This window comes from Plecotus auritus (assembly GCF_963455305.1).
Source record: "Plecotus auritus genome assembly, chromosome: 1".
Taxonomy (NCBI): Eukaryota; Metazoa; Chordata; class Mammalia; order Chiroptera; family Vespertilionidae; genus Plecotus; species Plecotus auritus.
Genome location: NC_137770.1, coordinates 72,816,954 through 72,961,132, shown reverse-complemented (window position 1 = coordinate 72,961,132; position 144,179 = coordinate 72,816,954). Strand labels below are relative to the sequence as shown.

General features: G+C 41.6%; 3 protein-coding genes and 2 pseudogenes across 7 annotated transcripts; 3 read left to right on the top strand and 2 right to left on the bottom strand.

The window, feature by feature from the left end:
• Positions 1–32,096: 32,096 nt before the first annotated feature.
• On the bottom strand, positions 32,097–43,956 carry CCDC32 (coiled-coil domain containing 32). 3 transcript variants are annotated; one of them, XM_080675785.1, is made up of 4 exons: positions 43,833–43,956; positions 42,132–42,387; positions 36,984–37,140; positions 32,097–32,837 (listed from the first exon to the last, which is right to left on the bottom strand). In XM_080675785.1, exons 2-4 carry the CDS (start codon positions 42,373–42,375, stop codon positions 32,699–32,701), a joined length of 540 nt encoding a protein of 179 aa, XP_080531911.1. In that variant the 5' UTR covers positions 42,376–42,387; positions 43,833–43,956; the 3' UTR covers positions 32,097–32,698. The 3 variants fall into 3 exon arrangements, with proteins under 3 accessions (XP_080531911.1, XP_080531913.1, XP_080531912.1); XM_080675787.1 differs by having other exon boundaries at positions 43,829–43,890; XM_080675786.1 differs by having other exon boundaries at positions 43,612–43,878.
• Positions 39,573–40,564, bottom strand: LOC308254196 (MICOS complex subunit MIC27-like; annotated as a pseudogene). Its single transcript has 2 exons — positions 40,215–40,564; positions 39,573–39,981 (listed from the first exon to the last, which is right to left on the bottom strand). The product of its transcript is annotated as an MICOS complex subunit MIC27-like (transcript).
• A 5,699-nt stretch (positions 43,957–49,655) lies between the features above and the next one.
• On the top strand, positions 49,656–53,372 carry RPUSD2 (RNA pseudouridine synthase domain containing 2). Its single transcript, XM_080675657.1, has 3 exons — positions 49,656–50,309; positions 51,468–51,764; positions 52,455–53,372. The coding sequence occupies exons 1-3, from the start codon at positions 49,683–49,685 to the stop codon at positions 53,187–53,189; spliced, it is 1,659 nt and encodes a 552-aa protein (XP_080531783.1). The 5' UTR covers positions 49,656–49,682; the 3' UTR covers positions 53,190–53,372.
• A 6,342-nt stretch (positions 53,373–59,714) lies between these two features.
• On the top strand, positions 59,715–60,976 carry LOC308235959 (apoptosis inhibitor 5-like; annotated as a pseudogene). Its single transcript has 2 exons — positions 59,715–60,452; positions 60,656–60,976. The product of its transcript is annotated as an apoptosis inhibitor 5-like (transcript).
• A 2,964-nt stretch (positions 60,977–63,940) lies between these two features.
• On the top strand, positions 63,941–132,822 carry KNL1 (kinetochore scaffold 1; the record flags this gene model as incomplete). Its single annotated transcript, XM_080675643.1, is given in 27 exon segments — positions 63,941–64,293; positions 73,398–73,450; positions 75,052–75,091; positions 76,889–76,948; positions 85,213–85,274; positions 94,857–94,909; positions 95,121–95,154; positions 96,728–96,765; positions 99,641–99,693; positions 100,903–105,444; positions 107,412–107,550; positions 107,972–108,039; positions 108,905–109,003; positions 109,831–109,946; positions 117,782–117,872; positions 118,472–118,588; positions 119,204–119,291; positions 121,261–121,338; positions 121,498–121,537; positions 122,963–123,064; positions 124,787–124,887; positions 129,293–129,361; positions 130,055–130,164; positions 130,359–130,477; positions 131,838–131,960; positions 132,709–132,800; positions 132,803–132,822. Coding segments are annotated over 26 exon segments (6,489 nt in total). The 5' UTR covers positions 63,941–64,293; positions 73,398–73,415.
• Between the last annotated feature and the right edge of the window lie 11,357 nt (positions 132,823–144,179).

The following is a 144,179-nucleotide window of genomic DNA, read 5'->3' as shown; positions in this document are numbered from 1 at the left end:
GAAGCAGGATCAATGCGCTATACCAGTGGTCGGCAAACTCATTAGTCAACAGAGCGGCAAACCGCGGCTCGTGAGCCGCATGTGGCTCGCTAGCCGCAGTTTGCCGACCACTGCACTGATAAAATTTCAGCAAATAACAGCCAATATGAAGTGTATTGAATAATGGTATCATTTTGTTTTTGTTTTTTTAAAATATATTTTTATTGATTTCAGAGAGGAAGGGAGAGGGAGAGAGAGAGATGGAAACATCAGTGATGAAAGAGAATCATGGATTGGCTACCTCCTGCACACCTTCTACAGGGAATGGAGCCCACAACCCGGACATTTGCCCTTGACTGGAATCGAACCTGGTACCCTTCAGTCCACAGGCCGACGCTCTATCCACTGAGCCAAACCAGCCAGGGCAATGGTATCATTTTGTACTAAGCTCTGTAGGTGTATAATAAAAGTACTTTATTTATAAAACAGTAATGTAACTATATTTATAAAATTATGTCCTAATTAAGAAAATGTTTAATAATTTATAAAAGTGGACATTTGCATAATGATTTTTTTACAATTCACTTACTTGTTTAAAGTGTAAAATTTAATGTTTTAATGTATTCACAGAGTTCTGCAACCATCTCCACAGGCAATTTTAGAAAATTTTTATTAGCCCCCAAAAAACTATTAGTAATCATTCTCTATTTCCCCCAAACTCCCTCCTCTAACCTAAGCAAACACTAATCTATCTGCTCTCTATACATTTAGTCACTCTGGACATTTTATATGAATGGAATCACACAATATATCATCATTTGTGTTTGGCTTCTTTTAGTCAGCATAATATTTTCATATATATAATATATTGGAGGCCCGGTGCATGAAATTCTTGCACTGGGGAGGGGTCCCTCAGCCCGGCCTGCGCCCTCTCACAGTCTGAGACTCCTCGGGGGATGTCTGCCTGCCGGCTTAGGTCCCATCTCCCTGGAGATCGGGCCTAAGCTGGCAGGCAGACATCCCTCTTGTAGTCCAGGGCTCTCACAGTCCAGGACCCCTCACTCCTTACCGGCTTCTGGCTGAGCGGTGCTCCCCCTGTGGGAGTGCACTGACCACCAGGGAGCAGCTCCTGCATTGAGCATCTGCCCCCTGGTGGTCAGTGCGTGTCATAGCGACTGGTCATTCTGTCAGTCGTTCTGCCTTCCAGTCTATTTGCGTTTTAGGGTTTTATTATATAGGATGGTTTTATAGAGAGAAAGGAAGAAGGAAAAAGCGATAGAAACATCAATGATGAGAGAGAAACATTGATCAGCTGCCTCCTGCATGCCCGCCACTGGGATCAAGCCTGCAACCTGGGCATGTGCTCTGACCAGGAAATGAACTGTGACCTGTTGGTTCATAGGGCGATGCTCAACCACTGAGCCACACTGGCCGGGCTCGGCATAAAGTTTTCAAGGTTTATCCATGTTGTCACATGTATCAGTAATTAAGTCTTTTAAATTGCTAAATAATATTCCATCATATGGAATTTTACTTAATCCATTCATTAATTGATTGATAATTGGGTTGTTTTCACTTTTTGGTTAGTATGAATAATGTTGCTGTAAGCATTTGTGGACAAGTTTTTGTGTGGAGATATATTTTCATTTCTCCTGGGTATAGACCTAGGTAACTGTTTAACTTTTTGAGGAACTACCCGGCTATTTTCCAGTAGCAATATATGTGGGTTCCAATTTCTTCACATCCTAGACAACACTTGTTGTTATCTGTCTTTTATATCATAGTCATTCTAGTAGGTGTGAAGTGGTATTTCATTGTGCTTTGATTTGCATTTCCATGATGGCTAGTGGTCATTTTCATATCTTCTTTGGAGAAATGTCTATTCAGATCCTCTACTCTTTTTTTAGTTGGATTATTTGTCATTTTATTATTATAAGATTTCTTTATATATGCTCAATACAAGCCCCTTATCAGCCATCTGATTTGCAAATATTTTATCCTATTCTGTGGGTTATCTTTTTACTTTCCTAATGGTTCTTTGAAGCCCAAAAGTTTTTAATATTGATAAAGTTTAATATTTTTTTTGTCACTGTGTCTTGCCCACCCAAAAGTCACAAAGATTTTTTAAAATATGTTTTTAATAATTTTTTTTAGATAGAGAGTATAGAAAAATCAATGAGAAAGAAAGATTCTGCACGCCCCCTACTGGGGATTGAGCCTGCAACCCAGGGAATGTGCCCTGACTGGGAATTTAAGCAGCAACCCCTTGGCTCATGGGTCCATGCTCAACCACTGAACCACACCAGCCGGGTGGACACAAAGATTTATGCCTATATTTTCTTCCTATATTTCTTCTAAGAAATATATAATGTGTTCTCGCTTCGGCAGCACATATACTAAAATTGGAACAATACAGAGAAGATTAGCATGGCCCCTGAGCAAGGATGACACGCAAATTTGTGAAGTGTTCCATATTTTAAAAAAAAAAGAAAGAAAGAAATATATAATGTATATTGTGTGAGGTAGAAGTTCAACTTCATTCCCTGGCAGTTGGATAACCAGTTGTCTCAGCACCATTTGTTGAAAAGATTATTCTTTCCCCCATTGAATTATCTTGACACCTTTGTTGAAAACCATTTGATTGTAAATTAAATATTTGTATCTGAACTCTAACTTCTATTCTGTTGTCCTATTTCTATCTTTATGCTGGTACCACACTGTCTTGATTGCTATGAATTTGTAGTCAGTTTTAAAATTGGGAAGTGTAAGTTCTTCTTTTTCATGATTGTTTTGACAACTCTGGGTCCCTGGAATTGCCATGTGAATCTTAGAATCATTTTATCAATTTCTACCAAAAACCCCCAGCTGGGGTTTTGATATGGAGTATGTTGAATCTGTAGATCAATTTGAGGAGTACTGGCATCTTAACCATATTAAGTCTTTTGATCCATGAACATAGAATGTTTTTCTATTAGTTAGGTGCATGTCTAATTTTTAAATTTATTCTTTTACTGGACAGGAAACTAAAATATCAGGAGGTTCTGGTTTGTGCTCAAACATCTAAATACCTTAAATAAAGTCTACTAAGCAGGTGGGGGTCATTCAGCACCACTTAAGGATAGCAGGGCCTCCCTTTGCAATACAGATAGTTGATCAGAATAACTTGGAGTTGATGTCACAAACTGCTGGTTTTCTACTGAAACAAAGCATGGGTAAGTCTTCTCTGGACTTACTTTCCTTACCTGTAAAAGAGAAACAATAAAGACCTCTATCACTTTTATAAATTTTTGTTAAATAAAATTTCTTTTAAAAATCGATTATAAAAAACAACAACAGACAAACGACTTGAACACTTGTTAAAGAAGATATATAAATGTCCAATAAACAAATAAAAATATGCTCAGTATCATTAACCAACAGAGAAATGCAAATTTAAAAAACCATGCTGAGATACACACCCACCAGAATGGCTAAAATTAAAAAACTGACAATACCAGGTAGTGGTGAGGCTATGGAATAATTGGAACTCTCATTCACTGCTGGTGGGAGTGTTAGATGGTACAACCACTTTGAAAAATAGATTGGCAATAATAAAGTTAACAACAACAAAAAAAGAAAAGACAAAGTTAACAACAAAAAAAGACAAAAAACAAACAAGAAGAATGAAGAAAAAAAAGAACAAAAGGAAAAAATAAGTTAACATACATAATGTAACAATAATTTCAGTCTATGGTATTTATCCAAGAGAAATGGAAATATATATCCACAGAAAGATTTATACATGAATGTTCATAGCAGTTTTATTCACAATAACCAACAATCAGAAACAACACAAATAGCCGTTCAGGAAAATGAATAAATAAATTGTGGTATCTATTCTACGGTAATAAAAGCCTAGGTGACCCTCATGCACGTCGCTGCCACAAGATGGCCGCCACAAGATGGCCGCCACAAGATGGCCGCCACAAGATGGCCGCCACAAGATGGCCGCCACAAGATGGCCGCCACAAGATGGCCGCCACAAGATGGCCGCCACAAGATGGCAGCACGCACAGCAGAGGTGGGGCCCGGCAGCTGCTCCCCATGGTGAGGCCTGCTATGGCTCCACACGGCACAGAGGAGGCCGGTCCTGACGTCTCTGCTGCCTCGCACGGAGGAGTCAGGTCCCGGTGGAGGAGGCAGGTCGCGGCCGGGGAGGGCAGTTGTGGGCAATCGGGCTGGCAGAGGAGGGCAGTGTGGGCGATCAGGCCGGCAGGGGAGGGCAGTGGGGGGCAATCAGGCCGGCAGGGGAGGGCAGTGTGGGCGATCAGGCTGGCAGGGGAGGGCAGTGAGGGGCAACCAGGCCGGCAGGGGAGTAGTTAGGGGGTGATCAGGCGGGCAGGCAGAAGCAGTTAGGGGCAATCAGGCAGGCAGGCAGGCAAGCAGTTAGGAGCCAGCAGTCCCGGATTGTGAGGGGGATGTCTGACTGCCGGTTTAGGCCCGATCCCACAGGGCCTAAACTGGCAGTCGGACATCCCCCGAGGGGTACCAGATTGGAGAGAGTGCAGGCTGGGCTTCGGGACACTCCCTGCCCCCATGCATGAATTTTGTGCACCAGCCCACTAGTATTTAATATAATTAAATATATGTTAATAATTTAAAAGAACAAGTTACTGATCTATAACATGTGTGAATCTTTAAAATATTATGCAGAGTGAAAAAGACAAACACAATAAAGTACATAGTGGGTGATTTTATTTATGTGAAATTCTAGAACAGACAAAGCTAGGCTGTAGTAACAGCAGATGGGTGGTTTGCTGGGGACAGTGGGGGTGGGAAGATTGACTGTAATGAAGCAGGAGGGAACTTTCTGAGGTGATGGAAATGCTCTGTCCTCCTTGGAGTGGTGGTTATAGGGGTATATACCTTTAGAGAAATGTTTCAAGTTGCTTTTAATGTACTTGATGTGCACTCAAATTAATAGATTTAAAATGGGTACATTTCACTTTATGTAAATCAGACCTCAACAAAGGTGATTAAAAAATAACAAGTCCTGCCGAAACCGGTTTGGCTCAGTGGATGGAGCGTCAGCCTGCGGACTGAAAGGTCCCGGGTTCGATTCCGGTCAAGGGCACGTACCTTGGTTGCGGGCACAGCCCCAGTAGGAGGTGTGCAGGAGGCAGCTGATCGATGTTTCTCTCTCATCGATGTTTCTAGCTCTCTATCCCTCTCCTTTCCTCTCTATCAATAAAAAATTCAATAAAATATATTTTAAAAAATAATAATAACAAGTCCATACTTATTATTGGCTAGTACAAGTGCTTCAGCTATCTCTTATCTGTATCAGGTGCTTCACTAATTATCATAATGAATGTTAAAAATGGGTTTTCCTTGGTAAAAATAAAGACTTATTGATCAATGATTAAATGACTCTCTCAATATTGTTCTGAGGATCAAATGTGATAACAAGTACTGCTTTGATGGCTTTACAAGTTCGTCATGGTTTGTAAGGCAGAGATCCTCCAGGATTCCAGCTTGTCCAGCCTCCCCACAGTCCTGACCTAACTGCTGAGCGGTCCTTCTGTCTCTGCCCTGCTGCGGTCGTGGCTTATTTACTTCACCTCCAGCCATCACTTTCTGAAAGGCCCTATCCATCGGAGCATGGTGGGCAAACTACTGGGAACTGCCTTGCCTCTGAGAACCTGGAGGCAGTTGGTCAACCTTCGGCCCTTGGCCCTTACGCAGGCCCAGGATGCTTCCTGCCTGGGAGTGCTTGTAAGCCGTCTTGATGGCACTGCAGTCACTCGGACCCTGTTATGGACTAAATGTTTGTGTACCTCTCAAAATTTACATGTTGGAGCCCTAACCCCCACTGTGATGGTGGGATTGGTGTCTTTATAAGAAAAGGAAGAGACCAGAGCTCACTCTCTCTCTACCACCTGAGGATATAGAAGGTGACTGTCTGCAAACCAGAAAGAGGATCCTCACCAAGAACTTGACCATGCTGGTACTCTCATCTTAGACTTCCCAGCCTCCAGAACTGAGAGGAAGGTCTGCTGTTTAAACCACCGAGTTTACTGCAATGTGTTATAGCAGCCTGAACAGACTAAGACAGACTTCATCCTGGTAAATTGGAAGTGAACTGTGGGCCTTTCTCTAAAAGTCCCCCAAACTATGTTGTGTCTTCCTAAATTTTGAAAAATTCTTTCTGAATATTCCAAAGTCATACTGTTTTGTAACCATTTCCGAAATCTCAGGGAGGCCGGCCTGTTCTCTTCAGGACTCTGTGACTGACCCTGCTGCTCTTAAGTGACCTCTCACCCAGATCCAGGTGTTTCTCTGATCTTGCCCCAGTGCACGAGGGCCTACATGGTCCCTTGAGCTGGCCCTGCCTGACATCTCTTTTTACCCCTTAAGCTTTGAGCACAGAGACCAGAACTTTCAGGATTTAGCCGCTGGAACATGAACCAACCCCCTGCTCTGGGCATATTGGCTGATTCTGGCCTGGTGCTCCAAGCCTTAGAAGCCACCCACCCACAATGTCTGGCTTGCCCAAGGCCCAGGCCTCTGCAGGTAGGTGTCTCTCCTTAGATATAAATAAAACAGTGTTCTGAACAATTGCACATCTTGTCCTTGGCCTTTTTCTCTCTGACCCTGCAAGTCACCTTGAGGGTGGTTGGGCTTTACTGTTTTTTTCTATGGAGAGAGCAGGACTAAAGGCAGCCGACAACAACACCTGTGAGCTGCCAGGTGTATGTGTGGGCTGCCCACTGCAGCCCACCTCTCACGATGTTGCTTTTGTAGACCAGAGCCAGGGAAACAGAAAGCTGCTCATACCGAGGGGAAAGCACAGCTATCGGTGGTCACTGCCCTTCAAGGGCCTTTTTTTAGGCACATGGACATGTATGGGCTTGTCTATAAATGTGGGAACGGTAACTTCCTTTTGAAAACATCTGAGATCATATTCTTTCAATTCAATATGTATTTGTTTATTACCTACTACATGCTAGGCCAGTGGTCAGCAAACCGTAGCTCGCAAGCCACATGCGGCTCTGTGGCCCCTTGAGTGTGGCTCTTCCACAAAATACCACGTGCCCTAATTAAGTTAATAACAATGTACCTACCTATATAGTTTAAGTTTAAAAAATTTGGCTCTCAAAAGAAATTTCAATCGTTGTACTGTTGATATTTGGCTCTGTTGACTAATGAGTTTGCTGACCACTGTGGTTTCTTTTTGTTGTTGTTATTTATTTCAGAGAGGAAGGGAGAGGGAGAGAGATAGAAACATCAGTTGGTGAGAGAGAATCATTGATCGGCTGCCTCCTGCATGCCCCACAGTGGGGATTGAACCCACAACATGGGCATGTGCCCTTGACCAGAATCGAACCCGGGACCCTTCATTCCACAGGATGACGTTCTATCCACTGAGCAAAACCAGCCAGGGCTAGCACATTTTCTTTATATAGTCATTCATTGATGGAGACAGGTTGTTTTATGTCTTGGTTATTGTAAATAATGGTGCAGTGAACAAGGGGGTGCAGGTATCTCATCCATTTCCTTTGGATATGTACCCAGAAGTGGAATTGCTGGACCATATGGTAGTTGTTTTTTTTTAAAAAAAAAACTATATATTTTTTGGTCTATAAGTAATTTTGTCAATCTGATAGGTGAAAATGGGCAATAACCTTTTCAATAAAAATCAGCCTCAGCCGTTGATATTGATGGAGCAGCTTGTGACCTTCAGCACAGGGCACTGATAGAGTATAGATTAAGCCAGGTCAAACTCTGGTGGCTTCAGTGGATAAGCTTTAGATTTGACTAGCACTTGACCCAGTTAGTCATGTGCTTTCACATGCAAGGTCTCTTTTCTCCCTCATCACCATCCTCTGAGGTAAGTGTCATTGGGTTTTTTATAGATGAGGAAGCAGGTCCAGAGAGGCTGACTCCTCCAAATCACAGGGTTAACAAGTTAAGAGCCAGGGAGGAAGGGCATTCCAGGGTGGAGGGAAGAATAGCAGGGCAAAGCCATTATTAACCCTGGGGTTTGGGTGGGGCCAGGCCTGGGTCTCAAGGCCAGAGTCAGACCAGTTGGGATGGAGGTGGGAGCCAGGAATGATGCTAAATTCCTTCCTGTGGGCTGCAGGGTGTGGGATCTGTTCTGCTTGTGCTTGTCCTGGTTGGGCATGAGGCAGAGGCTGCAAATATGGAGAGAGGAACGCCCTGTGTGTGGTAACCCAGAAAGACCAAGGGAAGAGTGGGGTGGACCTTCTCCCTGGTGCCAGTGGAGGTGTGTATGATTGATTATATGTGTTCAGGCCTTGTCCACAAGCTCCTGGGAACCTCTCCCATCCTCCCCCTGGCTGCTACTCCAGTCACTGCCCAGGGCCCTCTGCACAGACTCCATTCCTCCAACAAAGAGCAGCCCTGCCTGGGTTCTTTTCCCAGCATTACGAAGGGGTGCAGCAATCTGAAGATAGGAGCTGATTCGTAAATTCAAGAAGGAGTACAAGGATGAAAGATAATTTTGAAAGGTATTGGGGGTCAGAGGAGCTTCAGCTAAAGGAACTGAACACTACCCCTTGTCTAAGGACCCTGTGCTATTTATTAACACAATTTGTCCTAAGGCAAGGTGGAGATAATACACTTCAAAGGGTAGGGTTTACAGAAGCATTGTCAGTTTGGGGAATAGCCTACAGCTGTTCAGGTGTTTGGCCAACAGGAGGCAATAACATGTAGATTTAAGATGCCCTGAGCTGTCTGGCAGTTAACAATAATATATACAAATCTTTAGGTTTGGGGAAATGTCCTGAAACCATTTTCCATCAGGCCATAACATATGTGACTCAGCCCTTGTTGAGCCCCCAAGTCTTAACAACCTTTTGATAAAACTCTTGCAGTTATGACATGCTGAAATTGTTCCCGGCACAGCCCCTTAAACAATCCTCCTTGTATAATGGTGTCTCTAAGCTTCAGAGTTCTAAGGACTGACTCTTATTTAACCACTTTTGGCTCCAGTGCTTGCAGTTTGGTCCTTAGAACTCAATGGTTTGAAGAAACATTTTCAGCAGACTCTGGTGGGAGCGGGGGGCCAGTCGGGAGCTAAGTGACTTTCCCTTGAAATCCCATTCCCTGGGAAGCTGGGCCCAAGTGGACAACCTTCCTGGGTCACAGAAACCTCTGTGGTCCTGTACGTGCAGAATCCCAGTCCTGAAAAGGAGCCTCTCCAGAGGTGGCTCCATCTCACCCCTCCTCCATACAACCTGGACGGTGGAGGGAGGGGGCACAATACCGGTCCCTCAACCAGGTGTTTTAAGGGGTCCTGCCCACCGGCAGCATGACTGACCTGGAGGTTTACTGGTATTTTGAGATGTGAGATGCTCAAAGATTGCATTCTGAACCTAGTGAGATTGTGGTCCACGATCTTAAGAAAAGAAGACATATTCTCTCAATCTTTTTATTTTTAAAATAGTAAGAAATCTATCCTGTGATTATATAAGAGAATGTCTTTATTTTTTAAAATACATTTTTATTGATTTTAGAGAGGAAGGGGAAAAGAGAGAGAGATAGAAACATCAATGATGAGCAAATCATTGATCAGCTGCCTCCTGCACACCCCCTACTAGGGATCAAGCCTGCAACCTGGGCATGTGCCCTTGACCAGAATTGAACCTGGGACCTTTCAGTCCGCAGGCCGATGCTTTATCCACTGAGCCAAACCAGCTAGGGCAGAGAATGCCTTTATTTTTAGTAAATGTATGAGAGAGAGAGAGAGAGAGAGAGAGAGAGAGAGAGAGAGAGAGATGCAAATAATTGGTGATCCTGGGTAAAAATGTTTGGAAATTCCTTGTATGTACTGTGCAACTTTTCTGTAAATTTGAAATATGTCAAAATTCATTGCTACCCTGGCTAAGTGGCTCAGTTGGTTAGAGTGTCGTCTGTACACCAAAAGGTTGCAGGTTCGATTCCCGGACAGGACAGATACTCAGGTTGTGGATTTGATCCCTGGTGGGTGCATAGAGGAGCAAGCCAATAAATGTTTCTCTCTTCTCACATCGATGTTTCTCTCTCTCTCTCTCTCTCTCTCTCTCTCTCTCTCTCTCTCTCTCTCTCTCCCTCTCCCTCTCCCTCTCCCTCTCCCTCTCCCTCTCAAATGATGTTTTTTAAAAGTCCTTAGGTGAGGATTAAAAAAATTTTGCCCTGGCTCGTGTGGTTCAGTTGGTTGGAGTGTTGTCCTGTACACCAAAAGGTTGCAGGTTCTATTCCCAGTCAGGGCACATACTTAGGTTTTGATCCCTGGTCAGGGTGCATATGGGAGGCAACCAGTTGATGTTTCTCACAACAGTGTTTCTCTCTCTCCCTTCCTCTCTCTAAAATCAATAAAGAAAAAAAATAATTACTGACAAAAAATCATAATTACAAAAATCAGAGGAGCACATTTAGGTAAATTAATTCTCATCCCCACCAGAATAGCCCAAGAATGTATAGATTTTTTGTAGGTTTTGAATTCTTTTTAGCCAGTTGTCATCTGCCTTTTTTCAATTTTGTAATCTGCCTTTTTTCACTCAATGTCAGTCATACGCTATTTTCCATGCTACTACATATCCCTGGTAGCTATCATTTCAATGATATGTTATTCCATTATATGTCATAATTTATGCTTTTCTATTGATAGACCTACCCAAGAGGAAGAAAGGGATTCATATTAATTCAACATGAACTTGGTTCCAGGTGCTATTCACCATAGGCCATGCACAGGCATTATCTTATTAGACCCTCACGATTCTACTACGATAAATATGTTTACCCCCAATTTGCAGATGAGTTGCTTATAACATGCCAACCTCATTCAATTAGGGCAGAATCAGGGTTCAATTCCAGTCTCTTTGATTCATCAGCCTCCCCTCTCCCACCCCTGCTTCCGTGCCTCTGCTCATGCCTTCCCTCAGCTTTTTCATGACTGAAAGCTTTCTTTCTCCTCCTCTAACTGCCCAGCTCTTTTTCTGTTCTGCTGCTTCTATCTTGTATTGTAGTTATTAATTCCATATCTCAACTCTAAGGCTAAACTCTCAGCTCTTCCAGGCTAGAACTCACAGCAGATTCATCTTTGGAGGCCTCAGCATACTTAGCCAGTGTCTTATACATAGCAGGAGCTCACATAACTTTCTTTCAACAAACACTGTATTTATGGAGGACCTCCTATGCCTGTTCTAGATTCTTGGGACACATCAGCAATTCAATAGGCAAAATGGAGCTTACATTCTGGAGTAAGGTGCTATACAATAAGGAATATACATCTATAATAATAAAAGCATAATATGCTAATTAGACAGGACATCCTTCCGGAAGACCTTCCAGACGGGGCTGCAAGGGAAGCCCAGGTCCTGGGTGCCAGAGGGAAGCCGGTGCCGGCAGCCGGGGGAAGGAAGGCCTACTCTTGCATGAATTTCATGCATCGGGCCTCTAGTAATAAATAAAAAAGTATATATTGTTAGGAGTTGCTAAGTAAAATAGAAATGGAGCAGGGTAAGGAGAACAAGGGGGTACATGAGAAGGGGATGTTTCAATTTTAAGTAATCAGAGTAGGCCACATTGAGGAGGTAACATCTGAGCAGACTTGGAGAAGATAAGAACATGTGAATATCACATCAATGAACAAATAAGTTTTATGATTCATTCTAACTACGCAATTGGAAAACAGGCATTTAGAAGGGCCAAGACCCTAAGTTTGAAAAGGTAATTCCAAAGAGAGATAAGATCAAAGTTTAAAAGATTATACTAAGCATAAACAGGGTGAACAATGAATCATTCCAGAACGAATGCCAATCTGCTGCCTCAAAGTCATTTTGGAGCAAACAAAGAAAGCTGCTTTACACGCAGCAGGAGGTACACAGGTGAGACTTATGCCCCTAACCATGGCATAGGGCATTAGGCTGAAGCAACAGGACAGTTCTGAATAAGATGCAGGCCCTGAGATCAGTGATTGAAAGTTGGGGATATTTGTTTGTTTGTTTGTTTTTAAATATATTTTTATTGATTTCAGAGAGGAAGGGAGAGGGAGATAGAAACATCAGTGATGAGAGAGAATAATTGATTGGTTGTCTCCTGCACACCCCACAGTGGAGACTGAGCCCGCGACCCAGGCATGTGCCCTGACTGGGAATTGAACCGTGATTTCCAGGTTTATAGGTTGACGCTCAACCACTGAGTTACACTGGTTGGGCAAAAAATAAAATAATTTTTGCCGCCCTAACTGGTTTGGCTCAATTGATAGAGCGTCGGCCTGCGGACTGAAAAGTCCCAGGTTCGATTCCAGTCAAGGGCATGTACCTTGGTTTTGGGCACATCCCCAGTAGGGGGTGTGCAGGAGGCGGTTGATTGATGTTTCTCTCTCATCGATGTTTCTAACTCTCTATCCCTCTCCCTTCCTCTCTGTAAAAAATCAATAAAATATATTTTAAAAATAATAATAATAATTTTTTGCCCTAGCCAGTTTGGCTCAGTAGATAGAGCATCAACCTGTGGACTGAAGGGTCCCAGGTTTGATTCCGGTCAAGGGCACATGCCTGGGTTGAGGGCTCGATCCCTAGTGGGGGGCGTGCAGGAGGCAGCTAATCAATGGTTCTCTCTCATCATTGATGTTTCTAACTCTTTCTCCCTCTTCCTTCCTCTCTGAAATCAATAAAAATATATTTAAAAAATAAAATAAAATGATTTTTAAAACAACAAAATGATTTTTTTTTAAAAAAAATAAGGCATTGCTGTCTTAGGACAATTATACTATCCCCAGAATGAAATTAAATGATGAATGTTAGTGTTATGACATATTGACAGGGTCAGGAAAAGCATAGTCTTAGTTCAGGAAATGCCATCTCCTACGTTTTCCCGTTAAGTGTAGCCTAGTATTTTAAGTTAGTTGACCTCAATTTTGTTTTAAAGATTTACTCACGATAGAGCTATTTGCATGCTTTATCGATAGAGACCTCTGCTCTGATTTCACAAAGTCTACCATGTCTGCCCTTCAAGATTGCCTTTTATTTTTTTCTACATTTCAACTTCTGAAATGTGAAGACTTTAGTAATTATATGAGCCACAGATATGAACACATAATTCACACAAGACAAGATACAAATTGTAAGTCAATGCATGGAAAACATTCCACCTCAATAGGCAAAGAAATTTAAACTAAAACAAAGAAATACCTTATTCAATTCAAAATTTATTTAAAGGTTATTCCCAGGAGAGAGGAGGGTCTGGTGAAACTTGTATGTATCATTGGCTAAAATGTTAATTGGCTCAGCCCTTCTTCAAGGCGTATGTTAATTCACGCAGCCATAAAAATATTAATGTCTTTTAACGTGGCAATCCCACTCCGGGAATTTGTCCTGGGGTAATTTTTCCAAAAAAGAAAGAACGCTGCGTTAAGATCTTCACTGCAACTGTATCCATCATGAAAAGGTGATGGGCTACATAGAAAGAGCCTTGGTTTGGCGGTGAGGTGTCCGGAGTTTGAGAGTTTGATTTCAGGATCTGCCACTTGGTATCTGTGTGGTCTTGGATAGGTGACTTGATCTTCCTGAGCCTACGTCTGCCAGGATGGAAGGAGGGAAATCAGGTTGGGAAAGTCACGTGGGACCAGATTATGGAGGATCTTGACTGCGAAGCCAAGGTCTCCCGGCTCTGTGCAGTCGGCAAGAGGAACGTTGCAAGTTTTTGATCAGAGCTCTGCATCAGGAAAATGAACCCAGCAGTGGCATGTCAGATTAATGGAACGGGCAAGAAGGTGGAAGATGGGGCGGGGTCTCAGGGAATCACCAGGCAGAGTGAACAGTGTGGACCATGCTGATGGAAACTCAGGGGAGGCCACTTAGAAGGCTTCTGCGGTCGTCTATAGGAGAGGCGATGACTAATTAAATGAAACAGCCCACATTGTGTAAGTACTTTGTGAGGGAGGAGACGTTATCATAAATCTCCAGCCTTCCTGTAGCATCTGTTTTATAGTCTGCACTGAGCAGAAATATTGCATAATAAGCAACACCTTATATTTCTAAAGCCCTTTACAGTTCAAGAAGTACTCTCATGTATATTCTCATTTGATCTTATAGGGTGTTTCTAAGTTAATTTTTTGTGAAGGGGTTTCCCAGATATTGGAGCCAGGACTGTGCATTTTTATATGTCCAGGGTCCACCCCTCCTCTCCTCCTTCACTCGGCTTCCTTTTGTTCAGTGTTAAAGTACTTCATGGTTCTTTCTTTTTAAATATGTTTTTATTGATTTTATTGACTAGAGAGGAAAGGAGAGGGAGAAAGAGATAGAAACATCAATGACAAGAGAGAATTATTGATTGGCTGCCTCCTGCATGCCCCACACTGGGGATCAAGCCCCCAACCTGGGTATGTGCCCTGACCAGGAATCTAAGCGTGACCTCCTGGTTCATAGGTTAATGCTCAGCCACTGAGCCATGCCAGGCCAGGCCTTCATAATTCTTTATTTTAAAAATAAAGAAAGAAAGGTTGGCTGAATAATGCACCAGGCTCCTTGCTTAAATCCCTTTGAAGACAGAGAAGTCATCAGTGTGTTGGATTTGAGCACATTTATTTTATTTAATCATTTGTTCATCTTTCTCTGCTTGCAGTGGAGTTTCACATGTCCCACCATACGCTGTTCCTGAGATGCTCTGTGCACATACGTGAGAGCCCGGGAGGGCCCAGAGTTCCCTCTCCTCCTCCAGTTCCAGCCCTTCCCCCATCCCAGGGAATGGCATCTCTCTCTGGGGGCCCAAAAAGGAATCCCAACTCACACAGACCCAATCCACAAGAAGTGGGACTAGCGATCACCCAGGAAAGCTGAGCCCTGGCCCCACTGCAACTCCGGGCTTCTCCGGATTCTAGGGCACTAATGAGCAGGGCTGAGCAGTAATTAAGACTGTGCTGTTCCACATCACGCAGCACAGCTGCAGCCAGCCAGGAGGAGGGAGAGAGGGGAAGTCAGGAAGGATGCCCCCAGCCCTCTCTTCCCACTTGGAGCCTGCTCTCCAGGGCTCCCTTTAATGCAGCAAGAGGAGTCAGTAAAGCCATAAGGTGAGGGGACAGCAATAGTAAACAGTTGCCAAGGGCTAGAGAAAAAGCACCCAGATGCTAGCCAGGTGTACTGCTCCATCTCTCCGTGGGGTGCCAATGGGACAGGCCATGGTTTTATCACAGGTGTCTTGCAACCAGCCTGGCACTGCAGGATCTGCGGCAAGCAGGCTGGGGCCCTGGTCTGACGGGGAAGCAGAGGCACATACCATCCACTACTCACTGCACGCAGGTATGGTGTTGTCTCTGAGGAGTCTGGGACCTTCTCTGCTCACACCCCAGATCAAGAGTCTGCCCTGGAGGGCGGGTGGGGGGCGGAGGGTGGTCAACAGCAATAACAAGTATGCAGCTGGGGACACAGCCAAATTCTGGAGTTCTGGAGATCCACAGATCCATATGACCCAGTCTATTCCAGAAGGCACGCCCTCTAGTGGTGGAGCCTATGTGAAAACAGAAACATGGCCCCTATGATTGTGATTTAAAAAAAAGTTCTGTGAACAACAGAGTAGGCTAGGATAGATTGAGGAGAATTGACTTGTACGGTGGCATTCGAGTTGAGCCTTTAAATGGAACATGGATCTACCAGAAGATATGTTTTTGGCAAAGGGAATAGACTGAGCAAAAGCATGGGGCACGAAATAGCACAGTGAGCATGCAGAAGTTGCGGCGGGCCTGGCCCAGCGCATGAATGGAGACTGAAAGGATGGATTCTAAGGAAGCCATTAGAGGTCACAGGCCAAGCTGCCCACATGCACCACTTCAGGCGCTGGGCAGATGGTCTGAGACTGGACCAGCATCTCTGGGAAACTGTCCCAACCCCAGGTGCTGAGCTGAGGGGGATCAGGGCTGAGTTGAGGGGCTGACATAGAAAAGGCTGAACTGCAGGGAAAGGGCCTAGAACAAAAAAGGAGGGACTTGGCCCTGGGCTGGGTCCCACACAGAGAAACAGTCACAACTAGGGAAGAGAAGTGGTGCAGTGCGTGTGTCCTAGGCTGCAGCCTGGCCTCATGCCTGGGGTGTCAGAGCACCAGTTGCCCTCCTGTCCTCTGCCCACTGCTCTGGACACACAAGTACAGTGGTAGTTCTGTAGGAGCATAACTAGGAGGTGATGCCAATCAACTCCCAAAGAGAGGCCCACAGCACATAAGCCTGTGAGTGAAGGAAAGGCATCTGACTGCCAAAGCAGCAGTTTCCCGGGGCGGGGGTGGTGGTGTCTGCAGTATAAAAGAAAGCCTGGAGTGCTGGCCTGTTAAGTCACCCACCACTGGTCTGGTGAGTGCCCCTTCATGTCTTCCCTGAATGTGGATTTTCAGTATCTGACAAGCCCTTATTTTTCTTTTTTTTTTCTTTTTTAATATATTTTATTGATTTTTTACGGAGAAGAAGGGAGAGGGATAGAGTTAGAAACATCGATGAGAGAGAAACATCAATCAGCTGCCTCCTGCACGCCCGCCACTGGGGATGTGCCCACAACAAAGGTACATGCCCTTGACCTGAATCGAACCCGGGACCCTTCAGTCTGCAGGCTGATGCTCTATCCACTGAGCCAAACCGGTCAGGGCAAGCCCTTATTTTTCATTCTGAGTTTGTGGTCTTGTTTTCCGCAGCAATGTGTCCAAGAGGCTTGAGATCTCTTGTATGGTCGTGACTGGAAGGTCTGGAAATGAGATCCACAGGTGAGCTGTGTTCTCTGTGGAGCTGACCTGAGGTGTCACAGGGCTAACAAGGTACCTGTGGGCACCCCTTCCTGGGGCCTGCATGTCTGCTCCAACAGGAAAAAGAGAAGGAGTGGAGAGAGTGTGTATGAGCTGGGAGGGGGGGCTGTGAGTCCAAGCCTCCTTCAGACACAAGCAACAACCGGTCTGGCATCCCTTCTTGTGCCCGTGTCAGAGAAATGGACACAGGATCCATCCTCATCTCTGCCCCCTGACCTGGCAGGTATGAGAAGCAACTGCGGAAGGCCCTTTATTGCTGGGAGGAGCAGAGGCAGGATTAGAATGCCTTTTATTTTCAGTATCTCTCTTTGGAGTTTTGCATTTATAATACTTCTATTTTTGAAAGAATCATTTGGATCTTTTTATCTTAGCATATTTTCCTTAGAGCAATAAAGGTTTTCACAGCATGAAAAAAGTGACATTTGATCTGAAGGAGTCTGTGGGGAGGGAGCTCTGATTGTGGGGACTGACCTTTAATAACCGCTTACCCAGCGCTAGAGGGGCCAGTGAAGTGTAAGCCAGGCCTCCAGGAATGAAGTCTAGTGCCCTCCACAGGTCAGTTCACAAGGGGAGTCTCGGTGACGACCCTGGGACCGTGTGCATGCCCGTGTGTGCTTGCTTGTGCTTCTGTCCCTCTCTCCCGAGGTTTCTAGTCTAGATGGCTATGGCTAACCCTCTGTCCTTTCACTCTGTCGCCAGCTGTCCCAGTTCTAAGTCTCTCCCTCTCTCCTTTCAGCGCAGCCCGGGAGCCGGAGGGCTGGGCCAGAGGGAAGCAGTTGTTGCTGTTTTTCCCCAGCTCCCGCTCAAACCTGACACCCACAGAAAGGTCAAGCCCACGTGGTTCCTCATGTCCCCTTCCTGGCCCGCCCTCACTGTTACCATGACGACTGCATGGAAGTGTCCTTAGCCACCGCTACTTCTCTGGTGGCTGTCCCCGGCTCTCGTCTCAGAAAAGCCACTCCTGCCCGGCATTCAAGGGTTATAGGGCTTCTGGGAATACAGACAGACAGAGACACAGAAAAATAGATCAAGGCAGAGGTACACACACGGATGGAGATAAAGAGAAATGAGTATGCTGAGGGGCACAGAAAGTAGGAAGATGCAAGAGAGCGAGATGGTAACAGAACCTCCGTGCTGCAGAACTGAGGGATGAATAAAGCAAAAACAGAGTCTGAGATGGAAATGAGAAAGAAAAAGAGACAAAGATAGACACAGGTGACCCATGAGGACATAGGGAGAGAGAACCCCAAACTTAGAATAACGGAGAGGGCCCGTTCTGAGCAGGGCTTGTATCCAAGAGCTTTCTTTTTGTCTCGTTCTTTCTGAGGTCTCAGCCAGGTTGGCTGGATAACATTTGCCACCTTAGAACAGACCTTGCCCTAAGGCAAGGGTGGGGAACGTCTGGTCCGTGAAATCATTTGGTCTGGCCCTGCCAAGGCAACCACAGGCGGGACTCAAAATCCAATAAACCTAGGAGCTTTTTTCATAGCAACATAAATTTACATTATGTGAATTATATTAAGCGAATGATGTTATAAATATCCAAATGGCCCTTGGCAGAAAAAAGGTTCCTCACCGCTGCCCTAAGCTAACAAAGGTAAAATGCAATCCCAACATCCACCAACCCCTCCTTGCCCTTGGGAGGCAGTTGGTTCCATTTTGCCCCAAACTCATCATAAACATCTGTTCTCAGCCTCACCTCTCCCAGGAGGTGAAATGGGCATCAGAACACTGAACGGGATGGTAAGCAATGAGGCAATATTAGGGAGCAATGAGTGTGAATATCAGAGATCATAAAGCCCTGGAGTTAATTAACGTGAAAGTAGAGAGAAGACCCCAAGTGGAAAGTCAGTGAGTACCAGACAGGAGTGTAGGGGTGAGAGGGTGAGAGGAGCAAAGGGAGGGAGAGAGACAGGCTCAGAGCTCTGACCAAGGCAGGGCAGAGGAGAAGTGAGGGGAGTGGTGGGCCAGCAGGGAATGGTCCCCCAGGTCTGGCCAGGAGCCCTGCCTCCAACATTAGTGCAATGATTTCCCATCTTGGAAGTGACTCCGAGGCTCCGAGTGAGGTCTCTTGGGGTCTTTTGAATTCTTAGCTTTTTATTCTTAAGAAATAATGAGACCATCCGCAGAGAAAACTCGAGCCCATCTAACTTTTGACTTACCCTGACCTTGACCACAGTGTGGAGGGCATAATGAAGCCAGCATCCCTAATATAAGCATGTTCCAAACTTATGTGTGGGCGTAGAATAGAACAAGTGGCAGCCTGGAGAGCCCACTGCCCTGGTGCCCTCCGCCCACAGGGCCCAGTGAGGGAGCTGGACCCAGAAGGGGGACTTGAGCGCAAGAGAGTTATGGGGGGCGTTCAGACAAGGCTATGCTGAACTAGCCAACCTGGTGAACACACGGGTCACAGAGACTGGAATGTGAAAGTCAAAGGTCCCATATCCCTGGGAGATGGGTGCTGGCCTGGGCAGGAAAGGGACTATGGCAGACGTTGTTGAAGCCACATCCCTTTAGCCCCTTCTGGGTCCACCTGCAGCTGCGGTGGACAGTTCTAGTGCACGCTCACAGCGTCCCACCTCTCTCTTTCTCTGCCAGAGGCTTTTTCAGCCCCTCCAGGGCAGCTTGGAAGTAGTAGGAGCTTAACACACCCAAAGGGCAAACTTCAACCAATGAGAGGTGGGCACTGGCGGGATTATACTCCAGGTTTCCCCATCACTCAATGGGAAAATTTTGAGCTGAGATCTTTAAGGTCCTCAGAGTGACCCCAGGGGGACTGAGCCCTACTCTGTGCACCCTTCTCTGTCTCATTCTCCCTGCTCCCTCATTCCTGCTCTCCCCTCAAAGTAAACTGCTTCCATTCAAGTCCTTGTCACATTGAATGTGTTCACAAAATGAACAGAGGACATAAAATAGCACAAGAGCTATCTTTCTGTGCTCTTCCCAGCCAGTGTCTGCCCCTCAAGGCTGGGCTAAGATAGAAGTGTTAGAGGGCTGTGCCTCTGACAGCTATTGGTAGGTGATTGGGTGTTTATTGGAAGGCGTCATTGTCATCTAGGAGGCCAGGGCTGACTTATTAGAAGCAAGCCCCAGGGGATCTCCAATGGACAACCACAGACTTTCATAACTGGAAAGGACCTTGGGGGTCCCCTGATCTAGCTTTCTATGCAATGCAGGAATCCCCTTTACAACCTCTCTGACACCTGCTTAAACACCTCCAGTGACAGGGAACTCACTATCTTTTATAAGGTAGCCTGTCTACTCTTGGACAGCTATTAGAAAGATCTCCCTATAGCCCGGCTGGTATAGCTCGGTGGTTGAGCGTCTACCTATGAACCAGGAGGTCACAGTTTGATTCCCGGTCAGGGCACATGCCCGGGTTGGGGGCTCAGTCCCCAGTGTGGGGCATGCAGGAGGCAGCTGATCAATGATTCTCTCTCATCATGGATGTTTCTATCTCTCTCTCCCTCTCCCTTCCTCTCTGAAATCAATTCTTTAAAAAAGCATATTAGGACAGCATGAAGGGAGAAGAGAGTCTGTCTTCTGGGGAGGAGAAAAACCTTTACTTCAGAACAATCTGTGACACATAGCTCTTGGGAAAGAGAGATGGGGAGAATGGAAGATGAGTATCTCTCAACCACACCTTGACTCACAGCAGGCAGCACATTGATGGCCTTCCTAAAGCCTGACACTGGAGCTTGGGGACTGGAGGCACAGAGAACCACTGTCGTTCTAGTCTGGCCTGTAGGCGGCAGAATTGTGCAGCAACAAAGAGCACGGGCTCTGGAGAGAGCTAGGCCTGGCTCTCAGTCCTGGCACTGTCACTTGCTAACCACCCAACACTACCTTGTGCCATATGCAGAGCATGCTTCATTCTCCCCACGCTCTCACACTTCATTCCACTCAGTTACCAAGTTCCAGTGGTCCTTCCCCTAAATGCTTCCATATCACTTCATTGCCACATGCATGTGGCTGTAATCTTCAAATATTTCTTCTGCCCCATTTCCAGCCTCTACCTTCTGGGACTCATATTACACGTTTATTAGATTGTTTTATATTTTCCCTCAGCTTTTGGAAGCTTGGTTTTGTTCCCACTCCCAACCCCCCTTCCCCCCCCCCCCCCCACACACACACACTTCTTTTTTTCTTTCTGTTTCAGATTGGATGATTTCTATTGACCTTTCTCAAATTCACTGGTTCTTTCCTCAGCTGTGCCTACTTATTCAAAAGCCTATTAAAGGAATTCATCTCTGATATCATGGCTTATTTCTAGCATTTCCATTTGACTTTATTGCCGTTTCCACATCTCTACTGAAAGTCCCCATCTGTTTATGCAAGTTGCCCACCTTTCTCCACTAGACATACTGGTCATTATTATTTTAAAGTCCCTGTCTGGTAGTTCCAGTATCTGTGCTATCTGTGGCTCTCGTTCTATGGATTTATCTTTTGACAATGGAGTGCCGTTTTTCCTTTCTTGCCTTTTTTGTGTGTTTCATAACTTTTTTATGGAATGCCCGTCGCGTGTAGAACAGCAGAGACTGAGGTAGAAAGTATTTATGCCTGGAAGTGGGCGTGCCTCTTCTGTCAGCTTGCTGGTCTGGGGAGTGTTGAGTCAACCTAGTTAGGAATCAGGCAGGGTTTGGGTTTTGTTGTTATCATTACCTCAGTGCAACACAGGCGTCGAGTTTCTCTGGTAGTGAAACTTAGAGTGGGGACTGGGGTGTCAGAAGGTTTTTCTGTGTTCCTGCTCCACCTTCAGCTCTTCAGCCATCCCTGCATTCCTGCCCTCCACCCGTGGTAGACCGCTATTTGGTGATAGGCTCCTGGAGGCGCAGGGCATGGAGGTGGAGGGTGTGTGTCTCTGTTACCCTGGTTCAGCTTGTCTTAGGCTGGTCCAGCCGTGGGCAAACTACGGCCCGCGGGCCAGATCAGGCTGTTCTATCCGGTTCTCTTGCTCTCCCCTCTGCTCCTTTACTTTGAATTTATATTAGTTCACACAAACACTCCATCCATGCTTTTGTTCCGGCCCTCCGGTCCAGTTTAAGAACCCATTGTGGCCCTGAGTCAAAAAGTTTGCCCACCCCTGGCTGGTCCCATGCTCCTGCGCTTCAGGAGAGGGGCTTTCTCAGGATTTCTGCCCCTACTCCCCATGACAGCCAAACGTGGCCTTTTCTCTATGGTTGGTTTGGGTGACCAGAGTGTCCTGCTCTCTCCCCAACAGAGAAGACCTTTGCTTGAATCTTCAGCCCAAGAGAGTTTCCTGCTTCTCCCCTTGGGGTAAAGGGTTTCTGCCTCTGTTCTTTCCCCAGAAGCAGTGGATCTTTGCCTGTGTTCAAGGAGCTTTTTATCCTCACCCAGAAGCAGCTGAGTTTTGCTTTTATTCCCCCCTGGAAGCAAGAATTTGCCCCTCCCCCAATGGTTTAAGGCTTTTGCTTCCAAGAGGGGAGGACGGTGGAAGCAGCTGAGGCTGTCTTCGTTCCCCAGCAGCTGCCTTAATCAGTTCCTATGTGCCTGCACCACCAAGAAGGAAAGGCTGTTGCCAGTTCTTGCCCTGCTCCCACCCTTTCTCAGAACCTCGGGGGAGGCCTTGGAAGCTTGGTTTTGTTTCCACTCCTACCCCCCCTCCCCACACCTCACCCCCACACACACTAGCCTTTGAGTACAAACTATCCCCTGTGCACATTAGCCCACGTGTAGCCTTTTAAATTGTGTTCAATTTTTGTTGGGTTCTTCTTATCTGCTTGTATGACAACCACCTCTTTCTTGCAGGTCTGCTAAAGTTTAAACAGGACATGTGTGTCTCTCTCTCCTTGAAGAGCTTTACTTGGTTGCCTTGTGACCTCAGCTTTCTGAGGGCTCGAGAAAAGCTATGGTTTTGTAGACTATTTGGCTACTTCTCATTGTTAGGATGGGAGTGATATTTTCTTGCAGCATTCCACATCCTAAGTGGAAACAGAAGTCCTCAAGATACTATCATCTCTTTCTCAGACAACTGCAACCACCTCACAGCTGGGCCCCTGCAATTTTGCTCCTCTCCACACTAAATATAAAAATTCTGTCACCATCAGAAACTAAAAGGGATGCAAATACCTGGAATTAGCTACATAAAATCCGAAACCTAGGTCATGGTGTACCAGCTATCTATTGTTGAGTATTAAACCAACCCAAGACTTAGTGGCTTGAACCATGAAATTTATTTTGTTCATGAATCTTCAGGGCTTTGCAGAGACAGCTGGGCAGCTTTAAGACTAGGGCCTGAAATGATTGGATCATTTATGTGTCTGATGTCTGGGTGGGAAGACTTAGACAGTGAGGGGGGAAACTGCTGGGCGCACCTCTATCTCTGCATGGCCTCTCTAGCATGGGGGCTTCAAGGTAGTCAGACTTCTTACCTGTTGGTTAGAACTACCAAGGAGCATGTTGAGAGAGAGAGAACCAGGTGGAATGTTTGTATGATCTAGCCTCAGAAGTCACATTATTTATGCTGTACTCTATTAGCAAGGCAGTTACATAGGCCTACCCAGGTTCAAGGAGAGGGAGTATTGACCCAACATCTCAATGGAGGAGTGTCCTCATCTCCCTGCAAGATCAAAGTGTGGGATGTGATATATTGATATACTCATCTTTGATAAATACATGATTCTATTTGTTCTGTAAGAGTGAAAAAATTAACTTCAAAGAAATAAAGCTAAAAAATTAAAAAGGAAAACCACGAGCCCTCTAATTGTATTATTTCATGTAGACATAGCATTGCCAAATGTGAATTTGTGTTCCTCTAATCCAGTGGCCGGCAAACTGCGGCTCGCGAACCACATGCGGCTCGCGAGCCGCGGTTTGCCGCTCTGTTGACTAATGAGTTTGCCGACCACTGGGTTAGATGAATGAATTTGTGCCTTCAATAACTGACTTCTGGGTTCAAGTAAACAGCCCTCTCACAAACCTAACATTGTTATGGCAGTGTCCTGTCTTTAATCTTTTAAAAATATATATTTTATTGATTTTTTACAGAGAGGAAGGGAGAGGGATAGAGAGTTAGAAACATCGATGAGAGAGAAACATCAATCAGCTGCCTCCTGCACATCCCCCACTTGGGATGTGCCCACCACCAATGTACATGCCCTTGACGAGAATCGAACCTGGGACCCTTCAGTCCGCAGGCCAACGCTCTATCCACTGAGCCAAACTGGTTAGGCCCTGTCTTTAATCTTTTAAAAATATATATGTTTTTATTGATTTTTACAGAGAGAGAAAGGGAGAGGAATAGAGACATAGAAACATCAGTGAGAGAAGCATCATCAATTGGCTGCCTCCTGCATGCCCCCTACTCGGGGGTAAGCCTGCAACTCAGGCATGTGCCCTACCCAGGAATTGATCCATCGACCTCTTGTTTCCTGGGTCAACACTCAACCACTGAGCAACACCAGCCAAGCCTGTCTTGAAACTTATAACTGAAGTAGAGCCAGAGCTGATTGGAACAGTTTGGAATTTTCAGGAAAATACCTACTGTCTCAGGTGACTGCAGCTATTCTCAGCCTTAGGGACTCATTCCAAGGCAGGGCCAGGGAGTGGCTCCAGGCTGTCTTCCTCTTTCAGCAATAGTCCTGTGGGCAGGCCTGCCTGGGAAGGACACCTCAGCAACAACTGGTAGGGTATTTGTTTACCTTCTGTGCCTATATCTAGAGCCTATTTCTGGAGCAGGTACTGGATGCAAGCCTGTGCTGTTCCAGCACTGATCTTGCCAAGCCCTGGGTGATGAGTGCATGTACCGGAAGAGAACAGTAGCAGACACTTAGCTTATCTCTTGGCTCCAACCCAACCTTCTCTGGATATACCAAGTTATTACTGCTTTGCCCTTGTTGGTAATTGTCCTTCCCCGGCTCTAAGGTTTAGCAATATTCATTGCTCCATTTGCTCTAACTTTCTGTTTCACTAAGGACACGAGGAAGGAAGAAAGTTTGGTGTGATAAAAAAAGGCTCTCTCAACTCATAAATTTTACTGGTTTGAGGAAGTCCTAACTGGAGTTCTTTGGGAGTTTCCAGGGTCAAAGGAAACAGATCAGTATTTTTGGCCAATACCATTTTTCCTATGGTTGGTCCAATTTCTGAAAGGGAACTGGAACACAAAGAGGTCTTGACTTATTTATGACCACACAGTAAGCCACAGACAGATAAAGATAGCACCCAAGACTCTTGGTTTCAAATTTAGTGCCACTTAAATAGCCTAAGGTAAGTCTATATTAATAAGTTAGCTTTGGGAACTAATATCAAATTTATTTTTGGTAAATAGTGTCACCTTCTTTTAGAGCCATCACTTAAATTGTCACCTCTAAAGCAATGAAGAAACCATAGTTACAACATATTGGACTCCCTTCTGTGGAAATCTATCTTTATTAAAGAGTGAAGCAAGAAGGTAAGCAGAGATCTGGGAGCTGCTCCTCATACCTCTTCCAGGTTTTCATGTGGGGCTAAGAGCCTTTCAGTCCTACAATCTCTTTTTGGTTCTTTTAAATCAACTCCCCATCTTCTCATACTAAAGTTTCTGTTTCCTAAAGATAAAATGGGAGGGAGGTAGAGAAACAGCAAAGCTAGAATCTTGCCTGAATTACAGAAACACTACTTTCTGGTACAGAAATATTCCCTATCCACCTTATGATCAGCTACTCTTTGGGAGAATGTTTTGAGACCTTATTGCTTTTTTCCTTAAATACCAGGAGAAGAAAAATCTTAGTCTTTTGGACTTCTGGCCAAGATAATGGCATAGGTAAATACAGTTCTCACCTCTTCCCACAACCACATCAAAACTACAACTAAACTACAGCCCTAGCTGGTTTGGCTCAGTGGATAGAGCGTCGGCCTGTGGACTGAAGGGTCCCAGGTTCGATTCCGGTCAAGGGCATGTACCTTGGTTGCGGGCACATCCCCAGTAGGGGGTGTGCAGGAGGCAGCTAATTGATGTTTCTCTCTCATCGATGTTTCTAACTCTCTATCCCTCTCCCTTCCTCTCTGTAAAAAATCAATAAAATATATTTAAAAAAAAAAACTACAACTAAACTACAGAATAACCATCATTCAGAAACATCTGAAATCTGGTTGAATGGACGTCCCACAACTAGGGAATTAAATAAGACACAGCAAGACTAGTAGTAGAAGGGGAGAGTTGCAGAAGGGGCTTGTCCTACATCCATGTGTAGGGGATAAAAATTGGGAGGGATAGCTCTGCTGCCAAGGTCTCCGCTGAGGAGTGAGGGGTCCCAGCTCCACACCAGGCCCCCTAGCCCAGGATTCCTGTCAGAAAGAGAAGCCCCCTTAACTTCTGTCTGTAAAAAACAGGGATTAAGGGTGAGGGAGGGCTGATGGGATCTGAGGCAATTCCTCTTAAAGGCCCACATATGGACTTAATTGGACTCACTTGCTTTGAGCCCCAGTGCTGGCACAGTAGCTCAAAGGCACCAGGGACATGCAGGAACTGAATTGTCCTGCATCAAGCAAGCACTGGGGGCAGCTTTCTCCCAGACAGAAGCACTGGCAGAGGCCATTGTTCCTTTTCTGAGCCCTTACCCACAGAGCTGGCAGGTGGGCACCATATTTGAGACTCCATCAACCTGGCTCACACAACCTGACCCCATCCTGGTGATTCCCTGAGGCCCTGCGCCACTCAAGTTTTGGGCCCACCCAAGCGGTTTCCAGTGGCTTTTCCATACAAATGGCCTGTCTTGTCTCATGCTTCAGATTTTCCTAAAATCTCTCAAACAAGCAGCATGTCCCATACCTCTCAATAAGTGGCTGGGCACTAGCAGTAGCCAGTATTGGTTCACAGCTTGGCTGCGCCTTGGCACTACCAAGCCAAGCACAAGTAGCAGCCATCTGCATGTTTCTTTGCAGCTCAAGCCAGGTGGCGCTGTATGTCCTCCCTGTATGTCCCTGGGGATAACGCAAATGGCTGCTGACCTTGGCCTATACCTCTTGGGAGGCCCCAGAGTCAGGACACCCAGCGGACAATTTCAGACCACATCAAAGTACCACCCAACCACCTGCACAAGTGACACACTCAAGGGGCGGACTCAGTGGGCACCAGAGCCCTGCTGAAGTAAGTCCTGCGCTGTGTGGGCCCCTGCACAGCTGATCCTCCACGGTTGTCAGAGGTTAGTGGTCAGTAATTTCAGCCAGTCCTTGCAGCAGATGGGCCTGAGGGTAAATCCATCTCATTGATGTGAAACAGCAATCAAGCCTCAACTATAAGAGGAGACTGTACACAGCCCACACAGGAGACGCATCTCTAGTGCCCAGCTTGGGTGATCAGGGAGGCTGTGCCACTGGACCCTACAGAATACCTACTACTTTAAGCCTGAGGGACATAGCAGCTCTACCTAATGCATAGAAACAAATACAGGGAGGCTGCGAAAATGAGGAGACAAAGAAACATGTCCCAAATGAAAGAACAGAACAAAACACCAGGAAAAAAATAACTAAACTAAATGGAGACAAACAATCTACTAGATGCAGAGTTCAAAACACTGGTTGTAAGGATTCTCAATGAACTTAGTGAGAACTTCAAAGCATAAAAAGGAACAATCAGAAATTAAAGATATACTAACTGAAATGAAGAATAACTTACAGGGAATCAACAGTAGAGTAGATGAAGCAGAGAATCAAATCAGCGATTTGGAATATAAAGAAGCAAAAAACACCCAGTCAGAACAGCAAAAAGAAAAAAGAATTCAAAAAATTGAGGATAGTGTAATGGGCCTCTGGGGCAACTTCAAGGGTACCAACATTTGCATAATGGGGGTACCAGAAGGAGAAGAGAGCAAGAAATTGAAAACCGATTTGAAAAAATGACAGAAAACTTCCCTAATTTAGTGAAGGAAATAGACATACAAGTCCAGGAAGCACAGAGTCCTAGACAAGATGAACCCAAAGAGGCCCACACTAAGAAACATCATAATTAAAATGCCAAAGTTTAAACACAAAGAGAGAATCTTAAAAGCAACAAGAGTAAAGCTGTTCGTTACCTACAAGAGAGCTCCCATAAGACAGCTCATTTCTCAACAGAAACTTTCAGGCCAAAAGAGATTGGCAAGAAACATTCAAAGTAGCAAAAAGCAGGGTCCTACAAACAAGATTACTCTACCCAGCAAAGTTATCATTTAGGATCAAGGGACATATAAAGAGCTTCCCAGACCAGAAAAAGCTAAAGGAGTTCATCACCATTAAAACAGTATTATATGAAATGTTAAAGGTTCTTTTTAAGAAAAAAAAAGGGGGCCCTAACCGGTTTGGCTCAGTGGATAGAGCGTTGGCCTGTGGACTCAAGGGTCCCAGGTTCGATTCCGGTCAAGGGCATGTACCTGGGTTGCGGGCGCATCCCCAGTGGGGGGCGTGCAGGAGGAAGCTGATAGATGTCTCTCTCTCATCGATGTTTCTAACTTTCTATCCCACTCTCTTCCTCTCTGTAAAAAATCAATAAAATATATTAAAAAAAAAAAGGGGGGGGGGGAAAGGATCAAAATATGAACAATGAAATGGCAATAAATACATATCTATCAACAATTGAATCTAAAAAACAAAATAAACAAACAAGCAGAACAAAAACAAACTCATAGATACAGAGAACATTTTGATGGTTGTCAGATGGGAGGTGGGTTGGGATTAAGAAGTACAAATTGATTGTTCCAGAATAGACATGGGGATGTAAAGTACAACATAGGAAATATCTATATATATAAAAGCCTAAGCAACCATTTGACCGGTAGCTATGACACACACTGACCATCAGGGGGCAGATGCTCAGCGCATAGGCATGGAAACATGGAACAGACTGATGAATCTCAGAGGGGAGTGGGGGGAGGATGGGAAGAGATTAACCAAAGATCTCATATGCATGCATACTAGACGCCCAGTGCATGGATTCATGCACCTGTGGGGTCCCTCAGCCTGGCCTGCAGGGATCAAGCTGAAACCAGCAGTCTGACATCCCCTGAGGGGTCCTGGATTGCAAGAGGGCGCAGGCCAGGCAAAGTGACCCCACCGGTGCACAATCCATGCACCAGGCCTCTAGTAGTCAATAATATTCGAATAACTATGTATGGTATCAGATGGGTGTGAGATTTATTGGGATGATCAGTAATTTATGTAATGTTTACTAGTAATCACTGGAGTGTACACCTAAAACTAATATAATAATGTATATCAACTGTAATTGAAAAATAAAAAATGAGCCCGACTGGCGTGGCTGAGTGGTTGAGTGTCAACCTATGAACCAGGAGGTCACGTTTCGATTCTGATCAGGGCACATGCCAGAGTTGTGGGCTCGATCCCCAGTAGGGGGCGTGTGGGAGGTAGCCGATGGATGATTCTCTCTCATCATTGATGTTTCTACCTGTCTCTCTTTCTCCCTTCCTCTCTCTGAAATCTATAAAAATATATTTTAAAAAATAAAAAGAATTTTTAAAAAAATCTTAGTCTTTTTTTTTTTTTAAACCAATCCTTCCAGCTGAAAGCCATCCAATGGCCTGTAGGAAGAGTGAGGTATGAACCCCAGGCAAATGATGGCAGCTTGCAAGCTTGGTCCAGAGCCAGATGATTGTCACCGTCTGGCTTCCTATAAAGTTTCTGGAGAACACAGAGGCCCACTCTATGTCAAAGGTATCCAACCAATAAAAAACAGTGAAAGAACAAAGCTAATACTATTAGTTTACAAAAAAACAAAGCGGGGGGAGCAGCCAGCATGGCTCAGTGGTTGAGAATCAACATATGAACCAGGAGGTCATGGTTTGATTTCTGGTCAGGGGACATGCCCAGGTTATGAGCTCAATCCCCAGTGGGGGGTGTGCAGAAAGCAGCTGATCAATGATTCTCTATCATCATTGATGCTTCTCTCTCTCTCTCCCTCTCCCTTCCTCTCTGAAATCAATAAAAATATATTTTTTTTAAAAGAAAGAAGGGGAAATATATCTGGAAATTACAACTAAAGTATTCATATAATTAGGCAAGGATACAGAATTACTTGGGTGGTTACCATCCTTTCAAACAAGGCAAATACTTAATTTAGAAATAAGCAATAGGCAGTAAAATTTTAGACATTTCTCGTAGCAATATTTTTGCTGATGTATCTCCTTGACCAAGGGGGGAAAAAAGGAGAAAATAAACAAATGTGATTACATCAAACTAAAACGCTTTTGTACAAAAAAAAAAATCAACAAAATGAAAAGGCAAACCATGGAATGGGGGAACATTTTTGCTAATGACATAGCTGATAAAGGGTTAATTTCTAAAACATAAAAAGAACTTATATCAAAAAAAGGAAGAACTTATAAACTCAACACCAAGAAAATGCAATTTAAAAATGGGCAAAGAACCTGAATAGACACTTCTCTAAAGAGGACACAGAGATGGCCATTAGATATATGAAAAAATGCTCAATGTCACTAATCATCAGATAAATGCAAATTAAAACCACAATGAGATATTATCTCATGCCTATCAGAATGGCTATTATCAATTTATCAACAAACAGCAAGTGCTGGAGAGGATGTGGAGAAAGGGAACCCTAGTACACTGCTGGTGGGAATGCAGACAGGTGCAGCTAGTGTGGAAAACAGTATGGAGTTTCCTCAAAAAATTAAAAATGCAACTGACTTTTGACCCAGCAATCCCATTTCTGGGAATATATATTTAAAAAAACCCAAACATATATTTGAAAGAATATATGCACCCCTATGTTCATTGCAGCATTATTTACAATAGCCAAGATCTGGAAACAGCCCAAGTGTCCATCAATAGATGAGTAAATAAAAAAGCTGTGGTGTATTTATACAATGGAATACTCCTCAGGCTTAAAAAAGAAGGAAATTTTGCCTTTTGTGACACCAGGGAGGGACCTGGAGATTTTTATGCTAAGCAAAATAAGCCAGTCAGAGAAAGACAAATAACATATGATCTCACTTAAATGTGGACTCTAATGAACAAAATAAACTGGGTCCTTCACAAAATTGAAACAGAGACATGGATACATCGAACAGGCTGACAACTGTCAGAGGGGAGGAGGATTGGGGGGCTGGATGAAAAAAGGTGAAGGGATTAAGCAAATATCCTATATAATAAAAGCCTAATATGCTAAGTGTCCAGTCATCTGGTCATCTGTTCAACCAATCAAAGCATAATATGCTAATGATATACTAAGGCCACTCAACTGCTCACTATGACATGCACTGACCACCAGGGGGGCAGACAGTCAACCTGTCACTATGACGTGCACTGACCACCAGGGGGCAGACGCTCCAACCGGTAGGTTAGCTTGCTGCTGGGGTCCGGCTGATCAGGACTGAGACAGGCAAGACACGCCCTGGAGCCCTCCCATGGTCCCTCCCCTGCTGGCCAACCTCCTGCGTCCCTCCCTGGCCCTGATCGTGCACCTGTGGGGTCCCTCGGCCTGGCCTGCACCCTCTTGCAAATCTGGTGCCCCTCGGGGGATGTCAGAGAGCCGGTTTCGGCCCAATCCCACAGGCCAGGCCAAGGGACCCCACTGCTGCACAATTCGTGCACCGGGCTTCCAGTATATATATATACACACACACAAACACACAACAGTGTGCTGATAGCGGAGGGGAAAGAGGGTAGGGGTAAGTGGAGGTGGGCAAAGGGGGGATAAATGGGGATGGAAAGAGACTTTACTTTGGATGATAGGTGCACAATAATGTTTTTTTGAGTTGTATACTTGAAACCTGTATGGTTTTGTGACCCAAAGTCACCTCAATAAATTCAATTTAAAAGAAAAAAGAGCAAATGTTCTCTGAAGATTTGTATGGCCACCCTGCTCATCATTAGGGACTAGGAACCTGTTATCCAGGAAGAAGCTCCATGGAGCTGTGGCCTCAGAAATGTACCCCTCAGAGCACCGAGGTTTGGCTTGTCAGAGGGCACATGTTAAAAACAGAAGGCTGACAAGTTACCAGCTCACCTGCATAGGCATGCTTTTGTTTTTACCTCCCCACTGCCTGGTAGCATCTCTCCGGGAAGAATCAGGTCAATTGCACCACACATACAGCTGTTCTGATGAGAAAAAGTTATATATGGACAACACCATCTGAACAAGAGCACCATAAATAAGGAGGGAAAGCACAGGCTCATCCAAAAAAGCTGCTACTAGTAGCAAGCAGGGAACATTCAAGCAGTGGTGTCAAATACCAAAACCATATTTGCAAGTCTAATTTGGAACTTAGTCCTTTATAAGTGCAGGAGGAAGTTAGGGGAGAAACCACTCATGAAATTTAAAAATACATACACACACATACACACCTTTTCACATTTCTTTTGTCCATTTTCCCCACAAAAAAACAAATCAGACAAAGAAAAAGCACAGGCTCTTTTACTAAAGTCCTCATATTTATTGTGGACTCAGAGAAGCCCCAAATAGGGCTTGGATTTAAGGAGGCAGACTTCACTTTCTTTGGCCCACTCACCCCTGACAAGTTACCCAGGGAATGCTTGGGACACAGGTAGGAAAATCCAGAAGAGGCAAGGATAAATATGGCTCACTTAACTTAAACATACACAAAGGCATCAGCTGCTCCACATACATTTACACCTGGGTCCTTCACTAGATTCTCGGTAGATTCTCGGTACACTTCTCACCTGCACCACCAGAGCTCGAGCAAGCTGTGAGACATACAGGAAACCGGTATTTTGATCCAGCATGCACTGGGTCAGTCACTTCATCCAAGACAGACACACATTCCAGGCCCAAGCAAGTCCTCAGGTACCCACAGCTGTTTGCTTTGTGGAGTGGAAGTTGGGCTTTGCCCCTCCAGAGTTTTCTCCTTGCTGATACTGCCACTGAGCTCCCCACTTCCCTCTGGACTCAAGACAGCTGCTCCACGCAAGCGTGTGTGTGTGTGTGTGTGTGTCTACTTGTCTATCTGTGTCTGTCTGTCTGTCCATATGTGCGTGTAATTTATTGTTCTGCTGCTCCTGGCTCATCCCCAGCCACTGGCTTCTCCACCTGTGACTCTGGCGGAATCAGATACTGGACCTCCTCTGTACTGATGGCCACCTTATCTGGCTGGAGCCACCTCTTGAAATGTTCCAAGGTGCTAGAAAAGAGCAAGAGAAAGGGTGACTGCATCAGACCAGGATGATTAATTACTTAATGATTATCTCAGTTACTCAAATACTGCCTTCCCACCCACAACCAATTTCTTCCTACAACTGTTTTTCATTGCTAACGCGGGGAGAAGACGATACTCCTCTGACAGATGTGCATCCTGGCAGCTCCCAGGCATAATTTACCCCCTGGTGGGCACTTGGCTATAAGCAGCATCAGACCCCCTTGGAATGCAGAGCCTCTGAAGGCTTGATGAGAACAGCTGAAGAGCTAATGCCTCAGTCCTGTCTTTTTTTTTTCCCCTCAAAAGAGGAGAGAAACTGTCAAGGGGAGAAAACATTGCAATAAATACCAAATTATTAGGCAAAAAACCGAGCATCTTGCAATGTCATACCTGAGATAGTCTGAGACTCAATTATGCTTAGTTGCACTGAGAGCAACTTTGTTTATGGGCTTTTTGTTTGTTTAGTTCACCCTATAGCAAGTCCCCAAGATAGAAACACTGGAACAGCAGTGCCCCCATAAAGGAATGACCACCACGCCAGAGGGCCCTTTTTGGTTTGGATCTGTGCGGAAGGGAGAAGTGGTCTCCTCCCCACCTTCCTTAAGTACCCAGGATTCTCACTCTACAGCCATTAACATCCACAGTAAAATATAAATGACCAGAAATAATGTTAACCACATTCTATGCTCTTCAATAGCACAAAGTCTTACTAGTAAGCCAAGAAATTAAGCCATAACCAGCAGATCTAAGACATCTGTCAGGGATGGGGATTCATGTTGTGCACAGTTGGATTGCTCAGCCATGACTCCCTTGCCAAAAGCATGAAGAGGGTGGCCTTCCTGTAGGTGAAGAACCACACAATCCCCTACAAAATGGCCTCTGTTTAAAACATAAACTTTGAAGTTTGAAAACAAATGCATATATACTGTTTCCTGGTGCTTGCTCTGAACAATGATAGAAGTTTTCCCACTGATGTAGGCTCGGGGGAGTAACAGCCCAGCTCAGGGGACTAAGATGCTACACAGGCATTTAATCTTCACCTACCACACTTTTCATAGAATTATTTCAATTATTTCTTTTTTAAAATATATTTTTATTGATTTCAGAGAGGAAGGGAGAGGTGAGAATCATTGATTGGTCACCTCCTGTACGCCCCCTATTGGGGATTAAGCCCGCAAACCAGGCATGTGCCCTGACCAGGAATCAAACCCTGACCTCCTGGTCGACCCTCAACCACTGAGCCATGCTAGCCGGGCTCAATTATTTCTATAGAGAAGGGAAAACCACATTATCTTAGCTATTGATAAATACACAGAAATGTTAACGAGCCTTGGTGCTGATTTGATTTTAAAGAAAAAGAATTCTTAGTTGGGAATTAGGCAGAAGAAAGTTTTATCTTTCCTTCTTAGAGCTGGAAAGGAAGGAAATATTCAAGGGGAGAGAAAACACCGAATTATTAGTGAGTCAGGAATCTGTGTATCTTCAAGTCTTTTGTATTTGGGGCAGTTTAAAGCTCAATTGGATTGTGCCTTTGGATACAGAAAAGAGCAAAATTTGTATTATTTTTCTGAACCTGAGAAGGTAGCTGGCCTGACCTTAGATGCCACACCGATTTCTGAAGGATCTCAGGGAATGCTGATTTGGTATTTAATATAATGTAAGTGAAGGTACTTTGCAAATTAAAAAATAAAATGTATGAAGTTTTATTCACATACTGCCCACAATTTCAGCAGCAATATCTTCATCTGACACAATGGGACTCTCAAAATCATGTTAAAGATACGTTGTAAACTTGGATTAAGTCGTATTCCCCTCAAGACCTTTTGTTAAAATTAAAGTTGTTACTCCCCTCACTGATCTTATTTTGAATAAGTTGTTACTGAACTTTAAAATTCTGTTAGCACCCTGGCCGGTGTGGCTCGTTGGTTGGACATCGTCCCATGTACCAAGGGTCGCTGGTTCAATTCCTGGTCAAGGGCACATGCCCCAGTTGTGGGCTCAATCACAGTAAGGGGGCGTGCAGGATGTAGCTGATTCATACTGTGCTCTCACATCATCGATGCTTCTCTCTCTCTCTCTTTCCCTCTTTCTCTAAAAATCAATAAACTGCCCTAGCTGGTTTGGCTCAGAGGATGGAGCATCGGCCTGCGGACTGAGGGGTCCCAGGTTCGGTTCCAGTCAAGGGCATGTACCTTGGTTGTGGGCACATCCCCAGGGGGGGTATGCAAGAAGCAGCTGATCGATGTTTCTCTCTCATGGATGTTTCTAACTCTCTATCCCTCTCCCTTCCTCTCTGTAAAAAATCAATAAAATATATATATTTTTTTAAAAGTGAGAAAAATAAATAAATTAATAAAAATCAATAAACTAGTCTTTAAAAATAAATAAAACTATGTTAGGAAGAATAATATTAATAACTAGAGGCCCAGTGCACGAATTCGTGCACAGGTGGGGGTCCCTTGGCCTGGCCGGTGATTGGGGCTGATGGTGGGGGGGGGCGCCCAGCTGGCCAGGGGGAGGGACCATGGGAGGTTGGTTGGTGGCCAGGGGAAGGGACATCGGGAGTTCGGCCAGCCATGGGAGATTGGCCAGCCGTGGGAGATTGGCTGGCCGTGGGAGGTTGGCTGTGGGAGTGCACTGACCACCAGGGGGGCAGCTCCTGCGTTGAGTATCTGCCCCCTGGTGGTCATTGCGCATCACAGCAACCAGTTGACCAGTTGTTCGGTTGCTTAGGCTTTTATATGTATAGATAGCTAACACTTATATAGCACTTACCATGTATCAGGCACTGTTCTAAGAACTTTACACACAGTAACTCGTTAAACCTTCACAATAACTTTATGAGGTTTCCTCTGCTTTACAGAGGAGGAAACTGAGGCACACACAGCTTTCTTACCCAAGAACATACAACCACTAAGTGGCAGAGCCATTTTCCTGGTGTCAAGCATTCCCTGCTTTGTGGCAGAATGCTCTCTCTCCTTTCTGCATCTGGCCCACCTGCAGGTACTGTTCAAGTCCTGCCTCCTTCCTTGGCACAAACACCAGAGCCCAAAGGGAGCTCAATGGTCTCTCAACTCCTAAAGCATGTTCTATCATTTCTTCTCATCTGGCTCTTCTCTCATGCTGCCTCATATTATTATGTACGTCTTTATACCTATTTGTCATCTCTCCCTAACTAGTTACAAGGACAAAAAAAAAGAGCGTGTTAAACTTCCTTACACCCCAGCCCCAAGACACCAGGCACAGTGCCTTCACTCAGTAGATGCTTAAGAAAATCATTCATTTACTCTACACCCATTTGAGTGGCTAGAACAGCCGTGAGCAAACTAGGGCCCGCGGGCCGGATCCGGCTGTTCTATCCGGTTCTCTTGCTCTCCCCTCCGCTCCTTTACTTTGTATTTATATTGGTTCACACAAACACTCCATCCATGCTTTTGTTCCGGCCCTCCGGTCCAGTTTAAGAACCCATTGTGGCCCTCGAGCCAAAAAGTTTGCCCACCCCTGGGCTAGAATATGACAGAAACTCTGTAAGGCAACAGAGATTTGGAGATAAGAAGACATAGTTCCAGTTGTTGATTGATTACTACTTTCTCAAGTGCTTTATGTACTTGCACTTAAAAATGCAGACAATGACCCTGGCCGGGTGGCTCAGTTGGTTGGAGCATCATCCTCTACACCAAAAAGGTTGCAGGTTTATTCCAGATCAGGTCACATACCTAGGTTGAGGGTTTAATTCCTAGCTGGGGCATGTATGGGAGGCAACTGATTGTTTCTCTCTCTCTCTTCCTTCCTCTCTCCCTTTCTGAGAATCAATAAAAAATATATCTGAGTGTGAGGATAAAAAATTTTTTAAAAAAAGATGGCAATGTTTTATCCTCAACTACATCCAATCTGTGATCAAGATGTGGCTGGGGAGTATTTGCCTTTTGGCAAAAATACCCTTTCTCAAAAATCTGCTGCTGTACTAAGAGCAAATAGAGCAAACTGACAAAGGATGATTTTAACTCAGACGCTGATGTTGATATCAACTAATATCTCAACTCACATGTCACTCTCCCTGAATTCTTTAGAGAAAAAGAAATGCGCACATAAAACAGACTGTCACCTAGAACTGGCCTGGGAATCACTTACCTCTCATCAGAATCAAGTCCATCCACGAAGAACTCTGATGCTAACTTTTCCTGGAGGAACCGATCCCAGCATTCCTTCTTGGCTTGGGCCAGGGTTCGAAGCATGTCCTTAGAAGTCACTTCCTGATTTAAACCTTTGATTCTTCTCAGTTTATTCTCTAAAGAGAGAAGAAATGGAGCTTAACAAGGAAAGTGAATATGAAATGAAACTAAATTTTAAATGCAAATGCCAACTTCAAAAATTCTCTGACTGATGAGTACATCCACACTCTCTACAAAAAAAAAAAAAAAAAAAAAAAAAAAAACCCTAATTTTTTAAGGAGGGCAGATAAAGAGAAATGTACAATTTTCCTTTTCCTGCACAATGTTTTCACTCTACATTGCACCATATAAATGTTTAACCCCAGAAAAGGGAAAAACCATAGGTTCTCATAACAAATTGATAGCATGTTTTCTTTGAAGTCACAGAAGCCCAGCAGGTATCTCTCTAAGGAATGCTTGTTTTCCCTGGCTTGACATGTGTATACTCTCATCTTTTTTTAACTCCTTGAAAATAGTTTCTCTGAGGAGTAAATGGTTTTTCTTTTTGTTACAGTGACATAAAGTGGTTGCCAAACCTCATGAAAAAGACTTAAGAGAAAATGATGAGAGATCCAATGGTTCATTAGACATTAAAATTGACTTGATAAGAACTCAATAAGAGACTTGTAAGATTTCTATGTGTGATTAAATTCTTGGTTAAAGAGAAGGAATCTCCCAACATTTTTTAAAGTTGCTCAACTTCGGGCCTGGATGTTGGAGCCTAATAAAAACAAACATCTTGTAATCTCTTTGAGAGTGGTCCATATGGCTTCATGATGATAGATGTTTAATTACTCTTATTTGCATTTCAAGTGTAACTGTTGAGAACAGATATCCCCTTTTGAAGATTACAAGAGAGGGTATCACCATGTACCTTCTGCCTTTGTTTAGTCTTGCCTTCAACTATAATAAATGGGTAAATGATAGCTTTTAGGGATGGTGAACATCAAGCCCAGAACCAATGGAAACTTTATAATTTACAATCCTGTTTTCATTTCTAAACTAGAGGCCCGATGCATGAAAATTTGTGCAAGAATAGGCCTTCCTTCCCCCAGCTGCCGGCACCAGCTTCCCTCTGGCACCTGGGACTTGGGCTTCCCTACTCCGGCCGCCGGCAGGCACCCGGGACCTGGGCTGGCTTCCCTCAGGCTGCTCGCAGGCACCTGGGACCCGGGCTGGCTTCCCTCTGGCCTGGCTTCGTGAGGAAGGACGTCCGGAATGACGTCCAGAAGGACATCCGGTCTAATTAGCATATTGCCCTTTTATTATTATAGATAAGCCACATCAGCTAGCATCTACTGATCAAAACAATAAGTACCTTCTGTTGATGCAAGTTACCTCCAAGCGCTCACCCATGTAAAACACCTGTAAAATATTTGAGGAATTTTTTTCTCCTTGAGGATATGAAAAGAATTACGTACATCTCATGTTGAATTGACTAAGGTTTTAATCGGTGATCTTAGTGAATTATCCTTGATACAGTTTATTTGGTAATAAAAACAATCTTTATATTGTCTGGCCTTGGCTGTCAAGGTGGAAGGTGCTCTTTTGGGCTGGAAAAGGTCTTCCCCTCTCTGAGTGTGCTGAGTCCATGATCAGGTGTGATCTAAGTTGGGCAGGCAGAAGCAGGTGCCATTACATACTCCAAACCTGCCTGAAATTGTCTCCCAAACTCTGCCATAGGAGCCAGAAATGGTTCTTATTTTCCTCAGAGAAGGAAATTTTAATCATCATCTTATCGGATTTTAGAAAATATCACGGGAATTTTAACTTTCTGAACCAATCAAAAGCATCACTGAATCCATGAAAGCTTCTTTTTTTTTAAATATATTTTATTGATTTTTTACAGAGGGGAAGGGAGAGGGATAGAGAGTTAGAAACATCCATGAGAGAGAAACATCGATCAGCTGCCTCCTGCACACCCCCTACTGGGGATGTGCCCATAACCAAGGTACATGCCCTTGACCAGAATCGAACCTGAGACCTTTCAGTCTGCAGGGCGACGCTCTATCCACTGAGCCAAACCGGCTAGGGCAGCTTCTTTTATTTTGTCATAAAATATGGATATTTTATTCCAGCTCTGGGAAATAAAAAACACATCCTTCCATACACCATTCTAATTTAGCTGACATTAATTACAAAAAACTAAAGCACATATACCTAGTGTATATGTATAAGTATTTATATACACATACATGTTTCTTCAAATTTTAGTCTCATAAGTGTTCACATATTCACTCTATTTTTTGTTTTTATAAACACCCTTGAAAGTCATCAAATGCATCCTAATACTACTGCCTCTTGACCAATCATTTAATAGTATTTGGATTGTGTTTGCTGTGTGTGTTTTAAACACTTATGTGATTGGCCAAACTATACATTAGAAGATCTAAAGGATAAACTTGTTTTAAGTTATACTCTATGTGTCACAGTTACTCATTACATGATCTTTTTCGTCATTATTTGAAACTTCACACATCTGTAGTTCTCTATTAGACTAGTTCAGCTTCTACTGCTGTACATCTATATCTACACCTTCTAGATGGGACTGCTTGTGATCCATGTCAGGCATAAACTGTGTAGCACCTGAGGTGAATTCTGATTTGGTCTTTGTTTCAGAGCTGAGTTCTGTGGGCAAAGAAACTGAGTGTTTCAAGTCGTGAGTTGTTTTTGCAGGTAATTCTATTTCAATAGAGCTTCTGAGCTTTGTTTTTTCTTTAGGTTCAGGAAGTGATTCTTTTTTGGTGTTTTTGTTTGTTTTTTCCATAACAATTTATCTGCTTCACAAATTTTCTGGCTTGTACCATATGCCTTTTTTCTAGTTACCTTTGCAATTGTTACAGACTGAACTGGACAATAAACAGTTGCTCCTAAAGTGGCCAGTCCCAGTGGAGAACCAATTTTCTTGAATCTAGAACCTTTTGCCCTAACTGGTTTGGCTCAGTGGATAGAGCTTCACCCTGCAGACTCAAGGGTCCCAGGTTCGATTCCGGTCAAGGACATGTACCTTGGTTGCGGGCACATCCCCAGTAGGGGGTGTGCAGAAGGCAGCTGATTGATGTTTCTCTCTCATTGATGTTTCTAACTCTCTCTCCCTCTCCCTTCCTCTCTGTAAAAAATCAATAAATATATTTAAAAAAAAATCTAGAACCTTTTCTTGCTGAAACCAAGCCTGCCAATCCTAAAACCAATTAGTCCAGTTTTCAGAAGAAAATTCTGCGGTGGATTCTTCAGATAAACATATGCCTCTTTTCCAAATTGTACTGTATCCATTATCCCACTTTCCACAAGGACATAAACATCCTTGCACCAGCCAATATCAGGACCAGCTGCAGTGTGGATGGAGCCAAAGCCCACTTGTCAATTACCAGGCTGCTCTTCAACATATTTAGAGTGGAGAGGTGGTTTCACTAGCTCCTTTTTGGATTCCTCTTCTCTGGCTGCATGCACACATATAAACGCAAACATCAGACTTGCAGGTATAGTTGTCAGCTTTCCCATCCTAGCGGCCACCATGTCTGTAACCCATGAGAGTTTCTTATAACCCTTGGGCACAGAGCACCAACAAGTCAAAGGATCTGGTTTTTTAGTTTTCTCAGAATGTTGCTTCTTCTCCTTATCATCATTAAACAGATGTTCTGACTACCACAAAACAGAACTGCCAACCTACTCAGCCATGGTCATAGCCTATCTTTGGTGGCTTCCTGAGAATCTCACATTATACCCTCATCTTTCTCATTATCCATCATTCCACCTGTTTTTTTCATATCTTTTCCTCCAATACACAGTTAACAAAATTCCTTGTTTTTCCAAGGTATTTCTCAGCAATTATGTAAACTCTATTCTGATTCTTCTTTCTAGCCTTTCTTAAAAGCTTCTTCTTCCTGAATTGCCTTTTCTTCCTTAAACAATTATTCCTAGGTTTGGTTTTGTGACACGTAAATGGGTCTCATGTATGTTTAATAATAAAAATATACTACAATTTTAAAGCATTGCGATTACTACCCTCAACTGATATTTCTCTTTTCCCTAGCATGGAACAATCTGAATCTCTTTCTTGTGTATTTAGTCTTTCTAAATACTTACACTTAAGGCCATAGGACAGGATAGTGAAGATATGTTCAGGAAATATTAAAAAAATAAAATAGCTAACAAGAGGCAGAATGAATTTTATGTCAACATGTTCCCATTCCAACAATCAATCTATCTACTATAACAGGTTTTCAAACTGTAGCATCATAAATCCACCTTTTAGGATAGCATAAGATTTTATATTTTTGAGTTATTTGAATATATGAGCCACCAATAGTAGGCAAGAGGGTCTATAGAATGCCAAGAAATAAAGCAGAATTTATTTTTTTAAATATATTTTTTTATTGATTTCAGAGATGAAGAAAGAGGGAGAAAAAGAAACATGGATGATGAGAGATCATCGACAGGCTGCCTCCCGCATGCCCCCTACTGGGGATTAAGCCTGCAACCAGGCATGTGCCCTTGACTGGAATCGAACCTGGGACCCTTCAGTCCGCAGGCCGACGCTCTATTCACTGAGCCAAACCAGCCAGGGCATAAAGCAGAATTTAGATATAACATAGGTAAGAGTTTGCAAAGACCATTTTAATCCCTATGTACAAGGAAAATGGGGTCCTTCCCACAACCAACCTGAAACAACCCCTATACTTACTTACATGTGGTGAGGACAAAAAGAAATTTTTTTAAGAACAGAAAACCACCCTGGCTGATGTGGCTCAATGGTTAGACTGTCAGCCTGTGCACTGAAGGGTTCTGACTGGATTCCCAGTCAAGGGCATAATACCTGGGTTGCAGGTTGGATCCCCAGACCCGGTTGGAGCCTGTGTGGGAGGCATCCAATTGATGTGTCTTCCACATCAATGTTTCTCTCCTGATCTCTCCCTCCCTTCCACTCTCTCTAAAAATCAATGGAAGAAATATCCTTGGGTGAGAATTTAAAAAAAGAACAGAAAACTAGTTTTAAGGTAAAGGAACTTCAACAAGCATCTTTAAAACCATCAATTTATTATTTTTTAAAAAAAACCATCTAACTTACCTAAAGATGCTAAATACACTTCTGAATCCTGCAAGGGAGCCCAAGGCTTTATAGCTGGCTGAGTAGCAAAGTCCGGGGCCTCCCTCTGGGGTGTGCTTGCAGGATAAGAATCCATAAAGGAGTCTGAGAAGGCATTTTTGGCACCATCCTCTTGGTCAGGATTTGGCAGACAGGAACATATTTCAGCCCAAAGATCTGGGCCAGATTTTGTAGCTGCAGAGTCAATGCTTTCAAACATTTTCATTTGGAATTTGAGCTGAAAAAACAGAAGCTCAAGTGAGCAAGGCTTTAAGGATACAGTATAAGTATGTAGTATTCAGATGTATGTTTACCCATTGAAGGTAATAGGCTTTTAAGAACTTTAACAAAATTTAAAATTTCTTCTATTAGGTTTCTGTGTTAGAGATAAAAAGATGACAAAAAGGTAATTGGGTTCCTCTTCTGGCTCTGCACCCAAGTTGTTTTCATAATGAAGTTTGTCTTCAAAAATGGAATTTCTACAAACCAGATACAAAAGGATAAATACTGGATAATGCCACTTATATAAGGTGCCTAGTGCAGTCAAATTCATAGAGACAGAAAATTGAACAGTGGTTTCCAGGAGTTTTTGGAATGGGGGAATGGGAGTTATTGTTTAATGGGTACAGAGTTTCAGTTTGGGGAGTTCTAGAGATGGGTGGTGGCGATAGTTGCATAACAATGTGAATGCCTCTGAACTATATATCTAAAAATGGTAAAAATGGCAAATTTTACTTTTGTATGTTTTTAAAATACACACACACACACACACCCCACAGGTGCATGCACATTTCATGACATTTCCAGTGAAGACAATCAGCTTGCACTTTTCTCCAAAAAAGCTCCCAAATTCAACAATTCTGCCCTCAGCTAATTAAATTCCGTTTTCAATAAGGTACTAAAGGTCTTGCACAGTTCCATATACACAAGTGCTGCTTGGTGAAAAGTGTCTCTCAGAGAGCACTGTCATATGCAAAGGCCCATTTGCTCATTATAGGTAGAAGTTGGGCTTTTGTTCTTATTTTAATAGAAACACTAATAGACATTTTCATCATTTTGCAGATGAAGAATCTGTAGGATCTGAGGATCAGAAGGGTAATTACTGATATATGGTGAATCCTTGATTGGAAACCAGACCAGTGCCGCTCCAAAATCCATACTTTTACCAGATATCATTCTGCCTGATTGGGAATATACTGAAAGTAGCCCTAGCAGAGGTAGGTAGGTGGAGGGCTCCACACAGCACCTGGAGGCTTTCATAACTCTCTAGTCTTACAGGATGGGCCTTTTAGATTAGGAAGGCTGCCAACAGAAAGGTCTGAATAATTCCAATTCTAGGAGAGCCCAACGAGTGCAAGGGCTCAGAAGTAAACGGGACAGGTACGTCACGGCAGCCCTGAATGAACTAATGCCAGGGGGCACAATGAACCCCCACCCCCATCCCAAAATCGTTTAAACGCACCCAAAACAAACATTTTCTCACACTGGAGCCCGGTCCCCCGCCCCTCCTAGGAAGTCCAGAACAGCGCAGGGAAGTTGAGTGGCCAGACGGGCCTCAGTCACTCTGGCCTCCAGGACAGGCTGGGCGAGATGAGTCAGGATCCGAGGCCTCCCTGCGGTATTCCAGGATGAGGCCGGAACCGGGGATACAAAATGCTGGGCCCCCCGCCCCTCCTCACCTACCGCAACAGCCTGCCCTGCAGCGCAAACCCTCGGCTCAGCTCAGTCTGCGGCAGCCGGAAGAAATGGTGGGCGGAGTCTCCGAGTGACGGATCCTGAAAATCCTCCAACCACCGCCGACCTGGCGATGTTCTGTGCGTGGATAGGTCGAGTGGATAAGGAAGTGAGCAGCTGAGTGCAAGGAAGCGGGTCGGGGGTGGGGGGGCCGAGCCTGTTGTTGCCGGGAAACGGTGGAGCCAAGTATCCCGGCCCCTCTTATCCCTGGAGCTAGATGGATTCCACTTATTCCTGGGTGTTCCAGCCGCGCGGACTGTGTCCTCCGCCCATCCCCTGCTTGGATGAGAAAGCCCGGTTTTCAAGGCCTTTGATTTTGCTTGGTTCCCTGAGCAAGTTCACCTCTTCAGCAATTGTCTGGGCCGATTTTGTCTCCAAAAATTTCAGCCCTTCGCTACCCAAGTTAGAGCACATGGGGGCTTTATGGGGTAGGAGGAGACTTCGTCCCTTACAGGAGACCCTTGTCCCATTCATGTTATGAAGCTTTTCCTCATTCATTTAGTCAATAGCCAAATTCCTGCTGTGTTCTAAACATTGTGTTAAGCGGGAATTCAAGACAGACTCGGTATGGGTCCCGGAGGTCTTCACAGCTTAGTGTAAGAGGGTGCGTCAGGGTGCAGACAACTTTACAAATAACAGCAAATAGTTGTAGAGGATATAACAGAAGTGTAGCCAGAGCACATAAAGGTCTTGGGAGGTGTGTGTCAGAAACACTTTTTAAAAGGAAGCGACCTTTGATATCTTTTAGGGATTATCAGTAGGCTGAGATGCAACTCTTCCTCGCCCCTACAACCCCAATTTCCAGAGCTGGTTACTCCTAAAAGGACGTGCGGAAAGACATTAGCCAACCATCAGTAGAAGAAACTTGGCTTATGATATAGTGTCTAGATGTGTCCAAAGTAAATTAATGTGGCTATGATGTTAATAACTACCAATATGTGAAAGGAAACTATAAGGTACTCACATTTATAACCATTCTTAGAATGTGCAAACAGAAGGACGTGGAAAGCAATGAGGTTACCAAAAAAAAAAGGAACTTATAGCAGGCAAGATTTTGACAGTGCTTATTTATAGGGAATGAATGAGGGGAGTGGAATCTCCCACGGAAGGATCCCGAGCCCTCCAACTACCATCCTATGTAACATGAGTCTGGCAGCATCTGATTCACAGAATGGGGCAGTCTCATAAGCTTATGGATGCTTCATCAAACTACTCCATGGCCAGTATGGACATTTTAATTATGTTGATTCTACCAATACATGGCCTTTTCTTCCACTTGTTTATATCTTCTTCTATCTCTTTTTTCAACGTTCTGTAGTTTTCCCACGTACAGGTCTTTTACCTCCTTGGTTAAGTTTATTCCTAAGTATCTTACTTTTTTTTTGTTACAATGGTAAATGGGATTGTTGTTTTTTTTAATTTTCTTTCTGAGAGTTCATTATTGGTGAATAAAAATACCATTGATATCTGGGTGTTAATTTTGTATCCTGCTACACTGTTGAATTCATTTACTAAATCTAGTTTTTTGGTGGATTTTCTATGTACAGTATCATGTCATCTGCGAACAATGACTGTTTTACATCCTCCTTTCCAATTTGGATGTCTTTTATTTTTTCTTCTTGTCTGATTGCTGTAGCTAGGACTTCCAATACTATATTGAATAAAAGTGGTGAAACTCTGTCTTGTTCCTGTTCTTAGGGAAAATGGTTTTAGTTTTTGCCCATTGAGTATGATTGAAATGACCTGCTAGAATGGCTACCATCAATAAATCAACAAACAAGTGCTAGCAAGGATGTGGAGAAAAAGGAACCCTACTACATTTTTTTCAATGTTCTGCTGGTGGAAATGCAGACTGGTACATTTTTTTCAACGTCCTGCTGGTGGGAATGGAAAACAGTGTGAGTTCCCCCAAAAAATTAAAAGTGGAACTGCCATTTGACCCAGTGATCCCACTTCTAGGAATATATCCTAAGAAGCCTGAAATACCAATCAAAAAGAAAATATGCACCCCTATTTCATAGCAGCATTATTTATAATAGCTAAGATCTGGAAACAGCCAAAGTGCCCATCAATAGATGAGTGGATAAAAAAGCTGTGGTACATTTACCCAATGGAATACTATACAGCTGTAAAAAAGAGGGATTTCAGATGGACCTGGAGAGTATTACGCTGAGTGAAATAAGCCAGTCAGATAAAGACAAATACCACATGATCTTGCTTATATTTGGAATTGAATGAACAAAACAAACTGACAAACAAAATACACGTAGATCCAGAGATATGGAAGCATGCACCAGACTGATGAATCTCAGAGGGAAAGAGGAAGGGGGAGGAAGACATTTACTGAAGAACTTACATGCATATATGCATAACTCATGGACACAGACAATAGTGGGGTGAAGGCTTGGGGAGGGGGCGGGAGTGGGGAGGAAGGGGTCAATGGGGGAAAACAGGGGACATCTATAATACTTTAACAATAAAGATAAAGAAAAACAAAACTACTCCATGGTCTCTCGACTCACTTATGTCCTTTTCTCTGATTTCCTGCTCACCAAACAAACTTGGCTGTTTACAATAGCCAAGATATGGAAGCAACCTAAGTGTTTACCAGTAGGTGAGTGGATAACGAAGATGTGGTATATAAATACAATGAAATATTACTTGGCCATAAAAAAGAATGAAATTTTGCCATATGCAAAAACATGGATGGACCTAGAGGGTAGTATCCTAAATAAAATAAGTTAGAAAAGGACAAATATCATTTATTTCACTTACCTGTGGAATCTAAAAAACAAAATAAACAAGCAAACAAAACAGAAACAAACTCATGGAAACAAAGAACATTTTGATGATTGTCAGATGGGGGGGGGTAGGGGAAAGGGTGAAAAATGGGAAAGGATTAAGTTGTGCAAATTGTCCTGGCCAGTGTGGCTCAGTTGGTTGGGCATCATCCAGTGCACGGAAAGATTGCCGGTTCAAGGTTCAATTCCCAGTCAGGGCATTTGTTCAATTCCCGGTCAAGGGCATATACCTCAGTTGCAGGTTCCCCAGCCCTAGTAGGGGCATGTGTGGGAGGCAGCCAGTCAATGTGTATCACTCATGTGGATGTTTCTCTCTCTCCCCCTCCTCCCTCCCTTCCATCTCTCCCTAAAAATCAATGGAAAAAATATCCTCAGGTGAGGATGAAAAAAAATTTTTTAAGATCTACAAATTGCCAGTTATAAAAATAGTCACAGGGATGTACAGTACAGTTTGGGGGACATAGTCAATAATATTGTAATCCTACATAATAAAAGCCTAATATGCAAATCGACCAAATGGCAGAACAACAGGTGGAATGACTGGTCTCTATGATGCGCACTGACCACCAGGGGGCAGACGCTCAATGAAGGAGCTGCCCCCAGCCCGCAGGCCCCAAGTCAGCCAAGGTGGATGCCAGCAGGGGCCCCCCAATCACCCCACTGTTCACCCTGCAGATCAGCCCTGATCACTGGCCAGGCCTAGGTTCTCTACCCGTGCACAAATTTCATGCACCAGGCCTCTAGTATTGTAATAACTATGTATGGTATCAGATGGGTACTAGACTTACCAGGGCAATCACTTTGTAAGTTATGTGTCTAATCATTATGTCCTACACCTAAAACTAATATAATTTTGTATGTCAATTGTAATTTAAAATTTTAAATATTATTTTTAAAGAACACAAAACATATTGGACTCTAACTTAACAACAGTGCAGTTAGAACAAATATGTTTTTTATTTGTATTCTCTATTTGCCTATGCCTTCACTGAAATCAGTGTTAGGGTTTAGCTGGTGACGGAGGCCATGAAAGAATTCACAATTGAGAAAAGATAGATGCAGGGAGGAAATTTATTTTACAGGGTGGGGAAGAAAAAGTGGCTTGCACTTTTAAGCAGTTACTATTGCTAAGTGACAAGGAAGGAAGTAGGACTGTGTTGAAGTTAAGCAGATACCAGGGTGGTTGTCTTGAAAAGTTACAGTTTGTTTGCTTTCCAGGAGAGAGTCCGGCAGATATCCTAAGGAGGTGTCTTATCAGTATTTTCCCCAGCCTGTAAAACATGCTTAGAACAAAAGTTATGAAGAGTTCAAAAGAGGCTTTTCTGAAAGGGATGGGGGAGACAATTTTCTACTAACTAGAGACTCCTTAGTGTGAATTATCCCGGAGTTAAAACAGCAGGGAGGATGGGGTGCAAGAATGCAACTTAAAGAGTATAGTCTTATCTTGTCCCACAGTTTGAATAGAGGAACTGTTTGAATCAGAAGAGCCAACAATCTTGGGGTTTAATTACCAGATACTTCTCATAAATTGTGGAAAGGCCACAACAAAGAAAAGGAGAGGACTTTTTCTGTCCTTACAATCAGGAGCCATGTCTTTCTAACCTCTGTACCTCCAAAGCCAAGTGATGCCTGGCAAATGTTCAAAATTTGTTGGTATATGAATGTTTGGATTAGAGCCCACCCATGGTCAAGAACCACATTGAACTGGAGCTAGAACTTGTAATTCCCTCTTTTCTCCCTTCTTTAAGTTGTGATCACGGTGATTCTTTTGGAATGGAGACCAAATCATATCACGCACCCCTTCCCAAAAAAACTCTATGATGATTTCCCATTACTCTTAAATTACTTAAATCCTTATCACAGTAAGTTAGTTGGAGTTCTTAGTTCAAACCACAGAACTCATTCTAGCCAGTTTAAACAGTAAGAGGAATTGATTAAAGTTGCTCTGTCCAATAGAAGTTTCTATATCTGAGTTGTCCAATATAGTGGCCACTGGCTTTATGTGTCTATTGAGCTCTTGAAATGCAACGTGTGCAACTGAATAACTAAAATTTAAGTTTTATGTCATTTTAATTAATTTAAATAGCCACAGGTATCTAATGACTACTCTATTGTACAGCACAAGATTAAAAGATAGTAAGTAGGCCGAAACCGGTTTGGCTCAATGGATGGAGCGTCGGCCTGCGGACTGAAGGGTCCCGGGTTCGATTCCGGTCAAGGGCATGTGCCTTGGTTGCGGGCACATCCCCAGTGGGAGGTGTGCAGGAGGCAGCTGATCGATGTGTCTCTCTCATCGATGTTTCTAGCTCTCTATCCCTCTCCCTTCCTCTCTGTAAAAAATCAATAAAATATATTTAAAAAAAAAAAAAAGATAGTAAGTAGTTCAGGAAATCTTGAGATGGGCCAGACAGTAAGGCTTGGGGTCTATGGAGCCAGGAGCAGTGTCCTAACCTCACTGAGGAACTGTTCAAGGAACACCACATTGCCACTGCAGCTGGCATTGCTGACTGGGAACTGGGCACAAGAACCTCCCCCACTGCTAGCCCCCCAAATCAAATGCCTCCAATACTATCTTGTCAGACACGATGCTTGCTTCCTCTGCTGTGTGCCTCGGGTACCAAAGGCTTTGCCTGACGGGTAGAGCCCAGAGGATACACCAATGTGCAAGATGCAAGGGAAGCTGGGAAGAGCTTGATTCTTTAAAAGTATACAACACAATGCTTAAATATTCCTAGCATTTTGGAATTTAGCACTCTGTTTTGTTTTAAAGTCTGTTTGTTTTCAATATGTTCCTTTGAGGAGCTTTTCCATACCCAAGGAAGTTTAAGTATATCTACATGAATTCAATGCTTTTGGTGAGTCTTCCTCACAGCCTCTCAACTCCCCACTCAAGTCATTCAACTCCCTTCGCTGTCCCCACCTCGCACTGGGCCTCGTTGATTGGCTGGTGCTGAGTGACGTCTTCAGATCGCGACCCAGCAGTGGCGCCCGCGTGGTTATGAGACTGAGCGGCTGCAGGTGGCTCCAGGGTCTTGTGCAGGGGTGTTTGAGCCTCCCGTGCCTCAGCATTGCCAGGACTTGGGGTGGCCGAGGAGGCCGGATGGCGGAAATGCTCTCCACCGGGGCGGAGGCGGCGAGCGAGCTGAGGGTTCCGGCTCAGCAAAACGGAGACGCGGACGGCGACGCGAGGGACGAGCGACCTCCAGGGCGCCCGGAGCCGGCAGCCGCGGGAGTGGAGTTGGCCCCGGGGTTAGGGAAGCAGGTCACAGGGAGCGAGGAGCAGGCCCCGGCTGTAGCGCCGGGCCCGGGCAAGCGCAAGAAGCGACGGGGCGCAACCGGGGAGCGCGTAGTGCCGCCACCGAAGAAGCGGCGGGCAGGGGTGAGCTTCGGCGATGAACACTTTGCAGAGACCAGCTACTACTTCGAGGGCGGCCTGCGCAAAGTGCGGCCCTATTACTTTGACTTCCGAACCTACTGCAAAGGCCGCTGGGTGGGCCACAGCTTGCTGCACGTCTTCAGTACTGAGTTCCGAGCCCAGCCCTTGGCCTACTACGAGGCCGCGGTCCGAGCAGGGCGCCTGCACCTCAACGAGGAGCCGGTCCAAGACCTCAGCATTGTGCTCAAGGTGGAGTACTGATGGGGCCGGTCGGAAGGGGACCAGGAAAGGGGCAGGGATTTTTTCCCCTGAGTTAGTGGACCTAGGTACTGGAGTAAAATCGGGGTAATTCCGAGGCTTTCTCGCTTTCACTTCAAACAGTCTTTAAGCCCTCTCCTCCCACCCCATCTCCGCAAGTAGCCTCAGTGCTTCAAAAACACTGTTTTCTTGTTTCCAAAGCATAGAAGTTGGAATTCTTGTGGCTCCTTTTATGCAGTCTGTTCCACTGGACGGACATTGATCACTTTCTATTTTGCATTGTGGATCTCTGTACAAATAGTACAGTAGAAGCTATAATTTATGTCTCCTTACTGGGTACAGAGTTAGGCATTTTGAGTACTTTAACATTTAATTTTATCGATTGCCTTTTGGGGTAGGTATTGCCACCTCATTTTACCTGTGAGGGAACTAAATAAAGGTAAACCTCACAGAGGTAAGGCAACAGTGTCACCTCCAAAGCCTGTGCTGTTATAACTACTTAAATTATTTATTATAGAGACTAAGATGATAGAATTGTGAACTGTCAGGGATAAAGACTAGAGCTGTCTAGCCCAGTGCTTTGACCCTTCTTTAAAATGCCTTCACAGCTAAGAGGTACCAGACACCCCTGGCTCACCAGGTTGTGAAGGGAGACAAGGCGATCCCAATATTTGGGGAATGAGTGGCTTGAATCCACTCTCCCATCCCAATTTTGAAAAGCAAGCTGTCTGGTCTAGCTGTCACATTTTATAGATAAGGAAACTAAGGCTTAGAGAAGTTAAGTGAAACTACCTTTAAATATAATGTTATTGTAGAGAAAAATACAAATAAGCAAAATAAAAAACCATCCATAATCTCATCACCTGGAGATGAGAGAAAATACAAATAAGCAAAATAAAAAACCATCCATAATCTCATCACCATTAACCTTTTTGTGTCTTATCCTTCTAGATCTTTTTCAGTGCCTGCTATCTGTCTGTCTGTCTGCATTTTTACAAAATGAGTATGCACTGTGCATACCGCTTTTTGTGTAAGGATATACTTTGACCATTCTTTTGTGTCAGTAAATAAGAGAGGAAGCTGTGTGTGAAGTTGAGTGATTATAGGTTGCTGGTCCCTGGGCTGAACAATTGCCTATGTCATCGGCAGGACAATGACTTCTTACGGAACACAGTGCACAGGCATGAGCCACCAGTCACAGCAGAGCCTATCCGCCTGCTGGCTGAGAATGAAGACATGGTGGTTGTAGACAAGCCTTCTTCCATTCCTGTCCACCCCTGTGGCCGCTTCCGACACAACACGGTCATCTTCATCCTGGGCAAGGAGCACCAACTTAAGGAGCTACACCCACTGCATCGGCTCGACCGCCTTACCTCAGGGGTCCTCATGTTTGCCAAGACAGCAGCTGTTTCGGAGAAGATACATGAGCAAGTTCGGGACCGGCAGGTGAGCCTGGCTTTTGTTTCACGGCGGTCACTTTCTGGGCTCACAAATGCTGTGTCAGAAGGGCAACACTGACTTCTATCTGAAGTGGGCCTTCGTATTTTTCTGGCCAGTCTTCCTACCTTTAGGGAGGTCAACACCTAAAGTACCAAAAACAGGTTATTATCTCTTAATGTTTCAAGAGATTTTTTAGAGATGGCATATACTGCCTATCTTGGTAGTTAGCTCTTTTGAAGTTTTAAAGTGCCAACAGGCTGAGCAAGGTTTTTAAGGTTTTGGGGAGAGCCTCTTTGGTGGAAAGATTGTGAATGAAATTAGAAGAGGCTTGGGTAGAATAATTAAGTGGTACTGAGTGTGGTCTTGAGACATGTAATCCTGGATCTGATTATGATACATTTATTGAGTGCTGACTGTATATCAGACTAAGTACCAAGTACATTAGAGCCTAACTTACTGAATCCTTATAACAGCCCTTTGAGGTTAATGCTTTTCTAATCTCACTTTTTCTAGACAAGTTAATGGTATTTAAAGAGGCTAAGTAATGTACTCAAAATCATGAAACTGGCAAATGGTGGAGGTGGGGTTTGCATCCTCTTCTGCCTGGCACTGTTACATTCCTCACCACTTGCAATGGGTCTGGGCTTCATGAGTTTAGGTTTTGTGCTGATTTTCTCCCTCTTCCCTCCTGTGTAGCTGGAAAAGGAGTATGTGTGTCGGGTGAAGGGAGAGTTCCCCTCCAAGGAAGTGACCTGCAAGGAACCCATCCTGGTAGTATCTTACAAGGTAGGGGTGTGCCGTGTAGATACTCGGGGCAAACCCTGTGAGACAGTGTTCCAGAGACTGAGCTACAACGGCCACTCCAGTGTGGTGCGGTGTCGGCCGCTCACAGGTCGCACTCACCAGATCCGAGTCCACCTCCAGTTCCTGGGCCACCCCATCCTTAATGACCCCATCTACAACTCAGTGGCCTGGGGCCCCTCCCGGGGCCGGGGTGGCCACATTCCCAAGACAGATGAGGAACTGCTGCGGGACCTCGTTGCAGAACACCAAGCCAAACAGAGCCTGGACGTGCTAGATCTCTGTGAAGGTGATCTGTCCACAGGACTCACAGACTCTACAGCTCCCTCCTCAGAGCTGGGCAAGGACCACCTAGAAGACTTGGCTGCATCTGCTCAAAAGATGGATGGAGTACTTGAGGCAGCCCCTCAGGATCTGGACACAAAGGCCCTGGCACCAGGGAATGCAGCTGAAACAGATGTTGTGAATCAAGAAATAGACCCCCTCTGTGCAGAGTGCCGACTGGTGCGACAGGACCCCTTGCCCCAGGACCTTGTGATGTTTCTGCACGCCCTGCGTTATAAAGGGCCAGGTTTTGAGTACTTTTCACCCATGCCTACCTGGGCACAGGATGACTGGCAAGAGGACTGAGAGCTGTGGCAGGATTACTTCTTGGGTTGGAAGAAGCCATGGAGTAGGAACTGACCTCATTCGGCTGGTACTCAAATGTTTCTATAAGGAGTAAAGTTGGGCACTTAAAGGAACTGCTTATACTTGCTACCGCCAGCTAGTTTGGGAACTTTTTGGTTTGTAAATATATACCTTTTATACCTTACACCTTGTGTGTCTGGTTTTCTTACTGCTTTTTTTCTTTGTATATATTTTTATTGATTTCAGAGAGGAAGGGAGAGGGAGAGAGAGATAGAAACATCAATGATGAGAGAGACTCATTGATTGGCTGCATCCTGCATGCCCACTACTGGGGATTGAGCCTGCAACCCAGGCATGTGCCCTTGACCAGAATCAAACCTGGGACCCTTCAGGCTGCAGGCTAACGCTCTATCCACTGAGCCAAACCAGCTAGGGCTTCCCTTTTTTAAGAGAGCTAAGAAGGGGGAGAGAGAGAGAACCATCAATTTGTTGTTTCTCTTGTTTATGTATTCAGTAGTTGATTCTTGTATGTGCCCTGATGGGATTGAACCTGCAACCTTGGTGTATCGAGACACCAACTGAGCTACCAGGCCAGGGCCTTTTTTTCACATAACATACAATTAACCATAATAAGGTATACTATTTAGTGGCATTTAGCACATTCATAGTGTTCGCAACCATTACCCTCATCATTGATGTTTTCTCCCTTTCCCTTCCTCTCTGAAATTAATAAAAACATTTTTTAAATTATAAAACAATAAATGGAATCATACAATAAAAGATCTTTTGTGTATGTCTTTTGCTTAGCATAATTTTTTCAAGGTTCATCCAATTTATAGTATGCATCTGTACCTCAATCCTTTTTATAGCTGAATAATATTCCATTGTATGAGTACACTACATGTCATCAGTTAATGGACATTTAGGTTATTTCCACCTTTTGGCTGTTGTGAATAGTGCTGCTATGAACATTTGTGTACAAATTTTTGTTCGAATTTGTATTTTTAGTTTGTTCTTTAGTATGTACAAAGGAGTAGAATTGCTGAATATATGGTAATTCTATGTTTAACTTTTTGAGGAGTCATGAAACTGTTTTCCACATTGGCTGAGCCATTTTATGTTCCCATCGACAACACACTAGGTTTCTAATTTCTCCACATCCTCACCAATACTCATTTTCTGTTCTGATTATAGTTAGCTTAGTGAAGTCTTAATCTTGTTGTTTGATTTGCATTTCTCTATTGATTAATACTGTTTAGCATCTTTGCATGTACTTGTTGGCCATTTATATATCTTACTAGAGGCCCAGTGCACGAAATTTGTGCACAGGGGGGGGAGGGGGTGTCCCTCAGCCCAGCCTGCACCCTCTCCAATCTGGGACCCCTCGAGGAATGTCCTACCGGGATCGGGCCTAAACGGGCAGTCAGACATCCCTCTCACAATCCAGGACTGCTGGCTCCCAACTGCTCACCTGCCAGCCTTCCTGATTGCCCCTAACCGCTTCTGCCTATCAGCCTGATCACCCCCTAACCACTCCCCTGCCAGCCTGATTGCCCCTAACTGCCCTCCCCTGCAGGCCTGGTTCCCCCCACCCCCCAACTGCTCTCCCCTGCAGGCCTGGGTCCCCCACAAATGCCCTTCCTTGCAGGCCCAGTCGCCTCCAACTTCCCTCCTCTGCCAGCCTGGTCACCCCTAACTACCCTCCCCTGCAGGCTTGATCGCCCCCAACTGCCCTCCCTTGCAGGCCTGGTCCCTCCCAATTGCCCTCCCCTGCTGGCCTGATCGCCCACAACTGCCCTCCCCTACTGGCCATCTTGTGTCCACATGGGGGCAGCCATCTTGTGTGTTAGAGTGATGGTCAATTTGCATATTACTCTTTTATTAGATAGGAGGATAGAGGCCTGGTGCACGGGTGGGGGCCAGCTGGTTTGCCCTGAAGGGTGTCCCAGATCAGGGTGGGGGTTCCCTTGGGGTGTGGGGTGGCCTGGGCAAGGGGCCTGTGGTGGTTTGCAGGCCGGCCATGCCCCCTGGTGACCCAAGCAGAGGCCCTGGTATCTGGGATTTATATATCTTCTATAATTGAAACTTTGTAGCCTTCACAGGAGGCCTTGGCTTCCTCCATCGCCGGGGAAACCCAAGCCTCCTGTTCGCTCCATGGCCACAGCCATTTTTGTTGGGATTTATTTATCTTCTATAATTGAAGCTTTGTAGCCTTGAGTAGAGTCCAGGGCCTGCCAGAGTGTGCGGGGAAGTTTGGCTTCCTCCATTGCCGGGAAACCCAAGCCTCCTGCTCGCTCTGGCCACAGCCATCTTGATTGGGTTAATTTGCATACTCCTGTTTGGCTGGTGGGTGTGGCTTGTGGGTGTAGCAGAGATGGTCAATTTGCATATTACTCTTTTATTAGATAGGATTTGGAGAAATGTCTATTCAGGTCTTTTGCCCATTTAAAAAAATGTTTTTATTGATTTTAGAGAGAGAGGAAGAAAGGTCAATGTGAGAAACATCAATTGACTGCCTCCTGCACATCCCTTCCAGGGATTGAGCCTAAAACCTGGACATGTGCCCTGATCAGGGATTGAACCAGTGACCTCTTGGTATATGGGATGATGCTTAATCAACTGAGCCACATTGGCCAGGGCTCTCTTTTGCCCATTTTAAAAAATATACATATTTTTTATTGATTTCAGAGAGGAAGGGAAGGGGAGAGAGAGAGAGAAAAACATCAATGATGAGAGTGAATCATTGACCGCTGCCTCCTGCATTCCCCCTATTGGGGATCAAGCCTGCAATCCCGGCATGTGCCCTTGACCAGAATCGAGCCCAGGACCTTTCATTCCACAGGCTGATGCTCTATCCACAGCCAACCAGCTAGGGCTGCCCATTTTTTAATTGGGTTGTTTTCCCTTTTGTTGTTAAGTTATGTGTTCTTTATATATTTTGGATATGAGACCATTATCAGATATATGATTTGCAAATATTTTCTTCCACTTTATAGGTTGTCTGTACATTTTATTGATAGTGTCCTTTCATTCACAAAAGTTTTAATTTCCTTTTTACTTTTTTTGTGATAACACTTCACATGAGATATACCCTTTTATGTGTACAGAACAGTATTGTTAACTACAAATACAAATGTTGAACAGCAGATCTCTAGAATTTAATCATCTTACATAACTGAAAGTTTATACCTACTGAATAGCAATTCCCCACTTCCCCCTGCTCCCAACCCCTGATATCATATTCTACTCCCTGCTTCTATGTGTTTGACTGTGTTAGATACCTGAAATGAAAATCTTATTTTCCTTTACTCACTACTCACTCATAGAATACTCTATACTTTAACCCCATGCCGAACAATTCTCTGAGACAGGTAGGTGTCCTATAGTTTTAACTCAATACTGACACTATCTACCTGGAGAGAGGGTCATTCCTACATTGCCAGTCTCAAGTTCAGCTTATCACCTGTGCTTCTGACCAACCATAAATTAGAGATTCTCACAACCCTCTCCTCAGGTTCAATCATTTACTAGAATGGCTCACAGAACTCAGGAAAATAGTTTATTTGCTAGATTACTGATTTATTAAAAAGGATATTAAAGGATACAAATTGATGGCCAGGTGAAGAGATATATAGGATAAGGCCTGGAAGGGTCTTAAGCACAGGTGCTTCTGACCCCATATTGCTCAGGGTATGCCACCCCCTATGTGTGTGGATGCCTTCTTGTTCACCACCCTGAAAGTTCTCTGAACCTAGTCATTTGTATGTATTATGTAGAGAAACATCTATTTAAATCCTTTGCCCATTTTTAAATTGGCTTATTTGGGTGTTTTGTTTGTTTTGCTATGGAGTTGACTTCCTTATATTTTTTAAATATTAACACCTTATCAGAAATATGGTTTGGTCTTGTCCAGTGTGGCTAAGTGGTTAGAGTGTCGGCCTGTGCACCAAAATGTCATGGGTTCAATTCCAGTCAAGGGCACGTACCTCGATTGCAGGTTCCATCCCGGGCCCTGGCTTGGGGTGTGTGTGGGAAGCAACCAACTGATGTGTCTCACATCGATGTTTTTCTGTCTCTCTCCCCCTTCTCTCCCTCCCTCCTTACTCTCTTAAAAGCAATGGAAGAAATATCCTTGGGTGAGGATTTAAAAATAAATTAAATTAATATGCTTTAAAAATATCCGTATTGATTTTTAGAAAGAGAGAAAAGGAAAACATCGATGTGAGATCGATTGGCTGCCTCCTGCATGCTCCCTACCAGGGATCAAGCCCACAACCTGGGCATGTGCCCTAATCAGGAAATGAACCGGCAATCTTTTGGTGCACAGGATGACCACCAACCAATTGAGCCACACCAGTGATGAGATGTTTTAAATTTAACTTTTTATTGTAAAAAATTTTATCATACTAGCCATTTTTAAGTGTACAGTTCAGTAATGTTGAGTATGTTCACATTGTTGTGAAACATCGCCAGAATTTTCTCCTCTTGCATGACTGAAACTCTGCAACTCCCCTTTCGTCTCCTACCCCTAGGCCCTGGTAACCACCATTCTACTTTCTGTTTCTATGAATTTGACTACTTTGGATACCTCATATAAGTGAAATCATACACTTTACTTTTTTGTGATTGGCTTATTTCACTTAGCATCATGTCCTCAAGGTACATCCATGTTGTAACGTTACAGGATTCCTTATTTATTAAGGCTGCATAATATTCCATTGTGTGTGTATACCACATCTTGTTTATCCCTTGATCCATTTGTGGACACAGGTTGTTTCCACCTCTTGGTTATTGTGAATAGTGCTGCTGTGAACATGGGTGTGCAAATACCTCTTTTTTAAAAAAATATTTTTATGCCCCGACCGGTTTGGCTCAGTGGATAGAGCGTCAGCCTGCGGACTGAAGGGTCCCAGGTTCGATTCCGGTCAAGGGCATGTACCTTGATTGCGGGCACATCCCCAGTCAGGGGTGTGCAGGAGGCAGCTGATCGATGTTTCTCTCTCGCTCATAGATGTTTCTAACTCTCTCTCCCTCTCCCTTCCTCTCTGAAATCAATAAAAATTTAAAAATATATATATATTTTTATTCATCTTAGAGAGAGAGAGAGAAACATCAATGATGAGAGAGAATCACTGATCAGCTGCCTCCTACACACCCCAACTGGTGATCGAGCCCGCAACCTGGGCATGTGGCCTGACCCGGAATCAAACCGTGACCTCCTGGTTCATAGGTTGACGCCCAACATTTGAGCCACGCCGGCCAGGCCTGTGCAAATACCTCTTAAATATCCCACTTTAAATTATTTTGGGTATATATCCAGAAATGGAATTGCTGAATCATATGATAGTTCTACTGGTAATTTTTTGAGGAAACTTCCACACTGTTTTCTATAGCAGCTGCATCATTTTACAATCCTAACTGCACAAGGGTTCCAATTTCTCTACATCCTTGCCAACATATTATTTTCTGTTTTATTTTTTAGTAGCCATCCTAATGGGTGTGAGGCAATATCTCATCATAGTTTCGATTTGCATTTCTCTGGTGATTAGTGACATTGAGTATCTTTTCATTTACTTCTAGGCCATTTGTATATCTTAGAGAAATGTCTATTCAAGTCTTCGTGCATTTTTTAGTAGAGTTATTTGATTTTGTTGTTGTTGAATTTCATCCATGTTCTTTACATGTTCTGAATGTTAACCCTTACAGAAATATGATTTGCAAATATTTTCTCCCATCATTCTTTTTGTTCTGTTGATTATGCCCTTTGATACACAAATGTTTTTAAGTTTGATGTAGTCCCATTTTCCTCTAGCATTGTCATTTCCAGTGTATGTGTTATACCTCCTTTGTTAAACTTATTCCTAAATATTTTATTCTTTTTGATGCTATTTTAAATGGAATTGTTTTCTTAATTTTATATTTGGATTGTTCATTGCTAATGTATCGGATTACAACTGATGTTGTGTTGATTTTATATCCTGCAACTTTTCTGAATTTATTAGCTTAATAATTTTTTATTTTTTGTGGATTCTTAAAGTAGGTATGTGTATTTTTTTCCCATGACTTCTGAGAATAGAGATAATATTACTTCTCCTCTAAACACTCTGTGTACTCTCTTCTTTTCCTTTCATTTGAAGCTTGTTCATGTTTTCAAAACTGCAACATTTTTATCATCATTCAATACATCAGAACAATTAAGAATTGCCTGGTAAAGTGACTGGCTGCAGCTGAAAGCTTAATAGTGCAGCTCATGGGCTCGTCAGAGGCAGTGATGGCACTGGTGAGGACTGCAATGACAAGGACCTGTTGTTGACCATTCTGACCGTGGAGGAGGTTTACCAGGATTATGGCATCCTAGCCAATGGCACAGAGCACATGGGCCAGGCGGCTCAGTTGGCTAGAGCATCACCCCATACACCAAAAGGTTGCAGGTTGATTCCAGGTCAGGGCACATAGATTTCAGGTTCGATCCCCCATCTGGGCATGTACCGGAGGCAACCAATTGATCTCTCTCTATCAGTAAGCATGTCCTTGGGTGAGGATTGGGGGGCGGGGAAAGACACCTACCAAGTGATATTGGATGGTGTGAAAGGTGGTGCCAAGGAAAAAAGATTAGTAGCTCAGTTCATATCAAACTTCTTTAAGCATTTTCTAGAGTTGGCTGCTTCTGCTATCAATGCACAGTCCTTTGTGAGAATGAAGATGTATCAATTTGCTGGCAAGCAGTTAAGAACTTCCTCAATTTGCCACTAGAGAAAATCTTCCCCCAGTGGCAAATATTCTAATACAACTTTTGCAGATGACTGCAGAATTTAACTTAGTGAACAATGCCTTGTTAACTTTATTTAAGATGGATGTAAAAGGAACTTTAGGTGGCTTATTCAGCCAAATTCTTCAAGGAGAGGACATTCTTAGAGTATGAGCAATCATAATCCTTTCTACAAAATTAAGACTTTACCAGATGGAGTCTTAACAAAGGAAGTAAAGGAACTTATACTAACGGAACCCAAAAAGGTCCTAGAAGATGTGACTCAGGAAGAATTTGCCCTGTTCATGAAGATACTATCTGGGTTAAAAAGCTTATAGACAGTGAATGGAATACAGCAACTTGTAGAGTTGGTAGCTGAACAGACAGACCTGGAACAAACCTTCAACCCAGCAGATCCCAACTGCATGGACAGGCTCTTACAGTGCATTTGGCAGGCGGTACCTCTCTTTTAAAATGTGCATTCTAGCCCTAGCCAGTTTGGCTCAGTGGATAGAGTGTCGGCCTGCGAACTGAAGGGTCCCAGGTTCGAATCTGGTCAAGGGCACATGCCCAGGCTGTGGGCTCCATCTCCAGTGGGGGGTTTGCAGGAGGCAGGTGGTCAATGATTCTCTCTTATCATTGATATTTCTATCTCACTCTCCCTCTTCCTTCCTCTCTGAAATCAATAAAAAATATTTTTTAAAAATGTGCATTCTACATGGTTTGTGACTTCTGTGAGCAGGCTCACCCTGACCTCAGGTCCTTGACTACCCCAGTGGAAAGTCTCGATATACAGTTGGAGTCATTGACATTGTTGATGGAGATGATTCCATTTTGTGGTGACATGGAAAGGTTAGAAACAAATCTAAGGAAACGGATAAATTATTGGAATATATGCCTCCCTCCAGAAGAAGCAGAAAATGAGGAGAATCCTGGCAATGAAGAACCGAAGCTGCAATTCAGTTATGTGGGATCATTGGATTATGCCCCCAGGTCTTGCCTTCATCCATTAACTTCACCTTGTTGGGGTTGGGTTTAAGCCAGTTTTACTTCATTCTGGAGATTTCAAATGAAAAGTTACTTTGAAATTTAAAATGTAGGGCATTGCTCCTTCTCAAAATGATGAGAAGGAAAGGTGTAATTGGTTGTTGCTTGTTAACTATCCATAGCTATCTCAGCAAACAAAGCATGGATATAAACAGTGTTATTCCCCCTTTCCCCTAGTCTATTGGCATTTATTCACTTTGTCTTTCCTAATAAAGGTTACTACAAACTAGATTTCAGTTTTTGCTCTACTGGACTTCAATATGAAATTTTTTTTTTCATTTTTTAGCTCAGTAGACATTCCCAGAAGCTGTTATAGCAAGGTGGATGTTTTTACATGATAGCATGCTGCTCAAGGAATAAATTGAGCAAAGAAAAATGTTTCAGGTTGGTCTTGCAGACTCATAGAAGAAATCCTGGATTTATTCTTGAACCTCTCCAGGCCTTGTCATGGCTGTTTTCCCAGAGATGGTTCTCCAGTGGGACCACACTTACTAATGATAAGAAACAGACTGAACTCACTTCTGTCATTGCCTGCCTCTCAGAATCAATCTTTGTAAATCTTGCAGCCTGGAGTCTGGGTTTTCCTTGCAAGAATTAAATAAAACTGTAGACAAACAAACAAACAATAAAAATCATTGATTTCAATTCTTCCTTCAGAGCTATGTCATATAGGGCTTCTGACGCCTAAGGGCCTGCCCAGCTGCAGATCATCATCAACTAAATACTGGGCAGTTCTTAGCAGAGCTCCTCATTCTCCAAACAAAATGGGTCTTCTTCCTGAAACTGGACTGGGATAATGAAGAACTATTCCCAGGCACTGAAGTGTTTGTTAAGAGAGCTGCAATATCTTGGTAATGCATTTGACTGCAATGTTTTTTTCTCCAGTGGCCTTCCAGAGGTTGAGGGGTCCTGCAATGGTTCAGGATAGGACTTGAGGAGAAGAACCCTGGTGTTGATGGAGAATGGTTTCCTTGAGCTGTGGTTTGTTGACAAATTTGGGAGAGTAAAGGAGATCTTTCCAAACCTAGCAGCCATTCCTATAGAACTATCTTGTGCAAGTCTTGCGGTAGCTGCTGTCCAGTAGATGGCGCCTCTAACTCTCAGATTGCCTTAGTTTATAAATTGCTTTTTCCATTACTAATTCAAGTATTCCCCCCACACTCCCCGGGGGCTTTTAAATAATCTGGCATGTTGTTGATTCTTTTGATTCTCTTAGAAGAAGGTAAAAATGGTTCTCATAGATGAAGAGACCATAAATGCAAAAAAAAAAAAAAAAAAAAAAAGGACTCTTGGAGCAAGTCTTACTGCAATTCATATGAAAGACACCACAAATGAACTAAGTATAAAAACAGGTACAGAAATGAGGTATAGAAAAGTGAGTTTCCACTCAGAATTTTCTCTTTCTCTCTCTCTCCTTTCTTTTTTACCTCTAGACACTTCCAGTGCTTTGTATTTTCAGAACTTCCACAGCTGAAGATTTTCCTTTGAGAAGAGAATCCACTTACTTTTTATTTGTAGAGTCTCATCACTACAATTTTCTATAGGAAGTCATCACTGCAAGAAGCAGGCAAAACTCAGAAAAATGATGCCGTTTTTAGAGGCTGCAGCATAGTAATGATCAATTTAAATACTGTCTGGCAAGTGCTGGGGGAAACCCAGGGACTACTGGAGCATCTAGAAGGGGACCAAAGGTCCTGAAGCAAGAGAGAATACATGGGCTAGTTGAAAGGAAATCTGAAGAAGCTTTAGGTCACAGGACTAGGGGAGGCTTGATGATGAAGGGGGAGCAGGAGTCAGCCAGGCAAGTGTAGATGGGAAAGAGGTATTGGGGCTGGGTGCCTGTTCCTGAGAGAAGTAAGGCCAGCATCTGCAAAGGTCGGAGAGAGAGATAAAGAGGCCTATTTCAGGGAAAGCTTAAGATCAGTGTCAATCACTTATTTACACATTCATTGATTCTTGTGTGCCCTGACTGGGGATTGAACCTGCAACCTTGGTGGTGCGAGAGGGCGCTCTAACCACCTCAGCAACCTGGCCAGCAACCTGGCCAGGAAAGCACTTGGAGAATTTGAGCAGCTTTATTAAGAGCTGCATCTCTCCCCCGCCCCCCAAGCTGGTGTCACTCAGTGGTTGAGCATCGACTTATGAACCAGGAGGTCACAGTTAAGATTTCCCCTCAGCGCACATGCCTGGGGTTGGGGCTTGATCCCCAGTAGGGGGTGTGCAGGAGGCACCCGATCAATGTTTCTCTCTCAGCATTGATGTTTCTATCTTTCTCTTCCTCTCCCTTCCTCTCTGACATCAATGAAAATGTATTTAAGAAAAAAACAAACTGCATGTCCTGTGTCAAAACCAAGAATATGTTTATCTAAAGCAACGGGCAATTGCTATTTTGTTTGATTTACTTTAGCAACTGCATCCTGTATCAGGCGTTCCTGCACCAAAATGCGAATTGCCTTAAACATTACCAGTAATCATTATGATTTTGGATCTGAAGGTTAGCTAAAACCATTACCCCAGCCTTAAAATCAGGATTACTTACATCCTGATTGATGAATGGCTCCGCATTTTTAGCTGCATTGTCGGTATTCCTTCCCTTTTCTTTCTCTCTCAAGTCAGAATGCCCCAAAAGCTGTCTTTTAAATACTGAAACCTGAGATTAGTGGCGCTAAATTGACTAGTAATCCACAACTGAAATCTATTATACTATTTATTTCCGCAAATAAATTCATCTATTCAAATCTGAGGCAAAAGTTACTTTCGACGAGGATGGGATTCGAACCCACGCGTGCAGAGCACAATGGATTAGCAGTCCATCGCCTTAACCACTCGGCCACCTCGTCCCAGAAGTCTGTCTCTTCCTGGTAGCTATAGGGAGTAATACTAGGGGCTGTGACGCATTATTATGATGGCCGCCATTTTGTACGGAAGCAAAAAGCAGATCTTTTTTATACCAAGTAATCAGAAGAAGATGGCTGCTCCTACGATATGGGAGATCTGCAATGAGGGAAACAACAATAAAAAAATTAGCAGACAATGAGAAACCTCGAAGGATATAAAATTGGCGTACAGGCTGGAAAGGAAGCTGGATTAAAGGAGCCTTAGGAATGGGGTTGCCCCGACGTCTAAGGGGCGGAGCCGACGCATAGAGCGGCTGTGCGCTTGCGCAGCATCTAGGCGGTTAGATTTGAATACGGCCCGGAGGCTGCCCGGCGCTGCACGGAGACGCGGAGGCTGTGGTGAACTACCTCTCTAAGGGCCGCGGATCCCAAACTGGTCTGAGGAGAATTTGTCAAGCAGGAGGCTCGGCAGGTAAAGAGAATGGGCTTTCGTTCTGGGCTGCTGGCGGGGACGGCGGCGGGGCAGTTAGGTTTTGTCTGAGGGCTCTGAAAGTCCGCGGTGGGAGGTCGGGGACGCGCCCTCAGCCCACGAAAGCGCTGGGCCCAGAGTGGGGCTTTCTTTCCTCGCCTGGGCCCGCTTCTTGTGCTGCCTCCCTCCTCCCTTCTTACTCCTCCCTCCTCCAGAGCAGCTCCCACCCACACCTGGGTCCCTGGGGCCGGCGCGGCCTGCGGGTCCGCGCTCCCCCCTCCCCGACTTGTCCTCGCGCCCTGCTGCTCTTCCCTGGGGAGCTCTCGGCCGTTTGTATTTTGACCCAGTCTTTTCTTAGCTGTAAATGAAGTGACAGCGACAAGCGATTTTAAACTCTCGGCCAGTCGTGGTTTATTTACAGTGTTTGGAGTGCTACCAGCACTGAACAGACTTTCGGTTTCCTGCAGATAAAATAACATTAGCAAATAAGCCGGTATTAGTACTCCAAAAATATGCTTTTATAAATCTTCCTCTGTCCATTATTAGCTCAGAGTTAAAGACCCTTTTCTTGCTTGTTTATCTTATTACTGGAGTTTAACAAAAAAATCTTGGAAAATTGCCGATAAGTTCATAGAAATGTCAGAGAAGACTAAGCAGAGCTTACTCTAGATATTAAGATTGAAGTTTCATTTCAATTGAATTAGATCAATCGAATTCCTCAGGTTATTTATTGGGTTTCATATTGTCTTATGCTAGGGCTGGGAGCAGCTGATTCAGAGTCCCTAATCTAAAAGAGCTTACAGTCCAGAAAGGGAAATAGTATACACAAATAATTATGATAACAAGACAATGTAAAGCATTCCAGGACGTGTTCCAGTTGTGTGTGGGAGCACCTTATTTGATACCCCTAACTATGGAGACGAAAGGAGGCGTCATGGAGAAAGTGGCATTTGAGGTGTAACTTGAAGGGAGGAATGATTTATGGAGGTAAATGTACCCTAAGATTTTGCTAATTGAAGGTCAAGTTCAAAGCAGTATAATTCTTCTTGACTATGTGATGACTGGAAATGTTTACAAGATGTCAAAGAGATGAAAACTGAGTAAAAATGTTTGGAGTGGTGGTAGTAATGATGTTTCTGATGATAAATAAGAGACTGTATTAGATACTCTAGATATTGATAGGACAACTGTCCAATAAAACGTTCAGTGATGATGGTAATGTTTCACATCTACATTGTTCAACTTCGTACCCACTAGTCACATGCGACTATTGTTGCTATTGTGACTGAAGAATGGAATTGTAAATTTTAAATTTTATTTTCATTAACTTAAGTTTAAATAGCTTACTGTATCAGACAGCACTGGGCTAGAGCCTGTCAGTGGACGCTATGGAACATATTAACTCTAGTTATTGCTAGTGTAACTACAGGAGTGGACAGAGAGCCAGAAAGTAAATATTTCAGGCTTTGCAGACTTCATGGTCGCTGGCATGGTCTCTGTCACATATTCTTTTTTATTTGTTGTGTTTTGTTTCCTACAGCCCATTCAAAATGTTAAAAAACAAACAAACAACAACAACAACAAAACACCACTTTTAAGGCCCAATTTGGCCCAGTAGCTTTGTTTGCAGACCTCTGGGTTATTTAGACTAGTAGTTCCTAAACTTTCTTGACTCATGGTGCCCTTGGGCCCGTGGTCTGCAAACTGCAGCTCGCTAGCCACATGCGGCTCTTTGGCCCCTTGAGCGTGGCTCTTCCACAAAATACCACGGCCTGGGCGAGTCTATTTTGAAGAAGTGGCGTTAGAAGAAGTTTAAGTTTAAAAAATTTGGCTCTCAAAAGAAATTTCAATCGTTGTACTGTTGATATTTGATTCTGTTGACTAATGAGTTTGCCAACCACTGCCTTAGGCCAAAAAAAATATTTATGGGTTCCATTTGTTAAATATTCAGGTCTAGACAACTTAAAGAGTTGCTAGTAAGTTGAAACAAATCTATTTCCAAACTGCATAGTAGCCTTTTAAAAATAATATGCATAAATTGAAGGAAAATATATTTTAATTTTATTCTTAATGATCACAATTATTTACTAACTAGAGGCCCAATGCACAAAATTAATGCAAGGGGCTCAGCCCCCACTGTCAAGGCGGCCTTGGGCCTCTGCCTTGGTGGTGCCTGCCTGCTGCAGCTTGGTCCGGAAGGACGTCTGGTCTAATTAGCATATTACACTTTTATTATTATAGATTGGATATGTGTGCCTGTTGAGCATTGCACAACTTATCAAATCTTGGAGTTAGATCAGCCACTGCCTCCCTCATTTCCTGTACCACATTGATGAAAAGAACTACTTTATATCACAGCATCTGCCAAAGACCCAGCTTTACAATAATACAGGGTGTTCCCAAAACATGTATACACACTTTTAACAGCTGATAGCTCAATTAATGTTTCTTTTCAACCAGACTAAGCTTTGAACAAAGGAAGTTCATCCTAAAATGCTACTGGAAGTTTAAAAACGCAGTTGAGCCAAAACCGGTTTGGCTCAGTGGATAGAGCGTCAGCCTGCGGACTGAAAGGTCCCAGGTTCGATTCCGGTCAAGGGCATGTAACTTGGTTGCGGGCACATCCCCAGTAGGAGGTGTGCAAGAGGCAACTGATCAATGTTTCTCTCTCATCAATGTTTCTGACTATCTATCCCTCTTCCTTCCTCTCTGTAAAAAAAAGTCAATAAAATATATTTAATAAAAACGCAGTTGAAGTACAAACACTGCCTTTATAATTATTCACAGGGTGTTCCTCCCCAAAAAATTTATACACACTTTAACAGCTGATAACTCACTTAATTTTCAGTCCTTTTCAGATTTAACTGATTTGAAATAAAGGGTGAAGCTAGACTAAGCTTTGAACAACAATAAAAAATTTATCCACTGGACTTTTTATGGGGATACTTGCAACATTTGACGAATTGAGGACACACAAATACTCAACGAAATGATTCTTGATGTTTGTGATTCCATTGCTTCAAGTTCTCAGCAGTGCCTGGACCAGAATGGTCATCAGTTTGAAAACAGGCATTGACAAAAAAATTATTCATTTATGTAGATTCTTTTAAATTTTGAAAATGAACTGTGTTAATAAATTCTGACTTTATAATCATTCAAAGTGTGTATACATTTTTTGGGGACAGCCTATATGTTATCAAAACTAATGTAATACGAATGGGTACTATTTTGAGCTAGTAGTTCATATGGTGCCTGACATGAGAACTGCTATTTCTCACAAACTTTAAAATATCTCAGGATACCTCTGTGAGTATACAGAAGCACCCCAGGTGCAGTTTTGGAACCAATCAATAATCAACTAATGTGGCAGTGATAAAAAATTCAAACATAATAGCATTTTATTTATTACTAGAGGCCCGGTGCACGAAACTTGTGCCGGGGGGGGCGGGGTGTCCCTCAGCCCAGCCTGCACCCTCTCCAATCTGGGACCCCTTGAGGGATGTCCGACTGCCCAGTGGGATCGGGCCTAAACGGGCAGTCGGACATCCCTCTCACAATCCAGGACTGCTGGCTCCCAACTGCTTGCCTGCCTGCCTTCCTGATTGCCCCTAACCACTTCTGCCTGACAGCCTGATCACCCCCTAACCACTCCCCTGCCAGCATGATTGATGCCTAACTGCTCCCCTGCCAGCCTGTTTGCCCCTAACTGCCCTCCCATGCAGGCCTGGTACCCCCCAACTGCTCTCCACTGCAGGCCTGGGTCCCCCCCCCCCCCAACTGCCCTTCCCTGCAGGCCCAGTCACCCCCAACTTCCCTCCTCTGCTGGCCTGTTCACCCTAACTGCCCTCCCCTGCAGGCTTGATCGCCCCCAACTGCCCTCCCTCCCTTGCAGGCCTGGTCCCTCCCAACTGCCCTCCCCTGCTGGCCATCTTGTGGTGGCCATCTTGTGTCCACATGGGGGCAGGATCTTTGTCCACATGGGGGCAAGCCATCTTGTGTGTTGGAGTGATGGTCAATCTGCATATTACTCTTTTAGATAGGACTAGTAGCCCTGTGCATGAATCTGCGCCAGTAGCTCACAGCGGCCCTGCAGTAGCTCTCTGCCCGCCCCCCCATAGCTTGCTGCCCTGCCCCCTCCTGTAGCTCTCCGCCACCCACTTGTAGCTTGATGCTCAACCCTCCTGCTGATCCGTGATCCACTCGTTACTCGGTAGGTCATTATGCTTCACGGCATAATGACCATTTGCATATTACATCTTTATTATATAGGATTTTAATACATTTTTATTGATTTCAGAAAGGAAGAGAGAGGGAGAGAGAGCTAGAAACATCAATGATGAGAACGAATCATTGATTGGCCGTGTCCTACATGACCCCTTTGGGGATTAAGCCCACAAACCAGGCATGTGCCCTAACTGGGAATCCAACCGTGACCTTCTGGTTCATAGGTCGACGCTCAACCACTGAGCCAAGCCGCCCAGGCCATAACAGAATTTTATAAATGAGGCTTAACATGGGAATCTAGGGTCTCCTATTTTAGCGATCATTTTCAACAGTGAAGATGCTTAGGTGATTCTGATTAGATAGTATTTAATATCATTATTTGTGAATTTGAATATGTTACTGAATTTTAAAATAGTCTCAAAAAGAGAAAAAATATGCAAGTCAGTGATCATAAAGTAACTTTAAAGAATTATTTCTTAATTATTCATTCAGCAAATTGGTACTATGCTGGGTTCTGAACTTAAGAGACACCACCCCTATTCTCATTGTTTACTGTTGGGGCAAGGGTAGTTTGGGGAGATAACAGGAATAAATTTACATAACAGACTTAAATTACAGTGTAGTAATACTACAAAGGAGACATATGCAGTGCTACAAAGAGTGCTTTTCTTGGCTTTCTTGACAAGAGAGAATATAAATTGAATGACTCAGGAAATAGCTTTGTGTGTGCAAGAATAGAAATACTAGTGTGGCTAGCATGGTGAGTAAGGAAGACAGTGATATAAGACACAGTGTGAAGTATGAGGGGCAGATAGGGATCAGGTCTTGTAGAGTTTTGGTAGGTCCTGGTGAAGTTTATCTCAGTATGATGGGAAGCCATTGAAGAGTTTTAAGTAGGGAAAGATAACTGCCTAATATGTAGAAAAAGGACGGGGGTGGGGGGGTGGGCGGGGAGAATAAGTGAAAGCAAGGATACCATACTCACTAGTTTGCAGTATTGTACATGAGTGATAATGGTAGCTTGAACTATGGTGGTAGTACTAAAGATAGAAGTAAATGGGTTTTGGAATATAGATTGGATATAGAACTATAAAGACTTGATGATGGATAAGAAGTGGAAATAGCTGCCATACTTGTTTGATCTCTCTCTTTCTCTTATTAGCCTTAGAGAGAGGATCCGAGAGAGAGAAAGAGGGCGGGAGGGAGGGAGAGAGGGAGGAAGGAAGAGAAAGAGAGATATCCCTCAATCTAGGTATCTACTAGTAGGTATGTGCCCTGACTGGAATCAAACCCTCCACCTGTCAGTGTACCAGTCAATGCTCCATCAACTCAGCCACACCTGCTAGGGCACCCTTGTTTGGTCTCAAAGGGAAAGTTTTCAAAGTTTCACTATTAAATTTATGTTTGCTATTGTTTTTGAAATAGATATTGTTTATTAGATTAAGGAATTTACTTTCTATTCCTAGTTTGCTAAGTTTTTCTTTTGTTTTAAACATGAAAGGATGTTTAAAGTTCATCAAACTTTTTTTTAATTGGATAAGATGATCATGATTTTTTTTCATTTTAATCTGTTAGTATGATTAATTATAAAATTTCTAATGTTAAATCAATTTTGCATTTCTGGAATAAAACCAACATGACCATGATATATATCCTTTTTACAAATTGCTAGCTCCTTTTTGCTATTTATTTAGGATTTTTATATTAATGTAGTGTAATCTTTTCTTTTTAAAAAATATATTTTTATTGATTTCAGAGAGGAAGAGAAAGATAGAAACATCAATGATGAGAGAGAATCATTTATCTGCTACCTCCTGCATGCCCCACATCAGGGATCGAGCACGCAACCTGGGCATCAATGTGCTCTGACCGCAATCAAACCTGAACCTCCTGGTTCATATAGGTGGATGCTCCACCACTGAGCCATACTGGCTGGGCAACTTTTCTTGTATTTATCTGTGTATGGTGGGGTAGGGTGGATGCTTGTGTATGTCAGAAGGAGGTGGTTGCAAGGAAAGAGCTTTTTTTATTCTAATATATATTTTTTATTGATTTAGAGAGGAAGGGAGAGAGGGAGAGAGAGAGAGAGAGAGATAGAGATAGAAAACATCAGTGATGAGAGAGAATCATTGACTGGCTGCCTCCTGAACCTGTAGGCTGGGCATGTGCCCTTGACTGGAATCAAACCTGGGACCCTTCAGTCTGCAGTCTAATACTCTATCCACTGAGCCATACCAGCTAGGGCGGAAAGAGCTTTTTTAAAATACAAAATAATTAGCTTAAAGTAGTGAAAGTGGTAGCTTTGGGGAAATGAGGAAATTGAAGATGCTTTATAAAAAACTAATCTTGTACAATCAACTTCTTATACTATGTACAAAAACTAAAATTTAAAAATATTACTTTAACTAGATATGGGTGTGGGTGTTGTCTGTGAACAAGGGAGTAAGTGATACCAGAAGAATGGATGAGCAGAAAGTAATGGAGGATGAAATGAGAGGGTCAGAGATCAAATCCTAATAGATGCCCTCATCTTATATATATGTATAGCTGATTGAATAAGTTGATATTAAAAAATAAACATTTTTATTTCAGTTTGAATTTTAGGTGCATTGTGAAGAATTGTTTCCTAATTTGTTTTTTGTTACATAGGATGAAAGCATATAAAATAAGATACCTTTCAAATAACAGGGTTTTTATTTATTGCTAAAAATAAGAACATCGATTCTAACAGTTTGAGTACATGGTATTCATTTAGTGTTGTAATAGAAATGTTAATATTGTTGAGTCAAATCTCTAGTATTCTTTTTTTTTAAATGGAATTTTTTTCTTACCCAAGGGTGAGGTTCAAAAGTTAATGCATAAAGATCTCATATAGTAATGGCTAGGGAGGAGCTAAGACCAATTAAGGAAATGTCAGGTTATGCCTCTTATTTCACACTTTTTCCAAGACAATCACTCATTGAGTGGAATTGTAAGTGTAATCAGCTGCACTATTTTAAACATTATTTTTGTGTCTTAAAATAGTTTTGCTGAGCCGAAACCGGTTTGGCTCAGTGGCTAGAGTGTTGGCCTGCGGACTGAAGGGTCCTGGGTCCATTCCGGTCAGGGCATGTACCTTGGTTGCGGGCACATCTCTGGTGGGGGGTGTGCAGGAGGCAGCTGATCGATGTTTCTCTCTCATCGATGTTTCTAGCTCTCTATCTCTCTCCCTTCCTCTCTGTAAAATATCAATAAAATATATTTTTAAAAAATAGTTTTGCTGAGTATATTTTCATAAGATAAACATGCATAATATGCAAATCTAGTGTGCACCTAATTGACTTTATTTTGGGATTGAATTATTATGTAATCCATAAATATTTATAAACTAGGGCAAACCTTTATTTTAACCACTAAAGTCCATATCATCCCATTCAGAATTAGTCACTGATTTTATCTTAAATACTAGAGGCCCAGTGCACGAATTTGTGCACGGATGGGGTCTGGCCAGCCTGCCCCTATCGGGGCCCAATCAGGACCAGGCTGGCCTGGGGGAGGGGCTAAAGGAGGTTGGCTGGCTGGCCCCACACCCTACTGGGGTAGGGGGGCCCATCAGGGATGGAGCTGGCCTGGGGGAGGAGTTGCAGGAGATTGGCCGGCCGGCCCTGCACCCTCTTGGGGTGGGGTGGGGCAATCAGGGGCAGGGCTGGTCAGGAGAGGGGCCACAGTGGGGGGGGGTTGGCCAGCCCTCGATTGGGGTGGGAGAGGCCGATTGGGCCGGTTCACTGGCCGCAGTGGGCGTCATAGAGACTGGTTGTTCTGGTTGTTCTGGCGTTCTGGTCACTGGCTTTTTATATATATATAGACTAGAGGCCCGGTGCATGAAATTCGTCCTTGGGGGGGTGTCCCTCAGCCCAGCCTGCACCCTCTCCAATCTGGGACTCCTTGAGGGATGTCCGACTGCCCGTTTAGGCCCGATCCTCTCACAGTCCAGGACTGCTGGCTCCCAACTGCTCGCCTGCCTGCCTTCCTGATTGCTCCTAACCACTTCTGCCTGCCAGCCTGATTACCCCCTAACCACTCCCCTGCCAGCCTGATTGATGCCTAACTGCTCCCCTGCCAGCCTGATTGCCCCCAACTGCCCTCCCCTGCAGGCCTGGGTCCCCCCAACTGCCCTTCTCTGCAGGCCCGGTCACCCCTAACTGCCCTCCTCTGCAGGCTTGATTGCCCTCCCTTGCAGGCCTGGTCCCTCCCAACTGCCCTCCCCTGCTGGCCTGATCGCCCACAACTGCCCTCCCTTGCAGGCCTGGTTTCTCCCAACTGCCCTCCCCTGCTGGCCATCTTGTGTCCACATGGGGGCAGCCATCTTGTGTGTTGGAGTGATGGTCAATTTGCATATTACTCTTCTATTAGATAGGATAATCTTAAATATAATTTTCCAGGAGTATTGATTATAATAGAGTATATAGTTTATACTCCTCAAAATTTCTGGTCTTATGGCCCCATAGTGTAGCTTTTCATCCTTTTTTTTTCCTTCTGTCTTTCCCCAGAAGGTAATACTAAAGTCAAAATTCTGTTCTTAGCCCTGGATGGTTGTTCAGTGGTTAGAGCATCACCCCGAGGAGTGGGTTCAATTCCAGGCAAGGGCATGTACCTCAGTTGCAGACTTAGTCCCCATCTGTCTCCTGCATGCCTCCTATTGGGTGTGTGCCAGAGGCAACCAATCCTTGTGTCTCTCTCACATGTTTCTCTCTGTCTCTCCCCCTTCCACTCTCTCTGAAAATCAATGGAAAAATATATCCTTGGGTGAGGATTAACAACAAAAATATCTGCTCTTAATCTCTTCATGGGTTGTACTTTCTCTTCTTTCTTTCTCACCTTTTCTAATACTGTGTTTGTTTCAGAAAAGGTTTTCTTCAAAAATGGATGGGATGTCTTCAGAGACTAATGAAGAAAAGTAAGTTCATGCAGTGCCTCTAAAAGTGTTAAACTTTATCAGAGAAAATATACTTCTTCAACTAGTAAGACCTATTGACTTTGTAACATTTATTTTTTCCCCTGGAAGAGAATGGAAAAAGATTTCAGAAGTTATTAATAGGTCTTCCTTGCCATATCTTTATATAAACTCATCTAGAGTCAAAACTGAGAGAGGCTTAAGAGACCATGTCTCATCTCTTCAATTTAAGGATGAGAAAATTGAGGCATAAAGAAATGAAAGGATTTGTCTAAAGTTGGCATCACAAACTGGTGGCCTGTTTACAATCAAAAACATATTTTTTTTTCCCTAAGCTATGTTTTTTAATTTTTGAATTAGTTGCCAAATTTCAAGATTTCATATAACAATTAGATTTTCAGCTTCTCTTAAAAAATCAGCTGTGGCTACACTGGGTTTATATTTATGCTTGGCAACAATTAACCTGGGTGGAGTAATGGCTATGACCTTCAGACTAGTCAGAAACTCTCCATTATAGTCTCCATCCCACCTATTTTTCTTGCATTTACTGAAGTATGTGTTTTGCCTTCATAGGCATTTGAATGTTTAAAACCTTGTCTAAAAAGTCACACAATAGTAAAACCAGAACTAGAATCTCTTGATTTATAACCCATTTATCTTATAATTGTACCTTTGTAAATATTTTAAATTATGTTGTACTGTGTTTTAAGAGATAGTATTTTAGTATACAATATGTATTTTAACCAGTTCACTGCCACGCGTCCAAAACGAAAACCATCCCCACGTGCCACGATATTTTGAATGTAATTTAAAAAATCACATGACTCTGAAGTTGAATAAAGGATGTCATCTTCTTCTTGCGAGGTGCTTGGTTTGATTATTTCTTCATCTGATGCCATTTATGGGGATTGAATTTTATTTGCACAATATACTATATGACAACGATAAATTCAGTAATAAAATAATGATAATTTTCAATTCTATGGAAATATCAACAAAAGTGAGCGCAAAATGAAAATAAACCGTCGACACGAAAAGCCTCGAAAACACTAAATTTTGTTGATACTCCAAAGACCAAATCTGTAAAAAAATAATGAAGAATGCACCCCATGTTTACCATTTTAGGTGTGAAATACATGATAACACAAATCTCAAGTGTCACAATGACCAAAAAAAATCTCAAGTGTCTCAGTGTTTATCTCTCACATGTCTGAATGGCAGCCCTATATATTGATATTGGAATTTCTTCCATATGCGCTGGAATATGTACGAATTTAAGTTACCATAATTTTCTTTACAAAACCAGAGATGTCACTAACAAGTCTGATTTTAAAATTGGGTGACCAGAGTTGATATGTGAGTATAGACGCGCGTGGCATGTGGGGAAGGTCCACTGCTTGCGTCTATAGACGCTTATGGCGTACAAAGGGTTAAAACACTGACTATGAATATTGAATTTAGTGTTATAAATTTTGCTAAGTGAAAGTAATGCCAAGTGTTAAGTGAAAGTGATGGCCAATTTAAAAGCATGTAAAGGATACTGTGGACTTTTGAAAATTCATTCTTCTTTCAGTGTCTTTGTAAAATTTTTTTTTCTCTTTCAGTGACAATATAGAGAGACCTGTTAGAAGACGACATTCCTCAGTAAGAAATACTTATATTTAAATTAATTGTTAACATTTTTTGAATGATGACTATATACAACAGTAATTTTGACTGTGGCATCACCATCCCACCCCCACTGACTTCTATTGCTTTCTGGATAGACTCAAATGTTTTACCTGATTCACAATTCTATAAATACATAAAAAATTTTTATTTCATTAATTTCATGGTAATTTTATGAATTGTATGCTACATAAATTATGCTTTAATAAAGCTGTTTTAAAAAGTTTTAAACTGCCCTGGCCTGTGTGGCTCAGTTGGTTGGGCATCCTTCCATGCACCAGGAGTTTGCTGGTTCTCTTCCTGGTCAAGGGCACATGACAGGCTTGTGGACTCAACCCCAGGTAGGAGGCGTGCAGGAGGCAGCTTTCCTACAATGTGCTCTCACATTGGTGTTTCTAGCTCTCTCTCCCTCATCCTTCCTTTCTCTCTAAAAATCAATAAACTATTCTTTTTTTTTTTAAAGTATATATATGATAGAAGCCCAATGTATGAAGATTCGTGCTAGAATGGGCTTTTCTTTCCCTGGTTGCTGGCACTGCCTTTCCACTCCAGCCCAGCCCCTTTCCACTCAGGCCCCGGAGCCGCCTCTTTCCGCTCCAGCCCTGCCTTCCCACGCTGCCCAGAGGCCCTGAGAGACCGGGGGTGGGGCACAACACCTGCCCCCTGTCACTTGGCGCCTGTGTATGCAAATTAACCTCCATCTTTATTGGGTTAATTTGCATATCACTCCTGATTGGCTGGTGGTGTAGCGGAGGTACGGTCAATTTACATGTTTGTCTATTATTAGGTAAGATATATGTGTGTGTGTATATATATGTGTGTATATATATATATATGTTATATATATATATATATATATATATATATAATATATATATATTGATTTTTTTTACAGAGAGGAAGGGAGAGGGATAGACAGTTAGAAACATCGATGAGAGAGAAACATTGATCAGCTGCCTCCTGCACACCCCCCAATGGGGATGTGCCCACAACCAAGGTACATGCCCTTGACTGGAATCGAACCTGGGACATTTCAGTCCGCAGGCCGATGCTCTATCCACCGAGCCAAACCGGTTTCGGATATATATATATATTTTTTAACTGCTATACAAAGCTATAGCAAGACCCAAAAATATCCAACTTAAACTGATTTGAGCTAAAAATGTATTGGGTTATGAAATTGAAAAATCCAAAGATAGGAATGACTTTAGGCATGATTTACTGACACGGGGTTCCAACAATATAATCAGTACTAGGATTTCCTTTCACTTTTTCTACTCTGACTGCTTTCTCTGGGTAATCTCCATTGTTAGACAGGTTCTCTGTGCTTACTACTTCCAGGTTCAAGTCCTACATGGAAAAGTAGTGTGTATATCCTCAAGATAAAAACAACTCAGGGTTGAATTGTTTGGCTTAATTATCTTGATATGGGTCAACACCTCATTCTTGAACCAATCACTATTGCTGAGAGAATATCATGTGTAGATTGTTCTAGACCAGGGCTACATGTTGTACCCTAGGTTGAAATGAGCTTTACCCAGACCACATGGGATCAGAGTTAGAAAAATAATTGGGGAAGGTAGGCAGAAGGGAATAGATACCAAATATTTAAATGAGCCACAAAGCAAAGCACTGAACAGTATGATTTTGAGGAATTTGAGAGGTTTTTACAGGAATTTTAGCATCTCTGCCTTTCTACTCATGGTATAACTTGAAATGAACTGATTATTAATAGATATGCCAGATTTTCTTCAGTAATTCTCTTACTTCTAGATTTTGAAACCCCCAAGGAGTCCTCTTCGGGATCTGAGAGATGGGAATGAAATAGTTCAGGTACGTTTCTAGTGTAAATGCTTTATAAATGACTATTTTTAGTGATATTGTTAATAGTAAGGAACTTTGTTAGCCATATGAAGAGAGAGCATCATAAATGATTCTCTATTGAATATGAACAAGTAAGCATGCCATGGTGTTTAGATTAAAATCCAAACACTTGAGTAAGCTGGCACTCATGATTTTTAACCCCTATTTACTTTGCAGCCTTCTTTCTTGCTTCTCTCACATATATCTCACCAATTAGAATTGCTTACTATTCCCCAAGCAAGACATGAACTCTGGAACCTGCAAGTATTTACATATGATGTTCCCTCTGCCTAGATGGCTAGTTCTTCATTATTCCTTTTTGTTTTATTAAAATTTTTTAAAAAATATACTAAAAGTAGGAATAGTTTTATAGTGAATGCTCATATAGTCATCACCTAGATTCTATAATTAATATTTTATCATACTTGCTTTATCATAAATCTATAGCCCTCTTTATTTAGTAATTCCTATTTGTCTTTCAAGACTCAGGTTTGGAATCACTTTTCTCAGAAAAATCATCCCTCTATACCTTATATTGTAATTGTTTACCAATGTCCTTTCTAAATTATCATGTGTTTTTTAAATTTATTGTGCCTATCCCGGCTGGCATGGCTCAGTGGTTGAGTGTTGACCTATGAATCAGGAGGTCATGGTTCCATCCCTGGTCAGGTTCCATTCCTGGGTTGCAGGCTTGATACCCAGTAGGGGCGTGTGGGAGGCAGCTGATCAGTGATTCTTTGTCTTTTTTTTTAATTTTATTTTTATTTTTTTAATTAATTAATTAATTAATTAATTTTAATTGTTTGAAGTATTACAAATAGTAGTACATATGTCTCCTTTTTTTTTTTTTTCCCCATTGACCTCCCCCGGATTCTTTGTCATCAATGATGTTTCTACTCTCTCTCTCCTGTCCTCTCTGGAAAAAAAAAGTATTGTGCTCCGTACATAATGGCTTCTAATACATTTTGTTGATGGATGCAATGCAAACAGTTTTGGAGAACATATAATTCTGAGTGCTCATTCTACTTTGGCCTCTTTAATCTTTCTTCCTTTTATTTTACTTTCACTTAAAAAAATTTTTTTTCAATTAGTGTTTCGGGTTTTCTTTTTTTATATATATGTACTAGAAGCCTGGTGCATGAATTTGTGCACAGGTGGGATCCCTTGGGGTGGCCTGCGGGGATCAGGCCGAAACCTGCAGTCCAACGCCGCCTGCAGCTCCTACCTGCTGCTCCCACTCATCCCGGCCCCACTGCGCCTGCCGTGGGCTCGCGCCCAATCAGTCCCAATGGGGAGAGGCTCACGCCACTGCAGCAGCGCTTGCCAGCTGTGAGCCCTGGGACTGGTGCCCTCCCAAGGGGAGTGGCTTCCAGGATCAGGCCTAAACCGGCTGACCAATACCCCCGAGGGGTCCCAGATTGCGAGAGGGCACAGGCCAGGCCAAGGGACCCCACCAGTGCACGATCGGGGCTGGGGAGGGACCACAGGAGGGCTCCAGGGCATGTCTGGCCCCCTCTTCTCCAGTCCCAATTGGGGCCGATCAGGGTCAGCCGGCTGGGGAGGGACGCGGGAGGTTGGCCAGCCAGGGAAGACCGCAGGAGGGCTCCAGGGCATGTCCAGCCCATCTCACTCAGTCCCAATTGGCCGGACCCCAGCAGCAAGCTAACCTACCAGTTGGAGCATACTACCCCTGGTAGTCAGTACACATCATAGCAACTGGTCGACTGGTCAACTGTCTGCCCCTTGGTGGTCAGTGCACATCATAGCAAGCAGTTTAGCGGCCTTAGCATATTATGCTTTGATTGGTTGAACAGTCGACCGGTCACCAGCTGACTGGACACTTAGCATATTAGGCTTTTATTATATAGGACTAGAGGCCCGGTGCATAAATTCATGCACGGGCAGTTGGCCGGCTGGCCCTGCCCCCTGGTTGAAATCCCGGTTGAACTCCTGGTCAAACTCTCAGTCGATTTTTTTATTTCAGAGATGAAGGGAGAGGGAGAGAGAGATAGAAACATCAATGATGGGAGAGAATCACTGATCGGCTGCCTCCTGCATGCCCCCTATTGGAGATCGAACCTGCAACCTGGGTATGTGCCCTTGACCGGAATCAAACCTGGGACCCTTCAGACCACAGGCCAATGCTCTATCCACTGAGCCAGACCGGCTAGGATTTTTGTTCTTTTTTTATTACAGTTTACATTCAGTATTATTTTGTATCAGATGTTCAGCACAGTGCTTTGACAATCATAAGGTTCACAAAGTGCTCCCCCTGATATTTTTAGTACCCACCTGGCACCATCCATAGTTATTACGATATTATTGACTATACTAGAGGCCCGGTGCATGAAATTCGTGCATGCGGGGGGAGGGGGTGTCCCTCAACCCGGCCTGCACCCTCTCTAATCTGGGACCCCTCGGACATCCCTCTCACAATCCGGACCACTCACCTGCCTGCCTGCCTGACTGCCCCTAACCACTCCCCTGCCAGCCTGATTGCTCCCAACTGCTCTCCCCTGCTGGCCTGATCATCCACAACTTCCCTTCCCTGCCAGCCTGATCACCCACAACTGCCCTCCCCTGCTGCGACCCGCCTCCTCTGCCGGGACCAGCCTACTCCATGCCACACAGAGCCGCAGGACCCCCAGGCCTCACTGTGCAGAGTGGTCTCTGGGCCCCGCCTCCGCTGTGTGCATGGCCATCTTGTGGCAGCCATCTTGTGACAACGTCGCATGAGGGTGTGACACCACCTAGGCTTTTATTATATAGGATTTCCTATGCTGTACTTCACATCTCTGTGACTGTTTTGCAACTATCAGTAATTCTTAATTCCTTCATTTTTCACCCAGTTCCTCAATGCCTATCCCCTGGCATTCATCAATCTGTTCTCTGTATCCATGAGTCTGTTTCTGTTTTGTTTGTTTATTCATTTTGTTCTTTAGATTTTACATATAAGTGAAATCATATGGTATTTGTCTCTCTGTGTCTGACTTATTTCACTAAGCATAATACCCTCCAGGTCCATCCATGCTGTCACAAATGGTAAGATTTCATTCTTTTTTATTGTTGAGCGATATTCCATAGCTTGCTTGTTTGTTTGTGTGTTTATTAATCCTCACCTGAGGATTTCCAATGATTGGGGGGGACCAGGCCTGCAGGGGAGGGCAGGTGTGGGCGATCAGGCCAGCAGGGAGGGCAGTTAGGGGTGACCGGGCCAGCAGAGGGCAGTTGAGGGTCTGCAGAGGAGAGCAGTTGTGGGCGATCAGGCCAGCAGGGAGGGCAATTAGGGATGACTGGGCCAGCAGGGGAGGGCAGGTAGGGGGGGACCCAGGCCTGCAGGGGAGGGCAGTTAGGGGTGACCAGGCCAGCAGGAGAGGGCAGTTGGGGGCGACCAGGCCTCCAGGGGACGACAGTTAGGGGTGACCCGACTGGCAGGGGAGCGCAGTTAGGGGCAATTGGGCTGGCCGGGGAGCAGTTAGGCATCGATGAGGCTGGCAGTGGAGTGGTTAGGGGGTTATCAGGCTGGCAGGCAGAAGCGGTTAGGGGCAATCAGGCAGAGGCAGGCGAGCGGTTGAGAGCCAGCAGTCCCGGTGGGATTGGGCCTAAACGGGCGGTTGGACATCCCTCAAGGGGTCCTTGATTGGAGAGGGTGCAGGCTGGGCTGAGGGACACCCCCCACCCCGTGCATAAATTTTGTGCACCGGGCCTCTAGTAATTCTATAATACCGTCGGCAAACTGCGGCTCACAAGCCACATGCGGTTCTTTGGCCCCTTGAGTGTGGCTCTTCCACAAAATACCACGGCCTGGGTGAGTCTATTTTGAAGAAGTGGCGTTAGAAGTTTAAGTTTAAAAAATTTGGCTCTCAAAAGAAATTTTAATCGTTGTACTATTGATATTTGGCTCTGTTGACTAATGAGTTTGCCGACCACTGCTATAATACATCATCTGTATTGTGTGTTCACCACCCCAAGTCAAGTTTCCTTTCCCCTTCATCCTCTCCTACTTACCCCTCACCCCCTTTTAAGAAAATGTTTTGTTTTTCCTCGACTGAGGATATATTTTTCAATGATTTTTTTTTTTTTTAGAGAAAGAGGAAGTAAGGGAGGGAGGGGGGAAAGGAGAGAGAGAGAAAGAGAGACATTGATATGAGAGAGACACATCATTTGGTTGCCTCCCACATGTGGGGGATTCCTTTGCAATTCAGGTACATGCCCTTGACCAGGAATTGAACCTGCGACCCTTCAGTGGGTGGGCCAACACTCCAACCACTTAGCCATATAGGCCAGGGTAAAAAATGTTTCTAATGAATTTTAAATGATTAAAGGACAGATTCATAGATTCATAGAGCTTTAAAATCAATAGGACGTCACCAGTAATCTTTTTTGTTTTTGTTCCTCTCTATGGAAATCTTCAGTAAAAGGCAAAAGATTTATGCCATCTGAAGAGAAACCAGAGTAATCTTGAATCTATTTTTCCCCCATTTTATAGATGAGAAATATGAGGTCCAGAGAAGTTAAATGTTTTGTCCAAGCCCAAACACCTACTTAGTAACAGACTTCAAATTAGAGCTCTAATCTAATTTCTAATATACCACACAAATTTGTTTTTCTTTTTTAGTAAGAAATATGCTAGTATTGTGATCTGAGAATACTGTTGAAGAGCAGTAGAAAGCCCCAGCCATTGAAGACTTGAACTAGTCTAGCAATTTCCCTTCCTGTCTCTTCTGATAGAACTAGTCAAAGTTAGTTTACAGAGATTACAGCCGGTGAAGAAAGAAGTGAATACAGTACCTTTGGAGGAATGCAGATCTAGTCTTTGTAAGACCACACTGCCTAGATCCACGATGCCTTCCAAAAATACTGAGGAAAGTGCAGTTTGCATTTTGAAGATCAGTTCTGAGGGAACTGACTTAGGTAATAAGTTGCTTGTCACACATCCTTTTTTTCATGCAGAAAACTTCGCTTTACATCTTCAAGGACTTCTGTAAAAAAGCCTTTCTAGCATAAAAAGACATGTTAAAGTTGTAGAAAAAAGAAAAAAAAAGAAAGGTATTAATCTCTTTTAGTCCCAGTATTTATTTACTGTGTCAGTATTATCATATTAAGTTTGAGGTCACCTGTAGCATCTGCCAGGATGAACATTCCTGATTCTTTGTTATAATAAGACTTACGTTCAGGTATTCAGAATTATCGCTGTAAAATTCTCTGTGGATGTTGTTTGTTTCTCTGTCTTACTTTTTGTGTTTGGTATCCATGAGAGTAAAAATGTTAGCTCTTGTTAAGGAATATGAGGAAAAGTAAAAACTATATATTATAATGAAAGATGCTCCACATCACTAATTACTAGGGAAATGCATACAATAACCACAACTAGAGGCCCGGTGCACGAAATTCGTGCATGGGGCGGGGTGTCCCCCAGCCCAGCCTGCACCCTCTCCAATCTGGGACCCCTCGAGGGATGTCCAACGGGCAGTCAGACATCCCTCTCACAGTCCAGGACTGCTGGCTCCCAACCACTTGCCTGTCTGCCTGCCTTGATTGCCCCTAACCGCTTCTGCCTGCCAGCCTGATCACCCCCTAACTGCTCCCTTGCCAGCCTGATTGACACGTAACTGCTCCCCTGCCAGCCCGATTGCCCCTAACTGCTCTTCCCTGAAGGCCTGGTGGACCCTAACTGCCCTCCCCTGCTGGCCCAGTCACCCTTAACTGTCCTCCCTTGCCAGCCTGGTCGCTCCTAACTGCCCTCCCCTGCAGGCCTGGTCCCCTCCAGCTGCCCTCCCCTGCAGGCCTGGGTGCCTCCCAACTGTTCTCCCCTGCAGGCCTGGTACCTCCCAACTGCCCTCCTCTGCAGGCCTGGTCACCCCTAACTACCCTCCCCTGCAGGCCTGGTTCCCCCCAACTAACCTTCCCTGCAGGCCTGGTCGCCCCCAACTGCCCTCCTCTGCCAGCCCGGTCACTCCTTACTGCCCTCCCCTGCAGGCCTGATCATCCCCAACTGCCCTGCCCTGGAGGCCTGATCGCCAGCAACTGCCCTCCCCTGCTGGCCATCTTGTGGCGGCCATCTCGTGTCCACATGGAGCAGCCATCTTTGACCACATGGGGGCAGCCATCTTGTGTGTTGGAGTGATGGTCAATTTACATATTACCTCTTTATTATATAGGATGAGATGTCACCTTATACTCATTAGAATGACTATCATCAAAAACTTAGAAAATAGCCGAAACCGGTTTGGCTCAGTGGATAGAACGTCGGCCTGAGGACTGAAGGGTCCCAGGTTCGATTCCGGTCAAGGGCATGTACCTTGGTTGCGGGCACATCCCCAGTGGGAGGTGTGCAGGAGGCAGCTGATCGATGTTTCTCTCTCATCGATGTTTCTAACTCTCTATCTCTCTCCCTTCCTCTCTGTAAAATGTCAATAAAATATATTAAAAAGAAAAACAAACTTAGAAAATAACAATGTTGGCTGGTATGTGGCGTAATTAGAACCTTTGTGTCCCGTTGTGGGAATGTAAAATGGTGCAGCTGCTGTGGAAAAAACAGTATTGCAATTCCTGAAAAAATAATAGAATTACCATATGATCTAGCAATTCTGCTTCTGGGTATATACTCAAAAGAATTGAAAGAAGAATTTTAAGAAATGTACACCCCTGTTCATAGCATCGTTATTCACAGTAGTCAGAGGGAGGAAGCACCCAGTGTCCATTGACTGATGAATGGATAAACAAAATGTGGCATCAATGGAACATTATTCAACCTTAAAAAAGAAGGGGATTCTGGCCCTAACCGGTTTGGCTCAGTGGATAGAGCGTCGGCCTGTGGACTGAAGGGTCCCAGGTTCGATTCCGGTCAAGGGCATGTACCTTGGTTGCGGGCACATCCCCAGTAGGGGGTATGCAGGAGGCAGCTGATCGATGTTTCTCTCTCATCGATGTTTCTGGCTCTCTATCCCTCTCCCTTCCTCTCTGTAAAAAATCAATAAAAATATATTAAAAAAAAAAAAAAAAAAAGAAGGGGATTCTGGGCCTGGCGGGTGTGGCTTAGTTGGTTGGGCATCGCCCTGTGCACTGAATGCTTGTTGGTTCGATTCCCTGTCAGTGCACATGCCCAGGTTGCGGGTTTGATCCCCGGTAGGGAGTGTTCAGGAGGCAGCCGAGCACATCCATTTTTTTCTCCCTCTCCCTCTTTCTTAAAAAAAAAAAAAAAAAATTAAAAATAATATTTAGCATGGGTGAACCTTGAAGCCATTGTGCTTAGTGAAATAAACGAGGCACAAAAGGAAAAAAAAACCACTATGATTCCACTTGTGAAGTTCCTAGAGTATAGAGTAGCCAAATTCATAGAGACAGAAAATAGAATGGTGGCTATGGAAAGGTTAGGGGGAAAGGGGAATTGTTTAATGGATATAGGATTTCAGTTTTGCAAGATGAAAAGAGTTCTGGAGATTGGTTGCATAGCAACCTAGATATACCTAACTGAACTGTACACTTAAAAATGGTTAAGATGCTTGAGTACATTATGCTAAGTGAAATAAGCCAGTCACAGAAGGACAAATACTGTAAGATTCCACTTACATGAGTTATCTAAAATAGTCAAACTCATAAAAGCAGAGAGCAGAAGGATAGTGGTTGCCAGGGGCAGAGAGGATGGGAAAATGGGGAGTTGCTAATCAACAAGTATAAAATTTCAATTATGCAAGATGAATATGTTCTAGAGATCTGTACAATACTGCCTGTAGTTAACAATATCGTACTGTGCCTTTAGAAATCTGTTCAGAGGGTACATTTCTGTAGAGTGTTCTTAATAAAATAAAAATACATGTTCAAAATGGTTAAGGTGGTAAATTTTATTTATGGGTATTTTACTACAATTGAATTTTTTTAAATCTTCAAAATAATATAGTAAGGTTACCATAATAGGCAACATATCATTTGCTTTATCCTTTGTCTTTTTTCTTGATAGTAAAATAGCCATTCACTCAAAAGAGAGAGAAGAGAAGGGGCAGTATCTCCTTAAATATATGTTGTTTATATCAGTATACTTAGTATCATTCACATTGAAAATTATATTCGTGTTTATTAAGTGTTTTTACATTGGGATATCTTGGAGACTGATAATCAAAATTAATAATAATATAAAATTATTTCAGGTTAAGACTTGGTCTATATGTAGTACTCTGGAGACCTAATTAACAGTGGTCTCATTAAGAATCATACCAAATATTCTCTGCCCTTAGGAACCCAATGCTTCGAGAAATAAGAAAAGCTCTCGCCGAGTCAGCTTTGCAGATACTATAAAGTAAGTTGAAAGGAGAAATAATTTTAAATTACAGTAATGCTTTGTTGTGTGTCAAACTAAATATGTTAGTGCTGACTCAGATAACCTGTGTTTCTATTAAATAAGCATTAAAGAATTGTTATTTAAGAGGTTGTTATTTAGCATTATGCTTAAAAGAAAAACATTGAGCCCTAGCTGGTTTTGCTCAGTGGATAGAGCGTCAAGTCAGCCTGCAGACTGAAGGGTGCAGGGGTCCTCAAACTACGGCTCGCGGACCACATGCGGCCCGCCGAGGACATTTATCTGGCCCGCCGGGTGCCGCTGCCTGTCCTGCTTAGCAGCCGACTCGTCCTGGGCCCGTAGTGTGCATAGGAATTTGTTCATAGTTTTTTTTAAAAATTATAGTCCGGCCCTCCAACGGTCTGAGGGACAGTGAACTTGCCCCCTGTTTAAAAAGTTTGAGGACCCCGGTCCAGGGTTTGATTCTGGCCAAGGGCACATGCCAAGGTTGCAGGCTCGGTCCCCAGTGTGGGGCATGCAGGAGGCAGCCGATCAATGATTCTCTCTCATCATTGATGTTTCTCTCTCTCTCTCTTTCTCTCCCTTCCTCTCTGAAATCAATAAAAATATACTTTTTTTTTTTTTTAAAAAAGGAAAACATTGAAAGTGTTCCCTCTAAAGTCAGGAATAGAACTACTAGATCTTACTACTGAGAGAGATGGTGCAAAGGTCTGGGTTACACACACAACTCTAAAGGAAGTGGAGGTATAAAAAAAGGTTATTGGGAAGTTTAAAAAAAAGCCTCCAATTTACTCTCCCTCGGCCCCCCCCCCCAATTTTATGATTAAAAGTTATAACACAGAGAAAATAGTATCATGAAAACTCAAGTATTCATTTCAGCTATAGTTGTCAACTATGGCCACTCTTGTTTCACTACACCCCCACTTAGTTCCCTTTCCCCTCCTACTAAATTATTTTCATGTGAATCCCAGATGTATTTCATTAGTTATGTCTTTAAAAGACAAAATATTTTTAAAGAACCTATTAATAATGCTATTATTACATCTTTTAGAAAGCCAACAGTAATTCCATGATATTATCAAATATCTGTTCAATGTTCACATTTCTCTGACACCGCCCCCGCCATCCCGCAGATTACTGATGTGACTCAGTATCCTAACAAGGTTAATACATTCCATTTGGTTGATATGTCTCTTAAGTCTATTAATCTGTAGGTTCTCCCCCCCCCCTTTTTTTTCTATTAAAAAACTGAGTTTGTCCTATTGAGTGTCTTATATTCCAGATTTTGCTGATTGTATCCTAATGGGCTAAATTTGATTTCCTGTCAGTTGGTTGTTAAAGGTGGAAGGCTTGTTTGACTTAAATTTGATGTTTTAGATAAGAGTATTTCATAGGTAGTGTCCTGTGCTTCCATCAGATGGTACTTATTGTTCAGTTACCTCTTTTTTGTGATGTTAATGGACATTGATGATCTTTACCTAGATCCATGATTTTTTTAGAGTTTTTGCTAATTGATAGTATTCTCATTCTGTCATTCCTTTTTTTATTTATTAACAGCACTTCTATTGAGGATTTTCCCATAAAGTTATTTGTTTACTTGAATTGTGATTAATATAGGAAAGGCAGGTTAAATGCTTGGAGGTGTTGTTTTCCTTTATTTACTAGTTTTCAGTACAAGTTAGTTTTCTAGTATCTTCAAAGCTGACTAGTGAGGTATCTTTACCTAAATATCTAAATCTAAGAATCTATTATCATGAACTTAAATATATTTAATGTGTTTCAGTAGTTGTAATTATTATTTTTATTAATACTTAGACTATTCTATCTTTGACCAGTAGAATCTCTTCAGATTTGTTTCTGACCTTTTAATATAACACAAATAATTTTTAATAGCTTCTTTGCTTTATAGTATAACAAGATTTTCATGTTCATTTTTTATATTATTTGCCCCAGACCTGGAATCAGCTATTTCTCCAAGGTACGGCTCGGTTCTTTTTAGTAGGAAATGGCATTTAAAAATCACAATATGGATGCTATAGGTTCTCCTTACTATTGAATTAGTCATTGTTTTTATGTCATTTTCTTGATGTGTGTAGTTGTCTTTTTCTTCTGACTTGTTAAAGTTTCTTAATTTATTAGGGATATCAGCCCTTTTTCATCTGCATTGCAAATTTTTAAGAAATAATTTTTTATTGATTTCAGAGAGGAAGGGAGAGGGAAAGAGAGAAACATCAATGATGAGAGAGAGTCATGGATCAGCTGCCTTCTGCATAACCCACACTGGGGTTCGAGCCCACATCCTGGGTATATGCCTTGACCAGAAATCGAACTATGACCTCCTGGCTCATAGGTTGACGCTCAACCATTGAGCCTGTTTTAATTTTCCTTATTTGGTATTTTCCTGTATAAAAGTTTTAAATTTTTTATATGGTGATATCTGCCCGTGATTTTGCTTCTGGTTTCTAGATTTGTTTAAAATATCAGATGCCAAATTTTTTTTTTAAGTCACCTGTATTTTCTTCTGGTGTCTTTATAGGTTCATTTTATTTAACCCATCTAGAATTTATTTTGGTGTTAATGAGTACAATGGAACAATCAAGTTGATTTTTGTTATTGTTTTTATTTTTAAATCCAAGTCCACATTTTTCATACAGCTGGAAGGAACAGATCAGATACCATTCTTATATTTTGTTATTTTTAAAATATTCTTTCTCCTTCCTAGAAGCAGTGACTAAGAGCCTTCTTACATTCTTAGATTTCTTTTTTTTTTTTTTAAGACCTCACTGAGGAGTGAGGATATTTTTCCCATTGATTTTTAGAGAGAGTGGACGGGAAGGGGGAAAGGAGAAGAAGAAGAAGAGGAGGAGAAAGGGATGTGAGAGAGACACATTGATTGGTTGCCTCCTGTGTGCGTGCCTGACCTGGGGCAGGGATGGAACCTGCAACCCAGATACATGCCCTTGACCAGGAATTGAACTCATGTCCCTCTGTTGTGCAGACCTTTGCTCTAATCACTGAGCAATGGAAGATTTTAAAAACCATCTTAGATTTTAAAAACTTGAGAATAGGTGCTTGGATTATTTCTCAAAAAAAAAAAAAAATCTGTCATCTTAATAATCACATTGAAATGATCTTTTTAATATATGAAGATTACCTGTTTCAAATATAATTAAAAGTGGATTTATATATGTCAGTTTTGATTTATTAATAATTAGAGGCCCAGTGCATGAAATTTGTGCACTTGGGGGGGGGGTCTCTTAGCCTGGCCTGCGCCCTCTTGCAGTCCGGGACCCCTTGCTCCTTACTGCCCTGCTTGCTGCTCCTTAGTGCTGCCGCGGAGGTGGGAGAGGCTCCCACCACTGCTGTTGCATTTGCCAGCCGTGAGCCCAGCTTCTGGCTGAGCAGTGCTCCCCCTGTGGGAGCGCACTGACCACTGGGGAGCAGCTCCTGCGTTGAGCATCTGCCCCCTGGTGGTCAGTGCACGTCATAGCGACCGGTGGTTCTGCTGTTCTGTCAATTTACATATTAGGCTTTTATTATATAGGATAGCTAATATTGAATACGTACAATGTGACAGGCACTATGCTACTATTTAAATTTATTACTCATTGAATTCTAACAATCGTATCTCATTTTATGAATAAGGAAACTGAGGTTTAGCTCAGGTTCCCATACTTATTAAGGAGTAGGGCTCAGACTTTGGACTATTTCACATCAAGTATTCTTAATCATTATATTATGATGTCTTCTTTCACATTGTTGGTATTTTCTTTTTCCTCTAGTACCTGTATTAGGAAATTAGATGTATTTTCTAGGCCTGATTGGTATTCCATTGCTTCTATTCTTTCTATTTTCTTTGTTTCTCACATTTGCTCTGTTATTAATGGTTACTTGGCTTATTCTTTCCCTTCTCTAGTTTTATAATGAGTTTGGCTAATTAAAAACATTTCCCAAAAGTCAAGAAGGGGTACCTTGGATAGGATTTTTTTCTAACAGTCCGTAAAATAGTTAGATATATAAGAAAATTGAGCATTTTCTACTCAAATTTGTCTTTTGGATGATAGTATGTTAAAATTAGAAGAAATCTTAGTAAGAAGATACAGTCCCAACTCTCCATTTTTTAAAATTGGTATGCATAAGAATCTCCAGTCTTTTTAGATATATTTTTATTGATTTGAGAGGGAGAGGGAGAGAGAGATAGAAACATCAGTGATGAGAGAGAATCATTGATTAGCTGCCTTCTCCACACCCCGTACTGGGGAATTGAGCCCACAACCTAGGCATGTGCCCTTGACTGTAATCAAACCTGGGACCCTTCAGACCGCAGGCCAATGCTCTATCCACTGAGCCAAACCAGCTATGGCCCAACTCTTCATTTTTAAGGTGAGAAGATTAAAGCCAGAGGGGTGATGTTACTTTCCCAATGTAATGTAGCCACAGTAATAATGTAGGTCCTGCCGGCCAGCCTAACTCAGTGGTTGAGCGTCGACCTACGAACCAGGAGGTCACGGTTTGATTCCCGGCCAGGGCACATTCCCAGGTTGTGGGCTCAGTCCCCAGTGTGGGGCATGCAGGAGGCAGCTAATCGATGATTCTCTCTCATCATTGATGTTTCTATCTCTTTCTCCCGCTCCCCTTCCTCTCTGAAATCAATAAAAATATATTTAAAAAAAAATGTAGGTCCTCTGATTCCTAGTCTACTGGTTTTTCCACTGCTTCTGATGACCTTTCCCAAGTTAAATCTATTCTACCCTTTTCCTTTCCTTAACAATAATCTATTCACTGTACTTACTTTTCTAAAATGACTCCGGAATATTAAAAGGAATTTCCGATTCAAAACAAAACAAAACAAAAAAACACCTGGCAGAAGTTCTGGTTTTATCACTAAATAGCCTCTAGTTCAAGTCATTTAACTTATTAGAGCATCAGTTTTCTCCTTTCTTAGGATGGAAATAATAGTGCTTACACATCTCATGGTATTATTGCATGACCAGAATAAGATAGTATATGTTATTACAGAAGGTGTCAATTTAGATAATACTAACCAATACATAACTAGTGTTTCATAAAGATATTCTTTGTTCAAATAGATCAGCAATTTTCAACTGGTTTGCCACAAGAATTTTTAAAACATGCAGTACCTGACTGTTTAGTCAGGGGCACTGACCTCTTTTTCCTTAGATTGTCTAATAAAAAAAGGACAACAGCCAACACAACAATAATCATCAGTGTGAATTTCCTGTCTTGAACCATAAATATATAGGTCCTATAATAGAGTTGCCTCTTATTGGTCATATCACATAATAAGGTTATGTCTGATTTGGTTAATTCTTTTTTTTTAATGTATTTTATTGATTTTTTACTGAGAGGAAGGGGTAGGGATAGAGAGTTAGAAACATAGATGAGAAAGAAACATCAAACAGCTTCCTCCTGCACACCTCCTACTGGGGATGTGCTCACAACCAAGGTACATGCCCTTGACTGGAATTGAACCCGGGACCCTTCAGTCCGCAGGCCGACGCTCTATCCACCGAGCCAAACCAGTTAAGACTGATTGGTTAATTCTTGGTACTAGAAATCCTTATATACAAGTGTAGGCCTCTGATTTTTTAAAAAAATCATTTTGAGGTAAAAAGGGTAACTCCTATTATTTTTTTGCAAATCAATCAAAATTATACCTATTTTTTTGTTAGATTGGCAAAAATTATATTTATTGGTGTGCCACTGAATTTTAGTGTTTAGTATATGTGTGCCATGAGACAAAAAAGGCTGAAATAGATCAATTGAAAAAGAATCAGGGTGTGGGGAGGTTGAAAGGGTAAAGGGGGTCAAATATATGGTGATGGAAGGAGACTAAACTTTGGATGATGAGCACATTGCAATATAGAGCTGATGTATTACAATACTGTATACTTGAAGCTTATATAATCTCATTAACCAATGTCACCCCAATAAATTTAATAAGAAAATAAGAATCATAGTATTCTAGACATAGAAACAAGTACAGTAAAATAGATACTGAAAACATACAGTAAAAGCTCTCTTAAAACTCCCACCTAACTCAATTGTTAGAATTAACCTATATTCTCCATTTCCTTTGTAAAGCATACTAATTGATACCTACACTACACTGAACACTCTTATATCCATAAACTTCAGTTCCTAACAGTTGATTGGCTGGATAACCAAGGAGGGTTTGTCTTATTTATATAGCTGAAGTTGTAATTACATAATCTAATCTACTATTACATAAATCAATGAAAGTGAGCTCAAAGACAAAGATAGTTATTTCTGTGAAAAGTATATTGAATGGCTAGGGAAATGTTTATAAAGGTGACTTTATTTTTAAAAATGCTTTTAGCCTGGCCAGTGTGTCTCCGTGGTTGAGCATCGACCCATGCACCAAGAGGTCACTGGTTCAATTTCCTGGTCAGAACACAATGCTGGGGTTGCAGGCTTGATCTCCAGTAGGGGGGTGTGCAGGAGGCAGCCAGTCAAGGATGTTTTTCTTTCATGGATGTTTCTGTCTCTCTATCCCTCTCCCTTATATCTAAAAATCAATAAAAACATACTTTTTAAAATGCTTTTAAATTTGGTATGGGTGAGATAAAAGACAAGGAAATCAGTCATAAAAATTTAGAAAGTTTCTGTGTTAATATTGTTTTAAAGTGTGTTTAAAAACTTTATAAATACACTAGAATTGTACCAGTAGGTACATACTCAGAGTAAAAACCTCAGATTAATATAAGGAGATTTGCAAATTAAATTCCCAAGTTTTTAAAATGGTTAAGGTATATGTGGATCAGTTATGATTTCTTTCTTTAAAGATATTTTTTGATTAGTTGACCAACTACTGATCCTGCTCGCCTATAATAGTAAAAGCATAATATGCTAATTAGACAGGACATCCTTCCAGATGACCTTCTGGACGAAGCTGGGGTTGTGAGGGAAGCCTGGGTCCGGGTGCTTGCCGGCTGCTGGAGGGAAGCCAGTGACAGCAGCTGGGGGAAGGAAGGCCTACACTTGCATGAATTTCGTGCATCAGGCCTCTAGTATTGAATAAAAAGGCTTCTGTTGTAAATCATTTGAAGAAAAGTTGTTTCAAGTGCAGCTTTGTAGTCAAGTTTTGAAGTCAGACAGATTTGGGTTTGCATTTTGGCTCTGCCACTTGTCAAATATGTGATCTTGGTAGTTACTTAACCTTTATGACCCTCAAAATCTACATCTGTAAAACAACATAGTAATTATGATCATTAAAAAATATGTAGCCGAAACCGGTTTGGCTCAGTGGATAGAGCGTCGGCCTGCGGACTGAAGGGTCCCGGGTTCGATTCCGGTCAAGGGCATGTACCTTGGTTGCGGTCACATCCCCAGTAGGGGGTGTGCAGGAGGCAGCTGATCGATGTTTCTCTCTCATCGATGTTTCTGGCTCTCTGTCACTCTCCCTTCCTCTCTGTGAAATATCAATAAAATATATTTAAAAAAAAAAAAAAGTATGTAGCCAAAACCGGTTTGGCTCAGTGGATAGAGCGTCGGCCTGCGGACTGAAAGGTCTCAGGTTCGATTCCGGTCAAGGGCATGTAACTTGGTTGTGGGCACATCCCCAGTAGGAGGTGTGCAGGAGGCAGCTGATCGATGTTTCTCTCTCATCGATGTTTCTAACTCTCTATCCCTCTTCCTTCCTCTCTGTAAAAAATCAATAAAATATATTTAAAAAAATATGTAAAGAATATAGCACAGTGCTTGGAACACAGTATGCTTGCAAATGAGTGATCCTATATAATAAAAGCCTAATATGCAAATCGACCAAATGGTAGAACGACTGGTCGCTATGACGCGCACTGACCACCAGGGGGCAGACGCTCAACACAGGAGCTGACCCCTGGTGGTCAGTGCGCTTCCACAGGGGGAGTGCCACTCAGCCAGAAGTCAGGCTCATGGCTGGCAAGCACAGTGGCGGTGGCAGCAGCGCTAAGGAGCAGCAAGCCAAGCGGTAAGGAGCAGCAAGCAGGTGGGTAGTAAGGAGCGAGGGGTCCCAGACTGCGAGAGGGTGCAGGCCCGGCTGAAGGACTACCCTCCCCCCCCCCCCCCCCGCCAGTGCACAAATATTAGCAGAATGAAAATGAACTGTCAAATTCATCAAGGCAGATATCAGATGCTACTTCTGCATGAAACTTTTTCTTCTGGGCTCCATGCCACATTATCTGAACTGTTAATAACAAAAGTCAGTAAAGTAATGTTTATAATCACTGTGTTAGCTCTGTAGTGAAAGCATCTTGAGGTCAAGGATCATCTGTCAGACTCTAGTATGTAACATCAGGTGTATAATGAGTGCTTAATACTGGTAAATGTTTGTTGAATAAAATTTTCTAGGTTATTGAAATAATGATTCTGTCAGAGCTCATTAAAAAACTAACAGATTTTAATGTAGTAAAGTAATTTTGGCACTTCAAATATTACTAGTACCTGATGAAGCAAAGAGGTAGTTGAACTCAAAGTATAATTTACAAAGTATTCCCCCTGATATTTCCAGTGCCCACCAGGCACCATATAAGGTTATTACATTATTATTGACTATACTAGAGGCCCAGTGCACGAAATTCGGATCGGGCCTAAACCGGCAGTCGGACATGCCCCAAGAGGTCCCAGATTAGAGAGGGTGCAGGCTGGGCTGAGGGACAATCCCCCCCATGTACGAATTTCATTCACCAGGCCACTAGTGTTCAATAAGAAAGTGGACATTCCTGTGTTATTCTAATCTTAAGGAAATGCTTTTAATTTTTCCCTATTGAGTATGATGTTAGCTGTGGGTTTGTCATATATGGCCTTTAGTATCCTATATAATAAAGAGGTAATATGCAAATTGACCCGCACACCCTCGCACAAGATGGCCGCCCCCATGTAGTCAAAGATGGCCACCACAAGATTGCTGGCAGGGGAAGGTAGTTGTGGGCAATCAGGCCAGCAGGGGAGGGCAGTTAGGGGCAACCAGGCCAGCAGGGAGGGCAATTAGGAGCGACCAGGCAGGCAGAGGAGGGCAGTTGGGGGTGACCAGGCCGGTAGGGGAAGGCAGTTGGGGTGACCAGGTCAGCAGGGGAGGACAGTTGGGGACGACCAGGCTGGCAGGGGAGGGCAGTTGAGGGCGACCAGACCTGCAGGGGAGGGCAGTTGGGGGTGACCGGGTCAGCAGGGGAGGACAGTTGGGGGTGATTGGGCTGGCAGGGGAGGGCAGTTGGGGGCAATCAGGCTGGCAGGGGAGCAGTTAGATGTCGATCAGGCTGACAGGGCAGGCTGGAATGCAGGTGAGCGGTTGGGAGCCAACATTCCTGGATTGTGAAAGGGATGTCTGACTGCCAGTTAGGCCCGATTCCTGTCTGGCATTCGGACATCCCTGAGGGGTCCCAGATTGGAGATGGTGCAGGCTGGGCTGAGGGACACCCTCCCTCCCCCCCCCCCCCCCCCCGCCATGCATGATTTTCGTGCACCAGGCCTCTAATGTTAAGATAAAAACAGTATAAATTGATGCTATAGTGTTCTAATTCAAAATGACAGATTTTCATTAATCTTTATTTTCTTTTCTAGGGTATATCAGACAGAATCTCATATGAAAATAGTGAGAAAGTCAGAAATTGCAGGTAATATATTAATGCAATTCCTGCGAGTCTGTTTTGTATAAAAATTTACTGTTGGTATCTAACCATATAATTGATATAATTTATTTTTTATTTTATTGGTTAAAAAGTATAACTTGTGTCTTGGGGGGACAGTATTTTTTTATTCTTGTTAATTTTTCTAATGCTTTATCAGAGTATCTTTGAAAAACTTTAATTTTTTTTAAATTTTTAGAAACAGAAACAAGAGAAAATGTTCTGCTTGTACAGTAAGTAAGAAAAATGTGATTCAAATTATATTTTAAAGTTTTTTATTCCTACTAAATAGAGTACTTTTTAAATTAGTGTCCTTTTTAAAAAAATATGTTTTTATTGATTTCAAAGGGAGAGGGAGAAACATTATTGATGATAGAGAATCATTGATTGGCTGCCTTCTGCATGCCCCCTATTGGGGACTGAGCCCGCAAGTCGGGCATGTACCCTGACCGGGAATTAAACCGTGACCTCCTGTTTCATAGGTTGATGCTCAATCACTGAGCAACACCTGCCAGGCTAAGTTAATATCCTTTTAGTTTTTAAATTTTGTGTCCCTTTTGTGGAATACTTAGGAATAATTTAAAAAACAAATTATTGCACTAGCTGGTTTGGCTCAGTGGATAGAGAGTCGGCCTGCAGACTGAAGGATCCTGGGTTCGATTCTGGTCAAGGGCACATGCCCAGGTTGTGGGCTGGGTCCCAGTGGGAGGCATGCATTGATGTTTCTATCTCTATATATTTTAAAAAATATATTTAAAAAAACACACAAAACAAAACATGCTCTAAAGAAAGGAGTGTATACCAGACATTACTTTAAGAACAACAAAAACCACAAACAAAACAAATTGTTTTGCAGAATTTAATGTACTATTATGTTTGACTACAGGCCCGGTGCACAAAATTCATGCACTCGGGGGTGGGAGACATGTCCCTCAGCCCGGCCTGCACCCTCTCGCAATCCAGGAGCCCTTGGGGGATGTCCGACTGCTGTCAGTCGGACATCCTTAATGCTGCTGCAGAGGCGGGAGAGGCTCCCACCACTGCCGCTGTGCTCAGCAGCTGTGATCTTGGCCTCTGGCTGAGCGGTGCTCCCACTGTGGGAGCGCACTGACCACCAGGGGGCAGCTCCTGCATTGAGTGCCTGTCCCCTGGTGGTCAGTGTGCGTCATAGTGACCAGTTGTTCTGCATTTGGTCCATTTACATATTACCCTTTTATTATATAGGACTAGAGGCCCAATGCACGAAATTCGTGCAAGAGTAGGCCCTGGCTACCTCGGCCCTCATGGCCCCAGCTGTCCCATGGCCCCAGCTGCCTCATGGCCCTGTGGCTCCATGACCCCCGCCCACTGGTTGTTCTGGAAGGTCATCCCGGAAGGTCGTTCTGCCATCCGGTCTAATTAGCAGATTAGCTCTTTATTATATAGGATAAGTATGTACATTGTACAGCTTATTTTAATAAAGTGATTAAATACTCTTTCATTTATAAATCCTTAAATACATCAGCTGGTATAAAACAATAAATACCAATCTTCAGATTTTTTAATTAAAGTTATTTTTATAATATTAATACATAGAAAACTAAATACCAGTAGCTTTTGAATACATGAAAAGATGCTTATCTTCAGAAGAGAAATAAAGACTATTGAGATATAATTTTTCATCCAACCAATTAAGAACATAGGTAAAACATCACTCATTGCTAGTGGGTATAAATTGTAGAAGGCAATTGGCATTATTATTCAACTGTTGTGATTCTTGATAATTGTGTGTGATACAGATTTTTTAAATATTTTTTTATATTTTAGGAATAAGACTCTACAAGATAATTACTGTGAAATTACTGGTGAGTATGATCAGAATACTTTTCTTATCATATACCTTTCTCTTCATCCAAATTCCTTGATAAGTAATATCTAAAAAAACATGATAAAGAGAGTGTGAAGAGACCTGTTTGTTACACAAAATTTTTAGTTTAAAATTTCACAGATTTACTTTACTTCTTCCAAAACTGCTATTCCTCTTGTTTCCTCTATCTTAGACTCTCACTCATTTATTTTTATTTATTTATTTAAAAATATTTTTATTGATTTCAGAGAGGAAGGGAAAGGGAGAGAGAAACATCAGTGATGAGAATCATTGATCTGCTGCCTCCTGAAAGTCCCCCACTGGGGATTGAGCCCACAACCCGGGCCTGTGCCCTGACCAGGAATCAAATCGTGACCTGGTCAACAGTCAGCCACTGAGCCACGCCAGCTGGGTCTTACTCATTTATTCACTCAAGTCAGGAATTGAGTCATTTTTAAATATTTGCTTCATTTTCTATATCTGTTCGGCTATACTCTCTTTCTATCCTGTCTCTTAAATATCTTGCAGATCTGTTACTGTTTCTCTATTCCTTCTGCCACTGTTTGAATTCAAGTTCCTATTATTATTTATTGGGTTACTGTATATAGTTTCTTATCCTTTGAATCTATTCTGTGTATTTCTAAATCTGATCATATTACCTTCCAGCTAAAAGGTAATTGAAATAATGATTCTGTCAGAGCTCATTAAAATTTTATTCAATTTTATTCAATGACACTTTTTTGCTTGCAGGATAAAACCCATACTCCTCAGCATAGACTTAGAAAGCCCTTTATGATTTGGCTTGTCATCTTCTCCAACCTTATTTCCTTTCCTTTATAGGCATCCTTTCCTCTAGCCCAAGGATGGGGAACCTTCTTTCTGCCAAGGGCCTTATTTAAATGATATTATTAATGATGTTATAAATAACATTTGTAACATAATTCACAGGCCATACAAATTTATCAACTTAAAAATTAGCCTGCAATATTTGGTCAAACATTTAATTAACTCACCCCTAATGCTTTGGCAGGGCCAGACAAAATTATTTTGGCCTGCGGGCCAGACATTCACCATCCCTCCTAGACCATGAAGAACTATTTGCAATTCCTCATGTGGACTTTTTTCCTGCTTGTATCCATTGTAAATGCTATTTTCTCTACCTAAAGTGCTCTTCCGACTATAATTTGCCTAGCATTCTTCTCATTTTTCACTTAGCATAACTTTAGTGCTTTTCAAAGTAACCAGTCTACAAACTATTACAGTCCATGACTGAAGAGGTGTTACTCTGGAATGTAAATCAACTGTGGCAGTAAGCTATTATTTTGTTTAGCTGACATTTTTTCTTAGCAAGGGAAATGCTTTGGGTTAGCAGTTCACAGACTGGCACCATACACTAAGTAGTACTGCCTTAAATGGAGTTGTTGTTTTTTGACAAAACCAATAAGTTAATCGCTCTTTCCTGTGTTTTGACAACACTCCTTTTATTTCTCAGTCTCTTGTAGAATTTATCACATTGTAGTTTTGGTATTTACTTGTGGCTCTTTTGTTAAACGAAATTTTTTGAGACCAGAAATTTTGTCTTTTCTTTGTACTTTAGTAGACAGTTGTTTTGGGGATCATAATAGGTTCTGAAGCAATATTTGTTGAATAAATGAGTAGAAACTTAATAAATAAATAAGGCTTCTAACAAAAAGCCTATAATTACTTCACCATGTTTAATCAAGGTTGCTGTAAATTCTTTAAATTATTCTAAAGATTTGCCTTTATTTTTATTTATTTATTTTAATTTTTATTGATTTTAGAGAAAAAGGGAGAGGAAGAGAGAAACATGGATTGTTTACCTCCCATATGTACCCTGATCACGATTAAACCCACTACCTGGGTATGTGCCCTGACCTGGAATCAAAGCCAAAAACTCTTCGGTGCATGAGATGACAATCCAGCTAATTGAATCACACTGGCCAGAGCCTATTTTTACTTATTGTTATTACTAGAGGCCTGATGCACGAAATTCGTGCAAGAATAGGCAGGCCTTCCTTCCCCTGGCTGCTGGCACTGGCTTTCCTCTGGCACCCAGGACCCGGGCTTCCCTCCAGCCGCTGGCAGACCCTGGGACCCGGGCTTCCCTCGCAGCCCCGGCTTTGTCCAGAAGGTTGTCCGGTCTAATTAGCATATTATGCTTTTATTATTATAGGTTCTAAAATGTCTTGACTCTAGTTCCTTATTTCCATTATTGTATCTTGCTCTAACATAAAATCTCATCAAGTTGTATCTGGACTATTACAGTAGTTTCCTTATTGGTTCATCTTTTTCTTGAATCTACTTTCTTCTCCTTCTCTAGTATTATTTTTATAAAATGCACATTTCATCATGGGAATGACTAGATTCCTTAAGATAGAATAAAAGATGATTCAAATCTCATGTAACCTCTACTATCCAGGAAATAAAAATGGAGAAGTAAAGGGAAAATGTGGTCCAAACTTTACACGTTTAAAATTTGCGCCACATTCTAAAAATATTTTAGTCACACAGAGAATACAATAACTGTTTCTGTCTCTAACATGGGACAATTAAAAGTCAATAAAATTTAATACCTAAGTCCTTTAAAGGGCTTAGTAACTAGTAAAACTTTAGTAAATACAGTAGCCCTCCCCCTCCTTATCAATGGGGAATATATTCCATGAATTTTCCACTTAATATTTTTAGACCATGGTTGACCATGAATAAATGAGACTGAAAAAAGCAAAGCCACTGATAAGGCACTACTGTACTTGTAACCGATGAAGAATCTAACAAAAGGAAAATCAGGCTCTTGGTGATATATATATGTTTGTCATTGACTATTGTTTTTTTCTTCTTCTTCTTCTTAATAGGAATGAACACATTGCTTTGTGCTCCCATTCAGACCCAGATGCAACAGAGAGAGGTATGAGTTCATACAAGTGTCTTCATATTCAATTTCCCTTGACAGTTGAAACTTTTTAAAAACTCAAAATATAATGGTAATGGCATGATTTAGGGTTTACCTACCAAAATGGACCTATAGACTGGAAAAACTTCCTACCCTTCGAGTTAACTAAGGAAAGTTAAATCACTGCCAGTTTAAATAATAGGGAAATATATTAGTTATATTAGGACTTCTCACACTTTAATGGGCATATGAATCATCTCAGGATTTTGTTTAAAATGTAGATTTTTTTTTATCCAGTAGTTCTAGTGTGGGTCCTGAGATTTTATACTTCTAACAATCTCCTGGGTCTTACTAGTGCACTGGTCTATAGACTATACTTTGAGTAGCAAGGAGTTTGACCATATCCTTACAAATAAAATCACTGCATTAAGATTCAAAGAGAATCCAACTTTCAATGGTTCAGAAGTGTTCTATAAATTAGTCAGCTGTGCACTTACCCTTTCTGAGTCTTTTATTTAAAAAGAGAATGACCTATCTGATACAGTAATTATAATTTTCATTATATTTGCATTTGGAATTGTCAGTTCTTTTTATCTTTTAGTCATTCTAATGGGTATATAATTAACCTTGAACTTTTAATTTGTCCACAAACACTAAAAGTATTTCAGGGAGAGAAAGATAGAAACATCAATGATGAGAGAGAATCTCTGATTGGCTGCTTCTTACATGATCCCTAATGGGGATAGAGCCTGCAACCCGGGCAGGTGCCCTGACTGGGAATCCAACCATGACCTCTTAGTTCATAGGTCAACACTCAACCACTGAGCTACACCTGGCAGACTAGAAAAAATTTTATTGTTTTTTATTTTTTTAAATATATTTTATTGATTTTTTACAGAGAGGAAGGGAGAGGGATAGAGAGCCAGAAACATCGATGAGAGAGAAACATCGATCAGCTGCCTCCTACCGGGGATGTGCCTGCAACCAAGGTACATGCCCTTGACCGGAATCGAACCTGGGACCCTTGAGTCCGCAGGCCGATGCTTTATCCACTGAGCCAAACCGGTCAAGGCTAGAAAAAATTTAATAACTAATTATGTACTACACAGCACACCATTGATTCAAACCAATCATTGATGATTATTTTTACAGTACATGTTGTAAAATACCTTTTTAAAGTTTTTATTGTATTTGATTTTTTAAAATATTTTGCTTTCATTATAGATTTCAGTTATAGAATACAACCATGAAGAGAAACATTCAAATGACCACACAGTCATCTTTTCAGATGAAAACCAAATGGACCTGACAGCAAGTCACACTGTGATGATTACGGGAGGCCTTTTAGATTGTACAAAAAGTGAAAAGTCCACCAAGACAGATACCACATCGTTTGTGGCTAACTTAAAACTTCACACTGAGGATTCAAGAATGAAAAAAGAATTGAATTTTTCCATGGATCAAAACACTAATTCAGAAAAGAAAATAAATTTCAATGACTTCATAAAAAGATTAAAAACAGGGAAATCTAATACTTCTTCTACAGGACCTGATAAAGAAAATTCTGAGATATCTATTCATTCCATAGAATCAAATAAGGCTTCTTCCATACATCAAATGCATGTATCTCTTAATGTAGATGAAAATAGCAGTAATATGACTAGAATCTTTATAGAACAAGATGATGGGATGAATTTCACCCAGTGTTATACAACCAATATTCAGACTTTGGTTCCCACATCCACTGAAGCCAACTTAAGGGAATTTAAAAGTGATAATACAGTTTATGGTAATGACTTGATGGACTTGACAATAAACCGCACTATACAAATTTTACCCTCTGCAGATAATTTATCTGAAATAGAAAATGAAACTCAGACTGTCATGATGGATGTTACAACAGGTTATAGAAATAAAGCTCTAGGAAAGATGACAGTCTTTGAGAATAAACCAAATGCTGCTTTTCCAGACTCTTCCTTAAACCTTAAAGGTGACATACATATTACCAGAGGTCATATTATGGGAACAGAAACTCACACAGTCACACAGACTTCTAACCAAGATGTCAGAGCATTGGCCATGGTCCCAGAATCTATATGTTTCAGTCCAGCAATTCAAGATAATAAAACATTTTTGTATTCTACTTGTAATGATGCCATGGAACTGACCAAGTGTCTCTCAAGTATGAAAGAGGAAGAAAATTTGCTAAAGGATGACCGTAATTATGCCAAAATGTATCATAATCCAGATGCCAGCTCTTTTCTCATGGAGAAAACGATTTATTCAGGAGAGGATAGCATGGACATTACCAAGAGTCAGACACTTGCAATAGATAATCAAATTTTTAAAGAAGATCAGACAAATGTCCAGATAACAGCCATACCAATATCTGAAAAAGAAATGATGCTTCAAAATCACATAACTATGTCAAAGGATGAGGAAATTAATGTAAATTGTATCTCAGTTCCTCATGTATCTAAGGAAAGATTACAACAGGGCCAGGCAGATTTTTTGCCTACTTCATTGGCTGGTAAAAAGACTGTAATCTTCACAGGTGAAGATAAGGGTTTGACTTTTAGTCAAACCCTTAACTTAGGAAGTCAAGCTCCTTTTGCATCTTGTAATCTAGCATTCAAGGATGCCAGTACATTTCACTCTGACAGCAAAAGCCTTTTAGATGAATGGGGAAAAATGACCAAAAGTCATAATGAACTCTCCCGACAACCAAAAATAATATCTGAAAACATCCTAACTGATGCCTTGGGCAAAGAAATAGATCAAATTTTGAAGATTTCACCCTATCTTGATAAAGTTTCTTCTCAGCCAGTTGATATTAACCAGGACAAAGCAGCAAGCTATAATATAGTTTACTCTGGTGGAGATCTTAATAAACAAGTAGCACTGGGAAAGAATAGAAATACAGTTTCATGTGACCAAGCTTTGTTTCCGACCACTAAACTGTCTTCATCAGAAGGCCAATCTGCCATGGAAAATCATAATACTGCTGTTAACAGTCATATAGTTAAATCTGTACCAGACCAGAATTCTAAACTGCCTGAGTCACTGAGGAAAAGTTTAGGTAATCCCACCCTTGACTGTTCTTGTGACAAGATAATTACTTTTTCAGAAGTGGAACAAAATATGGATCTAACCAAGAGTCACACTGTTGTCATTGGATTTGGTCCTTCTGAAGTACAAGAACTTGGTAAGACTAATTTAGAAAGAACTGTACTTGCAGATAGACCTGACTTTGAACTATCCAAAAGGAAAAGCCTAGGAAAAATAAAAGTGACTTCTGCTGAGGAGAGTGTTTTCTTTCTGGAGAATGGTGAAAGTGACCATTCAGCAGCAAAAGTCAGCCAGCTAACACTTCTTGGGGACCCATCTAATAGTGGTCCTATAGAGAAAGCTGTAGCATTTATAGCTGATGAGAACATGGAAGTGTCTACATCAACCGTTTGGAAAAATGACAGAGATGTACAAAAGCCTGGATTTTTGAATGAATATTTGTCAGGCAAAAGTCAAAGAAGGAAAAGCCTTAGACTCAAAGATGACAAGCCCATTGCATTTTCAAGTAGTGATAAAAATGATATGGATATCATCCAGAGTTGTACAGTGGAAATAAATAACAAAAATGTCCTAGAAGATAGAAAAGATTCTCTGTTGGTGCCTTTGGCAGGAACTTCTAAAACTATTTTGTACACATGTGGGCAGGATGACATGGAGATCACTAGAATTCACACAACTGCCTTAGAATGTAAAACTGTCTCACCAGTTAAAATAACCACTAGGCCAATGGACAATACTGTATTGTTTATAGATAATCACAGTGATCTGGAAGTCACCAAGTCTGATACTGCTTTCATTGATTGTCAAGCCACAGAAAAAATACTTCAAGAGTGCCCTAAATTTGGAATAGTAAAAAGAAAAACCTTGGGTGTTTCTTTTCCTAAGAATGGTAGCTCTGTTCAAGAAATCACTAAACAACAAGCACAGGCTATAGAAAACAAAATTGTTCTTCATACTGAGCAAGAGCACCATGTGTTACCCTGTTCTAATACATTGTCTGAGGATCAAGCTCAGATAGAAATCCTCAAATTCCATAGCACTGCTGTGGATGAAAATGTCATGGCAAAAGTTGTAGATAAGGCCTATACATTGGAAAAAGCCAAACTTGAAAGCTGCCACTTAAATAGCACAGGTAGAAGAAATGTGGATTTTACAAACAGTCATGCACCTGCTATTTGTGGATCCAGCGACAATTATTCCTTTTTACCAAATGTTATTTCCTCTGTTGATAATTTGGAAGGGAATGTCATGTCCTTATGTGATAAAGATGAGAAAACTAGTAATTGCCCAGTGCAAAATGATCTTGCTTATGCAAATGATTTAGCCAGTGAATATTACTTGAAATCTGAGGCACTGCCTCTCTCTGCTCCTTGTTCTGTGTTAGAGAAGGAAAAAGTTATTCAAACTAATACCCAAGGACAGCTAAATGACTGTGTCATAACAATGCTCAAAGATAAAGATCTGATTAAGGAGCCCCCAAATCTATTAGCTAATCAAACTTTAGTATATGGTCAGGATTTGGGAAACATGACTAAACTTGATTCAAAGCAAGTATCTTTTAAGTTTCCAGAGGATCAAATGGAGAACTTTGTTCATAACACAGAACATAGTTTAAAGCAGATCTTTGTTGATGATGTTTGTGTTGATTCTCTACTCCATCTCTCTACTCAGCTATCTCCATTACCTCAACAAGGACAGAGCATTGTTAATAAAGATGAAGCAATATTGTCTCAAGCTGGAAGTAAGAATTTAAATATTCTAAGAAATTCCTCTGTACCCACATGTGAAAATGAGTCCAAAATACTCAATAATGAGAAACAGTTGACTATAGCCTGTGAAAAAGAACTGAAGAAAAATATCCAAACAGCTAAATGTAATACAGCCATAGATTTCCACAGTAACTCAGACTTGACTAAGCATGTTATTCAAACTCATGCCAATCCTAAAGAAACATCAGATCCTGTAATTGCATCCAATGCTGCAAGTTTTAGTAGTGGCCAACAAAATCTGAATAATTTGAATGGGAAAACTGAAGAATTTTTAGATATCCAAGCTTTTCATATACCACCTTTTCCAGAACAATTACTTGAGTTAGTAAATAAGGCAGACAGTGATATGAGTATAGTGCAAGCTACAGAAAGAAATAATATTAGCACAGTGTCCAACAATGTTAAAGATGATAGAGATGAAGAAAATAAATTTTTTCATAATGGAGCTGAAACCAACTCAGTACCAGTTGTAAAAGATAAAATAAGGAGATGTTCTTTGGGAATATTTTTGCCCAGATTGCCAAACAAGAGAAATTGTAGTGTCACTGGTATAGAAGACCTGGAGCAGATTCCCTCAAATACAACTGATTTAAGTCTCTTAGAAACTCAGCCAGTCTCCAGTAAGGATTCAGGCATTGGATTTATTGCAGCTAAACTGAACTTAAGTCCATCTCAATATATAAATGAGGAAAATCTTCCTATATATCCTGGCGAGATTAATTCCTCAGACTCTATTAGCGTAGAAACTGAGGGAAAGTCTTTGATCGAGATATACCAGAAAGTGATTTCACCATCTGAAAATAAAATGAAAGAAACCTGCAATAGCCAAAAAAGAACCTGGGTACAAGAAGAAGATGATGATACTCAGAATGAGAAAAAAACCAGAAAAAGTGAGATTAAGTTTAGTGATACTACACAAGATCAGCAGGTGAGCTCTGTCTTGAACTGATGAGGGTTCTTGTTTTTTAAAAAAATTATGAGTATTCTTGAATTTTAATTTTAGTCTTGGATAAGCAGGAATTTATTTTTAGTTATAGGGCTGAAGAAACATTTCTTTGTAGAATCTTAAGGAATTAATTAACAGACTTAAAAATGATTTGAAGTGACAAATGGTCACAAAACATGAAATGGAAAGTAGTACAGAAGTTAATGTTGAAATTGTGTAATTCTAAATATTCTGTCACCTTTGGTGATTTGTTGTGGTTTTGCATATGAAAATTTCTAGTCAGGGTATATGTAATTTTAACTGATTTATTTATTTTTATTGATTTCAGAAAGGAAGGGAGAGGGAGCTAGAAACATCAGTGATGAGAGAGAAGCATTGATTGGCTGCCTCCTGCATGCCCCCTACTGGGTATTGAGCTGGCAATCTGGGCATGTGCCCTTGACCGGAATTGAACCCAGGACTCTTCAGTCCACAGGCCAATGCTCTATCCACTGAGCCAAACCAGCTAGGGCTACATGTAATTTTAAAAGTCATCTTAAGTATTAATACTTGGAGGGTAAAAAGTCTTTATTATGCATAAAGAAAAGCTTGACAGAATTTTCTTGGCAATTGAGGATATGTAGAAACTGAAAGTACATTTCTTTAGTGGATGGGGAAATGCCTTGGTCAAGTCCAGTATCTCAAAGTGAAGTAACTGAAATTTTGTACTTATGAAAGAAAGTCATAAATATTAAAGCTGAGGGACACTGATTTGGATAAACTGTCACTCAAACTGAGTTTTATAGCTCGAGAGAAAGATTAAAAATATCAGAGGTTCATAGAAAACAAAGTTTAAACTCTTAAGAAATATGCAAGCTTAGAAGATGATTTCAGTGGTTCTGTGAGAGGAGGTGTTGAGGAAATGGTTTGTCTATGAAGCTTTGAGAAAGTACTAATAGTAATATAAAATGTACTAGAGGCCTGGGGCATGAATTCGTGCATGGGTGGTCTGGCAGGCCCGCTCCAATGGGGGCCCATTGGGCCGGGCCAGTTGGGGGGGAGGGGCCACAGGTGGTTGGCCGGCCAGGCCTGCCCCCTGCCTGAGGGTGGCAGGGGGCCTGATCGGGACCCGGATCAGGCTGGTTGGCTGCCATAGTGCACGTCATAGCCACCTGTCGTTCTGGTCATTCTGGTCATTCTGCCATTCCAGTTGCTGGGCTTTGATATATATATAGATAACTGAATAGATTCTATGAAAATTGGTACTATTTTGTTTAATATTGAATATCTGCCATGGCCTAGGTACTGTTTAGGTTGCCAGGAATGCCTCAGTGGAAATTGATAGACAAGAATCTCCTCTCATGGAGCTTACATTCTAGCATTTAAACAAAGAATATAATATCCTCAAAAATATATGTAAGTAGGTAGATGAAAATGACATTTAAGGTTATAAAATCAAATGATTAAAATGATAAAAACAGGACCACATGACTTACACTGGATTTGACTTCAGTCAAATGAGTCTTGGTCACCAAGTGTAGAAAGCACTGAAGCCTGGAAATGTTTCTTTTCTATACACTAGCCAGGACCACCATGTACAGCCAATATTCTGTTCTGGTTTTCTGGAGTGTGGTAGCCCTAACCCTGTTGGCTAGTAGTTGAATAATTGTGTAGGTCAACATTTGATAGCTCATAGGATCTGGCTATAACTTAGATACATCTGAGAAATAATTGGCTTATACAGTGTAATGCAAAAAGTTGTTTCTGTGTATTTTAAAATAAAATTACTTTTAACTCGAAAAGCTTCAGTTGTATGTTAATTATTTGAATTCTTTGCTAAGGGATCTCATAAGAGTTATACATAAATTTTATGTTAGAAATATTTGTTAGTGTTCAACAAACACTTAGTCATTATAAGTATACAGTGTTAAAATTTTATCCTGATGTTGTTTCTTAATTGATAATTTCAGATTTTTTATCATCATACTGAAGGAGATACAGATAAAGATGCTAACAGTGTATTGATAAAAAGCCTGGGCAGGACCCCATCTAGTTGTAGCAGTTCTCTGGATTCAATCAAGGCTGATGGGACCTCTCTGGACTTCAGCAGTAAGATAATGTTCATGAAAGTTAATTTTTTTTTTATGAAAGTTAATTTTAATAGAAATTATCTATTGACTTGACTAATAAAAACTTTATTTCAATTCAGGAGTTGTTTGAAATTTGTGTAAGCTTTTGGGGAGGTATAAGTAGTTTATAAGTAAAATAATACTTTATATTTAATTCTTAGTTATTTTAATAAATGGAGAAGTGAAATACAACATGGGGTAGAGTGATTTCCTTAAGAGGCTTTTAAACTCAGTAGAGAAACATTGAATGGAGCTTAAAAACTGCAATATACTTTGACCTACAAATGATCCTAATGGATAGCTTCAAAAGCATGAACCACACGTAAACCTAAATGATAACGAAAAAATTAAGTTTACAGTTTAATTTTGATTTGTTCATCACCTGAATGCCTTACTTTCAGCATACCGCAATAGTCAAATGGAACCACAGTTTCTCACAGACACTATTTGTGAAGAGAGCTTGAAGGAGGTATGTTAAGTATTTCTCATTTCTAATGCAACTAATTTCCTAATTTTGTTTTTCTTTTTTTAATTTTTAAAAAGTTATGAAATGTTTTGTTGATTTATTTATTTTTAATCCTCACCTAAGGATATTTTTCCCATTGATTTTTAGAGACACTGGAAGGGAGGGAGGAGGGAAAGAGAGAGAGAGAAACATCGACTGAGAGAGACACATTCAATTGGTTGCCTCTCAAACCTACAACCAAGTTACGTGCCCTTGATGGAATCGAACCTGAGACCCTTTAGTCCAAGGGTCAACACTCTAACCCAGACGTGGGCAAACTACGGCCTGCGGGCCGGATCCGGCCCGTTCGGCTGTTCTATCTGGCCCGCGGAGCCGAAAGAGCGGAGGGTTCTCTTGCTCTCCCCTCCGCTCCTTTACTTTGAATTTATATTAGTTCACACAAACACTCCATCCATGCTTTTGTTCCGGCCCTCCGGTCCAGTTTAAGAACCCATTGTGGCCCTCGAGTCAAAAAGTTTGCCCACCCCTGCTCTAACCATGGAACATACCGGCCATGTTATTAAATGTTTTAAATATATAGAAGAGTTTTCTTTTCTCTGTTAAGGACCCAACTTGGCAGTTAATTATATGAATATGAAGTAGAAATAATGATTAGAAGAACTAAGCTTTGTTATTTTTTCCCAATTCTGTTACTGAATAACCTTAAGAAATAAATTTTAGATAAAATCTGTTCATGTACAGCTTACAAATAGCTGGATAGTATTTCCACAAATATATGCAAAGTACTTTAAGCTATTTTAAACAAATGTTAAAATCAAAATGAGCTCACCTTGAATGGTTATGCAAACGTTTTTTTTTCTTTCCTCAGAAACTCAAAGATGGGAGAATAACAATAAAGGAATTCTTTATACTTCTTCAAGTCCACATTTTGATACAAAAACCCCGACAGAGTACTCTCCCAACCAAAGTAAGTGTAATTTTTGGCAAAATAGTTGCCTCAGATAGAATATATTGTACTTATTTACTAAACTGCATCAAAGTAAGCATTTATTCAGAAACAAAAAGAAAATCTAAGGAAGCAAAATTTCCTATAAAAGTTTTTCTGTAATAGATACATTTGTGGTTAGCATAAAAACTGATATTTTATTTTATGTCATGGATTTTCATGAGGTGAAACAAACTAAAAAAGATTAATAGAACAACTTGTAGTTCTTTCATAAGAATTTTTTTTCTTTATAGTCTGTTGAACATTTAAAAGAATTAGTTAGGCCCTTGCCACAAAGACATTAACAAACTGAAAAACATGGAGATTTTATGGACCACATCAGATTTTAAAAAATAGTAAAAAAAAAAAGGAATTATTAATACTCACTTTAAGAAATTGGAACAATACAATGATATTCATAAAAAGGCAGGAAGACAATGCAGGTAAACGGTAAAGCTAATGTATTTTTAGGTATTGATTTACTTAAAATAATGTATAGCCATTTTTATTTTTTTCCAGCTTTATTGAGGTATAATTGACAAATAGCACATAGCCGTTTTAAAATCACTTAAAATCCCATGTGAGTGGAACATACAGTTTCCCTAAACATCTGTGGAAAATGGACTTTTATGTCAGAGACTTGAATTCAAATCCCAACTTACAGCTTTACTGGTTGTAAGAATTTTAATAGAGCATTCACATTTTTCTTCGTAGAACTTTTAAAAATAGGCACTCTGAAACTTGAAACAGTTCTTAAACACGATTTGTTCTCAAAATAACAGTTTTGAGGGACTGATTTTTTTTTTCAGTTTACTATAAACACACAACCTACTCCAGAAGATCTGATGTTAAATCAATATGTTTACCGACCCAAGATACAGATTTATAGAGAAGATTGTGAGGCTCTTCGCCAAAAGATTGAAGAGTATGAAAGTTTTCGTTTTTTTGTGTTTGTTGGATGGGTGAACATCTGTGTGGTAAGGTTTTGATGAGAATAACACTATAGAAAAAAGTTGATGGCATTAATCAGTGGTGTAGAACAGTATGTTTATAGAAAGAGCTTTGGCTTTCAGATTGAAGCTTAATCCTGTCTATGACACTAACTATGTAACATTTATTTCCACATCTATAAACTGGGAATAATAATACCTACTCAGCAGGGAGATATGAACAGTAGAACATAGTGTATATAAAATGTTTTCATGCCATTTTTAGCAAAAAGTGTGTGCTCAGTGAACAATAATTATTAAATTATCTACCTAATAAAAGAGTAACATGCTAATTGACCATACCTTCATGATGCCCACCAGCTGATCAGGAGTGAGTGTGCAAATTAACCCATTAGAGCTGGAGGGTTAATTTGCATGTGCAGGCGCCAAGCGGCCAGGGGCGGGGCGGGATGCTTGCATCGTCGCCATAACGACAATGCAGGCGTTCCGCACTGCCCCAGCTGCTCCGGGCCTCTGGGCAGCGTGGGAAGGCTGAAAGGAGGCTCCAGGCTGGAGCAGAAAGGCAGCTCCAGCCAGAGCGCAGGCGGTGCCAACAGCCAGGGGAAGGAAGGCCCATTCTTGCACGAATCTTCGTGCATCGGGCCTCTAGTGTTATCATAAATTGATTGCAAAGGAACATCTTCAGAAGAGAGATGTCTCTTTATAGACTTATATATAGTGCTTAAAATCAGGAATGCCTTAGGGTTTATAATTTTATCACATTTGACTTTGATTTGCATGTATAAAAGAACATGCTTTCCTCAGACTGTAGTTTAGTGCTTTGGTATATATAGATGCTGCAGACTAATTTACAAATTTGATACAGTATACCTAGATTCTCAAAGATAGAGCAGGACTTGCAACCCAAAATAATGTTTATATCATACTTATGTAGAACTATCCAACTAAATTTGAACCAGTCTAACAAACAGAAAAGTATATAGTTTTAAAAATAGAGACTTTAGATGCTGTTAAATTATTATGCTGCAGATTTGCCTGATTATGGCTTATTTATTTAATAAATGTACATATTGAGCACCTACTGTTTTAAGTACTGGGGTTCTTCACTGAACAAGACAGACAAGTTTCTTCATGTTGTTTAAATGAGTTGGGCATCTGATGATTTGTTTGAGAATGTTTTATTTTGAATGAAATACAATGAATAGTCTGTTTAGGTGTGGTCTACTATTTGATTTTGCACTTCTATGCCTGTATATAATATCTTTGAACTCTGGTAAAGATTTATTTCTTCTGCTTATTAACAAAAGATTAATAATATATATCTTTGCTACTTTTTTTTAATAAACCTTTATTCAGATTATTACAATTATTTCTCCTTTTTCCCCCCATAGCTCCCCTCCACCCAGTTCCCACCTCACCTTCTGCCCTTACCTCCCCCCACTGTCCTCATCCATAGGTGTATGATTTTTGTCCAGTCTCTTCATGAACCCCCCATACCTCTTTCCCCCTGAGAATTATCAGTCCACTCCCTTTCTATGCCCCTGATTCTGTTATATTCACCAGATTATTCTGTTCCTCAGGTTTTTAATTCACTTGATTTTTAGGTTCACTTGTTGATAGGTATGTATTTGTTGTTCATAATTTTTCTCTTTACTTTTTTCTTCTTCCTCTTCTTTAAGAATACCTTTCAGCATTTCATATAATACTGGTTTGGTGGTGATGAACTCCTTTAGCTTTTTCTTATCTGTGAAGCCCTTTATCTGCCCTTCAATTCTGAATGATAGCTTTGCTGGGTAGAGTAATCTTGGTTGTAGGTTCTTGCTATTCATCACATTGAAAATTTCTTGCCACTCCCGTCTGGCCTGCATAGTTTCTGTTGAGAAATCAGCTGACAGTCGTATGGGTGCTCCCTAGTAGGTAATTAACTGTTTTTCTCTTGCTGCTTTTAATATTCTCTCTTTGTCTTTTGCTCTTGGCATTTTAATTATGATGTGTCTTGGTGTGGTCCTCTTTGGATTCCTTTTGTTTGGGGTTCTGTGCGCTTCCTGGACTTGTAAGTCTATTTCTTTCACCAGGTGGGGGAAGTTTTCAGTCATTATTTCTTCAAATAGGTTTTCAGTATCTTGCTCTCTCTCTTCTTCTGGCACCCTCATAATTCTGATGTTGGTACGCTTGAAGTTGTCCCAGAGTCTTCTTACACTATCTTCAACTTTTTGGATTTTTTTTTTTTGCTTTTTGCTTTTTGCTTTTTCGGTTGAGTGTTTTTTGCTTCTTTGTATTTCAATTCTTTGACTTGATTTTTGTGTTCCTCTAGTCTGTTTTTGGGTCTCTGTATAATATTTTTTATTTCAGTCAGTGTATGTTTAATTTCTAGTTGGTCCTTTTTCATATCTTCGAGGGTGTCGTTATATTTATCGGCCTTTTCTAGGATATTCTTGAAAAGCCTTATAACCGTGGTTTTGAATTCTATATCCAGTCATTTGTTTTCCTCCATTTCTTTCGTTTGTGATCTGATTCTTTGACGCCGCATTTTCATTGATTCCCTGAGTTGGTAGGGTAGATTTGTGTGCTAGGTTTCCAATATGGCCCAGTGGGTCTGCCTCCCCAGTTAACCTGAGGTGGACACTCTTGGTGCACCCCTTTGTGGACTGTGTGTACAGCCTTGTTGTAATTAAGTCTTTATTGTTGTTGGTATCACTGGGAAGAATTGACCTCCAGGCCAGTTGGCTGTAAGGATCAGCTGTGTCTATGCTGGGAGAAGTTCGGTGCTGGAGACAGCCTTATAGGATTAGACTTGCCAAATTGCAATAGCCTCTGTGCTCAGCTTGGATGGGGTGGAGTCTCAGTCTTGGCTTCCCCTCAGCCTTGCCCTTGTGCGAACGTGCGCGCCTTCAGACCTCTGCCTTCCCCGGCTCCCGAGTCTTCACCCGAGAGTCCAGACTCACCCCACAAGAGCGTGGGTCCCCAGGGGCTCGCCTGGAACTGGGGTCCAGTGCAGTCAGAACTGGGGCTCAGTGCAGTCAGGAGCCTCTGACTCCCTTTCACTAGGGAAAGCCTGTGGCAACCTCCGCAGCCTTTGTGCGCACTGGCACGCACGCGCCTTCAGACTTCTGCCTTCCCCAGCTCCACGCGCGCGCCTTCAGACTTCTGCCTTCCCCAGCTCCCGAGTCTCTGCCTGAGAGTCCAGACTCCCCCCACAAGAGCGTGGGTCCCCAGGGGCTCGTCCAGAACTGGGGTTCAGTGCAGTCGGGGGCTTCCTTCCCCCTTCCACCAGAGAAAGTCAGCCAGGCTCTCAGCCACCCTTCCTCTCTGCGCGCACAAAATTGTTTTGCGAGGGGAGAAACCAAGATGGCGGCATAGGTAAACACCTAAACTGCTGCCTCGCACAACAATTTCAAAACTACAACTAAAAGAACGGACACCATCCAGAACCACAGGAAAGCTGGCTGAGTGAAAATTCTACAACTAGAAGGAAAGAGAAAAGCTCACAGAGAATTGGAGGTACGGCAAAGGGGCTTTGTGCGCGCAGAGAGGAAGGGCGGCTGAGAGCCTGGCTGACTTTCTCTGGCGGAAGGGGGAAGGAAGCCTCCGACCGCACTGAACCCCAGTTCTGACTGCACTGAACCCCAGTTCCGGGCGAACCCCTGGGGACCCACGCTCTTACGGGGGGAGTCTGGACTCTCGGGCGGAGACTCGAGCTGGGAAAGGCAGAAGTCTGAAGGCGCACGCGGGCCGGTGCGCACAAAGGCTGCGGAGGTTGCCACAGGCTTTCCCTAGTGAAAGGGAGTCAGAGGCTCCTGACGGCACTGAGCCCCAGTTCTGACTGCAGTGAACCCCAGTTCCAGGCGAGCCCCTGGGGACCCACGCTCTTGTGGGGGGAGTCTGGACTCTCAGGCGGAGACTCGAGCTGGGGAAGGCGGAGGACTGAAAGCGCACATGTGCGCAAGGGCAAGGCTGACAGGAAGCCAAGACTGAGACTCCACCCCATCCAAGCTGAGCACAGAGGCTATTGCAATTTGGCAAGTCTAATCCTATAAGGCTGTCTCCAGCACCGAACTTCTCCCAGCATAGACACAGCTGATCCTTACAGCCAACTGGCCCGGAGGTCAATTCTTCCCAGTGATACCAACAACAATAAAGACTTAATTACAACAAGGCTGTACACACAGTCCACAAAGGGGTGCACCAAGAGTGTCCACCTCAGGTTAACTGGGGAGGCAGACCCACTGGGCCATATTGGAAACCTAGCACAAATATCTACCTTACCAACTCAGGGAATCAGTGAAAATGCGGCGTCAAAGAATCAGATCACAAACGAAAGAAATGGAGGAAAACAAATGACTGGATATAGAATTCAAAACCACGGTTATAAGACTTTTTAAGAATATCCTAGAAAAGGCCGATAAATATAACGAGACCCTCGAAGATATGAAAAAGGACCAACTAGAAATTAAACATACACTGACTGAAATAAAAAATATTATACAGAGACCCAGAAACAGAATAGAGGAACACAAGAATCAAGTCAAAGAATTGAAATACAAAGAAGCAAAAAACACTCAACCGAAAAAGCAAAAAGCAAAAAAAAAAAATCCAAAAAGTTGAAGATAATGTAAGAAGACTCTGGGACAACTTCAAGCGTACCAACATCAGAATTATGGGGGTGCCAGAAGAAGAGAGAGAGCAAGATACTGAAAACCTATTTGAAGAAATAATGACCGAAAACTTCCCCCACCTGGTGAAAGAAATAGACTTACAAGTCCAGGAAGCCCACAGAACCCCAAACAAAAGGAATCCAAAGAGGACCACACCAAGACACATCATAATTAAAATGCCAAGAGCAAAAGACAAAGAGAGAATATTAAAAGCAGCAAGAGAAAAACAGTTAATTACCTACAAGGGAGCACCCATACGACTGTCAGCTGACTTCTCAACAGAAACTATGCAGGCCAGACGGGAGTGGCAAGAAATTTTCAATGTGATGAATAGCAAGAACCTACAACCAAGATTACTCTACCCAGCAAAGCTATCATTCAGAATTGAAGGGCAGATAAAGAGCTTCACAGATAAGAAAAAGCTGAAGGAGTTCATCACCACCAAACCAGTATTATATGAAATGCTGAAAGGTATTCTTAAAGAAGAGGAAGAAGAAAAAAGTAAAGAGAAAAATTATGAACAACAAATACATATCTATCAACAAGTGAACCTAAAAATCAAGTGAATTAAAAACCTGAGGAACAGAATAATCTGGTGATTATAATAGAATCAGGGGCATAGAAAGGGAGTGGACTGATAATTCTCAGGGGGAAAGGGGTATGGGGGGTTCATGAAGAGAATGGACAAAAATCATACACCTATGGATGAGGACAGTGGGGGGGAGGTAAGGGCAGAAGGTGGGGTGGGAAATGGGTGGAGGGGAGCTATGGGGGGAAAAAGGAGAAATAATTGTAATAATCTGAATAAAGATTTATTTTAAAAAAAAAAAAAAAAAAAAAAAAAAGAAATTTTCAATGTGATGAATAGCAAGAACCTACAACCAAGATTACTCTACCCAGCAAAGCTATCATTCAGAATTGAAGGGCAGATAAAGAGCTTCACAGATAAGAAAAAGCTGAAGGAGTTCATCACCACCAAACTAGTATTATATGAAATGCTGAAAGGTATTCTTAAAGAAGAGGAAGAAGAAAAAAGTAAAGAGAAAAATTATGAACAACAAATACATATCTATCAACAAGCGAATCTAAAAATCAAGTGAATTAAAAACCTGAGGAACAGAATAATCTGGTGAATATAATAGAATCAGGGGCATAGAAAGGGAGTGGACTGATAATTCTCAGGGGGAAAGGGGTATGGGGGGTTCATGAAGAGACTGGACAAAAATCATACACCTATGGATGAGGACAGTGCGGGGGAGGTAAGGGCAGAAGGTGGGGTGGGAAATGGGTGGAGGGGAGCTATGGGGGGAAAAAGGAGAAATAATTGTAATAATCTGAATAAAGATTTATTTAAAAAAAAAAAAAGAAATTGTTGTGCGAGGCAGCAGTTTAGGTGCTTACCTATGCTGCCATCTTGGTTTCTCCTCTCTTTGCTACTTTTTTTTAAAAAAATATATTTTATTGATATTTTACAGAGAGGAAGGGAGAGGGATAGAGAGCTAGAAACATCGATGAGAGAGAAACATCGAACAGCTGCCTCCTGCACACCTCCCACTGGGGATGTGCCCGCAACCAAGGTACATGCCCTTGACCAGAATCGAACCTGGGACCCTTCAGTCCGCAGGCCGACGCTCTATCCACTGAACCAAACCGGTTTCGGCTCTTTGCTACTTTTATACATGCTATTCTGTAAAGGTGAGATAGGACTTTGAACTGAATTGGAAACTTTTATTTAAAATAACTAGAGGCCCGGTGCATGAAATTCATGTATGGGTAGGGTCCCTAGGCCTGGCTGGTGATCAGGACCCATCTGTGGGGTGACTGGCAGGTTAATTGGGGGCCCCCGCTGGCACCCGCCTTGGCTGGCCTGGGGCCTGTGAGCTGGGGGCAGCTCCTACATTGAGCGTCTGCCCCCTGGGGGTCAGTGCACATCATAGCGACTGGTCGTTCCACTGGTCATTCTGCCGTTCAGTCAACTTGCATATTAGACTTTTATTAGATAGGATAGTTACAGCCCTGGCGGATGTCTCTCAGTGGTGCAGGGGTGGGCAAACTTTTTGACTCGAGGGCCACAATGGGTTCTTAAACTGGACCGGAGGGCCGGAACAAAAGCATGGATGGAGTGTTTGTGTGAACTAATATAAATTCAAAGTAAAGGAGCGGAGGGGAGAGCAAGAGAACCGGATAGAACAGCCTGATCTGGCCCGCGGGCTGTAGTTTGCCCAAGGCTGGGTTAGAGCGTCGGCCTGTGCACCAAAGAGTTTTGGGTTCGTTTCCCAGTCAGGGGCACATACCTGGATTGTGGGTTTGCTCCCCAACCCTGGTCTGGGCACATGCAGGAGGCAGCTAGTCCAGGTGTCTCTCTTGCATCAACGTTTCTCTCCCCTTCCACTGTGTCTGAAAAGAATGGAAAAAATATCCTCAAGTCAGAATTAACAATAAAAGTAAATAACATCATAATTATGCATTGACAGGCCTTAAGGATTCTTTATTGGCATCATGTTTTCATATTGGAAAAGCTGATAACATTAGGATGAGAATTCTGTGAGAAGTTTTGTTTTGTTTTTAAATATGGTTTTATTGATTTCAGAGAGAAAGGGAGAGGGAGAGGGAGAATCATTGATTGGCTGCCTATTGCACTGCCTACACTGGGGATTGACCTGCAACCTGGGCATGTGCCCTGACCAGTAATGGACGCTCAACCACTGAGCCATGCCAGCCAGGCAAGAAGCTTTTTTTTAAAAAATATATTTTATTGATATTTTACAGCGAGGAAGGAAGAGGGATAGAGAGCTAGAAACATCGATGAGAGAGAAACATCGATCAGCTGCCTCCTGCACACCTCCCACTGGGGATGTGCCCGCAACCAAGGTACATGCCCTTGACCGGAATCGAACCCGGGACCCTTCAGTCCGCAGGCCGACGCTCTATCCACTGAGCCAAACCGGTTTCTGCAAGAAGCTTTTTTGATTCATAATATTCTTGAACTGTTCTACAAGTGTTGAAAAATAATAAGGCTGGTCACTGTTCTTTAGTGAATTCCTCTCTTTTAATGTAGAAAAAGAACTGGAAAGATCTACTATACCTGTAAATCTGAGTTGATTCATTGAAGCCGACTTCTGAACTCTATGCTAATTAACTTTTCTATATTTTAGATTAAAGCTTTCTGTATTGAACCAAGATAAACTGTTGACTGATGTAAACAGGAACCTATGGGGGAAAATGAGACATTGCTCTGATGAGGAGGTATGTTTGTATCATTTTCTGAATGGGAATCAGTATAGACATTTTGAACAATTCTTATTATGAAATAGACAATTATTATTTGGTAATTAGTGTTGAGTTCTTTAACTTACTTCTCAGGTATATGTTACCAAGGATTTATTTATGTATACATGAGTAATTGTTAATACATAATTTTTTCAAACCTGAAATTATCAATTTAATATATGAAATATAATTGAAGTTTATTTAGAGTTCTCTCCTTTTTGTCTGCCTTTCACTTAGATTTACATGAGGAAAGATTTAATTTATCAAATAATAAGTTACTTGTTTCATATGTGCCCTAATATATTAAAAGAGTTTTATTAAGTAAGAGCCTGTCATTTTTAAATTTGTAATATAAATAAAGTGAATTAAAAGCAGGAATCAACATTAAAATTTTTGGTTGTGCTTTTAAACTATTAAATGGAATTAAATTTGCAAATGAGAAGTGCCCTGTATTAGGAATCAGAGTGTAGAATGGGCAAAGCTTAGTGTGTATCATCTGAACCAGCCTTCTCAGATCATTTGCTTTTTCAACTCATTTGTTTTAGTACATTGTAGCCTTTGACTTTTCCTTACAGCTGAAGGCCTTTGGAATTTACCTGAACAAAATAAAATCACATTTTACCAAGATGACTAAAATCTTCACTCACCAAGGAAAAGTGACTCTCTATAGCAAACTGGTACAATCAGCTCAGGTAATTTGACACAGTAAATAACATAGAAAGAAAGATCTATTAAAATTACTTTATGGTAATTTTACTAATGTGGGCCTATTATCTCAAATTTGTTATCCATTATACATATTGAAATAAAACAATATAGGATTCTGATCTTTCATTGCTAAGGACTATACTATAGTATTATCTTCCATAAAGTTCATACCTAGCTGTGTATGTTTGTGTATGTGTTTAAAGAAACATGTTCCAAAATGATTGTCCCTTAAGAAAGGTTCCGTATTTAAAAACTTCATTAGCAAATAAATCTGGGAAATGTAACATGTAATATTATCCTTTCAGATAAATTATAATAGATATCATATTAATGTCTTTCTTTAAAAGTCTAAAAAGAAAAAAACAGCATAATTCTATTGGACCAGTGTTTCCCATATTCATTTGACCATAGAACATTATTTAATGAATTCTTTTTTTTGAAGTAAAATTTAAGTCTAGACTGACAACTTTGACCTTCATTTTAAGATCTGCCTATTTATCATTTAAACATAGCAGTTATATCAGCTATTTGAAACATGATAATGTTATAATGTTTTGTTTGGAACTTTAACTTGACAGTCTATACTATTGTGTGTTTAGAATGAGAGGGAGAAACTTCAGTTAAAAATAGATGAGATGGACAACATACTTAAGAAGATTGCTAACTGTCTCACTCAGGTGAAAATAGGTAAAGTATTTGGAAATTTTTTCAAAAGAAAATTTAATTTTATCTAAATGCTTCCTTTTGTACAGATTGCTGGTATCACTATGCTGAAGTCTTGTATCAGTAGCTTGAGATATTAAATTAGATCAAATTAAAGCTCCTTTACTATGCTCCTCCATAACACTATCAACAAGAGATGCCCAAAATTGGAAAGCTCTTCATAACCTAGACCATAATCTGTTTTTTTTGTGTGTTTTTGTTTTTGTGTGTGTGTGTTTGTATGTGGGTATCCAATTGGTCATTGCTTTTGTTTTGTTTTTCTTTTTTTAAGATGCCAAATTTTTAAAAAATATGTGTTTTATTGGTTTCAGAGAGGAAGGAAAGGGAAAGAGAGAAACATCAATGATGAGACAATCATTGATTGGCTGCCTCTTGCACGCCCCCTACTGGGGATTGAGCCCACAACCAGGCATGTGCCCTTGACTGGAATTGAACCTGGGACCTTTCAGTCCCCAGGCTGTAACGCTCAATCCACGGAGCCAAACCAGCTAGGGCTTTTTAAAAAATATATATTTTTATTTATTTCAGAGAGGAAGGGTGAGGGAGATAGAGATAGAAACATCAATGATGAGAGAGAATCATTGATTGACTGCCTCCTGCACACCTCCTACTGGGGATCAAGCCTGCAACCCAGGCATGTGCCCTTGACCAGAATCGAACCTGGGACCTTTCAGTCCACAGGCTAATGCTCTATCCACGGATCCAAACCGGCTAGGGCCATAATCTGTTTTTTTAATAGATGAACTTATCTCCATTTAAAAATGAGCCTTTTGCTCTGGCTGGTGTAGCTCAATGGTTGAGCAGTGACCTATGAGCAAACGGGAACATTGTTTGAGGTAAAGCTGGAGATGTCACTAGGGACCAAGCCAAAGAGGGTGTTAAGTACTGGCTGACGTGTAGAGATGGGATTTGAATAAATCAAGAGTAAATGTACTAGTAAGACTGGTATGGTTAAGAAAGGACAGTACCCTGGCAGGGTAGCTCAGTTGGTTAGGAGCATTGTCTTGATACACCAAGGTTTTAGGTTTGATCCCCAATCAGGGCACATACAAGAATCAACCAACAGCCGAAACCGGTTTGGCTCAGTGGATAGAGCGTCGGCCTGCGGACTGAAGGGTCCCGGGTTCGATTCCGGTCAAGGGCATGTACCTTGGTTGCGGGCACATCCTCAGTGGGAGGTGTGCAGGAGGCAGCTGATCGATGTTTCTCTCTCATCGATGTTTCTAGCTCTCTATCCCTCTCCCTTCCTCTCTCTGTAAAATATCAATAAAATATATTTAAAAAAAAAAAAAGAATCAACCAACGAATGCATAAACAAGTGGAACAACAAATCGATATTTTTCTCTCTAATCAAATTTTTTAAAAAGAAAGGATAGTAGCTTATATTAAGGAAAGATGGTGATGGTGGAGGAAAAAAAAAGATTCAACAAAGTAATTTTTTGAGGTAAGAATCTAAACTTGGTTTGGATTGCGGGGAGAGAACGGAATTTTAAGGATGACTCCAAGGTTTGTGGATTTTTTTCTTTATTGTTGACACCATTACTGGATGATTCCAAGGTTTTAGAAATAAATTAATTAAAAAATTTTAAATGTGTGTGCATGCAGTATCTGTTCCTGCTTAGTTCACAGGGTTACCTAACAATAACTTCGATTATACAAATTTATATAAACAATTTCCAACTCAGAATGGTCCTTGAAAAGCTGCTACTGGAGATCATTGCTATCTGGCTCAAAGTTCAGTTGTTTGCTACTAGAAGCAAGTTTTTGTATGAAATTATAATTATGTCTCAGTACTTTATTGGCAAGGAAAGGTAGGGGGAAAGATGAGTGTTTGTCAGATATTCTTAATTCATTTTAGGAGCATTTTTCTTTTCATGTCCAGTTTTTAAATTATTTTTGTCTGGGTTATTCTAATGCACATTGTCTACTTTAGAAAGTAAGAATTTAGAGGATGAAGAGAAAGACAATTCTGTGGAAGAATGGGATTCTGAAATGAGAGCTGCAGAGAAAGGTAACTGAATTAATCAAAAAGATAAATGGGGGAAAACACTCTTCTGTGATTATTTAGGTGACATTAATTGAACTAGAATTTTCAATAAATAGATGATTTTTGTAGCAACATTTTAGTGTGTCTATTCTGATAGATTTGTTTTTATTTTTCTTTTCAAAGAACTGGAACAGCTGAAAACTGAAGAAGAAAAGCTTCAAAGGTCAGCCTTCATTTTGAGTGTTAAAAAATATGCGAGCCGAAACCGGTTTGGCTCAGTGGATAGAGTGTCGGCCTGCGGACTGAAGGGTCCCGGGTTCGATTCCGGTCAAGGGCATGTACCTTGGTTGCGGGCACATCCCCAGTGGGAGGTGTGCAGGAGGCAGCTGATTGATGTTTCTCTCTCATCGATGTTTCTAGCTCTCTATCCCTCTCTCTTCCTCTCTGTAAAAAATCAATAAAATATATTTAAAAAAAAAAAAAGTTCTCTAATCCAACACCCTATTGTTGAGCTCTCCTGCCCCCTCAATTTAAAAAAAAAAAATATGCGAACCTTCATAAGGGTAAATGACTTTCTACCCCCAAAAACTGATAAGATTGGGAACATGATTATTGACTAAGGCTGACTCAGGGCTTTGACCTTGACCCCAGGGTTGACAATATTTTCTTCTTTTGATAATATTTTCTAAGCACTATTGTTTACAGGGCTTTACTCCAAGGCAGTATTTCTCAAGCTTGAATAATAACAGGATCCTTTCCTTTTTTTTTTTTAATCCTCATTCGAGGATATTTTTTCATTGATTTTTAGAGAGACAGGAAGGGGGGTTGGAGGGAGAGACATCGATATGAGAGAAAAACATTGATTGCTTGCCTCCCACATGCACCCCGATGGGGGCCAGGGATTGAACCTGAAATCCAGGTATGTGCCCTGACTGGCTATTGAACCCAAGACCTTTTGGTGTGTGGGACAACGCTCCTACCAACTGAGCAACACTGGCCAGGGCTCAGGATCCTCTTAAAGGAAATAAATAAACCTAGCATTAAACTATATTTATAGTATACTTAAATAAGTATTAGTAAGTATAAAAAGAGGTGTATATTTCTTATACTCATGAATTTTATTTAACTAAAAGACTAAAATCAAATATAAATAATGACAAAACCAGTAAAATTACAATTGATAAAATTAATTTGACAGGTGATAATGTTTGGCTGAAATTAAATTGATGCTAGCAGAATGACTAATAAAACATCAGTTCTATTTAGATCTAGTAAACTAAACTAAACCAAATGAAGGCACTGAAATTATGGTATGTCTCAGTTTTAAGGTAGGCAATCTCATAATCTGCATTATGCTTATATTTTATTATAAAAATGTAAATTTTAATGATCTCAAAGAACATGAGAAACCCTAAGGATATCTTTATGGATTCTAATTTGAGAGCCATTGATTTAGTTCTTTCCTAATTATACCTATGCTTCTAGATTAATGCTCATTCTGAAAACCCATTTGAGAATGCAAAAATGGATGCCATTCACCTCTTTGGGAGCCATCTAGCATGTAACTTCTTGTCATAAACCTTTTATTTTAATAGAGTATGAATTCTCTAACAATGGACTTACCTTTCTGTGAATACTTTTTTTGCAGAAATCTCTCAGAACTAGAGGTACAGAAAGAGCAGACCCTTGCTCAAATAGACTTCATGCAAAAACAAACAAATACAACTGAAGAGCTGCTGGATCAGTTGAGGTAAGGAAAAATTAGTGTCATTAGTTTGCATTTTATCCTGTGCCTTTGTGGTTGTCTAAACCTACTAGAGCATTTGACATGTGTTTGTAGTATGTGTCACTGTTTTTAACCAATGTAGCCTCAAAAAGAGCCAGTGTACTCAGTACTTTAAGTTGAAAGTATACAAGGTAAAAAAAAAAAAAAAAAAAAAAGGGACATCTGTAATACCTTCAATAATAAAAATAGGTGTGTACCTTTCTCAGTTCTGGTGCTCTCTGCTGGGTGGCCCTGCTTTGGGATTAGACTCCAGAATTCTCAATGGCAATCCCCCATAACTGAGATATCTCTCCAAAACTTCAGTTGCTGTTTGTGGGAACCTGGCCAGCCCTTTTGCGCCTCCACCCCTCCTACCAGTCTCTACGTGGTCTTCACTTTCCATCCTCAGTTATCAGGGTTCTCTCCAGCGAGTCTTCAATTATTATTCAGGAAGTTTTCCTGTATTTTAGTTATAATTTCAGTTTGGTTCTGGGAGCATGTCCGTGCAGCATCCACTTACTCTACTGCCATTTTTAATCTCCTCAACAATAAAGATAAAATTGAAAAAACAAAACAAAGAACATATACAAGATGAGAGAGCCGTGGAATTAAAATTTTAAAATACTGCTTATTTCTGTCAAAAGCATGTTTGTATATTCACAATATTTGAATTAATATGTTTTCTCCTGCTCTAACTGGTTTGGCTCAGTGGATAGAGTGTCGGCCTGCGGACACAAGGGTCCTAGGTTCAATTCCGGTCAAGGGCATGTACCTTGGTTGCGGGCACGACCCCAGCAGGGGGTGTGCAGGAGGCAGCTGATCCATGTTTCTCTCTCATCGATGTTTCTAACTCTCTATCCCTCTCCCTTCCTCTCTGTGAAAAAATCAATAAAATATATATTTTAAAAAAAAAAAGTTGTCTCCTGCCCTGCTGGGGTTGCTCAGTGGTTGAGCGTCAACCTATGAACCAGGAAGTCACGGTTCAATTCCCGGTCAGGGCACATGCCTGTGTTATGGGCTCGGTCCCCAGTAGGGGGGTGTGCAGGAGACAGCCAATCAATGATTCTCTCTCACCATTGATGTTTCTATCTCTCTCTACCTCTCCCTCTCTGAAATCAATAAAAACATATATTTTAATGTTGTCTTCTGCCCTGGCTGGTATGGCTCAATTGGTTGAGCCTCATCCCATGCACCGAATTCCCAGTCAGGGCACATACCTGGGTTGCAATCAGGGCACATTCCGGAGTTGCGGGCTTGATCCCCAGTAGGAGGAATGTAGGAAGCAGTCAATCGATGTTTCTTTCTCTTTCATTCTCTCTCTCCCTTGTCCCTTCCTATCTCTCTAAAAACAATAAAAACATATACTTTAAATATATATATTGATTTCAGAGAGGAAGAGAGATAGAAACATCAATGATGAGAGAGAATCATTGATTGGCTGCCTCTTGCACACCCCACACGGGATGGAGCCTGCAACCCGAGCATATTCCCTGACTGAGATTTGAACTGTGACCTGCTTAATAGGTTGACGCTCAACTACTAAGCCATGCTGGCCAGGCAATAAAAACATATTTAATAAATAAATAAGTTGTCTCCCAATCCAGTCAAAAACTAGCAGCTGTTGCTGGTACTTTTTGGGTGGTATCTGAAGTTAACTCTCTTCTTTTATCTCAAAAACCAATTTTTTTGACTTGTTTATCTCTCTAGCTTGTCTGAATGGGATGTCATTGAGTGGAGTGATGATCAAGCTGTATTCACCTTTCTTTATGACACAGTAGAACTCACCATCGCTTTTGGAGACCCAGTAGGTGAGTAGCAAAAGATAATTCTGCAGAAAACTATATGGCTAAACTCAAATCTTAACTATTAACTAATGTTAACTATAACTATTAACATTAAAGCACTACTGAAACTCTTAGAAGAGGTGGTCACCTCAATTAGTGAGAATAGAATTTTATTTTATTAGATAAAGAGTAAAATAAAAATTCAGCCTGGCTGGTGTGGCTCAGTGGTTGAGCATTGGACCATGAACCAGGTCAACGTTCGATTCACAGTCAGGGTACATGCCCGGGTTGTGGACTTGCTCCCTGTTAGCGGGTAGGCAGGAGGTAGCCTCTCTCATTGATGTTTCTCTATATATATCCACCTCCCTTCCTCTCTAAAATCAGTAAAAATATATGTATTTTAAAAATTCAGCTAATGAAAGTGCCCTTTGTACAGTAGAAATTTTGCCTATTCAAATATTGATCAATATGCTATTCAAATCTATTTACTGTGAGTTCCTCTCTTCTGTTTCTTTTGTAATAGAGAATTTACTCTAATAGCTGGTGACTTTTGACTGTATTTTTGTACTTCAGTTAATCTAAAAGTTAATTGGAAGTCCCGTGTATATTGGTGGGCTCATCAAATTAGGTAGATATCACTATAGTGGTGACTGGAGAGAGTACTAGCTGTTTTGTTAGATTTGTCTGTTAGTATCTTTAGGTCTTTTTTCTTGAAACAGTTAATTTTGTCATAGCCAACTATGGCTAAACATGGCCAAATTGGAATTTAGGATCTTTACATTCTTCCAGCCTCTAAACATGTCTCTCTTGAAAAGTTCCTTTTCTCAGTGAATAGCATCAACTTCCATTCAGGTCCAAAATTAAAACTTGGGAATCACTCTATATCTCTTTCAGCATCAACTTCCATTCAGGTCCAAAATTAAAACTTGGGAATCAACTCTATATCTCTTTCTCCCTTACCAGGCATATTTAAATCATTAATAAGAATGATTTTAAGCCCTAGCTGGTTTGGCTCAGTGGATAGAGCGTCAGCCTGTGGACTAAAGGGTCCCAGGTTTGATTCCAGCCAAGGGCACATGCCTGGGTTGCGGGCTTGATTCCCCCCACCCCAGTGGGGGACGTGTAGGAGGCGGCCAGTCAGTGAATCTCTCTCATCGTTGATGTTTCTATCTCTCTCACTTCCTCTCTGAAATCAATTAAAAAAAAAAAAAAAAGAATGATTTTAACTTAATATTAATCCACTTTTTTTTTGTCTCTTCTGTCCATAGTCATCTCTAACCTAGATGGTCTTTCTGGATCTTCTCTTTTTCCTCTCCAATTCATTCTCCTTCTGTAGCTATAATGATTGTTGGAAATCTGATCATGTACCTACTACTCTTAGACTAATGACCAAAATATTTAATATAACCAACCTATAAAGCTCTTTTTTTCCTTCTTTTCCTGCCTCTTCTTACATTGTTATTTTTATGTCAGGCACAATGACTTTCTTTTATTTCCTTAAAACGGGTGGGGACATTTTTTTCTGCCAAAGGCCATTTGGATATTTATAACATCATTCATCATACATAATTATCAATTTAAAAATTAGCCTGCTTATATTTGGTCAAACATTTAATTAACTCACCCCTAAAGCCTGGCAGGGTCAGACCAAATGATTTCATAGGCCTTATATGGCCCATGGGCAAGACGTTCCCCACCCCTGCTTTAAAAGATCATGGTTTTTTATTCTCAGTCATATTCTATTTTACCTCAGCACCTACATACTGATTTTTTTTATTCCTGGGAGCTCTTCCCCTGTCTTAGTCCATTTGGGCTGCTATAATAAAAATACCATAAACTTAGTAGCTTTTAGGCAACAGATGTTTATCACAGTTCTGGAAGCTGGAAATCTGAGATTAGGAAGCCAGCATGGCCAGGTGAGGGCCCTATTCCAGGTTGCATGCTTCTGATTGTATCCTCACATGACAAAAGGCCAAGCTAGCTAAGCTCTCTAAGGGTCTCTTTTATAAGAGGTCTCTACCCACATGACCTAAGCACCTCCCAAATGTCCCACTTCCTTATACCATCACATTGGACATTAGGATTTCAACATATGAATTTGGAGGAAACACAGATGTTTAGATAGCACCCCCTCTTCACTAAATAAGTTTCTACTAATAATTCTTTTTTTTAAATATATATTTTATTGATTTTTTACAGAGAGGAAGGGAGAGGGATAGAGAGTTAGAAACATCGATGAGAGAGAAACATCGATTCAGCTGCCTCCTGCACACTCCCCACTGGGGATGTGCCCGCAACCAAGGTACATGCCCTTGACCAGAATCGAACCTGGAACCCTTGAGTCCGCAGTCCGACGCTCTATCCACTGAGCCAAACCGGTTAGGGCAAGTTTTCTAATAATTTTTATAAGCGCAGCTTAATTATCACTTTCTCAGGAAAGTCTTATCTATTATACCTATTTCCTCTGCTACTTTTTCTCCTGTTATATGTTCTCATTGCTTCCTGCAGTTTTCCTTAATAATGTTTATTACAGTTTGTAGTTCTTGGTGTGTTTATTACTGCAGTTATCTGTGTGTTCCCCTGAGCTGTAAGCTTCCTAAGAGTATAGATTGATTGTATCTACTTGTCTCATGATTGTGTCCAAAGTAAAAAAAATCAGAATTGAGAGATGGGAGATAACTCTAGAATCTGGCGAAGCTGGCAGCTATTCTGGTTACCTAAAACTCATTACTGTAATGCTAAAAAGATAAATGATTTTTACTGTATTTGTGCAAAGATAGTAGGTATGGGAGGTAGGAGCCTCTTTATATGGTTCCTGAAAATAATATATTTGCATAGCAGTTAAGGAGCAAAGGAGGAGGCTTGATAAATATATTATAAATACACTAGAGGCCCGGTGCACGAATTCGTGCACGGGGCGGGGGGGGGGGGGGTGTCCCTCAGCCGAGCCTGCACCCTCTCTAAACTGGGATCCCTCTCACAATCCAGAACTGCTGGCTCCCAACTGCTCGCCTGCCTGCCTTCCTGATTGCCCTAAACCATTTCTGCCTGCCAGCCTGATCATCCCCTAACCACTCCCCTGCCAGCCTGATTGATGCCTAACTGCTCCCCTGCCAGCCTGTTTGCCCCTAACTGCCCTCCCCTGCAAGCCTGGTCACCCCTAACTGCCCTCCCCTGCAGGCCTGGGTCTCCCCCAACTGCCCTTCCCTGCAGGCCCGGTCACCCGCAACTTCCCTCCTCTGCCAGCCTGGTCACCCCTAACTGCCCTCCCCTGCTGGCCTGATCACCCACAACTGCCCTCCCTTGCAGGCCTGGTCCCTTCCAATTGCCCTCCCCTGCTGGCCATCTTGTGGTGGCCATTTTGTGTCCACATGGGGGCAGCCATCTTGTGTGTTGGAGGGATGGTCAATCTGCATATTACTCTTTTATTAGATAGGGTAGAGGTCTGGTGCACGGGTGGGGGCCAGCTGGTTTGCCCTGAAGGGTGTCCTGGATTAGGGTGGGGGTTCCCTTGGGGCGTGGGGCGGCCTGGGCGAGGGGCCTGTGGTGGTTTGCAGGCTGGCCATGCCCCCTGGTGACCCAAGTGGAGGCCCTGGTATCTGGGATTTATTTATCTTCTACAATTGAAACTTTGTAGCCTGGAGCGGAGCGAAGCCTTCTGCTTGCCCTGTGGCGGCAGCCATTTCTCTTGGGATTTATTTATCTTCTATGATTGAAACTTTGTAGCCTTAAGCGGAGGCCAAGGCAGGCCAGGGTGTGCAGAAAGCTTGGCTTCCTCCATCGCTAGGGGCAACCCAAGCCTCCTGCTCTCTCCAGCTCCATGGCTGCCGCCATTTTTGTTGGGATTTATTTATCTTCTATAATTGAAACTTTGTAGCCTGGAGTGGAGGCCTGGGCTTACCAGGATGTGCAGAAAGCTTGGCTTCCTCCATTGCCGGGGAAACCCAAGCCTCCCTCCTGCTCTCTGTGGCCACAGCCATCTTGGTTGGGTTTATTTGCATATCCGCTCCTGATTGGCTGGTGGGCGTGGCTTGTTGGGCGTGGGTTGTGGGGTAACAGAGGTACGGTCAATTTGCATATCACTCTTTTATTAGATAAGTATGGATTTATTTGCATATTCGCTCCCGATTGGCTGGTGGGTGTGGCTTGTGGTTGTAGCAGAGGTACAGTCAATTTGCATATCACTCTTTTATTAGCTAGGAGGATTACACCTTAAGTTTCTTTCAAAGGTCTGCCAATCATTATAGTTCAGCAGTCCAGGGGAGCCTTTACCATATAGAGAGAATAATATGATTCAAGTATATACCTTCAACTGCCTATGAAAAAGTCCTGCTACCCAGAAAGAGTAGGATTCTAAAGTACTTGAGTTGTATATAGTTTAAAATCAGATAATGAAAAGAAATACTGTCCTTATTCTGGTTCTTCCTAGTTGGTCTCTTTTTCCTGAACAAGGCTAATAGGAGGACTGTTGACCTGAATTTTCAATCTCTGTTAGATGGTAAGTTCAACCATGTAAGCCATTAAAAATGTGTTGGAAATTTACAAGTGTGAATTGCTCCTTAAGAACTCTCACATACTAAGTTAATATAAGCACTAATAATAATAATTTGTCCTTAGAAATGTGTAGTAGACATAAACTGCTAGGATAATGTTCCAAATATTGGGTAGGTTTTAAAAGAAATGATTTATTATTATTATGACTAAGCCTTGAACAATGATTAATAATAGCTAGTTCCATAAACTAAAAATTACCATTGTGAGTATTTGTTCTGTATTAGGCATGTGTATTACTTACATCAACACTATGAAGAAGGTATTATTCCCCATTTTACATATTAGGGACCTACAGCTCAAAAGAAATATGTGTTGTGCTTAGGATCGTTCAGGTAGTAAGGAAAGACAGAATTTAAACACAGGTTTATGTTACATTTAAGCCTATGCTCTTAACCAAGTTTTATTCTGTATGTGATAAAAACTTACATTTTTATAAGAATGTCTTATGTGAATCATATATTCTGATTCATGTGTTTGAAAATAAAATAAAGAGGATACTTAGACACCTAGTAGTTTGAAGGTATTTTTAGTTTGTATAATATTTCTAGTTTATATATTTTTCCTTTTTCTAGCTTATATATTTATATAAAATATTTGAATAATTAATACCTTTTGATTTATTTTCTTCCTTCCTCAGAGGATAAAGCTCCTCCTTCCTCCCTTTTAGTTCATAAGCTTATTTTTCAGTACATTGAGGAACAGGAATCCTGGAAGAAGAAATGTACAACACAGCATCAGATACCCAAGGTAAATTCTAATTGAAGTATTTAAAGGCAAATTATGTTATCTGTCCCAAAAAGCAAAACTAAAATTTTATGTGTGTAATAGGGTATCATGAAATCATAAATATATTAAATCATTTATCTTTGGGGGATTCTTTATTAAAGAGCCACTAAACACGGAAATGTTTTTATAATTTTTTTTTCTTCTGTTTTTCCCAGATGCTTCAAGAAATCTCACTGGTAGTAAGCCGTTGCAGACTCCTTGGAGAGGAAATTGAGTTTTTAAAGAGATGGGGGCCAAATTATAACCTAATGAACATAGATGTAAATAATACTGAGTAAGTATAGTTCCCTAGGGCTGCCATATAAGTTTACTACAAACTGGGTAGCTTAAACAACAGAAATTTATTATCTCACAGTTCTGGAGGCTGGAAGTCTGAGAGCAAGGTGTCATCATGGTTGGTTCCTTCTGAGGGCTGTGAAAGAGAATCTGTTTTATGCCTCTCTCCTAACTTCTGGTGATTTGCTGGCAATATTTGGCATTCCTTGGCTTGTAAATATGTAACCCCACTATCTGCATTCACCTTCACATGATATTCTTCCTGTGTGTATGTTTGTGTTCAAATGTCCCCTTTTTATAAGGACACCAGTAATTTTGGATTAGGAACCCTCCATACTTCAGTAGACCTCATCTTAACTGCAATGACCTTATTTCCAAATAAGGCCACATGCTGAGGTGCCCTGGGGTTAAGGCTTCAACATGTGAACTGGGGGGAGGGCACAGTTCAATCATAAAAGTAAGTAGTAGAAAACTTTTTTTTTTTTAATATATTTTATTGATTTTTTACAGAGAGGAAGGGAGAGGGATAGAGAGATGGAAACATCGATGAGAGAGAAGCATCGATCAGCTGCCTCCTGCACGCCCCCTACTGGGGATGTGCCTGCAATCAAGGTACATGCCCTTGACCGGAATCGAACCCAGGACCCTTCAGTCCCCAGGCCGACGCTCTATCCACTGAGCCAAACCAGCTAGGGCAGTAGAAAACTTTTAAAAATATTTTGAGCCCTAGCTGGTTTGACTCAGTGGAGCCTGTGGACTGAAGGGTCCTGGGTTTGATTCCGGTCAAGGGCACATGCCCGGGTTGCAGGCTCGATCCTCAGTGAGGGACGTGCAAGAGGTAGCCAATCAATGATTCCCTGTCATCACTGATATTTCTATCTCTCTCTCTCTCCCTCTCCCTTCCTCTCTGAAATCAATAAAAATGTATTAAAAATATTTTGAGTTTCATAACTAGTAATGAAAAGCCAACCATAATAATACTTTGTTGCAGATGTTATACCTTCTGGCTATCTAATAAGGACAAAAAATAATGTACACATGCCCTCCCAGTATGGCTCACTTGGTTAAGCATCGTCCCATGCACCTAGAGGTCACCTGTTTGATTCCTGGTCAAGGCACATGCCCAGGTTGTGGTCTTAATCCCCAGTAGGGGGCCATGTAGGAGGTAGCTGCTCTCATATAGATGTTTCTTTCTCCCTCTCCCTTCCTCTCTCTCAAGATCTATATAAACATATTTTTAAAAAAGGAAAAAAAAATAATATACGCCTAAGTTTCACATGCCATTGTAAAAGGAAAATATATTTGTGTTTTATTCTGTTTTTGTTTTGTATTTTAATTGAGGATTTTGTCTTTTACAGATTGAGGCTCTTATTCTCCAGCTCTGCAGCATTTGCAAAGTTTGAGATAACGTTGTCTCTCTCAGCACATTATCCATCTGTCCTATTACCTTTCTCCATTAAAAATCACTTTGGAAACATCTGGTGAGTGAAGGGCCAGCAGGGATAGCACTTTCAACTACTGTTTTACCTTTGTTATATTATTTGAAAGATCCTTCAAAGTGGTCAGCAAATGATAGACCATAATGAGAATCAAATGTTACTTCTCTCTGACTTCATTTTGAGGAATTTGTTCTTTTAAGGTCAATGACATTCACTGCTATGTCCAGAGGCTGCTGGAGACCACTGGTCTGTTTTTTCATACTGGATCCGCTTTTTTAACCCTCTTACCTAAAATAGGTATTAAGGAAAAAATCCTGCATAAGGGTAGCCCAAGTCATATAAGAACACCTTTAATGCTCTTAAAACAATAATCATTTGAAAAGCTGTGCAGTCATAATGCTTTTCTCAATTAGCATATAGAACAAGACCTAAAAATATTTAATTCCTACTATATATTGTGTGACTTTTTAGACACACTGCTGACAGATTGTAAAATGGCAGAATTTAGAATGTGCGCACCTCAAATCCATCAGCAAATACCAACAGTCCAACAGTTGAGATTTTTATAGCCAGAGAAAGCAGCCAGGCCAAGATAACTCATAACTGCATACAGAATTGGTTCTTAGGCTTTGTTTTTAGACTCTCAGTTCAAACTGAATAGTTTAATTATTTCCAGAAATGTCTATTTGTGCTTCCTGGGACTCAGACTATACCAAAAAAACACGAGTTCCACTGAAATGGAGGTAATGTAAGTTTCCAGAAAATTTAATTAACCTTTTGTTCTTTCCAGCCATCATGAAATTTCCGCCCTTCTATCTAAAGTGCCACTGGAGAACAACTACTTAAAGAATGTAGTCAAGCAAATTTACCGAGATCTGCTTCAGGCTGCAATTTCCACCAGTAGACCCTTGGACCACAGCTGTAACAACCAAGCACAGTACATTTAATAATAATTTATGTTAGAGTCTCCATTGCTGTTTAATCTTCATCTTCAGGTCCTAGAAAGAAGCCTAGTAAAATTGCTTCTGATGATTTTCTAGTTAATTGGTAGGGTTAATTTTTAAAGTCAGGAATAATGAAAGGCCTCAAATAGCCTGCTATCAACTTGCTTATTTTTCTACTAAAAGTTTAAGTGGTAGAAAGTATAATTTTGTAGGGAAAGATCATTGATTTTGGCCCAGTATATATATGTAAATATATTAATATTGATTTTGTGTTTGTGATGTAGTAAGGAGATATATAGAAATAACCCAGTGATGTTTAGAGTGATACCATAAGGCAGTTTCCATCTTTCTGAAGGTTGCCTTACAGCGATAGTCTCAACTCCTTTTATTAAATAATTACACTTTAAATAATACAACACCCAAAAGAGCAGTTTTGTCAAATTCTGGCAGTAGTAATAAACTTACTATAAGTATTGGTTTCTGAAGCTAGACCTTAATATAAAAAAATAAAAAATATCCATTTATATTGATTGAGCATTATTATCTGTGATGATATAAACAAATAGAAAAGACTTTTACCCAAACTTTAGTCAAATTCTAATCATGACCATTTTTGTTTATATTTAATTCTAAACTAAAATATATTAGCATTTTTAAACTAATTCAACTTAATATTTTACTATATACTTGAAGATCAGGTTAAAGTCCTGTGTTTCCCTCTTGGTTTGCTTTGAACTTCTGAGTTATTAGTCAAAAGATTACATGGTCTTTTAAGCTTTGAAAGTCAACACAACTCATTTGCCATACAAATCAAGATGCACATGTTTCCTATTTCCATGACCTCCTTGAAAAACTTTTAAAGTTACCAATATGATCTGTTTCCCATGTAACTTAAATTACTTTTCTTACTGGAGTTGTTTTATTTCTTTTCTGTAAGCCTAAAAGTAGTTTTGTTTCATGCATTTTGGTAACCTGGAATTATCAGTTCCAAAATAACTTGGCTTGTAATGATGATTTCTGCTTTCTTGTGTTTGGAGTACATAATTGTAATATTTACTTAGTTATTTGATTTTCTTTTCTAAGTATTGCCTATTTTTAAAATTCTTGGAAGTTTTCCTTTACTGATTGGAAGCAGATTATTTTTTGCACTATTAAAATAAGTTTATTATGTGAAATATTTTTTTAAGCAGCATCTCCTTATGAATTGAAGAGTGTTTTTACCATGTATCCAAAAGACCTCTGAAGGTATGACAAAGAAAACTTCCTCTACGTGTATCAGGATGATGCTCTCACCAACTGAGCTACCCAGCCAGGACTAATATATTTTTTCTTTTTTAATATATTTTTATTAATTTCAGAGAGGGAGAGAGAGTTAGAAACATCAATGATAAGAGAGAATCGTTGATCGCCTGCGTCCTACACACCCATCTACTGGGGATCAAGCCCTTGACTAGATATGAATTGGGACCCTTCAGTCCACAGGCCAGACTCTTCAGTCCGCAGGCTGATGCTCTAGCCACTGAGCCAAACTGGCTAGGGCTAGTATTCTTATTTTTAAAAATGTTTAACCTCAGTCTAATCATGAGGAAGTAACTAAATCTAGATTGTGGGACATTTTCTAGAAACCTGGCCTGGACTCTTCAAAAATGTCAATGTCATGAAATCAAAGCAAAAAAAAAGACAGTGGAACTCTCCTAGATTACAGGAGACTAAAGAGACAAAAAGAACATTGCTTAATCCTTGATTGAATTCTGTATTAAGAAAACAACATATAGCCCTAGCTGGTCCCGGGTTCAATTCTGGTCAAGGGCATATGCCCGGGGTTGCCGTCTCGATCCCCAGTAGGGGGCATGGAGGAGGCAGCCGATCAATGATTCTTTCTCATCATTGATGTTTCTATCTCTCTCTCCCTCTCCCTTTCTCTCTGAAATCAACAAAAATATATTTTATAAGAGAAAAAAACCTGTAAAGGATATTTTAGGGATACTTGGAAATTTGAATATAAACTATATATTAGATTATATTCTTTTTTTTTCGAGTTAATGGAAACAAGTCTTTATTAAGTAACTTTTAATATCAGACAAATAAAACTCTTGTAATTCTCTTTACAGCAAATACATAATATCAGGGCTTTGGCCATCTTAAATTAAAGGCCCTTTATCATAAAATATATGGTTTTAAACTTGACTCAAATTGAATTTATAATCCCTATGACTTCCCTACATATACATAATAAAAGAGTAGTAAAATTAGCAAATACTAAACTATATTGATAATTTATCATTCTTAGTTTGTGGTTTTAGAAACAGTACACGCACCTAATATATATGTAGATTCCTTGGCTTATTAGTTGCAATGTACAATGTAACAAAATACAAAATACATGCTTGGCGAACATTCCTTCATATCTACAAGATGGTGCTAAGGATTATGTTTCAATACTGACATTTAACTACCCTACAAGCAATTAGCATTACATCATAATATGCCATCAAGGCAATTTTTTTATACTGAAAAAAATCAAAATAAAAACCGTTATTTGTAAACTTTTATACAAAATGTAACTCTTCAAGTGAAAATAAAAAATAAAATTTGTCCATGTACTATTCAATACACATAGGATAGATTATATTCTTGTGTTAGTGTTTAATTCCTGGGTGTGATAATAGTATTATGGTTCTATGGGAGAATGACCTTATTAGGATATAATGTCTACAACTTAATATGTGTGTATGAGAGAGAGAAAATGGGAGAAAGTAAATATAGCAAAATGTTAACAATTGATGAATCTAGGTAATTGGTACATGGGTGTTTAATTGCACCATTCTTTCAACATTTCTATAGACTTTATTTTTTTCAAAATAAAAAATTGGTTTGCTTGGTGGCTAAGTATCTAGAGATAGTATAATTCTGAGATTTCATTCAGGCTTTAGGGAAGCCTCATGAACCACTACTGCAGCTGTTTTTTAGGCCAAATTTAATTTCTTTCTGTCCTAGACTATACCAAGTTCTTGCTCTGATGTTCCCCAATCCTTTGAAATTTTTCTAAAAGGAAGAGTTTTTATTGTCTTCATTTTTAAAATCAGACCTAAGTCTGTATTAGTTTTTGAGTGGGTAAAACATTCACATGATCCAGAATTCAAAAAGTACCAAGTAAAATGTTTCGCCTTTCCTCTACCCCAAGACAGCCAATGTTACCAGTTTATTGTCCATCCTTCCAAACCTATCCTATAATACAAAAGCAAACGTGTGCAAGTAGGTATGAGTGTATAAATATTATCTTTTTTACACAAATACTAGCACATCAATACACTGTCTTTCATTTTGCCTTTTTCACTTAACTACATGTCTTGATAGGTTCAGTTCAATACATACAGAACTTGTAACACATATTTTTTCCTTTTATTTAAATAGTAGTTCATGCAGGAGGCAGCTGATCAATGTTTCTCTCTCATCGCTGTTTCTAGCTCTCTCTCCCTTCCTCTCTGTAAAAAATCAATAAAATATATTTTAAAAAAATAAATAAATAGTAGTTCACTGAATGGATGTACCATAGTTCTGTAGATAGACAGGTAGGTTATTTATCACTTTTTAATACTGTAAGCAATGCCAAAATTTTGCATATGTTTATCTGTAGAATAACTTCCCAGAATGGAGCTGTTGAGTCAAAGACTAGTTGCATTTGCAATTTTATTTTAATTTTTTATTTAATGTATTGGGGTGACATCTATAATAATAAAAGCATAATATGCTAATTAGACCAGACAGCCAAACAACCTTCCAGACGACCTTCCAGATGAAGCTGGGGCTGCAAGGGCTGAGGCAAGCCGCTGAGGCTGCAAGGGCTGAGCCCCTTGCATAAATTTCATGCATCAGGCCTCTAGTTGGTTAATAAAATAGAGATTTCAGGTGTACAATTCTATAATACATCATCTGTGTATTGTGTGTTCATCACCCAAAATCAAGACTCCTTCCATCACCATTTATGCCCCCTTTACCTTCTACCACCCACACCCCCCACATTTGTAATTTTAATAGATATCACCAAATTGCCCTCTAAAATAGTCATATAGCCCTAACCGGTTTGGCTCAGTGGATAGAGCGTCGGCCTGCGGACTAAAGGGTCCCAGGTTGGATTCCAGTCAAGGGCATGTACCTTGATTGCAGGCACATCCCCAGTAGGGGGTGTGCAGGAGGCAGCTGATTGATGTTTCTCTCTCATGGATGTTTCTAACTCTCTCCCTCTCTGTAAAAAATCAATAAAACATTTTTAAAAAATAAAATAAAATAGTCATATAAATTCTACTAGCAATGAGTTCCTGGTTCCTTCCCCAAACTTACTAATACAGTACATTTTAAACTTTTAAAAAAGTGTTTTTTTATTGATTGATTTTAGAGAGAGAAAGGAACGGAGAGCAAGCAAGACAGAAAAAAGCATCAATTTATTGTTCCACTTAGTTCTGCATTCTTTGGTTGCTTCTTGTGTGTGCTCTGATTGGAGATTGAACCCGCAACCTTGGTGTATCACAAACTTGGTATATCTAACCAATTGAGCTATCTGACCAGGACCCCAAACTTTTTTATGGTATTTCAGTGAGATTTTAATTTGCATTTCTCTTATTATATGTGAGGTTGAGATTCTTTACATATATATTAGAGCAATTTTTAAAAATTGATTTTAGAGAAAGGAAAGGAGAAACATCAATTTGTTCCACTTACGTTTTAAAAATACATTTTTATTCTCTTTTTAAAATACATATATTTTTATTGATTTCAGAGAGGAAAGGAGAGGGAGAGAAAGAGAGAAATATCAGTGATGAGGTAGAATCATTGATCGGCTGCTTCCTGCACACCCCACATTGGTAATCGAGCCAGCAACCCAGGCATCTGCCCTCACCGGGAATTGAACCGTGATCTTCTGGTTCATAGGTTGATGCTCAACCACTGTCCCACACCGGCCAGGTAGTTCCACTTATTTATGCATTCATTGGTTGCTTCTATGTGCCCTGACCAGAAATCTAACCCACGACATTAGTATATCAGGACGATTCTCTAAACAACTGAGCTACCCAACCAAGGCCTTATCAGAGCAATTTTTATCTTCCCTGTGTACTGCAAGCATGTCAAACTCGCAACCCTCACAATAAATATTTTTGTAGCCCAGCCAAACAGTATGTAAGAAACGTTTTAATAAAAATGTTGTAGCCCTAGCTGGTTTGGCTCAGTGAATAGAACGTCAGCCTGCAGACTAAAGGGTGCCAGATTTGATTCTGGCCACGGGCACATGCCCAGGTTGTGGGCTCGATCCACCCCAGTGGGGGATGTGCAGGAGGCAGCCAATCGATGATGTTTCTATCTCTCTAGTTCTCTCCCTTCCTCTCTGAAATCAATATATTTTTTAAAATTTTTATAACTTAATTTTTACAATATTCTGTTATGCATAATTATTAATAACGAACTACAATGTTCGCTAATGACTGATTATTATAATCGTGTTGCATTAATTTCCCTTATGCACCTTACCCGGAGGCGCATCATTTCTCTCCACTAATACTAGCAGCGAATATTAGCAGCCGATTGCCACATCATTAGTCTTGGACTGACTGTTGTGCACAACAGGAAATATTTCGCTTTCGGAGAACAATAAAAATAGGTTTATTTGTGTTATGCTTATTAATTTGTGCAGTTTTTCAGTGTCTGGTATGTTAATGTTCAAGAAAAAAATTAATTTTTATTAAAATGTTCTATTATTTTAGGTTAACGATTACTCATTTATGTCAGCCCTTTGAATTCAGCATTTCTCTTATCAAAATAAAACTACGTTTCTATGAAAATTGAAGCTTTTGTTTTTTTGCAGCCCACATAAACTTAAACCTTGTTTATTTGGCCCATGTTAGCCTTTGAGTTTGTCATGCTTGGTGTACTGTCTGTTGATAACCTTTGCTTATTTTTCTGACTTATCTTTCTCACAGACTTGTAGGATGTCTTTACATATAAGAAGAAATAACTCTTTATGAGAAAGGTTGCCAAATTTTCCCCCAGTTTGTTGTTTTATTGACTCTGCTTATGGTGGGTTTTGCCATTAAGAATTTTAAAGATATATAGTCAAATGTATTAATATTTTCTTTTATAGCTTTAGGGGTTTGTGTCATACTTAGATTTTCCCCATTGTAAGATCCATGGTTTCTCACAGAACTTTGTTAATCCTCACCCGAGGATATTTTTCCGTTGATTTTTAGAGAGAAAGGAAGGGATGGGGAGAGACAGAGAGAAACATCAATGTGAGAAAGACATGTCTTAGAACTTTTATGGTTTAATATTTTACATTTATATCTTTAATCCATTTGGAAATTTACCCTAACATAAATCATGAGATAAGGATTCAAATTAATTTTTCCAAATGGCTATGTGGTTATCCCAGCACCATTTAATAAACAGTTTATTTTTCCCACTGATTTGATTTGGAATGCCTTTGATCATATACTGAATTTCTGTGTGTGTATATATATGTATATATATATCCTATGTAATAAAGATGTAATATGCAAATTGACCATCACTCCAACACACAAGGTGGCCATCCCCATGTGGTCAAAGATGGCTGCCCCCATGTGGACACAAGATGGCCAGCAGGGGAGGGCAGTTGTGGGCGATCAGGCCAGCAGGAGAGGGCAGTTGGGGGTGATCAGGCTTGCAGGGGAGGGCAGTTGGGGGGGACCAGGCCTGCAGAGGAGGGCAGTTGGAGGCAACCAGGCTGGCAAGGGTGGGCAATTAGCAGCAACCAGGCTGGCAAGGATGGGCAGTTTGGGGTGACTGGGCCTGCAGGGGAGGGCAGTTGGGGCGACCAGGCCTACAGGGGAGCAGTTAGGCATTGATCAGGCTGGCAGGGGAGTGGTTAGGGGGTGATCAGACTCGCAGGCAGAAGCGGTTAGGGGCAATCAGGCAGGCAGGCAGGCGAGCGGTTGGGAGCCATCAGTCCTGGATTGTGAGAGGGATCCCAGATTGGAGAGGGTGCAGGTTGGGCTGAGGGACACCCCCGCCCCGTGCACAAATTTCATGCACTGGGCCTCTAATACACACACACACACACACACACACACACACTCTCTCTCTCTCTATCCACAGTACCAAACCATCTAGGGTTTTGCAGGGTCTTGACATAGGAAGACTATCCTAGATCCTAGATTGGCTGGCTGGGCCCAATGTAATCACAGGGTCCTTATAAGGATGTCAGAGAAGATGAGATGATGGAAGCAGAGATCAGTGATTGTTGGCTTTGAAGAAAAAAGGGGTCTTGACCCAAAGAATGTAGATGGCTGTAGAAACTGGCAAGGCAGAGTCTTTCATAGGACCTCCAGAAGAAACACAATTCTGTCAAAACCTTGATTTTAGCCTAGTGAAACCTGTTTAGGAATTCTGACCTCCAGAACTGTAAGATTATACATTTTTGTTGTTTTAAGCTACTAAATGTATGGTAATTTGTTACAGCAGCAATAGGAAACTAAGACACTGGGATAGTCTATTTCATTGACCTAACTTTTTTGTGCAAATTGTACCTTTTAATTATTGTAGTTTTATAATATCTTAATATCTGGTCAATGCAGACTCTTATTTCAGGATTTTCCTGGATCTTCTTGCTTTTTTTTCTTTTTAAATATATTTTATTGATATTTTACAGAGAGGGAGGGAGAGGGATAGAGAGCTAGGAACATTGATGAGAGAGAAACATCGATCAGCTGTCTCCTGCACACCTCCCACCGGGGATGTGGCCGCAACCAAGGTACATGCCCTTGACCGGAATCGAACCTGGGACCTTTCAGTCCTCAGGCCGACGCTCTATCCACTGAGCCAAACCGGTCAGGGCTCTTCTTGCTTTTTAAAAAATATATATACTTTTATTGATTTCAGAGAGGAAGGGAGAGATAGAAACATCAATGGTGAGAGAGAATCATTGATTGGCTGCTTCCTGCATGCCCCACACTGATGACTGAGCCCGTAACCTGGGCATGTGCCCTGACCAGGAATCCTACGGTCCAACGGTGACCTCCTGGTTCATAGATGCTCAACCACTGAACCATGTCGGCTGGGCTCTTCTTGCTTTTTATTTTACCACATTAAAGGTGAGAACTAGTTTGTTCAGTTCCCAAAAAAATCTTTTTGGCATTTTTACTGAGATTATGTTACATTAAATTTAAAGATCAACTCATGAATAACTGATACCTTTAATATGTTGAATCTTCCAATACAAGTACATAGTATGTTTTTGTTTTGTTTTGTTTTTGTTTTTTACAGAGAGGAAGGGAGAGGGATAGAGAGATGGAAACATCGATGAGAGAGAAGCATCGATGAGAGAGAAGCATCGATCAGCTGCCTCCTGCACGCCCCCTACTGGGGATGTGCCCGCAACCAAGGTACATGCCCTTGACCGGAATCGAACCCGGGACCCTTCAGTCCCCAGGCCGATGCTATATCCACTGAGCCAAACCGGCTAGGGCAGTATGTTTTGTTTTGTGTCCTTTAATATCTTAAAAGTTTCCTTCAAATATGATGTGCACTTTTCTTGTTAAGTTTATTTCAAGGGATTTTATATTTTTGTTACAATTTTAAAATTATCACAAAGTCAAAACAAATTTATATCAAAAATTCAAACAAGACAAAAAAGAATACAATGAAGGCAAAGTTATCCAAAAGCTTACTACTGACATACTTCTACACATGAGGTTCTTTTATAAAGAAGGGCAATAACTGTTGGGCAGGCAACCAAAAGTGATTATCAATAATCCTATTAGGGTTTATATTGAGAATTCACTGATTTTGAAGAATTTTCAAGTTTATAATATTGAGCCTTATTATCTGGGAACATAGTTTTAGATATTTTCCCATGTAGGTCCCTAGCACTTCTAAAAATTTATTCCTAGATATTTATGTATTTTTGTTGCTACTTTGGATGGGATTTTTTTTCTATCTCATTGTCTAATTAGTTATTGTTAACACTTAGTAAAGCTCTCATCTTTTTATATTTTGTATATTTGTAATTAGTTACACTAATGTAATCTCTTATCTGTCCCTTAAACTATCCAGGTATATAATCATATCTGTAAATCTTTTCCAATATTTACATCTTTTGTTATTTTTTATTACTTAGTGGCACTTCCTGAACAATAATAAGTAATAGTGACAATAGACTACTTTGTTCTTGGTTTTCATGAAAGTGTTTCTAATATTTTACCAGTAAGCAGATGATGGCAGTTTATTTGGAGTGCCTGTATTCTTTTTTTTTTTTTTTTTAATATATTTTATTGATATTTCACAGAGAGGAAGGGAGAGGGATAGAGAGCTAGAAACATCGATGAGAGAGAAACATCGATCAGCTGCCTCCTGCACACCTCCCACTGAGGATGTGCCCGCAACCAAGGTACATGCCCTTGACCGGAATCGAACCCGGGACCTTTCAGTCCGCAGGCCGACGCTCTATCCACTGAGCCAAACCGGTTTCGGCAGAGTGCCTGTATTCTTGATCATGTTTAGGAAACATATAGTTATCTTTTTTCCCTTAATCAGGAATTTATGTTGAATTTTATTGAATGAGTTTAAAAATGATGAAATTAACTATATGATCTTGTCTCTTTAATCTGTTAATATTAATAAAAGACTTCCTAATATGGAATCATCCTTGCACTACTCAAAAGGATTACTTGGACACTGGGTTTCCCTTTCTGAATTTCTCTTTAAATGTTCCTAGCTGACTATGCTGATGAGATTATTTTTCTTCAGACAAAAGATTAGGCTTCTGCTTATTAAGTTTTGGTCTTACCAGAGGTTGCCTCCCTGAGATTTCAGGTAGGTCATTTAGGTTATAATTAAGGATATATCAAAAGCTTATCAATTATACATTTATATAAATACTAGAGGCCCAGAGCACAAAATTCGTGCATGGGGGCGGGGGCTCCCCTCAGCCCAGCCTGCACCCTCTCCAATCCGGGACCCCTTGGGGGATGTCCCTGGGATCGGGCCTAAACCGGCAGTCAGATATCCCTCTCACAATCTGGGACCGCTGGCTCCTAACTGCTCACCCACCTGCCTGTCTGATTGCCCCTAACTTACCCCCCTGCCAACCTGATCACCCCTAACCGCCTCTGCCTGCCAGCCTGATCACCCCTAACTGCCCCCCCTGCCGGCCTGGTCACCCCCAACTGCCCCCCCTGCTGGCCTGGTCACCCCCAACTGCCCCCCCACCCCCGCTAGCCTGGTTGCCCCTCACTGCCTCCCTGTCAGCCTGGTCACCCCATGCAGCCTGCTGTTTGGTCATTTGGTCGCCCCTCACTAACCCCCCTGCCGGCCTGGTTGCCCCACACAGCCTGCTGTTTGGTTGTTACTGTTACTGTGATGTTGTACCAGAAAATTTGCATATTCCTCTATTATTAGTATAGATACTCATGAATTACTAATTTAACCACTAGTGAGAAATCTAGTTCATCTTATTCTCTAGTTCTTAGTGGGTTGTCTTGAAAGAAGGGAACAGAAAACTACTCAAATTGGTTTAAGCAGGGAAAAAAAGGGTGATTTATTGGAGTGTAGGGCCTTATTGACCTGAAGAGCAGTTAGTGCTATTGGGTTCATAATAAATTGGGAGATCTAGAAAGCAATTAGAATTCAAAACTGTTTCTGTCTCAGAGTCTTTCCCACTTGCTTAGTCTCTCAGTTTCCTTTTTTAAAAAAATATATATATTTTATTGTTATTTTTACAGAGAGGAAGGGAGAGGGATAGAGAGTTAGAAACATCGATGCGAGAGAAACATCAATCAGCTGCCTCCTGCACACTCCCCACTGGGTATGTGCCTGCAACCAAGGTACATGCCCTTGACCGGAATCGAACCCGGGACCCTTGAGTCCACAGGTGGACGCTCTATCCACTGAGCCAAACCAGTTAGGGCTCAGTTTCCTTTTTTAAGTGATTGTTTGAGAGAGAGAGAAACATCTATTTGTTGCTCCACTCATTCATGCATTCATTAGTTGACTCTTGTATGTGTCCTGACCTTGGATGGAACTCTCAACCTTGAGGTATTAGGTGATGTTACCAGGCCAGGGCAATCTCTCAATTTCTTAATCTTTCTACAGATGAGGTTTCTCTCATTTAACATCTACAAAGCCACAGAAATTTAAGTAAAGGTCAAAGAAATGTGACTTCACTCAGCTGGGGCGGTGGGGGGGGGGGGGGGGCGAGTGCGGGGGTGGGGCTATGGATTTGTAGATGCTCTAAGGAGGTATATATGTGAAGAATGGGAGGTAAATATGGGTGTCTTTGGTATGGAAGGCA

What these genes read in the sequence shown, in the direction of transcription:
- CCDC32 (XM_080675785.1), bottom strand. Translation starts at nt 42,375, where the DNA reads ATGAAAATGTTTGAAAGCATTGACTCTGCAGCTACAAAATCTGGCCCA. An exon ending in AGTGTATTTAGCATCTTTAG is followed by an intron (nt 37,141 to 42,131) that starts GTAAGTTAGATG and finishes TTCTCTCTTTAG; the next exon opens with AGAATAAACTGAGAAGAATC. An exon ending in GGACTTGATTCTGATGAGAG is followed by an intron (nt 32,838 to 36,983) that starts GTAAGTGATTCC and finishes GCTCTTTTCTAG; the next exon opens with CACCTTGGAACATTTCAAGA.
- RPUSD2 (XM_080675657.1), top strand. Translation starts at nt 49,683, where the DNA reads ATGAGACTGAGCGGCTGCAGGTGGCTCCAGGGTCTTGTGCAGGGGTGT. An exon ending in ACCTCAGCATTGTGCTCAAG is followed by an intron (nt 50,310 to 51,467) that starts GTGGAGTACTGA and finishes TGTCATCGGCAG; the next exon opens with GACAATGACTTCTTACGGAA. An exon ending in AGCAAGTTCGGGACCGGCAG is followed by an intron (nt 51,765 to 52,454) that starts GTGAGCCTGGCT and finishes CCTCCTGTGTAG; the next exon opens with CTGGAAAAGGAGTATGTGTG.